Source organism: Callorhinchus milii, unplaced genomic scaffold (genome assembly GCF_018977255.1).
Source record: "Callorhinchus milii isolate IMCB2004 unplaced genomic scaffold, IMCB_Cmil_1.0 Scaffold14, whole genome shotgun sequence".
Lineage (NCBI taxonomy): Eukaryota > Metazoa > Chordata > Chondrichthyes > Chimaeriformes > Callorhinchidae > Callorhinchus > Callorhinchus milii.
Window position 1 is genome coordinate 5929551 of NW_024704755.1, and position 138044 is coordinate 6067594.

At 40.8% G+C, this 138044-nt stretch overlaps 6 protein-coding genes and 1 long non-coding RNA gene across 7 annotated transcripts; 4 read left to right on the plus strand and 3 right to left on the minus strand.

Annotated features, from left to right (window-relative positions):
* Positions 1-579: 579 nt before the first annotated feature.
* LOC103176159 (Fanconi anemia group A protein-like) lies at positions 580-12251 on the minus strand. The gene is made up of 21 exons (XM_007889566.2): positions 12162-12251; positions 11610-11680; positions 11334-11433; positions 10768-10967; positions 10235-10331; positions 9897-10067; positions 9425-9498; positions 8483-8611; positions 8137-8227; positions 7522-7691; positions 7012-7117; positions 6233-6292; positions 5714-5818; positions 5302-5414; positions 4596-4737; positions 4050-4112; positions 3554-3659; positions 2948-3023; positions 2224-2386; positions 1784-1876; positions 580-1251 (listed from the first exon to the last, which is right to left on the minus strand). The coding sequence occupies exons 1-21, from the start codon at positions 12249-12251 to the stop codon at positions 1144-1146; spliced, it is 2328 nt and encodes a 775-aa protein (XP_007887757.1). The 3' UTR covers positions 580-1143.
* Positions 12252-12721: 470 nt separating this feature from the next.
* On the minus strand, positions 12722-19921 carry LOC103176160 (Fanconi anemia group A protein-like). Its single transcript, XM_007889567.2, has 13 exons — positions 19857-19921; positions 19597-19709; positions 18923-18999; positions 18057-18198; positions 17733-17866; positions 16354-16464; positions 15943-16038; positions 15279-15338; positions 14605-14693; positions 14156-14216; positions 14003-14052; positions 13147-13223; positions 12722-12954 (listed from the first exon to the last, which is right to left on the minus strand). Exons 1-13 carry the CDS (start codon positions 19919-19921, stop codon positions 12842-12844), a joined length of 1188 nt encoding a protein of 395 aa, XP_007887758.2. The 3' UTR covers positions 12722-12841.
* Positions 19922-25729: 5808 nt separating this feature from the next.
* LOC103176014 lies at positions 25730-28409 on the minus strand. Its single transcript, XR_006085470.1, has 3 exons — positions 28363-28409; positions 27254-27389; positions 25730-25840 (listed from the first exon to the last, which is right to left on the minus strand). It is a non-coding gene; the product is annotated as an uncharacterized LOC103176014 (long non-coding RNA).
* Positions 28410-38791: 10382 nt separating this feature from the next.
* spire2 (spire-type actin nucleation factor 2) lies at positions 38792-75607 on the plus strand. The gene is made up of 15 exons (XM_007889348.2): positions 38792-39110; positions 45440-45483; positions 52369-52722; positions 60185-60268; positions 60597-60761; positions 62776-62862; positions 65471-65597; positions 66292-66467; positions 67831-68047; positions 69355-69494; positions 70369-70506; positions 70757-70824; positions 71498-71525; positions 72066-72181; positions 72773-75607. The coding sequence occupies exons 2-15, from the start codon at positions 45448-45450 to the stop codon at positions 72984-72986; spliced, it is 1950 nt and encodes a 649-aa protein (XP_007887539.1). The 5' UTR covers positions 38792-39110; positions 45440-45447; the 3' UTR covers positions 72987-75607.
* Positions 75608-79066: 3459 nt separating this feature from the next.
* Positions 79067-95895, plus strand: tcf25 (transcription factor 25 (basic helix-loop-helix)). Its single transcript, XM_042340333.1, has 18 exons — positions 79067-79296; positions 80864-81055; positions 81420-81491; positions 82280-82398; positions 82791-82856; positions 83504-83586; positions 83824-83954; positions 85245-85344; positions 86097-86190; positions 86608-86700; positions 87584-87689; positions 88721-88880; positions 89136-89223; positions 89529-89687; positions 89793-89883; positions 90266-90345; positions 92388-92460; positions 94146-95895. Exons 1-18 carry the CDS (start codon positions 79150-79152, stop codon positions 94308-94310), a joined length of 2019 nt encoding a protein of 672 aa, XP_042196267.1. The 5' UTR covers positions 79067-79149; the 3' UTR covers positions 94311-95895.
* A 2368-nt stretch (positions 95896-98263) lies between these two features.
* map1lc3b (microtubule-associated protein 1 light chain 3 beta) lies at positions 98264-108658 on the plus strand. The gene is made up of 4 exons (XM_007889349.2): positions 98264-98485; positions 103182-103237; positions 104873-104979; positions 106103-108658. The coding sequence occupies exons 1-4, from the start codon at positions 98446-98448 to the stop codon at positions 106275-106277; spliced, it is 378 nt and encodes a 125-aa protein (XP_007887540.1). The 5' UTR covers positions 98264-98445; the 3' UTR covers positions 106278-108658.
* Positions 108659-113314: 4656 nt separating this feature from the next.
* On the plus strand, positions 113315-115532 carry LOC103176163 (thyrotropin-releasing hormone receptor-like). The gene is made up of 2 exons (XM_007889569.2): positions 113315-114127; positions 115110-115532. Exons 1-2 carry the CDS (start codon positions 113315-113317, stop codon positions 115530-115532), a joined length of 1236 nt encoding a protein of 411 aa, XP_007887760.1.
* The last annotated feature ends 22512 nt before the right edge of the window (positions 115533-138044 follow it).

Genomic DNA, 138044 nt, shown 5'->3' on the forward strand with positions numbered 1-138044 from the left:
TACACAGATCTTTCAAGGGCTGTTCCAGTCAATTTTGAAGTTCCGGTTGGTTTATTTGATGACTTGACTATCTGGATACATGTAATCAGAAGTCATACAGTACAATTTTGTTCATATTTGTACTCAGCATCTGGTACAATCATGTTTTGCATCCTGACTAGACACACTAAAACTTGTTTTTAATGACAGTCAAGTCCACCTATGAATTTCTCAACTAATAACTAAAGGTCAAAATTCAACTTTAGGTTGGTTTGTTTTGAACATACGTCGATAGCGCAAGATCCAAACAATCAAAATAATAGTAAGGATGACATGAAACCGTACCTTTTACTGACAAACTCCAATAAATCCATTCATAGTTTTTCATTTGATTAAAATTGATTATATTGTTCCTTGTTGCATGAAGTTTCTTAAAATGTTATGCGTTACTGCAGTTTTAACATCTATCTACACAAGGAACTGAACCAAACAACATTTTTTGATTAATATCAGAGCCAGTTTAGAGTATCCTATAGTCATCCCCTCTACCTCAATTTCACTTCCAGTGAAAACTAGGTTGTGGTCATGAAAATACTTTACTGGATATATTTTTTTTAAACTCACTTAATGACAGTTCTGCAGAATGTGCACCACAACTTTTACTATTGGTACCTTGTCCTTCAAGTCCAAGTTATTCAGCAGACTGTGGTCATTGAAGTTGGTTGTAGCTTTAAGTTTTGTAGGGATAAGATGGCTGGTTTTGAAACACTGCGTATTGGCAAAGCAGTTAAGCACCTTTAATTGAATTATGTGTTGATGCTGAAATCAATCTTGTTGCACGCTAAGTATTTTGAACTGCAAATTTATGGCACTTTTCAAAATGAGATCACTATTTTAATAAAGTTCCTTTAAGAAAATGCTGCAGTGCTTGCTTGTGTGCTTAGTTAAAGTGAGGGACAAAAGTTCCTGGGCTGGATTCCTTTTGTCATTAAAAAGATATGTTTTGAGAGCGCCTCGCGAGTGTGTAAGAACCTGAGGTACTGGATTTTAATATGTTAGTGTTACAGCAAGTGATACAGGCGGCACTATCCAGGTTCTACCAACACCAAAAATAGTTCCAAAAAAAATTCATAATCTGTTAAACTTGACCCAATTCTATTTTTTTTATAGCAAATCAGGCTCCGAGTACTGTTCATCACTTTTGCCGACCTGCAGATTGTGGTCAAGTTTGGCTTTCACCTCCGGGTCAATGTCCTTACAAACTTCCTGTAGCTAAAGACACAATTATACAAAATTTTTAATATGTAGATGGTACAAAATGCTAGATATTTTCCCTTATATTCAACAAATACTATAACATAAACACATAAAAATATGCCATCTATTATCAAAAAGAGACAATACTCCACCACAAATATTTCTCGCTCTTCAAAATGGAATTGTGGAATCTTTGGCATACAGACCAGAAACTATTTAATGCATTAAACAATAAACTATTTAATGGATTACAGGCTCAAGTCCAAGTGTGGGGCACAGACCCATACACTGATTCCAGAGGCAAGAATATTACACTCTTAGCCAAACACCCAGATTACATTACTTCACTATGTTGTTAATGCCAGATTGATTAAATTAGATGTCTCTGGCTCTCTCTATAAAAAGTGTTGAAGATTAAACAAATTGTTTCATCATTATATGGAGACTTAATACTGGATTTCTATTGTATGATTTAGATGTCTATTTCAATAGCCATTTATCTTATTTTTCCTCTCTTCACCCCCCACCCCCATAAAATAATGCTTACTTGTTTGCGTTCTGAGTTTGTCTGTCTAGGACAGCATGGAATTGTACGAAGGAGGAAGTGTCGTCCGTGAGTTATTAATCCCAGAAGGTCAGGCTGAGAAAAGAGAAGTAAAATGGATTGCGACTCTTGTTCTCTTCAGGACAAGTAGACATTTTAAAGCTTGAACACTGCCGTACGCAATTGGCTGCTGCGTTTCTCCCACAAATTATAGTCGATTCGCTTTACAGTACATTCCATGAAGTGTTTTGAGACGTCTTGAAGATGTGATAAGGCACTATATCAAATGCGAGGATTATTATTGTGGGCACAGAATATAGAATGAAATGTTGTATAAGCTGGAAGCAAATACTATGCACGCAAGGTAAATGTGGTCAGCTGGTCAGAAGGAGAGGATTGTCTCTGTTATCAGTGGCCTGAAGCTGTGCAGTAAGTACATTTACCTGCTCAGGGGTTTGTACTGCACAGTAATCAAAGGCTGGGACGACACCTTCTCCATCAAGATAGAGCTGGCCCATTGCTGCGTACATCGTGACAGCGATCAACAGGAACCCTGGGCGCTTGATAACCGAGGAAAGCAACGTGGAGCCCAGATCAAGAACCAACCTGTTGTGGAAATAATGGACAGTTATGAAACTTTTTTGGGGAAAAAAAAGGACTCTAAATATGGTATACAGAAAACAACAACTTGCACTTATATAGCGCCCTCCACACAGGCTAGCATCTCAGGGCAATTACAGTCATTTTTAATGTGTGAAATAGGAACACTCAGTCTGTACACAAGATGGCCTTACAGTTACAGGAGCCTGATCACCCCTTTCTTTGAGTAAATCAGAATCTTTTCTTGAGGGATCAATAATGGGCATCAATGTTTCATTTCAATAGTTAAGTCTTAGATCAGACTTTTAAGCACTTAGCAATCCATCCAGTGCTCCAAATCTACAGGGGTTTCAGAGTAAAAATTCACTTTGGTAAACTTTAATATCATCTGTGAAGTGATTGCACTTAAATCAGGCTGCTTGGAGCTGCAGAACTTGTAATTCACTTAAGAATCTGTGGTTCTGTGTGTGTGTGTGTGTGTGTGTATATATAACACAAGCTAAGTCAGTCCACCAGGAATTGAAAGCAATTTACGGAAGAAAGTCAGAATAGGTTTCAAAGTTATACCTGTAGAATGCAAGCGGAAGTAATCGAATCTGCACGTCCGAGATCATGCTGTGTAGGATCTGATGAGGCCCACAATCTGTCAGAGGAAAAGATCCCGTGAGAAACGTCACTCAAGTCATCTCGTGGGATATTGTTCATTACAACTTTTTGTCACGACTCGGTGCCTCTGGCTCCCCCCAGTCACCGGGATGAAACAGAAAAGTAAAATTATTATTGATCAAGTTTCAAGGTTCCAATACAATCTACTTGTTACCATCTGAAAAGCAATTCCATCACTGCACGTAATGTGTTTCGGCAGGTCTCCCTCACACTGCTAGTTCGGATTCTGTGAATACAAGATGTGACTGACGCAAGGTACTAAGGATTTTAAGGGAAACTGCATTAAACGTTCTCTCTTCATCTAATCAATTGGCAGAACAAGTTCAAAGGGCAGACTGGCCTCTTGTTCCTAATATTTAAAAAAATCCATAACTCTTCTTCTGCTTCATTACAGGGGTAAGCTCTCTGGGATGAGTGAAAGGCGCTATATAAATATAAGTTGTTGTTGAATGTGTGATGACAGGAGCAGGAGAAATTTACAGGTAAATAAGGAATAGAATGACCTACCTTTGTCTGTCACCAGGAATACATGAAGCCAGGGTTTGTCCTGCTCCTCTAAGGCTCTCACCACATCAGCACACGTTTTTACTGCAACAGTTAAATCTAAGGATTCCTTTTAAAACAAGAAACGTTATCAGATGCTTAAACGAATAGTTTCAAAGCAAATTACAGACCAGCCATCTCAAGGGGTTTCTGTTTCTTATTGATTTATATTCATAAGCAAAAAGCACACAATGAAGAAACGGACTCCAATATGCAGTCCATATCCCTGTTTATACAGTATTACAAAACCAGAAACAGACCCATTAACGCAACACCAGTTTATCACGCACACGACTGGGAGTAAATTGTAATCAAGATCGCTGACAGCAGTCTGGAATAAAATAATGAATACAAGTTGGTCAGATATGCCTTCGCTTTGAGTTCCTCCCGCACTGTAACCCCCTGAAACCTAACCGAGTGGCCAGACAGATTTTTCTGGTATGCAATGCAATGTGTTTACCTTTGGCAGCAGGGTGGATGAGATGAGATCCATCAGACTGAGAAACAACACGGAAACCTGGAGCTGAAATAAAAAGGATCCAACTGTACAGGTAAGAGAGTACCTGGTTTTAGTGCTTCTATCCCGGGTTACAAACTGCATTTTGTAGTGTTGCACCTTTCTCAGAATCCAGTACAGCGACTCATTTACTCTAACACCACAAGCAATATTAAGACTTAAGTAAAAAATGTCATTTTAAAATGAACATTTAAAAATTAGAAAACACCGGTTTTCTTTCTAACATACAGAGTGTTAAAGGTTAATATTTCTTGGCTTGCAAAGGGCTGACAGATCTTGGATGTCATTAAAGAAATGTATCACATAAATAATAATAATAATAATCCTTACATTTTGTATAGCACCTTTCACATTGGGAGAACATTTCAAATACTTTAAGGTGGACTGACTGTGTGTCGTGGGTGACAATTTGCGCACAGTATTGTCCTTCAGAGAGCCGTGAAGTGAAGGATCAAAGGAAGAAAGTATTTGTTCTGATGTTTGGTTTACCTGTTCGTTTTCTGCACATATCTTTCTCATCACAGTCTCGAGGCCCCAGAGTCTATTCTCCCTTCGGAATGTGAAATATAAAAAGGCACCCAGTATCCAGGGAGCATCAGATGGGGGATCGTCAACTGTACCTGAGAGTAATCTGCAAGATTTAAAACCAAATCATCACATGAATCTCGTATCAATGTGCTGTAATTCAACCTGCAACTGCAGCTTGTACATCCAGACTCACTGAGGTGACTTCTCTAAACGGCTGTTATTGTGAAGCAGTTTTTTTTTTAATTCCTAAGTTATTAAAATCGCTACACACACTGATACAGCACAAAAACAGGCCACTTGGCCCAACTAGTCCCTGTTAATGTTTGTACTCCTCACAAGCCCCCACCCCTCCTGTTCCCCTCACCCATACCTCTCTTTTCCTTTCTCCCTTAGTTATGCTTATTTTTTTCTTCATCCACAGCTTCAGGCAGTAAATTTCACATACTCATCACCTTCTGCGTGAAGAAGTTCCTCCTGAACGGTCCTATTAGATCAACTACTTGCGAGCTACCTTATGCAGTTTTTAAAGCCCTCTAGTATTTGGACACACCAACAAGTGGAAACAGTCCATCAACATCCATTCAAATACACGGAAATGTATCCGCTAAAATATGTCTGAGTCAGAGGCTCCCGTATATCAGTATATCAGGTCTTTCTTGCCTCTCACCTGTTGGCCCAGCAATGATCCTCTGCCAACCTCTGCAGTTCTCTGGGAAGTGAAGCCTCACTGAACCTCTTCCACTGTGTAACGAGGACCGGCTCTAGTCTTGGCCACCACCACTTCAAGATACAAGAGACTGGCATCAGCAGCGTTAACAGTAAGGCTAGACTAAGCAGTTTTATCTTCCAAGCAAGGGAGGTGACCAAAGTCGCAGTCCAAGGGGTAGGTCTTAAGGTGGGATTTAAAGGTAGATACGAGCTACAAGCTTCAAAAGGAAGAAAAGATTGATCTCAGGGGGCGGGTGAAGGAGGTGGTGAACATCTATTTACTGTTGGACACCATCATGAATCAGTGACGCCGCTGAGAACTGTGGGGTGGTGGATAGTGGTAATATTACTACGTGTAGAGCTGTGCTTACCGCTGCAGACAACAGGAGCAGGGGGCAGCGTGCTCTGCACTCATTCAGGAAAGCAGCAAGGACATGATCTGCTTCTTCACAGTCAGCACAAGCACTAAGCAAACCCTGAAACAGAGAGAACCTCCTGCATGTTAATTCCATTGTAATCCACACTGATGTTACTTTAAGAGTGCAAACTTGCCATCATTTCCCTCCTGGTTCCATTTCAAGCTGTGTTATGTGTAGGTATACTGTACACGATATATTATAAAATATTTAAATGCAATAAACAACTGCTTCAGGGATACTTGTTTTGGAGATACAGCTGACATTTCACCCTACAAAGCCAAGTCTCTGTAAAATCTAACCTGCAAGTGTGCGAGGGTTATTATTGATTATTGTTTTTAAACAAATTTTAATTACAAGAGCAGTAGTTCTAGCAAAGCACTCTTTCCCACTTCTCCATCTGCCTTCAGGTTTATTGATTACAGATTTCCGCATAGGGCTAAGACATCAATGATCAGAACTGGACTTTCTTACTCTGAAGAAGTGTGCGGTACTGTCATAAAGGATCACACCGTCTTTACAGTAGCCATTCCTCTGCAAACAAATGAAACAAAGTGTTAAAAATTAACATCCTTCAACGATTACAAAGTGTTCACGAAAACCACATTCACTGCCGCCAAGTTATGGGATCTGAAAAAAAACTCAGCGGGGCAGCAATAATTAGGTTCACCAACTTTGAAACAGGTTTATATGAATACAACAACAACAAGATTATATTTGTTTAGTGCCTTTCACGTCGGGAGGATGTCCCAAGGCACTACCCAAGAATAGCATTGAGTGCTGAGAACGAAATAGCTCTGGGGCTTTTATTGAAATCAGAAAGCAAGTGAGTCTTTCTTTCAATATCTGCAAGAATCTTTAATATCACTAAAGACAGCATCACTGTCATCTGCCTGAACGGGATTACAGCACAGAACAGTTTAACATGGCACTTGGGGCTCACAAAATCCCTGCGCATGTATGTCAGCAGCAATTTGATGAGCAGGAAATTGGCCATTTTTGTTTTTAGTGTGCGGAAAGCCAGACACACGGCCTCAAGAAACTTGTGATCTAAGCAGTTTTGTGATCATAAGGAACGTGCTCTAATGGGGATCTACTGTATTCTTTGTAACATTTTCATCGATTGTCACCAGCTGTGACTTGGTAGTTCAGTAGGCGTTTTATTCTCTCAGGTCAAAGTCTGTGTGTATTAATAGTACAAGTTTCTAACACGATTGATTAGACTTCAGTGTGATTCCCATCAGCAGACTTACCAGCTCTTTATTTGTGAAGTGAAAGAACTCCTCACATTCCACAGTGACCGTCAGTCTCTCCTCCCGAGTCCGAAACAGCGCACTGGGAGGAAGTGCTACGAGAATCCTGATTTCAAATTCACAGAGAAAACAAAAAAATCAGGACAAAAACATAGACAACGTGGAAAGGGGCGAGAGAGTAAAGAGCAACACAGGGACTATACTACTTTATAATTGTAAATTAGCAGCAAGCAACACGCAGTCAATAGATAATGTGGGTGGCATAAGTCATGTCATGGTGGGTTCAGATAAAGCTGCAGGATTGCATATAAATATAGTGCACCAGGCGTGCAATCAGCAAATCTTCAGATTGATTTATCCCAGAAAATATTATTCAGATTTTTATGGTACATTATTGGTGCGATAACAAAATACGCTTTGTCCGTACAGTATAAATGCTGTGCGGTGATTTTGTCTATCTCCCAAGAACGCTGGGATTGTAGAATGTATGTGCTTTCTTTCCACTCTCACCTTACGAATATCTGTAATTCCAGCTCGTGTTCTAACTGCTTTCTCAACTCCGTGTTCCCCAGACTCGCTGCTCGCTCCCCAAAAATATCCAGCAGAAAGTGGCCGCTCTCCCGCCTGGCACTTTTATTCACTTTCCTCGCTCGAACTTGCTCCAGCTCAAACACCATCTCCTGTAACCAGGCACAAACTAACATAAAGCAGAGATAGATCGATCCTAACATTTAGGTGAACTAAATATTAAACTATAGATGGACTGAAAGGGTCTAGGTGCGGGCAGACAAACGTACGTTCAAGCCGTTTGACTGATGTGGCCTCACATCGATGAGCTGCAATGGAAATATAATGCTGCAGAAATGTAAAGTTCACATGTGAAGTCAATATTGTGTCAGACATTTTGTGACAAAGTAATGCAATACATAAGCACTAGGCTGTAGATACAATCAGCAGTATTTATTGAGTCCTTCATGCAAAGCTTTGATTAACACGAATTAGGCTAACATTCACCTAGAAAACACGGTCACTACACTTTACAGTAAATCCTGTGAAGCGCTTTGCTCCGTTCACCTGATGGAAAAGACGATGAATCTAAGGCAAGGATTATTATTTATTATTCACCTGTAGGCGGCAAAGAATGTCCACATAGCATGAAGTCCGGAGTGAGGCAGGGCGTGAGCGATCGGACTGGTGACAGCATTGCAGCTTAACTCTACAGGTGGACAAATTTAAATCAGCAAAACACAATATATCCTATTTCCAAGCCACCACAAAAATAAACATAACCACATTGGACGGGGTTTAGGTCGGGTGATGTACGAGCTAAAGTGAACTACAGCTCTGCTATCTTTATCCTGAATCAGCGTGTCCCTGACAGTTTAAATGGGGAGGGGACAGAGGAAAAGGGGCCTGGCAGTATCTGCCTATATTGTGATGTGATTATTTTAGCAGGTTCTCAGACGTTTACCTTTTACTGAAATCCATTAAGGTATTGATGATGGTCCTACACATTGTCTCCAAATCCCCACCACATCCTCCTGCTGAACATGGAGACGGGAGGTAATGTTGGTAACAGACCCAGTGTTGATAGTCTTGTCTGTAATTGAAGGAAAGCACAATAAATCATTTGTAAACTAGAATGAATCCCATTGTAACGTGTGGCTGGTACCAACACATGGAATACCAGAATGCCAAGGGACATCCAGGGTCAACTTTCCATTGCAATATAAATAAATAACAATACTTGCATTTAATACATCTTGTAAAACCATCAAAACATCTTAAAAGCGCTGCACAGGATCTTTACTGTGAAGTGTAGTCACTGAGTACTCTGCAGGTAAACACTGTTGGAAATATCCCGGAGGTGAAGTGTCCATTTTAGCAAGTAATAATTCACCCCAAACAATTACCAAATAAAGTGAGTGAACACTTATCAAAGGCTTTATTGTAGTGAAGGCTGGAGGCTAAAAGCCCACATGAAATGGGGAGCAGGACTTCAGAAGAGTGAATATTTGGGGGGTTAATGAAAAGAGTTCCAGGAACATAATTTATCTGTTGTTTTTACTACATGTTTGATAATGTTTTACCCACATGATTATTACAGATGGTTCGGAGCATGGAATTCACAGGACATTAGATATCAGAATTCAAGATTAGCTTAGCAAAGAATGCAAAAAAGTGATGATAAAAAGGACTAGGCTCCTGGGGAAGGTGCGGTTTACGAATCGGCAGAATTCAAAAAGTGGATTAGTGTAAAGGTAATTATAAATCACACCAAATTATCACACCATGTAATTATCCTGTTCTTGTCGACAGTGTTAAACCTAGGCTGAAATCCAGTACAGGACATACTGGGGGGGGAAAAAAAGCACATAGCGGAATTTACATTAGAGCCAGCTCAGATATTTACCTGTCTATGTCAGACAGTACATCCTCATGTGGTTGCATATCCAACTCAGCCATCAACCAATCACGGAACGTTAACTAGAAATGGAGAGGTGATAAGTGACTCCTTGAGCGGGCAGCTTTTGAGATGAATGATGAGTGTGGAATACAATGTACACATACGAACATGTTGCCAGGGCACTCAAGTGTAATAAGACCATTCAATTCAAGAACAATTACAAATCCATAGCATTGCCAACCTCAGATTGCAACACAGCTTTATAGCGGCGAACTGCCCGGTAACATTTGCAGTTAGTTGTCTTCCTCAAGGTGTCACTGTGCAGAATAAGTACAGAAACTGCTGCATAAAACAACTGCAACCACTAGCAGCACTGTACATCATCAGGTTAAAACATCACAACCTGATTTCAACACAGAGGGGTAGACTAAAGCTATGTTAAAATTAATCAACTTGAAAGCTCAACATGTTAAATTACCTGAAAGTCCTTCACTCTTGTTAGCTCCTTGAATTGACTGTGTTTAAACGCTGAAAGGGCAGCGGAAGTCCAATTTAAATCAGGAGAAGTCAGGTTAGGCCACATAGATTCCGTCACTTCTCCCTGTTCTGCTCGAGACGCCGGAATTAGTCGCGGAAGCACATACAGAAACTGCAAGAGAACAGTAAACAACTCGCTGGTCAGTAGGACCAAAAATACTCTGTACAGAATAAGACTTTTAATAATATCAGAAACGAGCAGAAATGTTCCACAGGTCTGGCCCATCAAATCCTTCCTTTCCCTGGATAGGATTAATTACACTTTGCCAAACTCTTTACCTTTTGAACAAACCCAGAAGGAACAGCCTGCTTCACAATGTCAACAGTAGATGGTGACGAGAGGCAGAGTCCGTAAGCAACAGCTGCTGTACAAAACCTGCCAGAGAAAGGAGTTTCATCATAAGGTGGGGTTTGAAACTAGAACTATAAAATCTGCTGTGTGAGTTACATCTTAACTCAGGTCACTAAACAGCAGTTAGTAGTTCCAATAGTTGCTGTGCAGAAAAACAAACTTTTGGGAAGGAAAATTGTGGGAAAGGCTCACAAGATTAGTTTGAAGCTGGGTTTTACAGCATCTATTTCATTATAACAGGAATGAGAGGATCTGTCTTTTTTTTAAATATAACATTTGATACATACTGATTTTTTGTGCCTAGTCTTTTCAAGGCAAACATGTCTGTGCACCACTTCGCCCACAAAACACAGTCGATCCACTTTACAATATATTCTGTGATGTACTTTGATATGTTTCAAAGATGTGATAAGGTGCTATATCAATCTTCTTATTATTAAAAAATTGTTCAGGCCATTACCTCATACAGAATGTCAAAGATTGTCCAGTTGTGCAGCTGAGAAACTGGGTCAGGTGTTTGCTGAAGAAAACCCCCGCTTTGACACCTGATTTTTCTTCCTGGTCCATCGAATCCACCAGTGGCAGGAAGCTTTGCGAGATGTGCACGTGGACTGCGAAAGCAGCCAGTCCCAATATGTGGCTGTCACTTAGAGAAGGACCCTATTAAAAAAGTACAAACAATACCTTTAACTGTATATGGATCATCTATGGTCCGTGTGGATGATTAGGGTTCTGGTGTCAGTAAATGGACACTTGTTTGTGGGCAGTAACACAAATGCTGCTGAATATCTATTCTCGTCTTGTTTTGCCCACAAAATACACAGTCAATTCACTTTACAGAGACGTCTCGACGATGTGATAAGGCGCTATATCAAATGCAAGGATTTTTATTATCTGTCCTATGAACAGTAACACCTGCTGACAGTACGATCCAGTTCATGTGACTTGCTGAGCATCTCACTGACACCGTGTGGCTGTCTACTTGCACACAGCTCAGACACGGTAAGTGACGTGCTAGTCTCTCACCTGGTGGCTGATCAGGTGCAGGACTCGGGTAAGAACTGCGCGTAGAACTCTCCTGTGGCCGCACAGCGTTCTCACAAACAGAGATGCCCATTCTCCCTGCCTGCAAACAGAGCCCGCCAGAGAGGATCAGAAACTCCGCAAAGGTAAACCGATCGACATAATAAATAATAGTTCTTAGAAAGTACACACTCGTTCAACCAGAGGAATACAGCCACACGAGAGGTGTTACTCTTTATGTCCTTATTACCATTCAACTACTAGAGGAGGCCTACCTACCTGTGCGGCGGGTTGAAGTGCGATGCTGTAAGAAGCGTTTGACAAAAGCTCTTCAGGAGGAGATCCCTGACCTGTGGGAATAGAGGAGGTGAGATACAGAGGATGACTCATCTACCCTCTTTATACTAAGCTTTCCTGGTTTCTGTTAAATAAAGGCGTCAGTTCTAATAACTGGGAGAACTGTTAAAGAAGGGTCCTTGTCCTCACACGTTCAGTACATCAAAAATAGTTAGTTTTATAATCTTACTATTACAGTGATCAACCCCAGAGGTGAACATGATCCTGGAGCAGGTTTTTGGGGAAATCCAAATGGTGTATAAGAACGCAACCCATCCTCACTTGTCACAAGTGCACAGATGTTATTTCGCTTGAAATGCCGCACTTATAACAGCGCGTGCCTACACACAGTGGGTTTCGGTTCGAAACAAAACCTGTACATTCAATCAAATGCAGCACCAAATGCACACACGCAGCAGGCACGAGCTTTGACTGCAAAAGCAAGTTAGACAACTGCATTAACCTAACATTTGCTCCGCGCTCGGGGACACCCACCGCGAACTCCAGAGGCTCCGCGTTTGTTGCTGCAGCATTTAGTCGGAGAGGTTGATCTGCTCCAGCGCACTCATCGCCGTCCTCTATCATTGCTCCCAGTTGTGCAGAGATTACAGCAATCTGAGCAGGAACAGCTGGAAAAACAAATCACCCCCGTGTCTCGCCAGAGACAACGTTAATGCGCTGAGCACGCCTTGCAATCAAACTGACCCATAATCTAGATTGATATCTCTCTCTCTCAAGCTGCCACGCTATGATCATTGTTGACCTACAATAAGCAATGCAGCTCTGATTCGGCTTCGTACAAAACATTTGTTTTATAAAACGCAAAGTTCAAAAATAAGATTTTTTGAAAGTGAAAGAGAGTAGAGGTTTACCAGGAACTTAGGAATCATAGAATCCTACAGCACAGAAGGAGGCCATTCAGCCCATCGCGCCTGTCCTGGCTCTTTGAAAGAACTATCCAGCTCGTCCCACTCTCCCCACACCCCCCCTCCCCACCCCTCTTTCCCCACAGCTTCGCAATTTTTTTCTTTTCAAGTAAATATCCAATTCCCCATTTGAAAGTTATTTATTGAATCTGCTTCCACCCGCCTTTCAGGTGGTTAATTCTTGTCGATTAGAAGCGTGTGCTCTCTCAGGCTAGCCACAAGCAGTGCCTCTCTGTCAGGACAACAGCACTACCTACCATCATTGCCTGGATTCATAACCAGGTTCCTGAGCTCTTCCAGAGCAGTATTCAACACTTCAATTGGCTCCTTCGGGACCTCCATCTCCTCAGTTACAGAAACTCCTGCCATTTACAGAGCAAAACAACACATCAACTTCTCGGTTTTAAAATATAATAAAAACAAAAACTTTGCATTTGATATAGCGCCTAATCACGTCTTCGAGACGTCTCATAAGTAAATGAAAGACAAAAAAAAAATTGTTTTAGTGTAAATAAAGAAAACACAATGGAAGGACAAAGGGTTTTATTTCTGACCTTCAAGCCACTGCTGTTTCTCCTCTTCACATGCATGAATGTAGCTGGTGTACATGTTAGCTGGGATCTTATCTGCTCTGCAAAAAATATATCCCTGGACTATCAGACTCATCTTAAACTCGCAGGATGAATACAAAAACCAAGCAGAATTGCCACTAAGAAGCACATTTCATGTTAAACAAGGAGACAATAACTTTGTAGTTCATCAATCCTTTCAGTAACTGATCTAACACGTCTGTAACATCTACAACGAAACTGTAGTACAATTTCACGAGAGGCTGAATTATCATGTCCTTAAGTCCCATCTTAAAACACTTTTTCATCAAATAATCTCTACAGGGATCTCGAGCGGATTGTTATTGATTGACCCAGGAGAAGACAGAATGGATGGCTGGCTGCAGTCACCTGCTTCCAAGAACCTTACTGATACTCCTGAAAGTCAAATCAATCTAGACCAGCATGTTCAATACAACTTCCAAGACCTCCAGCCCCAGCCCTCCCAGGGATCTGTAAATCTGCCTCTGAGATTGCATCCCTTTGGCACCTGAATCCCTTACGACATAGATTAGATAAATGTAAATTCCTTCAGTTCCATCAACAATAAACTTCAACCGAAACCCAAGCCTCGCATCCCCAACGTTTACTTCGCCCACCTTCATCCATCCAAATGGAGACGGTATTTTGTGCTAAAATTTGGGCACATTTTTGTTCTGTGGGATGATTGAAACCACACACAACTATTCCCATCCAAATCCCTTACAATAGGCGACAGAACAGAAGGTTCAGATTCGCTATGTTTCCCCCATCCCCTGCTTTTCAACATCATAATTTCTGACTCTTCAATGTGGTCACTTACTTTTTCAGAGACTCTATGAAACCCATGCGCAAATCTGGTAATTGAGGCAACTGTAAATTAGAATACACAATCAGTCATAACAGATTAACATCGGACTGAAGGATAACTTTGATATTGCTCAAGTGCAAATAAGACAATAGAAAAGGTACAAACCACACGTGGGGTAAGCAGAGCAGGTAGAAATCGGGACATGTAATATGGTCTTCGGAAAATACTGAAAGGGTGGTGGGGGTTGGGAGAGAAAGGTTAAAATTTGTTTTCATTGCAAATTGGAACATTACATTTGTCTACTGCAAAATTCTCGTTTACTCATTCAACAATCTACTGAACAAAGACAGATTTAAAATACCAATGTTTTAAGGAATAACCTGAAATATGTTCGTTGTGCAGCAGGGAACTGGGAAACTTTCAAACTAAGATTTACCTAACTCAGTACAATTTGAAGTCAAGCTTATCCCCATTTTTAAATCAAATCACGTACATTCTGATGGGTTTCTTTATAAGCGTCAACATTTCAGCAGTAAATCATAAATCGGTAAAAAAAACAAGCATCAAACTATCAACATTGCTTAAAAAACCCCAGAGGAACATGCAGTAAGTACCTGGCCTCCATTATGCCGGCTGGGATCTTTCTACTGTTTTCAAACAGAACCAGAGCTTTCTCAACATCCCGCAGAGCTTGGAACTGCGGCTATGAATAAAGATTTAAATTCATCAGTTTGTTCCCCCAACAACAATAACAGCTTACATTTATATAGTGCCCTTCATGTGGGGTAGCACCTTTGTCGCATTTCAACTACACAAATATCATCTCGGAATGATTCATATCTACTTAGCAAGAAATCCATTCCTTCCTGTGAGTATTCTAGAAGGATGAGCGAGATCAAATGGGCCGAAGGGCTTTCATCCAAACCAATCTTGTGACCTTGTGAATAATTTCACTGTCGGGTGTGTTGAGTTCACTACACAGCAATGACAAGTGAGAAGCTACACTGAATAATTAGGAATCAGTCTTTAAAAAACACCAGCCTTCCACAGACGTTAAAGGGTTGGATATGAGTTCTGCAACAGGCAATTTTCAGGAAATAATTTAATCATGGATTTAGCCACCGAGAAACCTGCAGAAATATGCAGGATGTCAAACACGGCAGAGACACAAGTTAGATGTAAGTTCTGGTAAATGTCGGTTCCTCTCCTGTGTATGTGGGATATTTTTCTGGGTATATTTCAGATTTAAACTGCCAATCCTCACCTGGTGACCAATTTCTGTACTAACCTCAGGTGGTCCTTGAGCAGCTGAGGGATCTTCGTACAGACCCATCTCCTCCACTGACTCCTAAAGCCAAAAAAGTGAGGATCTCAGATACAACACAGCCACAAGCAAAGCATCTGGGGAATGGATATTTTACTCTCAAGGTGACATTAATGCCAACCGTAAACAGGGAGGCAGTTTCCTGTTAATTTCTGCGCCCTAATAAAATGTGTTTTTACTAACCATATGGCTATTTAGCAATACTGTATTTTCATCAGACACTTTAAATATCTTAATTATGTGTGTGCCTCCCTTCCCCCACCCCTTTTAAAAACAAAATTGAGGCATTTTGCATTATATCCATAAATAACAGGGGATTTTATCACTTTTCAGAGTGTATATTGGGTCAACATTTACAGAAAAGTACTTAATGAATGCTACTATGATTTTCTTTCTTAAAATGTGTCATAAGACAAAATTTCCGTACAAATGCCAAACACAAACTGCATCTGCCGGCCGATTTGAAAACAAGCCAAGTTTGCGCTGTGCGTTTGCTGAGATGATGGACGGTTCACAGAGGCTGGGGAATATATTCAACAGCAATTTACACGTGCATAGCATCTTTCATGTCGGTAGGACGTCTCAAAGCACTGGCTTCACACAGCTGACTGGCAGCGTTCCCACTGACCTGAAGATCTAAAAGTCGCGTTTTCGCCAGAGAGATGTATTCCATCAGCAGCAATCGGTATTTTGGCCCCACATATGGTGGATACAACATGTGAATCTGGACACGAGAGAGAGAGAACGAGAGAGAGAAGGAGAGCTCACACATAGTCCTTCGACCACAAGAGAGTGCTATTGCAAAGAGGAAACGTTTCCGTGGTTTCACACAACCCAAAAAATGTCATTGCTTTTCTAGCTGTTTTTACAGCAAAGAAAATTAGAAGGATTGCAAAACATATGCCACATTAAATGTAATGATGGGGGTCTCTAACCCACAGGGGCGTGAGCTACCGACTGAGCTCCACTGACACACTGCGGTGGCAACCCACTGAAGTGACCCCAGGCACCTGCCAATCATGGACAGTAATCATCCTACCTTTAGGTACGGTGCCGGTTCAAAGGGGACCAGGTCTGTCAGGAACTTCAACAGGAAAACTAGAGCTTTCTTGCTGCCGCCGTGATAACTGCTCGGAGACCCGAAGGAAATCTAAAGAGGGGGAAAAGATTAAAGATTTTTGGCGGGGGGTGGGGGTTTAGCCGGGTGTCTGGCACGCTTAGAATCCCATCAAACTTGCTTAGGACTATCCAAATCCAAAAAGTCTTTAGTTTACAGGAAGGATAAGAGAACAGGAATAAATTTAGGAATTGGGTTTTTGTTTCTAGATCTTCAATAGGCAGGTGCTTTATTATTTTTGATTCCTAGTTTTTTTTTCTCTCTCTCATCTCGTGCAGATGCTGGTGAACATCTGCCTGGTCAGTGACCTAACCTTAAATGCCAGCCACGTGAGGACAGGCTGCTGCGGGGAATTCAAACGAGCGATGCTCCTCTTAGGTTAGAGTTAAGTCACAGATCACTGCTCTGTACCAGGCTGTGCTGCTTCTTTACTTGGGAGCGATCAAGGTTGACACTGGGTGGCTCAGAAGTTCCGGGGTGCAGCTTCGAGTCCCTCTCACCCGGATTTCAGCTCATAGAATGAATCTCCAGTGTCTAAAATCCAGCCAAATAATCCCTGCTTCATTGTGAAGTGGGTTAAATTGCTGCCCGAAATAAATGCGTAGCTCTCTTTCTAACAAGCACTCGGGCTGCAGATTTCACAATCAGACACAGCAGAGAGCGAGAGAGAGGATTAAAAGCAGAGGTGTTCTCACGAGCAGCATTTAGTGCTCCCTGGCTGCTACACACAGAATTTGGCAAAAAGGACCATTTTAATTCAGTGAAAGTCAGTGCAAACACAGGTCCCCAAGCCTGGTCCAGCACAATAATGTCCTACTTTCTGTAAGCTTTACCTGCGGCTATTTACCTCCCTCAGCAATTAACTCACAGGCAAAGTTGTGCAACACAAATTGTACCCAGTGTATTGAAAGACCTGCTTGCATCATTCTTTTCTTCCTGTAGATTTATCAGCTTGCTCACTGAATAACACTGTACTACATCACACAATAAGGCAGCCTGTCGGCCTGAGTTTTCCACTGCCCTTCATCTTATAGCTGCTCGAACGATCCTGCCAGAGCATCTCCCTAAGGCTAAAATCAATTCTTAGCAGCTTTTCACCACTTACAAGCCGGGCTGAATCACATCACATTGTAAAGCTTTAGTCCCTCGAGGTGTGCAGGGAAACTGGCAAGGCAGACACAGTCGAATATTAAGTTTGCCATCATCCGCAAATCTGGATACTGATTTTCATCTAAAAGTTCCATTCTTTCATACTTAGTACAGTCAGGAGCGATACTTATTGCCCGATAGAGTGAGCTTACCTTGAACCATTCAGAGTAAGATATAAACACAGCCGGTCCCTCCAGTGATGCCTGGCGAGCCAGCAGGAAGGCAGTGATAATACTCTCCAACTCATAGCTCTCAAAGGCATTTATCAGCAACTTCGCCAACAGTCCTGCAAAGACACAACAAGCCACCTGCCATGGGTCAAAATGGATACAGTTGAGTGCTTGGACACAGCCACCCATTAAACAGATGGTTCAAATTGTTGAAGTCGTGCAATGCTGTACTCGTTCGCTCTTGCACAGAGCGAAAGTGTCCTGGTGAAGGCCGCTAGGTAAATGCAAGATGTTGTTGTTTCATACCTTTCAGATGCTGTTGGGTGTCTGGCTGACAGACCAACAGTGTAGAAACACAGGACAGCACGTTCTGCCAGTTAACCTCGTGGGTCTCCAAAACTTGTCGCAAGTGAGCAGTCAGCTCCTCTGGGCCGAACAGTACAAACAGCTGCACAGAGAGAGAAAAGAGGCACAAACGATTAAAAGGCAACAGCACACGAACAAACACAATAAAAGTTTAAGAAAATAATCCAAAGGCCACCAAAGTGTTCCCTCCGCTGCCGGGCGTGTTAGGTTACAGTAATGCGCTTTGGAGGAAAACAAATAGAGACAGCTCCAGAGATCTTAGACATAGGATAATTGAAATTGTGAAATGCAGCGGAACAATGAAACTTGCTGGTGGCTGAAGCTCTGCCAAGTTTCAAAGCACTGGACGTTGAGAAGCGCTCAACGAATTGCTGCCGTGCGCAATTGGCTGCCGCGTTTCGCCCACAAAATATACGGTCAATTCACTTTCAAGTATATTCTGTGAAGAGCTTCGAGACGTCTCGAAGACGTGATAAGGCGCTGTATCAAATGCAAGGATTATTATTATAATAATGTTACTTCCTGTGAGCTACTCATGCGCAGGAAGTGCCGCTGATGTCACTTCCATTTCAAAGTGATGTCAGCGATGATCCTGAAGTCAACCATTTCTTTGTGCTTTGCTGTAACTGAGATGTTGGACCCAGACCACCACATTATAATGGAGGTGTTCTTTATTTGAAAGACACCATATTTTGAGCAAATCTATTAACGAAGCAGTAATAAGCACTGACATCCTGTGCTCCACCCTCAAACCTCAGGGCTGCACTGATATGATGCAGCGCTTCATTGAATTAATGACCCATTACCTTTCTGTATAGAGTTGTCAGATGAGGCCACGTCTTGGCAAAGCACCAGTCTCTCTGCATGCGAATGGCATCTGATGCTATAAAAAAAAACAGATTTTTTTCCCCACCGGTGGTTCAGTAACATTTCGTCCATTTAAAGCAAATGTTCAAAGCACAAGAAGTGCTAGAACTAAATCTGTAATCACTGCTCAAAGACCACTGCTAGATAATGGCTAATGCTGTATAAATCTACTCCACAGATAACAAATGGGAAGTACCATCCCAGACAGTGCTATGAGCCACAGATTTGAGATTCTACTGCCCGAGTTATTTATACATTCTAATTTAAGAAGGAGCCAGAATGGCAGTCTGGTCCCTGTACCAATGAGCTCCTGACCCAGACTTGGGAGGGAGGAAACCTGCCTGGGGTTTCTTTGCCTTCTCAGTCAAGCAAAGAACAGCATCACTTTCAACCGTAGAGAGGGGTCTACTTGCAGAAGCTGCGTAGCAGAGCAGGGGGAGTTAATCAAAAGAAACACGGGAGAGTGGGGGTGGGGGGACGGGGAATCTGCTTTGGCTAGAATGTAAGAGCCCAGTTTGAACTGCAGCATTTCCCCACAATATGAATTGCTTAGTCCAAGTCTGTTTCATGCAACTACATGCAGGAATTGAATTGTTTGGGATCATGTTTGTACCTTCAAGCACAGGATTGTAGGTAAGAGCTTGCGTCAGAGTGTGACAGAAGAACTGTTTCAGTCTCTCCAGAGAAACGGTACCGTGGTATAGCCCCGTGTCAAACACACCCAGCCTGCAACAAGGAACCAGGGACATTTCAAAGGTAAATTCTAATCATTAACTTTTACGTTAAGAATTTGTGAAAAAATATAAACATATTTTTCATTTCATATGTTGATGCTTTCTGCTTCAACCACAGAACAGCTGAAAAGGTACGTACCAGAAATGAGTTGCTTTCTGATGAGAAGAGTCATCTTTTCTCTGCTGACACACATCATTCAACATCCCTGGTACAGAGAAAGGACATTTCAGCAGCAAATCTTTCCAAACATGCAATGCACCGACACAAAACCAGCGACCAGACACGTACAATACGCAAAGCCAGGGAAGTGAGATCTCAGGGGAATGTTGAAAATATAGAAAACAATAAATACTTCATAATAAAAGAAATATAAGATTATTTTACTTCTATTTTCTCTCCATGTATATAAGGCAAGACATTCCTCTCGCCTTTAAAGATGGCGAATTCAACAACTTATACTGAACATAAGCTTCTACAGTAAACAGCAGAGTAAGATACTGAGTGTGGTACTTACATGAGAGCATTCTGTCCAGAATAGTAAAACACACCTAGCAGTAAGGAAAACAGTGAGATATCAGTAAAGTGGCATTATTCTGATATTACAAATAAATTTCAAGAGTACTTGAAATTAATTTGAGGTTAGGTTTGAGATGCAAGCATTAAGAACATCCCCAGCAAAATGACAAGGAGAAGAAACTAAACTTTAAAGCATTGTCATCTAAATAATAGCTACACAAATGCTTTGGCCAAGTGGAGCCTTTCTTTCTTTGAATCGACTTACAGAATCTATAGTCGGGCTCCCCTTTTGTTTTCTGAGCATGTCAGAGAAACCTCAACACTGTAATTACATCATTCCTTTCTTTAGTTCAGAGACAATGGCTTGTGGAATGTTTTAGAGCAGTAACAACACATTTGTGCAACCTCTTGAATCAGTGAAACTTATGGGCTTTAGCGTTCCGAGACACTAACCTGCCTGAAGGGCACTATATAACAATACAAAATTACATTTGTATAGAGCCTTTCATTATATAAATGCAACTTGTTATATCTTACGCACTTATCTAGAAGGTCATGTGTGACACAGCGTTGAACATATGCTATTATTTAGATGACAATGCTTTAAAGTTTAGTTTCTTTTCAGGGCTTTCCCAATGGGGTTTTAGCCTTAGTATCACTCGTCATCATGTGTTTGCCTGCAGTGTCACCCCACGCTGTGGTTTCGTGTAGCTGGCACTTCCTGACCTGTGGAAACTGAGGACTCTTAGACTCTGCAAAGCTCGATTCCTGAAATCCATTCCTCACCAACACCGTCACAATGTCTGAAAGGAAATAACATTACCCAAAGAATTAAAAACAGACACGCAGTGAAACTCCTTCACTTGACGAGGAAGTTACTGTCAAAAGACACTCAGTAGAGATCAGTAATCTGATTATCTGAGGAAAGTCTGATGTTAATCAACACTTGGACTGAACCTCAGATCTTCCAGGGGGGAATTGGAATGTTATTGGAATATTATATACTCACGGCCACAGGGTCACTTGCCTGTGTTGTAGTTATTTCTTAAGCGTTTCACAAAAAATAACCGTTTGTTATGATGGATACTATGATGCTACAACTATAGTTATTTTCATACAGGTAAAAAAATTATAGGTAGTGTTTTTTAATCCAGTGGAAAAAAGTGAATAAGGTATTCATATCATATCAACTTTCTGCAGTCAAAGCAGCCAATGTTTAACTGCATCAACAAACGGCACATGGCCTTGAACAGGGAGTCACCACTTTGACAGTTTTGGGTCCACATAACAGCAGAGCAAGGACATGAATCTTTAGAGCAAATGGCAGCTTCCCAAATCTGCAATCCTGAAATCTTAAAGTGTTCAAAGGTGTTTCTATAGGTCCTGTAGTTCAGTGGTTAAAGCACTCGCCTCGCAAGCGAGAGACCTTGGTTGGATTCCCGGCAGGGTGAAACCTTGGGCAAGTTTCCTTACTCCACACGCCTGATAATAATCCCTCAAGACAAAAAACAATAATAAAATCAGTCATTTCAATCCACGACTGTTTTGTGGGACACTGCTGTGTGCAATTGGCTGCCGGGTTTCACCCACAAATATACAGTCAATTCACATTACAGCATATTCTGTGAAGCGCTTTGAGACGTCTCAAAGACATGAAAAGCGCTATATCAAATGTAAGGATTATTATTATTTTATGATTATTATTATAGGTTAGCTCACAGCAGATGTCTAGCTGGCATCAGGCCATAGGAGTTAGTGCTTCTGGGAAGATGCCACACAACGTTAAGACTCCTGACTGGGCAGAACGGATATAAGTTTCAGCAGGAGATAGCAAGCAGGGCGAGACACAATCAAGTAATCAGGCAAATGACTGAAATGTCTTCCCACTGTACCAAGCTGACTCGGCTTTGTTTATATACATACACAAGTGAATTTTGTGCCTGTAGCAAAAAAAACCCTGGATTTTCCTTGCAAAATAGGGTTGTTCCCCACTGCGTTACAACATTATTGAGTGGCTTTTCCCCAGTCCCTACCTGACAGTATCTGCCTCTGGATATTACTGTTCTGTTGTTGATCTTCAGTCCCAAGACAAAGGTCACAGAGATCTTTGAAAAGCCAGTGTACCACAGCGGCAGCATCAGGGTTACTGTTCACAGAATAGAAAGTCAGCTCTTGCCTCCAGTCAGCTCAGCAGCATTGCTTTTCAACATCAGATATTGATCTTAAAACCTCTCCTAATTATTTAAGTGTACATTCCTCTCTATAATTTCTTTTATTATTGTAACACTACACGATGCCCTGCTAGTTTCCACAATCTCTACACGCAGGTTAGGTTCGATAGTGTATTATTTTTGTAAAAATGTCTTACTTGGCGACGGTCTGTAAGGTTGGGGGTGAGGGGGAGTGGGGGGAAAGAGGGCAAAGGGAATAAAAAACAATCAGCAGAGGGAGGGTGGGGTGAGGTAAGGATCGAAACCGAGCTGAAGCTGGTTTATAACGAAGAGAGGAAAGGCCTAGGTGGAAGAGGATGAATAATGAGACAATAAGGCAAAGCAAACTGGTGCCAAAAAACATAGCGGAATCTCTTGTTTATGCCCACAAGCAAGCAGTGTATCAATGTTGCATTAGTACCTGGCTATTCATTCACCCGGTTTCCCAGGCCTGTTGTATCATTGATTTTCCTTTTACCTCTATAATTACTCTATATTCCCATATATCAGCTCACATTTCTCTTTGTACAGAATCGACCTCAAGACGCCCTGCATTTCCTGGATTATGACAATCTGAGCTGCACAACACTATCGCCCAACAGTAACAGCAGCTTTCAGTAAGGACATTAGCTGTGTCTCCAGCTGAAATACCTCTGTACCAGCTCTTCAAGGCTCACAATGTTTTCCTTCTGCAAACGCCAGACTATCTCCAGTATTGGTTGTTCCTACACAGAAGAAATAAAGATCAGAGGCTTTCTGTCAGCAACGGAGAAGCTGTCATATCAGTCAAGAACTCTCTTCTTGCTAATTTTTGCACAGCACAAAGCAACTACCTATCATCATCACTCCTTTCAGCCAACCGTACGAAGCTCTTCCACCCTTAGCTGATCACATTATACAACCCAGAGCTATGAACATCAGAATGTATCAGGAACATGATTTACATTCAAAATAAGCAAAGATAGATATAGAGCTTTGTTGATTCTTCTGAATGATGCGCGTAAAAAGAAAATACATTTCTGAAATGAGCATCACCCTAAATAAACAAGACTTTTATCATCTGGAAAACTTTTGAGAATTCTGCAAACCACTTGCTAAGGGCTGGTGGTGTTGGGGGGGGGGGGGGGGGGGAGAGTAAGGTGTTAAATGCATTATTGACTGATGGAATTATGTACGTTATAGAATTCCAGATAGGGGAACCAACAGACTTATCCTTCATATACGCCCATTGAACCCCAATAATGCTAAACCCCATTCTCACCTTCGCTTTACAAATCTCTTGACTGAACTGTAGTCGGCTGAACATATTGGAGGATTGCAGGTCTTGCATGGTCTGAAGTAAACAGGTGAACTTACTCTGGAACAACATGAATGTGGTCAGTGCTCCAAACAAACATAGAAAAGAAGCACTTCCCATTTTATTACGTTACATCTGCTGCATAATATCCATCTGATTTCTTCTTTATTATGATGGGTGATGACCATAGTTTCCTAGATCACTCAGCAAAGTACTTTAACTAATATTGTAAGACAGTGGCAATATCAGAGGTACAGCGCCAGTTGTGTTAATTTAAAGTAAAATGTTTTTCAGGTCTTGGCCTGGCTCAGTTGATAGCTTGGAGTCAAAAGGATGTGGGCTTAAGAACCTCGTGAGTACCTAGAGTTTACAGCACCTTGGGACTTCCTTCTGACGTGAAAGGCATTATACAAATGTAATTTGTTGTTGTTGACACATCAATACTGGAGACAGCTGTACTGCCGAAAATGCTGTCCTTCAGATGAGACGTTAAACTGAGATCCTGTCTGTCTATTCAAGCGGGCATTAAAGGCACTGTTCAAAAAGAGAAGAAAGTTTCTCCCAGTGTCTTGACCAACATTTACCATACAAATTTGGTCATTCACTTAATGGCTATTTATGGATATGGGCTGTCACGTTTACCTAAAAAATACACAGTTGTTACACTTTATTGTACAGAATAAATTCTGTAAGTGCTTTGAGATGTTTTTACCACCGACATGATAAGACGTTAATGATTATTGTTATTATTTTTCCAGCTCTGGTGTAACAACTATTTACATATTCAACACATCAAAAAGAGACTTACTCTTTGAGCAGAGCTCAACATGACAGTACGTCTCGACACGACTGAAAGGATTTGATGGATTTTCTCTGCAGATGCTCTTGCAGACAGAAGCCCCACAGGCAGGTCCATCTGCAATGCCTGTTCTTGCAGAACTGACGCTGGAAAAGATACATGAAATTGGACAAAAGCACAAAAGGTTTACATTAGCTCCTAAACATACCAGCTTAAACCACAAGGATATGATACAGACACAGCCTCCTGGTTTTACTGCCACTGAGATGAAACAGTGGAAGAGCAGACAAAATATCAAGCAGACGAACAATGTGATTAGATGTATAAGGTGACATCTGGAAGAAAACAGTTTGACTATATTATTTCCTACCCTGTTTTTAAAGCTCTCCATGGTACTGATAGATGTCAGATATAGTGAGAGAAAGCGAGAGCAAGTGAGAGAGAGAGAAAGCGGGAGAGTGCATTGGGTAATGACCTGATTCTTGGATTTAGTTGCTCTGTAATTAACTGCTTGAGGTATGCGAAAACAGGCTAAAATAATGGGAAACATCAAGACTTCATTCGGGGACCTTTCTGGATCACACCCACAAACCTGCAGATGCAGAGCATGGGAATTGTGCACCAAAGAACGTGAATAAGTACAGCTACTGAGGAATGTTGACTATGGCGTCTTGTAAACTGAAAACCATTGGCTGTGCAGTACAGAATGTATAATACAATCACCTATCAAAGAATCTCCAGCAGCAGCTTTTGTCTCTTGATCGTCACAGCTAACAGTACAGGAACTGGACGAATGTCTACTTACTGACCCATTAACCTGTTCAGGAAATAATACATTTTTAGTTATAAATAAATGCTTGCCAAACTGTCCGCTCCCTCCGTCTCAAGACTGGGCTTCGGTCACCCTCCTAGCCCCATCCACCCTGCCCTCCACCCCTCCTGATCCCAACCCCCAGCTCGGGTGCAAATCCTTGACTGTCCAGCGCCTTGGGACGTTGTTGCGACGTGAGAGGCTCTGTACAAAGATAAGTTGTTGTTGTAACAGAAACGCCACCTATACTCTCTTTGCGACTTACCCTGTTAGTGTCTGCATGACTTCTTATACATTTTTTAGCTTTAGTCTTGGGTAATATTTGCAAAGGGCAAATCTACATACATAAAGGGCAACAATGCTTAATTATCCCCTTTACCTCCAGGAGCAGGTCACCGAGATTCTGATGACGACTCATGAACCGAATGACTGCATCCTTCAGTCCATGTGCAGGAAGAGGCCTCTGTCTTTGCCTGTGAGTTCTTGGCCCTGGAGATATTGAAGGTACTATAAACACCAACGAATTACATAATTTACCGAAATGACATTAAATTACTGAAGATACACTGAAAATATTGAAATTGTACTAGTTATAACCAGACACCATAGTATGTTGTAAAACAAAATCCTTGCAATTTGATATGGCATTTTATCAAGTCATCGAGATGTCAACAAGAACACAGGGAAAAAATCTCAAATGGTGCTGTGGAATATTCAACATCCACCTGAAAAGGCAGACAAGGCCTCACTTTAAACGTCTTATCCGAAGGACGGCACCTCTGACAGTACAGTACTCCCTCAGCACCACAATGCTGAGTGCCGATCTAGACCTAGTAAGCTCAGAGTCCTGACATGGGGCTTGAATTCATAACCTTCTGACTAAGAGGGTAGATGTTACCAATTGAGCCAAAGCTGACACCTTTTCCTTCATTCAGCATTGATCCCACATTTATAGCCCATTTTAGAATTCATCACCATCTAACTGTATCAACTCAATTCCAGTAATTCATCAGATTGGCAGTTTCTGGAAAGGTCAAATAACAACATTGTCAATATCAGGAGAGCACAGATAAAGGAGAAAAGTCTCTTCTCTGTTTTGATCACGGGCAAAAATAATTTTCTGTTGGCTAAGATCTTGATTGCATTGCATTTAAATTTAGATCATTTTAAATGATATGACCACTGGAGAGCATTGAGTCATAATTAGTCTTCGTGACAAAATTATATCAAAGCTGCCATTATAAATATATACGGTAGTTTTATTTAAAATGTACAAAACAATAGTTTGGGGGAAGACATTCCTGTTGTACAAGCTCATTGTGATCAATGCGGCACCTCTGCAGCAAATTTTCAGAGCAGGCAGTTTGCGGCCAAAATATTCCCTAATAAAATTACACTGACCCCATTTAAACATAATTCAGGCCTAACTGTTATGGAGCCCTTGGCCAAACTACTAAAGCACAGATGTTCAATTACTCCTTACAGGATTCAAATAAACCATACTAATTGCATCATTCTTTATTATAAATTGTGCTTAAAGATACCAGATGTATAATGGAATATGCCAAAGAGCTGTGCAATAACAAAGTATCAACAACCTCATCAGCAGTTGTATGGCTTCATAGATAATACAACTGATTCATAAAGCTACATGCTTGATGGCATCCGTTATGCCAAAAAGACACAACTTTTAAGAAAACTGTTCAGCAAATCCCTTTATTGCTTGTTTATTGAATGCTAAATTCAAATCACTGAAGAATATGAATTCATCCCTTTGTAACAAAAGTGGTGCACCCTGCCTCAAACAACACAGACTTGCCAGACTTGCTGAAATTGCCCTATTAATTTTGCCCCAAACATGAAAATTATGTGCCACACCAGTTGAAAGTTCACTTGACTCACCTAACAACTGTGAGAGTGTTTTTCTCTGAGGTGCATCAGCAGAACAAGACTGATATGAAGCAAGGTTGGAGACATCACTTGACATTGTGGCTTTCAAAACAATACTCTCCTGTCACTAGCCGTGTCTTATTGGGTCCTGCACACACACAATCGAAAAAACATTTAAAAGTAGCATCTGTCAAACCAACAACCGACTTAAAATGTGCACGTATTCTTAATAATAATCCTTGCATTTGATATAGCGCTTTTCACGTCGGGAGGACGTCCCAAAGCGCTTCACAGAACACACTGTAAAGTGAATTGACTGTATATTTGTGGGCGAACGCGGCAGCCAATTGCGCACAGCAATGTCCCACAAACAGTCGTAGATTGAAAATGACCAATTTATTATTGTTTTTGGTTTTGGAGGGATTATTATTAGGCTCTGTGTGGAGTAAGGAAACTTGCCCGAGGTTTCGGCCTCTGCCTGGAATTGAACTCAGGTCTCTCGCTTGCAAAGCGAGTGCTCTAACCACTGAGCTACAGGACTCCACGTGTGCTTCTGATCTGGTGTAACCGAGTTAATTATCAGCTCACGACTATAACTGATCCTATCTTTGATTCTGTCTTATAGTTCTATCTATACTGATCACGTCTCCCTCCCTCCCACTCTCTCTCTCCCTCCCTCTCTCTCTCTCTCTCTCTAGCTCGGCTGGTGCGGAGACACTTTCTGCCTCCGCTCTAACATTAAACATAGTGGATCTCTCCCTCTGTGGATGACTTGATCTCTCTTACAATCTGCGACTGTTTGTGGGACATTGCTGTGCGCAATTGGCTGCCGCGTTCGCCCACAAATATACAGTCAATTCACTTTACAGTGTGTCCTGTGAAGCGCTTTGGGACGTCCTCCCGACGTAAAAAGCGCTATATCAAATGCAAGGATTATTATTATTATTTATTACATCGTTCTATCTCCTGGGCACTGGGCACTGCTCTCTCTCTCCCTCTTTCTCTCTCCCTCTCTCTCTCTCCCTCCTTCCCTCTCTCTCTCTCTCTCTCCCTCCCTCTCTCTCTCTCCTTCTCCTCCAGTAAAAGTCAGCACAGTTGGTCTCTCTGACTGCAGTGCTCACCGCCGCAGCTCTCATGTCACTGTCTCTCCCGGTGAGTGTCTGGTCTCGGATTGACTTCCGCGTTGATCCCGCGCTGCGCTGCCATTGGTCGAGTGAAATGTATCCCTTTCTGCTGCGAGCCAATCAAACGGCGCCTCTCCCCCCCCATTCACACCGACTCCAGTCACTCACATCACTGTTGTGAATGAGAGGGCAATTCTTTTCCTTTTCTCACCTCTGTTTTGCTCAGGTTTTCATTTAAAAAAAATCAGGCATTTCCAACCCCCACTCCCCCCCCCTCCACCCCCCTCCACCCCCACTCCCCCCCCACTCCCACCCCCCTCCACCCCCACTCCCCCCCCTCCACCCCCACTCCCACCCCCCCACCCCCACTCCCCCCCCCCTCCACCCCCCTCCACCCCCACTCCCACCCCCACTCCCCCCCTCCTCCACCCCCACTCCCACCCACTCCCACCCCCACTCCCACCCCCCTCCACCCCCACTCCCCCCCCTCCACCCCCACTCCCACCCCCCCACCCCCACTCCCCCCCCTCCTCCCCCCCCTCAACCCCCACTCCCCCCCCTCCACCCCCACTCCCACCCCCCTCTACCCCCACTCCCCCCCCCTCCACCCCCACTCCCCATTAGTTTAATGCGCAGAAAGCACAGAGTAAGTCATTTCAGGGTCAGTTTCATTCACTGTCCTCAAGAGTTCAGGTGTGACTTGACATGTCTGTCTGGTCATTGTGGGGAGATGGAGGGAGGAACAGAACAGGGTTTGGTCTTGGCCGCATTCTGTCCAGCCAGAGGTGACTATCCTGATGCAGTCCTGGTGAATTAGGTGCAATGAAAAACTCAGGGTATGAATGTTAATCGCCATTTTTCTTCAATATCAATTATGCCCAGGAATTGAACCCTTTGGGTTTGGCAAACCAAACTTGTCCTGTTGCTTTTAAGTAGTGTAGACTGAGCCATTCCTAACTTTGATAGTTGCCCTCTAAATACGCTTGTTCTCACTTCTTTGCATTGCAAGACTTGTCCAACTTGAGGTTTTATCAGTAAAATTGTTGTGGTCCTATTATTCCTAGGATTCAAATGAAGCACGGCAATAATATCTAATTATTTACACAAGGACAGCTTTTTTAAAAAAAACGAAGTTTTGCTGTACATTAAACCCACCCCAAAAAACAGAAAATCTACAGTTCAGTTGTCTTGTTTAAATTTTAATAATTTAGTTTTGCATGATAATTGACTGAAAGATTTGGATGTTGATGGCTTGATTGAGGACACACATGGGTGTTGTTGTCCATTCACTTCATGGCTGTTGTTTGGGACATTGCTGTGCACAAATTGGCTCCTGCGTTCGTCTACAAATATACAATCACTACACTTTACAGAAACCTCTCCAAGTTGTTTTGTCACGATAAGGCACTATATCAAACACAAGTATTATAATTTTATAATTATTATTAAAAGTAAGATGGAGAGAGCTTTTGTACACCACCAGTGTCCCTCACAGGAATGACTACAGAAAAAAATCAGAATTAAACTCTCCCATGTGAAAACTGTGACTGCCAAACCAAGATGAGATCCATGTCTTTGTGCTCACAGAATAAATATCACTGCCCTTGAGCAGATAATATTCATGCAGAGCAGTGTCTGTCTCTTTCTACACCATTAAAAGTTGAGGTGGCTCTCCTGTGGAGAGGGGAAGATGGCTTACTTATGGTGATAGCTTCTAACTGGCCAAGTTGTTAACTGGGCTGGGTACCTTCATGGATGAGCTGCTAATAGTTATGATTCTGGTGCAGAAACTCCATCAACGGTTTCCGATAAGTGGACAACAAGTCAGTTGAATGTTTTAATTTAGCATTCGTAGACAAAAAAAAACTACTTTTGAAAATAAAAGGTCCAGCGAGGGCAGACTCCTGAGATGTGTATAGTGTGCAACAAAACATTCATTTCCACTGCTGCATAAGCTGTTTCCCCAGCATCGCACTTCAAACGTTTGTGGGAGGGTGTGATTCATACACTGGGAAAGAGATAATGGCTTAAATCAGCTCTGTGCCTCACTGCTCAATGTCAAAAAAATTTAAATTATTGCGGTATGAAGAACTGCAAGTTACATCTTTTTGTGTGAAGTATTTTTCGGCTGGAAATATCACGTATTGCTGCTTTGGTAAAACTTGTCTATATATCAGCATTCCGTTTTTCTGACTGAAGTACAAAGCGGTTTGGATTCTGAACACCCCTCTGATTTATTGTGGCTTTGAATGGGATGAGGTAATATGTGTGTGGCTTTGTTAAAATTGCTTTGAAATTTCCAGTTATTTATAGCAGAATTAAAATATCCTGTTAGCTGGTAAATAAACAGTGAGAGTGTTTCCCAGATTGAAACCACGATTTCTCCCCAAATCAAACAACTTAAACAGGATAAGATGGATTTCTCTCTCTCTGCCCCCCCACCCACCCAAACACCCACCCACCCACTCCCCCCACACACACTAACAATGCAGCTTCAGACTCCTGCAACAACTACACACTTACTTCCTTTTACTGTACCCATTAAACCTTGCAGTTTCCAAAATGTGTGCATTACTCGTGGTTTTTCCACGCCTCAGAATACTAATTGCAAAGTTTCACAGGCTGAAATCTAAGACAGAAACAATTTAAAATAATTTCCTGAATTTCAACACAGGGGATTACAATTTCAAAGTGGTGCCCCCATGATGCAACTTGGAAACCCTGCATTCTGTCGTTGAATGTCTGAAAAATTAATGTAGTAGTTATTTAAAAAATTCCTTGCTCTCCGTTTAGAGTTTATTTAGAATTCGAAAATTGCATCGTTCAAAGTTTCTCTCCTGAATAAAATTAATAAATACTCAGTAGAAAACACTCCCATTTAATATTCAGAGTTACTGAATTGTTACTGGAAACATCGGGCAGTATCAGCGGTTTAGGAAGCAACTGATGGAGCTTTGCCAAGTCTCTGCCTGTCACTTGAAATGTGCCATCACTGGAGCATTGCCACATCTGGTCCTGCCTCAGCTCAGCGATGTTGGCCCTTGACCAGCGATGTTGGTCCTTAGAAATTGATAACTGATAATGTAAATAAACTTGAAACATTTGACAGCTGACAGCATAACGTTTGTGTTTTTTTTTAAAAACATTGCATATGATGGTTTTCGGGTAGGGGGTCACCGGTGGAGGTAAGAATATTTTATCCAGTGTGAACATTCTCAGATCAGCTATAACAACAACAACAAAAATTACATTTGTGTAGCACCTTTCATGTCGGGAGGACAACCCAAGGCGCTGGACAGTCAGAGATTTGGACCCGAGCTGGGGGTTGGGATCAGGAGGGGTAGTTAATAACCTGGGTAGATGGAGGGGAGATGTTCTACCCCCAAAAAGCCTTCACCATCTGACCTGTACCTCTAACTGAACAAGCATGATTTGTTTTATGTCCTACATTAGCCATCTTTGTTGCCTCAGAGTGAAATCGATGAACTATGATCGTGCTGTTAGCAACTGGATTGCAACCTTCGTGACCTGAACCAGAGCTAGAATTCTGTCAGAAAGGGATGACTTTTTTGTCCCATCGACATGAACTGGGTACGAATGCACGTCTTGCAAATGAAAAGGTCAACGTGCACTCACTGCATTATCCAGCCCTCATTCTATCTATGTTTTTTACGATATTGTTTTCTTCGTTTGCTGAGTGTGCCCTTGCCATCTGCGCAGAAAGGGAGGAAGCAACCGGCTTTTGGCAGGTGTTTTGCAATAATTGGAGGGAATGAATCCTCAGGATGACTCAGCAGGCTTATCTGTATTGATAGCGTCAGTGACTGCACCCAGTAGTATTCCTTTAAGAGGAGGTTATAAGAATGATCTGTTTGGTTTAAAATGACAGTCAATACGTACAAAAATAGAAATAGGTCAGTTGTCAGCATTTTGGAAGATCCTGAATCAATCTCATCTCTGCATTTAGCAAAGGTTGCTGACTCCACGAAAGTGAACTCGCTGCTTCAGCTTTTAATGATAAAAAAATCATAATTTGCTATTTTTGTAAAATCGGAATTTTCTGAATTTAAAACGTTTTGTGTCTTGATCGATTTCTCAAGATTTGCTGTGCCCTGAAAGGTCGCTGGATAAAGGTGCAGCATTAAACCACAACACACTAAGCCATACTGACCAGACAAGGACAGGCTCAAATTCTTTATTCCAAGTCACCCCTTCTTCCGAACGGAGAATTATTGAAGAACACAACGCGAGTGAACCAATAGTACAACGTTTGGGACCCAAACAACTACAGGCGGTTAAAGCAAACACTTGGCATCACCTTTACTAGACAAGATCACAAGGGGGATTTAGAATAACAACAACAACTTGGATTTATAGAGCGCCCTCCACGCCGGACGGCGTCTTAGAGCGCGGAATAATAATAATAATAATCCTTGCATTTGCTAACATGTCGTTGAGACGTCTCAAAGTGCTTCACAGAATATACTGAAAGTGAATTGATTATATATTTTGTGGGCGAAAAAGCAAGAAGGTCCTTTGGCCAGTTTGATGTCATGCTTCCAGAACACCCAGCCTATAGTCTTAAACGTTGGACCTTCATTAATGTTTCATGTTCGGCTTGAGTTATTTACGGTAGTCCCAAATGACAAACCGTTGAAGAGTTTTAAGACTGCTATAGGCTAGTGTTGTTTCTATGTGTGGGCTAAGGGGAACAGGAATTGTTGACTCTCCCTTGGTTACAAGAGGATTTCATAACGAGAGGCAAAAAGGATTAAGTGGAATAAAAACTGAATTGAATTAATATAGTTGGGGAAAAATAACAGGAAGTGCAATTGAATATTGCTGTGGAATTTTTGAGGATATTATGGTATGTAGGTGAACAGCAAATACCTGCCATTCAATATGGGTGTGTAATTGCAGAGGTGTGTATAATTACATACACCAGAAATATTTACAAATCCTGCAGTCAGCTGTGACAACCCTCCCCTCTGGGCTGCTACATTTTTCCACCAGTCACCTTTGAAATTATTTCAAAAATGATGTGATTGTTTTTCTCTTTCCTATCTAAATTTCTTTTATGATAATTAATATCGGGACTGTACAGAAAATAATTTTTTGCTGTAATTGCACTACTTCACCGAGCAGACGAGACGACAACAATGACAACAAAATTTATAGAGCGCCTTTCACCTTGGGAGGAGGTCCCAAAGTGCTGAACAGACAGGTGTCAGGGCCTGAGCATGGGGGAGGGTGGTGTAGGGGTGAGGTAAGGCAGAGAGGTGGGAGGGCGACCAAAGGCATGGTCGAAAAGAAGGGTCTTGAGACCGGCTTTGAAGGAAGCAAGGGAGGAAGCGAGGCGAAGGGACCGTGGGATGGCGTTCCAGAGTGTGGGGGCAGAGAGGCTGAAAGTCCGGCCACCGATGGTAGGGCGGGTCGGGCAGGAGACATGGAGCACCCATGAGCCCGCTAAACGGAGGGAGCGGGCAGGTTGATAGGGAGTCAGCAGGTCAGAGAGGTTGGAGGGGACAAGACCATGGATGGCCTTGAAAGTGAGGACAAGGATCTTGAACTCGATCCTCTGGGGGATGGGGAGCCAGTGGAGTCGGGCGAGGGTGATGGGGTCGTGGAGCCTGGTGACAAAGAGATAGGAAGTCTCTCCCACTGAGAACAAAGAGCTAATCATTTTTCTTTCCTGGTAACTGTGTTGGAGTGTGTGAGAATTTTCTTTTCTCTGAGCAAAACAGATTTTGAATGCACAGTTTGACTTCCAACCTCACTATTTCAATTTTCAGTGCCAATTGCCAGTTGAGCCAAGTTTGTTTTGTTATGTTTTTTCCTTTCATCCAAAAGCCTTACTCAGGTTCCGTCTGGTAGATTTAAATTGAGAAGGAATAATGAAATGCAAGGATTACCATTATTATTATTATTATTATTATTATCATTATTATGATCCTATAATAACCCTTACATTTGGTATAGCACCTTTCACTTCAAGAGGACATCCCAAAGTGCTTCACACTATATACTGTAAATAATAATTATCCTTGCGTTTGATATCGCACCTATTACATCTTCAAGACGCCTCAAAGCGCTTCACAGAATATACTGTAAAGTGAATTGACTATATATTTTGGCGAAAAGTGAGGTGGCTGTTTTTTTTGTGGGTGAAAGCGAAAGCCAATTTGCACACAGCAATTTCCCGTAAACAGCCAAGAAGTGAATGGCCAATTTTATTTGGGGAATCAGAATAAAGTATCGAGAAGGACAAGAGAATAGTGGTAGGTCATGCACTAATTATTTAGACTTTCTTTCAAATGATGCTCATGTTTAAATAACAAATATGTTTATTTATTATTTCTCTCCATAATATACTCTAGTAACTCTTAAAACAAAACAATGCTCTCGTTGTGAGAAGCTTTAGCATTTGCAGGAAGATTGTTTCACAAAGAGGATTCCTCTGTGGCCAGATGTTGTTTTTGTATCTTGTTTGGTTGTTCTTGTCATTGGGAAATGGTCATTTTGGTAACTCCAAATAGCACCGTTTTTATTATTCCTCTGGTTTGATGATTGATGACGAATAATAACAAAACTGTAAATGCTCAAAACACTGAAGCAATGTTATAATGTAGAATACTATTTTGTGTGTTTCGCCCACAAAATACATAATCAATCCATATATAACATGCACAATTATACAGCAAATCAGATGGACAAAACTCCCCTTTAATAAACAGGGCGCTGCTAAACCCGCGTGGATTTGATTGCAGATTTATCTGTCTTCTCGGTAGCTAGCTAGCTTGTTTACTTTCCAAAATAACAATGCATTTTTTGTTGGTCACCAGCTCAGAGAGCCAACCCATTGGTCTTGCTCTCTGTTGTTTTTGTTCGTTTCTCATCTGCATCCTTTATTGTTGAAGTGGAGCCGTGCAGCGAAACCTTGGCCAGTATTGGCACTGCAGACCGGCTTACAGTACTGCATTCTCCGAGTTTGCATATTTCGATCGGTGAATAACAACCTTGTGGAATTGATTCTATCTGGTTTGAAAATTGGAATTTGGACATTGACACAGCACAAGTAACGTAGAGGCAATAAATGGGTAATGAACACTGAATTAAATAGAAAAGGGCTTAAAGTAAGATTAAAAACAGCTGAGTGCCACAACTTCTGTCTCCTCCCCACTTCCAGACTAGAAATGGAAGATATAGCTCTGTTCATGAAAAGCCCCTCTTCGGGTCCTCTGTTGCTCTTGTATAATGTATGCAGCAATAATGGAGATACAGATTGGATGCTGGAGGTAAAACACAGTGTATCACAAAGCGAAGTAAATTCCAATCACTGAGCTACAAACCAAACCACAAATCTCTCATTGAGATTAGAGGTCACAGTCTTGGCTGAGACTGCAGTGCAGTCATGGGGGAGTGGCACATTGTCAGAGGATGAGACCGTAAATAGTTATTCCAGTTCAGGTGGATATTAAAGAAGGGTGTTTCTTGCAGTGTCCTGGCCATAACCCTTCAAGTTATCTGGTTATTCAACTCGTGACCTTGGTGGGGAGAATAAATGACTGCTGCACCTGACAACAAAAACAACCTCTACAGTTGGCAGCAATTGCTTTGCTTTGACTTGAAAAGATACCCGTGTATAAATATGTCTTTCTTTCTTCATTACCACACAGAAGTTGAATAATTGTAGCCGACAGACATATGTGGAACTCCCGGTCTCATCTGGATTCTCTTAAGCAAGAAGATGGGTTTCTGCATGTGTCAGACACTCAGCCGACCAAAAAGATGCATATGGTGCCATATTTGGACGTTTCGCCCACAAAATATACAGTCAATTCACTTTAGAGTAAATTCTGTGAAGTGCTTTGAGACGTCTCGAAGATGTGATAAGGCACTATATCAAATGCAAGGATTATCATATGCAGTATACGTGTTAGATTTAAGCTATGCACAGCCTGACAGAAATTTGACATTGCAAGATCAATCCGTGTATTACATTTGCAGTAAAAAATGCAGAATGAGTCATTTATTGGTATGTAAATTTGAATTATGCAAAACCTCTTTTTAACATAAGAGCACAGCAGAACTGAACATAGCAGGTGAGAAACGTCCAAGGAAATGAGGTGTTTGTTTTCTTGTTGCTTCTAATGTTGTCTCCTTGTACTGCATCCGATAGGAAGCCATGGTGAGGAATGGAAACCAAGACAAACAGACCAGTCCTGCGCAAATATCTTTAATAATGAATGTAAACGCTGCAGCAAGAGAGAAGCACATCTCATTTCAGCAAGTCTTAACCGAAGACACCGCCCCCCCCACCCCCACCCAGCACCCCCCAACACCCCCCACACCACCACCCAAACACTTACTTGGTTGTTTTAAGCAAATTATAAAAGATCAGGAAAGCTCGTCAACATCACTTTTACCAATGCCTTCATGTTGCCGATGTGGTAAGGTGCGCTATATCGAATGCCAGGATTATTATTTATCACTAATCCAGCCCAGCAATGACAATTATTGAAAGGACAGAGCCTGTCTGTGAACGAAGGAGAGGAAAAGACTGGGGGAGGGGGTGTTAGGCAGCCAGTTGAAAGGGGTGGGTGGGTGGGGGGGGGATATACTGTGTTGAATATACAGTCTCGAAGACTTGATAAGGTGCAATATCAAATGCAAGGATTATTATTATTATTATTATTATTATAGTCTCGAAGACTTGATAAGGTGCAACATCAAATGCAAGGATTATTATTATTATTATTATTATTATTATTATTATTATAGTTTCGAAGACTTGATAAGGTGCAATATCAAACGCAAGGATTATTATTATTATTATTATTATTATTATTATAGTCTCGAAGACTTGATAAGGTGCAATATCAAACGCAAGGATTATTATTACTTTCTCCCATCTCCAGACACTGCAGTTAGTCTGATGTGAGCCACCAGCCCCTGATTTGTGTTATCCTCCTGCCTTCTTTTCCCCACTTCCTCCCCATCCCTCTGTGCTGTGTGTGAGTATGTGTGTGCTGGTTGGTGTGTAATTGAGTGTATTTGAGTGTGTGTGTGTGTGTGTGTGTAAGTGGTGTTTGTTTATTGAGTGGGTTTGGCGTCGTGTGGTGTGTGTGTGTTCAGTGACTGCGCATTGTGTGTGTGTTCAGTGACTGCGTATTTTATGTGTGTATTCAGTGACTGTGTGTGTGTTCAGTGAGTGTGCAGTGTGAGTGTGTGCAGTGAGTGTGTGTGCAGTGAGTGTGTGTGTGTGTGCAGTGTGTGTGCAGTGTGAGTGTGTGTGCAGTGAGTGTGTGTGTGCAGTGTGAGTGTGTGTGCAGTGAGTGTGTGAGTGCAGTGTGAGTGTGTGTGCAGTGAGTGTGTGAGTGTGAGTGCAGTGTGAGTGTGTGTGCAGTGTGAGTGTGTGTGAGTGCAGTGTGTGTGTGTGAGTGCAGTGTGAGTGTGTGTGCAGTGAGTGTGTGAGTGTGAGTGCAGTGTGAGTGTGTGCAGTGAGTGTGTGTGAGTGTGAGTGCAGTGTGAGTGTGTGAGTGCAGTGTGTGTGAGTGTGAGTGCAGTGTGTGTGTGTGAGTGCAGTGTGAGTGTGTGTGCAGTGAGTGTGTGTGAGTGTGTGAGTGCAGTGTGAGTGTGTGAGTGAGTGTGTGTGAGTGTGAGTGCAGTGTGAGTGTGTGTGCAGTGTGAGTGTGTGCAGTGAGTGTGTGTGAGTGTGTGTTGGAGGCTGGTGCTGAACAGCCCAATCACAAGGTACCGACTGATCCACAGCGGAACCCGGGAGGAGAGAGGGAGTGTGACAGCGAGAGAGGAGAGAGGGAGTGTGACAGCGAGAGAGGAGAGAGGGAGTGTGACAGAGAGAGAGGAGAGAGGGAGTGTGACAGAGAGAGAGGAGAGAGGGAGTGTGACAGAGAGAGAGGAGAGAGGAGTGAGAGAGGGAGTGTGACAGAGAGAGAGAGAGGAGAGAGGGAGTGTGACAGCGAGAGAGAGGAGAGAGGAGTGAGAGGAGAGAGAGAGGGAGTGTGACAGAGAGAGAGAGGAGTGAGAGGAGTGAGAGGAGAGAGAGAGGGAGTGTGACAGAGAGAGGAGTGAGAGAGGAGAGAGGAGTGGGAGTGTGACAGCGAGAGAGGGAGTGAGTGAGTGAGAGAGGGAGTGTGACAGCGATAGAGAGGAGTGAGAGAGGAGAGAGGAGAGGAGTGAGAGTGGGAGTGTGACAGAGAGGGAGAGAGTGAGTGAGTGAGTGAGTGAGAGAGAGAGCGCTATGTCGGGAGGGGCTGACACCGGGAGGCGGTGGTTGCGGTGGAGGCGATGAGAGAGTCCGACAGCGGCGGCGGCGACGGGAGGAGGAGGAGGAGGAGGAGACATGTCGGGGTCGGGCAGTGATGGAGAGCGGCTCGGGGTTGGGGTCGGGGTTGGGGTCGGGGTCGGGGTCGGGGTCGGGAGAGAAGCCCCGGAGCCGCAGTCCCTGTCGTTGGCCGTCGTGCTCCGAGCGTACGAGCAGCCGATCAACGAGGAACAGGCCTGGGCCGTCTGCTACCAGTGCTGCCGCTCCCTGCGGGGCCGCGGGGCCGGGGAGCGGGGCCCGGGGGCCCCCGTGAAGGAGCCCGGAGCCATCCGCCTGCACCGGGACGGCAGCGTGTCCGTGTGCGGGTCCGCGTGCGGGTCCGGGTCCCGGTGCGTGTGCGGGGAGGACAGCCACAGAGAGCCGCTGCCACTGCCACTGCCACTGCCAGAGGAGCTCACAGGTGGGGAGAGGGGGGGGGGGGGGGGGGGGGGGCTGCAGGGCGCTAATGTGCATGTGTGTGAGTGTGTGTGTGAGTGTGTGCAGTGTGTGAGTGTGTGTGCAGTGTGTGAGTGTGTGCAGTGTGTGTGTGTGCAGAGTGTGTGTGCAGTGTGTGAGTGTGTGTGCAGTGTGTGAGTGTGTGTGCAGTGTGTGTGTGTGTGTGCAGAGTGTGTGTGCAGTGTGTGAGTGTGTGCAATGTGTGTGTGCAGTGTGAGTGTGTGTGCAGTGTGTGTGTGCAGGGAGTGCAGTGTGTGTGCAGTGTGTGTGTGTGCAGGGCGTGAGTGTGTGTGTGCAGTGTGTGTGCAGTGTGTGAGTGTGTGTGTGTGCAGTGTGTGTGTGTGCAGTGCGTGAGTGTGTGTGTGTGCAATGTGTGAGTGTGTGTGCAGTGAGTGTGTGCAGTGTGTGAGTGTGTGTGTGCAGAGTGTGTGTGAGTGCAGTGTGTGTGTGCAGTGCGTGAGTGTGTGTGTGCAGAGTGTGAGTGTGTGTGCAGTGTGTGAGTGTGTGTGTGAGTGTGTGTGCAGTGTGTGTGTGTGTGTGCAGTGTGTGAGTGTGTGTGTGCAGTGTGTGAGTGTGTGTGCAGTGTGTGAGTGTGTGTGCAGTGTGTGCGTGAGTGTGTGTTGGAGGCTGGTGTTGACCCCCTCCTCTGGGGCTACAGCGCAGCCCCCCTCACCCCCCCCCCCCCACTGTGCGTGCGGTCAGTTTTTGGGGACCGTGACATTTCCCCCACCTGCCGCCCCGCCGGCCCGCGCCAGGCTCTCTTTACGGTCAGTTCGTCCGCATTTCCCGCCGAGGCTCTTTGAGACATCTCGACGCAAAGGCGGGACAGTAAGGCGCTGTGTCAAATGCAAGGATTGTTGTTGTTGTTGTTGTTGTTGTTGCTGCTGCTGCTGCTGCGGTGGTGGTGGTGGTGGTGGTGGTTGTTGTTGTCGCTGCAAGGTGCTGGCAAAGCCTCAGAAACTAAACCGCTGATCCCACCCGAGGATCCCTTCAGTACCGACTGTCACATCAGCAGCAGCTATGTGTATGTGTATATATACACATATATATATGTAAATATATATATATAAATATAGGTTGGGCTCCAACCGACCTGCAGCAGCAGTGAGCAAAAACACAGCTCTTTCCCTTCCCCTATTTACACCTGACATACTATGGGTTGAGAACGCATCATTGCCTGTGTGTGTGTATGTGTGTGTGTGTGTATGTATATATATATGTCAATTGCTAACCCTCTGTGATCACCTTGTCTGGTGTAAGCGCGAGAAACTGCTTCCAGGACCCCACTGTAGATTTATGTCTATTAAATATTAAGTTTTCCCCCTTTTGCAAATAATGGCCATTTCAATACAGGCAGAGATTTGTGCTGTAAATAGTGTGATGCGGAACGGATTTTGGGGTTCAGGTTATTACTGAAGCTTATTTATTTATTATCTTTAAGTTTCCCGGGCCAGAGGATTAAATGAGAAATGTCTTTTTCAAAGATGTGATATTTGCGGACGAAAGAAGCAGGAATCCAGGACACAAACACTGGGCATCAGTTTTTTTTAAAAAAACATCAGCTCTCAGTCACATCCTGGATACAGTTTTCAATCCTCTGGCAGAACACAGTGATTGGCAATGCTTCTTCCACTTATTCCAAAGTTACCATTTCCGCGTAGAGATCAGAGTAATTCTTGTTGCATATTGAAAGGGAACACAAAGCAATATTAATTCACCAACAATTTGCATTTACATAGCACCTTTCAACGGGGGAGGATGTCATTCTCATACCTCCTTTACACTGCTGTCTGGAAGCCCGAGCTGGGGGGGGGGTGGGTGGGGAGGTGGCCCAAGGCAGGTTTTGAAAGCGCGGAGGAGAGGGGTAGAATCCAGGCTGCACTGAAGGCTCACACACACACATGTTGGGGTGGATCGGGTGAGACTCCTGCATGTTAACTGAAACCCTTTTATAGATTATTCCGTTTATTTCCTCTTCACCTATTTGCATCAGTTGATATCACACGTTTGGGGTTTTGCAACCTGCGAATGCAAAATCATGCTATTACAGTGACTGGTTAAGTGAGCGGCTTATCCTGTGTATTGTAACTGGGATCTTCGGGTAGTTGAGGAAGGAAGCATTTGATGCCTAACTTTATTAAATATTTCCAGCTATAATTAATAAGATGCCTCATAACATAAGGATTCTTGCCAAATGTAGCCTTATATTGCCACTGTGCTTGTTTGCACGTAGACACACCTACACAGAGCTAGCCTCAATTAGTATTTATTCAATAGGTGGATGTAGGCAATGGAACATTTTTTCAGTCTTTACCATAACCCGTTTATTATTTTGACCAGCTGGTTTTCAAAAGATTAATATTGACAATAGCTAGTGTGAGTCATTGCTGCATTGATATTTATTTGTTCTCCGTTCTCTTCCTCCATGTGTTGTGATATCTTCCTGAGTAATTTCAAACACTGTTATCACACACTTACTTTCTTCCCTTTCCACCTCATTCCCTTAAACCACTCCTTTCCCATCCTATTCCCGCACGGCGGTTCTAATGAATGGGCTACAACTTTGATCCAAAGTACAAATGCTATACGTTTCACTATGAGCAATGAAGTTAGTATAGTATACAACTCAAGTCATTTGCTTGGCAGTTCCTCCCTCCCCAAACTTTGTTGGTTTTACTGCATCGTCACACCGCTAACCTGTTCCTTTGATCAGCCTTCCCTGTTTCAAGGCTGTACCATCACCACTCCTAACCATTGACGTACTCGAATGATGTGAATTATTTAATTATTGCCTTTGCTCAATTCCTTTCCCAAACATGGCATCTCAGAGCAAGATTCACACTAACACTTCCCCACACAGCAGATCACCAGTCACCTCCACATGCCTGAAGAGACAAAGAGAACTGGGAGGAAAATCAAACCATGACTTTTTTTAAAAAAAAGTTTATTATCATAAAGAGGTGAATCTGCTGCATTCAGATGTTTTACAACGGTGACCCCACTGCATGGGGTAAGCCACTGGTTCCATTCAGAACTTGCCAACTAATTTAAGATTCGATTTTGTCCGCGTTGTGACACAGAGGCAATATTGATGTGTTTCACCACACGATGGAGTTGAGTATTGTTCAGGAGCAAGCAAGTCTTGGGAACGTCATCCTGCGGGAATGTTTTAAGATGTGGCCAGGCAGATTGCTTACAATGCAGAGAGTGTCTCACTGTTAGTAATGTTTCTTGAAATAAAATACAAGTACAATAATTACAAAGTAACTGTTCCCTCAAGGCGTATAAATGGGAGACGTCAAGGAATTGCGTCGCAGTTTTATTCCATGAATGAGTAAGTCTTGGGAACTGAAGAGGGACAAAACCTGGCTTTTCGGTCACTGTACATCTGTTCAGGAGGTAGATTACTATAGATACATTGATTACAGCTTTATGCTATTGTTATACAGCACTGATCAGACAGAAAGTTCACTCTCTACCAGCTTTTCAAGTTTAATCATAAGGTATCAGTAACCAAGTTCACTGCAGCTGCTGTTTTGTGTTTCACTTAAGTCTCGCCTCTGTACTAAATTACAGAAGTTAGAATATACCAGTTTACCATGAAGTAGAGCATCAAACAAAGCGAGATTGTGTGCAGCTCAGTATGTCTGATTGAAATGGGTTTTGCGCACATGGTTTATTAAACAGGTTGCATTTATTTGCCAAACGTTGTGTCAGCATGTGGATTTGTAGGAATTGACTTTTGAGATTCTTTGATTAATAGAGTGGAGTTTCTAGCAGATTTGGGGGATATGCTGCTATAACCAGAAGATTGTAATATATTTCTACCACACTGGGGTTTGCATAGGACTAAATTGGGATCAACTAAAGCAATGCATTTGTGGCCCATATTTTTATAATTGGGTCACAATATTTGGGGACAATATTTATCTCCAGTGTAAATAAAGTTAGTGAACTGCATGATCTGTGGAAGTGATAACATCTTGTTAAATAGTGATCATAAGATACAAAGTATAGTCTCTTCCTTTTTCTATTTGTTTTTAACTAACGTTATGATAATAATAATAATAATAATAATAATGTTTGCATTTGGTATAGTGCTTTTCAGGTCAGGAGGCTGTCTCAAAGTGTGATGATGGTTTATTTTGTAGGCAAACGTGGCAGCCAATTTGCACACGGCAATGGTCCCCAAGGAGGCATGACGTGAATAACTAATTTTATCGGGGGTGGGGATTGTTGGCCACGACACCGAGAGATGAAGTGAAAAGATTTTAAAAAGTACTGCCTTTGTCCTCAGACGAACAGCAACGACCCTGGCATCAAATGCTTAGCCACATTCATGAGTTAGGCAAGCTGTTCAAATCCGAATGATGCTTGCTGAACATATTTCAGGAAGTGCAGTTATCAGGAGAGTGTTGTTTTTGCATAAAGTGTTCTGGTAATTCCTGTCCCCAGTAAACACAAAGTTGCTGTTCAGAATAAAGTAATGTTTCTCACACGACACAGTTGCGTCTCGACTGCAGTAATCTTGTGAATCACAGTGTTTGAAGTGCTTCACAACAGTTGGACCAAAAGTCGGAGTTGTTGTACAGAACTGAAATCAAGTTTTCTGCTCTTTCTACATGGCAACGGTCACTTAATTTAGCAATTTCTATATATAGGTAAGCACTTCAGGTGCTAACTTCATCTACCAGTTGCGAAGGTTAGCTTTACTTATAGTCTATCTAGAAAAGAGAAACAGCTTGTGCGCAATAATGAGGCTTGTATAAGCCCTCCCTCTGACCTGGTAGTACTCATTAATATCAAAATATAACAAGGTTTGCACTAAAACAAATTATGTAAACGGAATACACAGCAAGAAAAATGCAACACTTAATTTATTCCACTTGTGAGGGAGATTTTAATGACAGTCAAGCAAGATTATAAATTCCTCCCTTCTGGAGTAAAATGCTTCTCCTCTGTTTGTGAATACATTAAGATCAGTATTTTGTGTCCCCTATTAGGGCAAATTCATTTACATCTCAATAGTGTTGATGAGATGTCCTTGTCGGAATTACCGCACTAGGTCTAATTAATGTGTGTGTGTGTGTGTCTGATCTAAGTAATGCAATAGGAAACCAGTAGCTACGGATTTCATTTCAGCAAAACCCGTTCTCCTATAATATAATATTGCTGCATATTCCACTGGAAGCAACAGACAGAATTGTGTTGCTATAGAATAGTCTTTCCTATTGTGAAAGAAGACTGCAGTGTGGTGAATGAGATATTAATGTATTGTACACAAGTCATTGACTGTTTCATAGCATTGTCTTTGTCAACTCAACGAGCCAGGAAAATCTCAATTTCCCTTTGACAAAATTGGTTGCACTGTCAAGCCATCACTGCACAATTGTTAAGACAGTGGCTCGAACCTTGCATGTGGCTGACTGAGGTCGATAACATGTTCAGATGACTCATTTTCACTGTTGGCAGAGTTGTTGCAGGAGATAAATTTGTGGATAAGTCTGGGTAAAGTGACCATACCCTCAACCAGTGTTATTCAGGTAAAGGGGTGGGGAAAAGAAGAAGAGAAACTCTTATATGAACTCTTATATTTATAAAGCTACATGTTGTTTTTTAAGTTTGTATTTCTCTAGTCGACTGAAGCGATAGCAGGTGGACTGGCCTAGGCAAGAATTGGTGAGCGCTGGGTTCCTGAACAGGGTACAATTTAAACTCCTGTATTCCTTTCTCTGGAGTGAGACCAGTTTATTTCCATTTGAAGTATCTGAGATTGTTCACTTACTTCTGTTTGTACAGTTTTGTTCATGTTCCACACAGCCTTTTTTTTTGAAAATGTAAAGTCGACCTTGTACTTTATATTATACACACATATATATATATATAATGTATATATATTTTGTATCCATCTCGCCTCCTCTTTATCAGTCTTCAAGTCTTGCCTCAAAACTTACCCCTTTGATCTTGCCTACAGTCACCTCCTTTTTCCCTTCCCCCTCTCCCTTTTCCCCTCTCCCGCCAGCAGTGTTTGCCTCGCCATTCAGACGTTATCCATTGCAAAGGGCACTATATAAATGCAAGTTGTAGTTTGGCTTATAATATAAAAGCTGTCTTATTTTGGCTTTTTATTGTGAATTGTTCTGGGGTAAGAACTTTTCCTCAGACGCTCCTGTTTGAAATGGAGAATTACTTTAGCCAAAAATTGATCGGAAAATGTCATCCTGGTATTGTGCTGGTGATAGTCGCTCATTAACCATTGCTGGTGTCGGTAACCTATTTATTGTTGCCTTTCAGACTCCAAGATGAAATTTTCCCGCCCACTGTGCACGGAAGGTCAGGTACGTGTATCCTTCATGTTGTATTTTATTATAAATTTCATCCAGTCAAAACTCAGGCAATCTATAACACATCCTTTGCTCACTTGATGGAAATATTCAGTTCGAAGAATCTAGTTGAATGGGATAGATTGTAAAGAAGACTGCAGTATATTAGTCCGTGGAGTCCTGTAGCTCAGTGGTTAGAGCACTCGCTTTGCAAGCGAGAGACCTGAGTTCAATTCCAGGCAGAGGGCGAAACCTTGGGCAAGTTTCCTTACTCCACACAGAGCCTAATAATAATCCCTCCAAAACCAAAAACAATAATAAATTGGTCATTTTCAATCCACGACTGTTTGTGGGACATTGCTGTGCGCAATTGGCTGCCGCGTTCGCCCACAAATATACAGTCAATTCACTTTACAGTATATTCTGTGAAGCGCTTTGGGACGTCCTCCCGACGTGAAAAGCGCTATATCAAATGCAAGGATTATTATTATTATTATTATTATTAGCTGCTGCAGGACTAATGAGCATTGTAAAACCTTTCAAACCTTCTGTGATCAAGAATATTTCTCCAGTGACAGTGGTTAAATAAGACACTAGGACTGTAAGGGATTGTAAAGTATCATCTATTTTAAACCCATGTGCTTGGCTGCTTTGCTGATACAAAAGGTATCCTTATTAATGTTTAAATTCTTATTTTTGCTGAGGATTTTGTTATGCAACTGTTTAAGTATTCCTAGTAATGGCAGCTTTTGGGTGTACATCTGGTTTGAAAGAATTCCAGGCAGAGATGAAATGTGACAGTGCTGAAACACTCAGTCTGAACATGTAGTCTCCCAGCAGTCAGAGACTGACAGGATCTCAGTAAATTTCAGTGTCTGGGACCTGTGCCAGGATTTAAAAGAAAAAATGACAAGAGCATGAAGAAGTTAGCTGGCCAAATACCGTTACTAGACTGTTGGTTCAGTTTTATTTTGCTTCCATTTGTTGTGGTTACTAGGAAGCCTTTATTACAGCAGCAACAACAAAAAAATACATTTGTATAACATCTTTCATGTCAGGAGGATGTCCCAAGGCACCTTTGTTCACGCTGTTGTAGATGCTGAAAGCTCACCTGAGTTAATTATAGTGCTCTTCATTCACTGCAATAACATATGGACACAGCATTTACTCCATTCCTCAGTCAATTTATGGGATCAATAAATCTTGCTTTAGTCCATTTTGGGGGACTTTTGCAACAATACTGTATGCAACAAGCAACTTGATTTGACAACTCTTCCTGTTGTCAGGAATGTAAATTGAAGGGTGTTGCCGATTGGGTTGAATAAAGGTGACGCTGATTAGAAAGGGCAGGTACCACCAACAATTTATTGCGATGAGAGTGTTTTGTTTTGTACTGTGTTGTTGGTGATCTGACCTCAAGTGCACTTTGGTTGTGGATGTATCCGTCACATGTAGCAGACGTGGCACTTCAAAGCTCTCGGCCTTCTGGTATTCTCTAGGAAGATTAACTGTGTTGATTAGGTAAGGTAATCAGTGGTGCCAGGAGTGCACTCATCGTGTCATCACAATCCAAGACCCAAATCAATTTGTGTCAAAAGGACTGTTGCCATTTTAAACCATTCGAACTAACAAATGCCCTGAATCATCCTTCCTGGTCACTTGTTTCAGCTATTGATTATCCTCTGCATTCCAGGCAGGGCGAAACCTTGGGCAAGTTTCCTTACTCCACACGCCTAATAATAATCCCTCCAAAACCAAAAACAATAATAAATTGGTCATTTTCAATCCACGACTGTTTGTGGGACATTCCTGGTCATTCATTTAAGCTTGGATTACGTCCTCCCGACGTGAAAAGCGCTATCTGCATAACTGAAAGAAACATCTTTTTTAAAAAAGGCTGGATTAATTGTGAATTATGCCTAGGATGGTTTCGAAATCAAAACTAGTTTAGTGTATTTTTTAAAAAAACCTTTAGTACTAAAGAACTAACGTAATAAATCTCAAGGAGACATAAAAAAGCAGGGTGATTAAGCGACGTTGAACAGGAAACTGAGCCACTTTTGAGTTTATTGTTACCTTTTAATCATGAGCAGATCACCTTTGTGAAATGTATTCTGGGTCACCATGAAAGGATAATCTGGTCAGTAATCACTGGTATGTGTGCAAATGAGAATTTATGCCAGCAAAGCAATATCAGTGATCGTTTATCAGTGATTTATTTCTTTATCGCAACTAGGCTCTGCATTTCTTAAACAACAATTGAGAAAAATGCTGCAACCTTTAGTCTTCAGCACATCGGTCAGATTGCTCCTGTTGCTTGCCTTTCATCTGCATAATTTATATCTTGGGCTTGCTCAGACAGAATTTGAAAACTGCGTGTTCGGGAGCAAAGTACCGGAACAAAGTAATAACTACACAAGCATCTTCTGTGCATTTTCCTTTGTTTCAATGCCAACTGCATTCTTGTGAAGTACAATTGGTCTTTGAGTCTTGTATTCCTGACCAAAAGAATTTAGAATTGCGTGTAATTATATTTTACTTGTACTTTTGTGTCAAACAATTACTCTTTCCAAGACGCTACCCCACGTGAAGGGTGCTATATAAATGCAAGTTGTTGTTGTTTGGAAAGCCTAAGTTCCTCCACACTTGAATACTGCTCCCAGTGCGTGAGCCTCGTTTAAAAGATGTAAACATTGCTCTCATTTTTAGTTTTAAATATGTAAGCTATGACTTCTAGAGCTCGAAAAAATAGATCTTTGAGGGTAAAGATGCATAAGATAATTAATGGGATAGAGAAAGTAAACCCAGAACAATTCTTTCAAAGATACCAAGGCAGTAGGACGAGAGGGCACAAGTGCAGGGATACGAAGGAGAATTTCAGGACCTACACCAGGAAGTATTCATTGGCACAGAGGGTAATCAACAGCCAGAATAGATTATCAGGAGGAGGAGATTGAAGCTAGGACTCTAGAATCAGTTAAGCAACTGATTAGGAAAGATGTTAGTTACACTATGGAAGGATGAGAGTTTTTACAGTAAAGGGTTGGATTTTCTTCATCTGGATCACTCTTGTGATCACTTGCAATTCATCAGAAATTGGGATGCAGGAGACGATCATTTAACCCATTGAACCCCTCTCCAACACAGACCATTCCATGGTCTCAGTATGAAAAATCGTATGGGCAAAGCATGCTTTTGTCAGGTGTTTTATAATCCAGTGTGACCTCCTGTTTCCATACCAATCACCATAATGTTGACATGTTCTCATTAGGGTTCAAAGGAAGCGCTCAACTGGCTTCAAGGTTTTTTTAAAAAAATTGTGAGAACAAGTTCCTGAAACTTTAATGAAAATGTCAAACATGATGGATCCAACCCCTCACTGGAGCTCAGGTGTCAGTCCAAGGGAGTCAGAGATCCGAGTTGCCATTGGTCTTCCTGTAAAACCGTTCTTTCTTAATGTTTTGGAACGATCAATGGAAGTAGTCTGGCTTGTAAGAGCCGTTTAATTTTAAAACCATCTCAATGTGCAGCAGGATCCAGATTCAAATAATAAGCTTTGAGTATTGAAATGTTGAAATGATTCGTAAGAATTTTTAATCAGTTGGGGACGTAGGGGAAGAGATTTCTTTAACAGCTTAAAATCTTTGTGTGTGTGTGTGTTGGCTCGTTGTTATGGTGGAGACTGCTAGCTGTAAGCCAGTTACCAGCTCTTTCCCCTTGCCTACCCTCCCCAACACATATATTTTCCACTTCACTCGATGATCTGTGGTGCTTTCCGAAGGCTTTGGGCTTTCCGTGTGCGGTGAGGTAATGTTGTGACTACCTCCTGAATGCCCAGCCAGGAACATGTAGTTACCCAAATAAATACAAACCTTGAATGGAGCAGAACACTGCAATGAGCCATTCATTGTTTATGTCAAGAAATCCCTGCTCCAGCTTAATGTTTATCCAAATGTAACCTGTATTAGTAAACTAGAGAATCCTTATACATCTGGAATCAAACAATAGTGTCCTTTGATCGCAGAACTGCAGAATGATTTTAAAAAATTCTGTTTGAGTATGGAAAAGTTAAAATGATTTGTAAGAATTTTAAATCAGCTGGGGATGTAGGGATAGAATTTTTTTTAACAGTTTCAAATCGTTGTGTGGGGTGTGGGTGGATGTGTGTGAGTGTGAATCAGGAGAGAAGCTCCTGGCTTTGTGCAGCTGAGTAATTTTTTTTATCTACATAAAACAAGCCTGCCTCATATTTAGGTCATTCTTTTTTATTCTCTCCCCTGCTGGATTCTCAAACCGCCCTGAATTAGTTTTGTTTGGTGTAAGTGATATCTGGAGAATTCTTAATACCTTATCTCTAGCAGAAAATGAGAGTTCAATCAGTGCACAATTTGATGGCGTTTTGCCAGTAATTAAATAGACCCCGATGTTTTGGCTGGGTTCTTGATATCTGGCAGTATCTGAATCAGCCTGATTGATACCTCCTAACACAGCAAAACAACCTATTCCCCCCACCCCTCACCTAAACATTTAAAAAAAATATTGTACAAAGATTTTGGATTTGTAGATCTTTGGGGAGAAGTGAGCCTTTAATTGATATGCATTTCCATTTTTAAACGATCATTTCAATAATTTTGTTAAATGGAGAAGAAGTTCAGTAGAGAGCAGAGGAGGTTTAGTTGTCTCTGGTGTGGAGGGGGTGCAGCACACTGATGGAACAGAGTCAAAGTGCTATTGATGAATAGAAACCATCTCAGATATCAGTGCATCAGCTCTTCTGGTGAATGTTCCCTTCAGTAAATGGAGATGAACCCATCCCCCTCTATCCAGCTCACACTAATGATGTCTTTGTGTAAAGAGGTCTAATGGTTTGGAGAGTTGAATCCACTGCAGAGGTAATAAAACCTAGAGTCGGTTATCCTGTTACAGCAAAGCTAACCATATTCTTTTAACAGCCTGCACACAGACAGAACAGTGTACCAGTATTAAAGTGGCTAAATACCACAGTGTTCGCAAGCGACTTTGAAATCTGGTTTTGTTTTCAGAGTTGGAAATGTGGGGGAAAAGAAGTTAGATTTTACAGAGGGTTCATTTTTTTAAAAAAAAGGTGAAGTAGATCATTTTAGGTTAGAAACTAAATTTAGCTGCAAATTGAAGTTGAAACCTTCTTTATTACAGCAGCTTGTAGTAGTCTGTTTCATGAGGAGCAACACAAAGCAGCGATCAGTGGATATTAATATTACAGTGGTGCTGGGGTCAGGGTATTTGTAAGTCACAATAGTTAGTGTGTGGGGCAATGGGGGAGGGGGATTCGAGAAGAAGCACCGCAAATCGGCTCGTGTTCCCCAGTGAATAGGATCATTCCTGTAACTGTATCGTCTAGCTTCTAAAGGCGCCGAAAAACCTACCTCTTCAACCGTGTCTGTGGTCACCTCCCCCACTCCATCTCCCAGCCCATCAGACTCCCGAGATGTTGCTCTGTATGAAGAGCTCGGTGGAAATGCATGTTGTGGAAACGCATGGGGGATGGGGAGAATCAATAAATCAAGAGAGGCCTCCATCGTGTCAAGCATTTGAATTTGTCAGCATTTTATGGATTATGAAAACCATTAAAATACGAACACCCGATGAAACCAAATATTCTGTTTATTTATAGCCATTTCCTGCTTGGTCCCATTGAAAGTTGGTAGCCTGTTCCCAGCTGAGCACTTCATTAATTGAATTCAATTAATGATCAAGATTGAAGGTGTAAAGTAGGTTAGAGACAGTAAGCCATTACCTCTATGTCTGACTCAGGTCCATGTTGAAGTAATGATGTGAGTATTTCAAAGAGACCTCATCAGTAATTTGCACATATTTAATAATGAAACGGTTATATTGATCTGTGACATGCTTGGAGTGAGATTTGTTGTGCTCAGTTTATAGGGCTCTCATTCAGAAGGGAACAACAGCCTGTTATATTATGCGGGTCTTTAAACCTTTTGCATTCCCGTAAAAGGTTTACGTGTGCAGGTTAGATTCTGGCTGCTGTACTGTTTAAAGTTAACATGACCTGAAAACAACATCCTCCATAAATAAAGATGATATTAAGACTTAAACAAGCCAATTGTATCCTGTTCTGATGTTCTTTTGGTTCAGTTCCACCGGTGTGTCTTTTTTAATTAACTTATATCATGCCATTATTTTATTTAATGAAGTAAGCACATCTTAGTTGAGACAACCTGGCAATCTTGGAACACCCACACTCTCAATCTGTGTAGAGTCAAGGAAAATATGTTAATCTGTATGTAGGGCCTTTCTGCACACTGTTGTGTACGGCTACTGAGCCTTAGCAACACTGCAACCGCCTCATTATTTTGTGCTGACGCTGCTCTGAATGTGGACAGCCACTGTACACAGCCTTCTTTCAGACTGGTCCTATATTTCACATTGTGCTTAGATAGGAGCAACATAAACTATTGTTAATTAGTAGTCTGTCCCAGCTGAATCCAGCATATAATGCCTGTGCACAATTGCGTTTCGCCCACAAAATACGCAGTCAATTCCACTTTACAATGTATTCTGTGAAGCACTTTAAGATGTCTCGATGACGTGATAAGGCGCTATATCAAATGCAAAGATTATTATTATCATTATTACTGGTGTAAATCCCTCCCCGTGTGTGAGCAAGATTCTTTCTGTAACTTTATGTAAAAACCTGATTCAGTCTTTGCGTATCAAGCGAGAGGACAGTTGGGTGTGTATTTTAGTCAATCAAACCAATTATGGTGGGGGCGGGGAGGTGGTCGAGACACTCAGGAATAAGCCAATTTATTGATTGTTTTGTGATTTTTCTTTTTGAAATAAAAATGGGAACTTTGTATTGATTTCACTAATACTGTGGGTGTTTTCCATCTCTTCTAGATGGTGCAGTCTCTGGGATTCGCTATCTACCGGGCACTGGATTGGGGTCTGGAGGAGAATGAGGAGAGAGAACTGAGTCGGCAGTTGGAGCAGCTTATCGATCAGATGGCAAACTGTGACTCGGAAGGCAGCAATGGGACATCTGATGAGGGCTACAGTGGGCAGGAGGAGGAGGAGGAGAGCGATAATGCACCACGCTCAGTGAGGACTTTTGAACAAGTAATGCGAGCGTGTGCTGCACATTTAGTGGACCCTAATGAGGCCAATGCACATTATCAAGCAGTCTGCCGGGCACTGTTTGTGGAAACGTTAGAGCTGAAGACATTCCTGGTGAAAATTAAAGATGCTAAAGAGGTAAGATGAAACTTTGCATCAGGGAAGGAGAGAAGTGATCATTTTAGAAGTTGGTTTAGAACCGTACTGGTTTAGGAAACATTGCACTGTTCAAACCACATTCCAACACTAAAGCCAGGAGAATTGAAATGAGATGGTCGTTCTTCCCTTGAGTGTTGTGAACTAAGAAAGTCAGCCCTTTGATGGTGTGTTCCCAGTGTTCTTTCACAAGTACAGTGGACCTGTGATTCACAGACTCTGCAGCAGTGGTTTTGTGAAAGTTTCTGCTCGTGGTTTGGAATACATCATAGTTGTTTGTGTTCTGTGATTAGGTTTTAAACTCTTTGCAGAATGCATTTCATGATGAAGACGTTGGTAATTTTGTTGTTGTTGTTGTTGTTTACTGGCATCAACGGATGAGGTGATTGTAACAACGACGACACTTCTGTGTAGGATTACGCGTGGTGACTGGGCACCGGGGAGGGCTGCCAGGAACAGAATTCTTTCCTTGTAAATTACTTGCTTCCTAATATCTCCCACTATTTCGTAAGTGTGTACGCACTATCCCGCAGAGCCTTGCTGATGGGAAATACTGTACATATTTGATTTAAGATCACAAAAAATTCCACGCAAGTGATAAAATCAGTAACAAGTGATTTGCGGAAAATTTGGGATCCACTCTAGCCTGGAGACCCATGGCCTGGTAAAGACAGTAACATGGGCCGTACTCTTTACAATGTACTGTGGATGAGGTCCCACATTATGGTGGGGTTTTACAGCGCTTGGAATCCAGACCGATGAAGATTCCGTCATCTTTTCACAGTAAGTTACGTCACAAACACAAGCTGTCCACAGGCAAATGAAGAATCCGCTAGATTTCCTCCTGAATATATTTGGTGAAGGAATACATTTCCTGCGTGTAGATCGTATGCCTTTCACGTAAGATAAGATCTGGAGGGTCTTTACAGAAACAACAGTTGCTTTAGTTTGAAATTATTTGTCGGGAGGATGTCTCAAATCGCTTCACGGAATTGGCTGCAAAGCGTCTGTCGGCGAAGACATAATCAAAGGTAAACTTTGATGTGTTGATACAAATTGGTTTGGAATCTGATCTCATTGCAAGTCATGCAGAACAAACAGAGGTGATTGTTTTGACAGCTCTCGACTAAGTATTTAAGTCTAGATTTAAAAATAATCAGGATTGGCGGAGGAGAACAGAATATTAGAACTATGAGGCACATTGCCGAGGAATAGGGGGATCTGATTCTGGCCTCAGCCACATGTGCGTTCCTTGAACTAAAGTATATGTCCCGGAAGAGGGAATGGCACAGCCACTCATTATGGGTTCGGTCGATCAATAGTGGAGCATGACTAAAGTCTCAAAACAAATGGTACAAGAACGTTTATATGCTGATGACTCATAGCTCACTGTGAAGAGGACCTTCAGCTGATGATGGGATGCTGTTACAGAGCTATAGTGTCTGTCTGTAGCCTGTTTTCTCTAATCTTACTCGTACACATAGCTAGTCCACCCTTTCTCCCTTTTCTCTCCCAAGTACTTGGAATCCACACCCTGCCAGCTCGGTTGGAATGAGGAAATCTGCATTGTCTGTGTGTGAGATGTCTGTGTCTGTTTTGCCATTTCTTAATGTGTAGCTGTTTAGCCTCTACCCACTGCATTACAGGGTGTTCCGTCAGCTACAGCCTTGATCTCTTGAGTGATGTCTGCTTGAGCACACAATTGCATCAAGTTGGAAGTGTTTAAGGGAGTGAACGTGCCTGATGTGTTTCTCAGCACTTAACTGAAAATGTCAAATATTGTTGGAGTAAAAGAATTGGGACTGTGCAGATCATTTGAACAGATAATCACCACGCCTCATATTTGCTATTCAAGAATTTGTGTACACTTAGCCAGAAATGAAAATGCCATATGATGCCCTAATGCCTAAAAAATCCCTCCTGAAATACAAAATACAGTATCGATCAAAGGAGAAACTAAACAAATCAAACCAGAATATCTGGATTGCACTTCCAAAAGGAGTAGCTGCCCTATATAAATGCCACAGCAAGTGTTTGTGAGAAGATTTATCAGGATGATGAAACTATGGCCCATTTCTCCAGGTTTAACTATAGTCGTAATTACAGTGAACAGATTCAGGCATGACGTTTAATGCTGTTGTTCTCCAGTAGCACACAGAGTGACTAACCTAATCACGAGTAATTAAACATAAACGTAAGCTCATTGCTTTCGTTGTTGACCAACTCAATGTTCAAAAATTAAATCCATCCAATTTGAATCTTTTCGACTTAGCACGAGCGAAAAGATGTATTTTTTTGCGAAGGGGGCCAGGGGAGATGGTTTCATTGAGTCAGTTTGGCAATAGATGCTGCTGTACACTGTATTTGAGGTAGGACCAATTTTGGTTAAGTCCCATTTTCAGCACACTGCAGAGCCTGTCACTGTCTTCTCAGGGGATCTCACTGCTTCTTTCCAAATATAGATTGTGTTTTTGATGTTGGATACAGTCATGGGCCGCCCAAGTACAGAAAGCGAATCAATAACAGAACAGCATAAACCAAAATGCATAAGGTTTTCACAACTCATTAGTGCTGCCAGCACACTCCTACCTTAAATAACGCTACAGCTACTATTCAACTGGTGTTATTAATTACCTCCCACCGTTCAACAACAACAAGAAATTACATTTGTATAGTCTCTTTCGTGTCGGGAGGACATCCCAAGGCGCTGAAACCTTTTCCTGCTCTGTTTGTGACATCTTCTCCCCCGCCCCCACCTCCCCCTTCCCTGTCCCAAAGTGCATAACAGAATATATTATAAAGTGGAGATGCTGTGTATTTTGTGGGCGAAACATGGTCTATTGTTGTGGTAGAAGTGTTGTGGTAACACAATGGATCCATCCTGTACAGACAGCCTGCAGTGAGGATGTGATGCTGTCTGAACTATTTGAGGCAAGGCAGGATACAGTAAAGAACAGAATGTGACATTGCGTTGCTCCTAATCAAAACTAAAGAATTGCCTCTCTTTTCTCCCATTGCCCATTGTAAGAGCAGCATTAATGTTGACAAAGATCTTCTCACTGTTTCACTATGAGAAGCCACTGGAATGATTTGTACTATACTGTACTCCCAGGCCCACTATAAATTGGTGGAGATTCACTGAATAAATGTGCTTTCAGGGTGAACGCAAACAGACTGTGATTTCACTTTCCAAGAAACTGGAAGTGGTCAAGGATCCGGTGCTTAGGAGTTCCACTCGCTTTCTTTAAATATTGTTTGGTTAGTAAGTGTAGGGTAACTTATTGCAGGGCTCTTCTGGGGATTGTCAGTGTAACTAAAAGCAAACAGAATGTTGTTTTCGCATGGCTCCTTAGTTTTATTGCTATTTGAACCTGCGGAGGATATAAGACTTTGACTCTACATCTGCAGTGTTAGTTGCACAAGGTTTAGTCAGTGAAATCTTTAAGTGTTTGCGCAAGTAATACGTTTTGAAGAATATTGTATTACAAATTTCTAGTTCTGTATTGATTGGTTGATTGATTGATTGATTGATTGAGATCTATGCAATGTCCCACTCTGTTCTTTACTATATCCTGCCTTGCTGTTTGTTCGGGGTGTTGGACCCTTTAAAGAGACCACTGTCAGAATCCCACCTCAGATGATCAAGCCAAAGAAGAGCTCAAATAACCAAGGAAATGGTTGTTTTGTCTGCCACTTACTGCTAAATTTTTAATTTGTTTTTATATAAGTCAGGATAAGGAAAACTCTCATTTTTTTGCTGCCTGAATTGATCAGGTGTTTTGGCGAGACCTTACCCTTTACTTGGCTCTTTTTTTTGAAAGGTTCTAAAGAGGAGCAAGGAAAAAAAGTGTAAAAAAAACATTTTTGAAAAGCAAAACTGCACGTGGATGTTGGCAAACGTGCGGTCTTTCTGTTTTTGTCATTTTTACACTTTTCTTTCTCTCTGCTCCCGTTTAGACCCACAGCGAGAGAAGCCAAGTATTGAGTGTGTCCCACACTCGGACTCCTCCTTCTAGCTGTCTCTGACTCAACTGTTGGGCTGCAGTTTCGTAGCGACGAAGGTGAGAGGCTAGGAGAGGAGGAGAGAGATTAGATTCTATTCTGTTCGTTACTTCTAGTTTTGCAAATTTGAGACCTGCCCGTCAGATTCTTCCTTGGTGCCCATAGGCCATTTTGCTATGATACTGCAACAAACCCCCACCAGCCTCATAGAATCAGAAAAATTTACAGCGCAGAAGGAAGCCATTCGGCCCATCGAGACTGCAACTGCATCAGTTCTCAGAGCCTATGTGAGAAAGAGAGAGCAAGAGAGAGAGTCTTGCTTTATTCAGGATTTTCTTCTTTGTATCTTGACTTGTGGACGTACATAAGCTTGTGTCACATGGCCTCAACCAAAACATTGAGAGCCTAAGAATGGCTAGATCAAAAAAGACCAAGGCCTATCCAGTTCGTCTTTTACCATCCTGGCAGTCGCTACCTCATGTCATGTCCTAAACTACATAAGAACATGATGTGAACTATATTGAAATCTACAGCTTTGGCCATTGTGCTGAATGTTTGCCTGCGGAAGATTGTGTGTGCACAGTTCGTAGCCGGAGGAGCCCAGGTTGTTTGGCTGTCCAAGACATTTTGTAGATTTAGTTGACGGTGAAACATGGAAGCATTTAATTACAATGGTCAGGACAGCTGAGTCTGGATGTTACCGAGGAACGTGGAAGATCATTCCAAATAATCTTACTGACAATTATGGAAGTTGTAATGCCAACTGATCCAAAGAGAGTTTTGTGGGTGATTTTGTTCTGTGCTTCCAAAACAATCAAATCCATCTCCTGAATCACTGGCATCATGAGCACAGCTTTTCAAGAGAGCTTGTGTCCAGATGGAGAGTGGTTTTAAGGAAAAGTTTCAGAGTAAGAACGTATGACAGCGCAGATAGCAGCTGAGGCCGAATGAAGAAATATCGTTGTTTCAGCCCCGGCTTTGGAAATCCATGAATTAACAGCCCAGAAGAGGAGGCAAGCAGTAAAGGGGCAAATTTGTTTTTGTTTTTAAAAATTGTGTTCCAACTCATGTCCCTGGATACAGCCGGCACGGGATTGGAGAAAAGATCTTTAGTGCAGTGTTTTTGTTTTTGTCCATAAGATTTCTTGGTAAAATTCTCCATTCAGGCACTTAGCAGCACAAGTTACTGACATTTTTCCAAACATTTGCTAACTTGTATTACAGTATTTTCCCTCTGGCCACACCAAGCCTTGACTAACAGAACCAGATCAAAAAATACCAAAGTGTAATGTTTACTGGATGGTGATTCTGTGGATTGCAGTGCAATGTGTTTTATTCCTCTATAATATAAAGGTTACAGTGCAGGTAATATAATGTACACCTGGATTTAAGTGTCGTGGTTAGGAACAATAGATTGCTTATCAATAAACCTAGTGATAGGATAATTGCCCTCAGTAAACAACAGCTTGGATCATTTGCACATTGAGTTTCCAGCTCTTCCCACAATATAAACAGAGGAAAGCAGATGAATAATAGCAAGGAATATTTCATAGGCTGTGATCTTGTCATATCTGACCTGGAGTGCTGGATGTTTTACAGTACTGAAAACTCAAAATAAGGAAGTGTTCTATTGGCTAATGCTACCTCTTATGTCTGAGCACATAAATGTAAACCTCAAAAGGTGACCTGTGGCGGGATTTAATTTGGGAAGTAAGAGAACAAAGCAGAAAAATTGATGAACAGGAGGAGCCCATTTCTTTATAAAAGATTTTGATTTCCCTCTTTCTCCATGCTTTTACCTCCCAGAGTAAATAAATCAAGTGCAGACTCAATAGGATTTTACAGTAAAGTGTAGTGAGTGTATTCTGTAGAAGAACATTTGTAAGGCTCCAAGCTGAATGTTGCAGGGACATTTAAATCACTTGTAACTTGAACCTGCTGGTGGGAACTGCAGGCATTAAACCAGCAATTGGAATATCTTCACCCATTGTTACTGTACTGAATAACATTATTGAGGAAGGTACACCATGTTAACTTGGGGTCCTGCCAATGTCATTCCTGCTGGCCAGGAATTATCCACCTTGTTCTATGAGAGATCAACCTCTTGATTTCAAGAGCTACATTCTGTATGTTTTGGCAGCAGCTGTTGGAATATTATAATACACATCCATCTCAGATCAGATCATGTTAGTTAATGGCATTAGTATTAGTAGCATTTTTATTAATGTCTCATTTTGTTTCCCTCCTTCAGTATTTGGTGCAGTAATCCAATGGAGTCCTTAAAATAACTCATTTTTTTCTTCTCTTTGTCCAAGACGCTATCCTACCAGCTTATCACTACATTGGAGCATGTACAATCCTTAGATATTGTACCTTTCTTGCCATTAAGTACAAAGTTTGATTAAAACTGTAAAGAGGCTTTTTTTATTTATGAATTAATATTAATTCTGTGTGAAATCCCAAGAATTGTTTTGATTTATTCATGATATACTCCAAATCCACTCCAAATGTCCTGCAGTGATTTGTTCCAAATCACATCAGTATAATAAGAACCTGAAGCCCTTAAAGCTTGATTGTTATCAAGCTAAAATTCTTATCAGCATCTTTTAATAAAATGATAATCAAATCTGGATTATAAATTAGACAATTTAAAATCTATTCCCCTGGTAGGTAGAGCAAATTATATGGGAGTCTTCCAGCTTTTATTTGGAATGAGTTCATGAAGTTAAATTCGTGTTTTTCAATTAGCTCCTCCACTCTAGTAAATCAGTCAGGTGTCAGAATTCAGAAATAATGCAAAAGTTCAACATTGGCTAACTGTCTGCACTAAAAATAAAAGCTGGGTTTGTTACAAAGGAGATTGATATCACTCGAGTTGAAGTTGGGGCCTAGATCTGGGAGTAGAGGGAAATTGTTGCTGTTGGGAATCCACAATCTGAGATGTTTTGAAATCCGCCAGTTTTTTNAATATAATAATAATAATAATCCTTGCATTTGGTATAGCGCTTTTCACATCGGGAGGACGTCCCAAAGCGCTTCACAGAACACACTGTAAAATGAATTGACTGTATATTTGTGGGCGAACGCGGCAGCCAATTGCGCACAGCAATGTCCCACAAACAGTCGTAGATTGAAAATGACCAATTTTTATTATAGTTTTGGTTTTTGGAGGGATTATTATTAGGCGTGTGGAGTAAGGAAACTTGCCCAAGGTTTCGCCCTGCCTGGAATTGAGCTCAGGTCTCTCGCTTGCAAAGTGAGTGCTCTAACCACTGAGCTACAGGACTCCACCTGATTTATAATTTATTAGCGATTTATTAGCGATTTCTGCATGTACTTTTTTTTTCAACGCTAGTTTGTTGTGTCTACTAACAGTATAGAAGCTGTGATGATGGTCACTCTGATATTCATATACTTTGTGTTCATATACTTTGTGTTCCAGATGCTGAAGAAGATGCAGGCTGGAGAGCCCCAGTCAGAACACACAGCAACGGTGGAGCTCAATAACCTGAACCATACTGATTGGGTGGGTGAAGCTCTTCAAAAGGTTGTTTGAGAGCTGTTTCCTCTGCACTTCCCTTATCCTTGCCCATTGTCGGTCGGGCATTCAGCAACTCTGCCCCGACACGCTGGAACTCTATCCCGCAATCCCTCCGCCTCACCCCCTCTCTTGCCTCCTTCAAGTCCCGTCTAAAGACCTTCCCCTTCGCCCCTGCCTTCGGCCACCCCCACCTGCCCTCCATCCCTCCTGACCCCAACTCTCAGCTTGGGTCCAAAAATCCCTGATTGCCCTGGGAGGTCTTTCCGACATGAAGGGTTCTGTACAAGTGTAATTTGTTGTTGTTGCCCTGCAGGCCCGGCTCTGGGTGCAGTTGATGAGGGAACTGCGTTACGGTGTCAAACTAAAAAACGTTCAGGAAAAACAATACAACCCTCTGCCAACCGAATTCCAACTGACGCCGTTTGAGATGCTGATGCAGGACATTCGAACTCGCAAATATAAACTCCGCAAGGTGATGGTAAGAGCAACCAGTCCATCTTTGTTTCTTTTGTTTTAAACCTTTTCCAGCAGAAAGTTGACGCACTCGCTTATAAAATATAGTCACAACACTTTACTGCAACTATTTTACCCACACACAGTCAATCCATTTTACAGTATATCCTATGAAGCGCCTTGAGATGTCTTGAGGTGATAACGTGCTATATCATACATAAGGATTATTATTATTATTGTAAATCTTGTGGAGTGCTTTGTGACGACCTCCCAACAAAATGCTGACTTGTGGGGCATCAGGTCACCCGTCAACATCACTTCCCTCCCCTCAGTCATGTTGCTGTATACGAGCCTCGCTGCAGTGGCTGTTCTTTATGTATGAGCCAAGATAATGAATACATGTCAGTGGTCTAGTCAAGCATTGCAGCCACCCTGATTCTTACAATTTCAAACCAAGGTAACTGGGTAGTGAACAAGAACAGGAACCCTGATGGATTTTGATTTCCCCTCTAACTACGGACACAAGAATGCCTCTGAGTCACCCTCACAAAATTTATCTAACTCCGCACAGATCATATTGAAACCGATCTTTACGGCTCAGTTTTATACTTTATGGCTTTACCAACTGTGTCATTCATTGATGAAGCTTTTATTTATAGTTTTGATATTCCATGTATGTTTCAAATTTTACTAATAATCTGCTTGCAGAAGTCCTACTAAATGTAATATGTGTTGGATATTTTTGTGAGGTTCCTTAATCTGTCCTTTGATTTTTGTCACATGACAATGCTATTTTACATTTAATAATAATAATCCTTGCATTTAATATAGCTCCTTATCCTGTCATTGAGACATTTCAAAGCTCTTCACGGGATAAACTGTAAAGTGGAGTGACTGTATTTCTTCTGGGTGAAATTGTAGAGAGCCTTTCACATCGAGAGGATGTCTCAAAGTGTTTCTCACAGTTGACTGTGAAAGGAGCTGAATAGTGTTTTGCCTCCGTTTCCTGAGCAAGTGACCCAGGATAATCCAAGTTGTCTTTCAAGCAGTCAGCGTCTATACCTGCGGGGGTTTAAGAACAATTGAACATTGAAGATCAGCTAATTTGGGTTGGCATTATTTGTTGAGGCCCGTGTACTCTCTGCAATGGCATCGTGGAGAGGGTACAGATTCTGACAGCTACTAATCCGCTTTTATCAATATTTTATTTGGGGAAGATTATTCTGATTCTGTACTCAGTGGTGAAGTGCAGCTCAATGGGATCAGCTCCTGACTTGTCATTCTACTCTGGTCATGGAATATAAATATAGAATGTTTCACTCAGCCCTGGATTGATTTCTTCTTTTCTGCTGAGTATAATAATAATAATAATCCTTGCATTTGATATAGTGCTTTTCACGTCTTCTAGACGTCTCAAAGCGCTTCACAGAATAGACTGTAAAGTGAATTGACCGTATATTTGTGGACGAAACGCGGCAGCCAATTGCTCGCAGCAGCGTCCCACAAACAGTCGTGGATTGAAAATGACCAATTTATTATTGTTTTGGAGGGATTATTATTAGGCGTGTGGAGGAAGGAAACTTGCTTATTACATAGACATTATTACATAGACAAGTAAACGTTTTCACAATACCAGGTCTTGTGCATTTAATGTGTTCTTGGACAGTGTTTATATTCAGTTCCCAAATCAATTTTGCTTTTTAAAAAAATAGTTAATAAGCAAAACCTGGTTATTTTCTTTTTATTTGATGTGAACCCAGAAAGGACTTTTTTTTAATGATTGATGGTGAAAAAAAAATACTTTCTCTTCTCTACCTTCTGCTTCTGAAGGTCATGACTGACGATAAGGTATGGTTTTTATTGTCAGTATGGTTCTGAACAGAATGAATACTTTTTATTAAGCTAAGTGGAGACACTGTGGGATTGCTGAAAAGCAGCCAATGTTATTGACTTGGTTCGCTTCAGTAGTTTTATTTGTGCCTCATTGCTAACTCTCTTGCTCTGATGACACAAGCTGAAATTGTATTTCTATTTTGCAGGTAAATGGGGACCTCCCACCTCGCGTCAAGAAAGATGCTCATGAACTCATTCTTGATTTTATAAGATCACGGCCTCCTTTAAAACCGGTAAACGTTAACCTGATACAAACTTTTCTACTTCAAACAGATGTTTTAACTTAATTCTCTCTCTCTCTCTCTTCCTCCCTTCCTCCCACACATTGTTCTTTTCCTAGTTCCCTTTCTGTTCTTATTCTCCCTGTTGTTCTTTTGGAAAGGGCTCGTGTCTCCCCTAAATTTCTTTCAGTTTTCCACCTGCTCTCCACCTCTGTTTTTCTCTGCTTCCTGTGTTATTACCAGCTACTTGGCTAGGATTTCTAATGACAACATGGGTTTGGTAAGAGCTACTTTTTAATGATTGGGTAATTCATCCCAGGCTGAACCTTAACTAAATATTAGCCTTATTCTTTCCAGAATCTAATCTGAACTAATGCAATAACTTCCATGTACTTTCCCTGTTTGCTGCGTTGCTGTGTTTGTAAAAATTACGCCTACAATATCTGACCTACATGGAGGAAATGTATCGGATTATTAGACTGCACCCTTATCAAGCATGTACTTAGAATTTGATTCTCTGTGTCTGGATATCTGGAAACCAATGTAAAGGATTGAGAAGCATTAGATTATGTTTTTTAGAAAGAACATCACCAGATGCACACACAGAATACACGCGCATGTAAATAAATTGACAACACTCTCAGCGGAGGGTCGCATTAAGCGTTGGCACGGACTATGGACTAACATGCCAAGAAAGGAAAATGTTTACAGTAGTTAAACCCACTTCCCCCCACCTCCCACCCCAAAATGTGCTGACTGTTAACAATTAAATCCTGGTCTGTAATTCAGTAATTTGACAAGAGAGCCAATCTGAATGTGTAACCACTTGAATTAATTATTTGTTTGAAGAAACTATGTGTATTTGACACTTAGGTTTGGGGTGTTAACAGTCAGGTTCATTGAGGATCCTTCGATCTAGCTATTGGACAGCGAAAACTCATCAGCTATTTATTTGACAATAATGTATTCACGCACACGCACTATATGGAGGCACCTCCTCACTTTGTCCAACATTCAGTGACCCTGCTCACCATGCATGTGATGCCACTTATTTTTCAGACTTGTTTTAAAGACAATTACTTTGCAGAAGCTTTTTGTAAGATTGTTTTTGTGTTTCTCAATTGCCCTCATCTCTCCTCTGGCCTTTGTTGGGTCTTAACAGGTTCGAATTTCCATTGGATGATTGATGTCCATGGAAATCAGAGATGTCCAGTTAGACAGCTGGACACTTATAGTCATATAAATATTTTGCAGATCAATCCGTATCAATTATCAATAACATAAATAAAAATAGTTTGGTGCAATATTGATCTTTAACTGGCAAGTACTGTACAATATTTAAATAAGACATGCTAAAGATAATTGGGGGCAAAATATAGTGCTTCATCACCCTTTTCTATCACACTTTATTCAATTTGTTATTAGGTTCATCAGCATTTAAAGAATTAAATCCTAGGCCTGCAATGTGATGTGTGGCTGGTTTTCTGAAGATATACTTTATGTTGTTGACGTATTCTTAGTCCAGTTTGAAAGGAACCTCTGGAGTGGGATATTGCTTGCAATTATCAGTTCAAATAGTGTGGGCATCTTGTCAGAAGTGTCTTCTGTTGTCAAGTGCAGTTGGCCACTGAATTTAATCCTATTACCTCAGCAGAAAGATTCCCTTCCAAGCAGCCTTTAATAATGGAAAAGCATGCTCTGTGTGTGCGTTTGTGTGTGTATTGGGGGTGGTGAAGAGAGAGAGAGAGAATATTATTTATTCAACCATACTGAAGTTGATTGACCACAGAGTAGCAATGATAGTTGTAATGTGTATATTATAATAATATAGTGCTAAATTTACATTTCTTTCAAGCATGTTTGGCAAAGGAATTATAAAATAGAGCAACTGAAAGATTCAGTGCTGAAGGCATACTGTACTCTCTTTACTACACTGTAATGGCTAGAGCCATTCACAGCATTCTCATTCAGCCAATAGCTAGTCATGCGTGTGCATCCTACACCTTGTGCTAGTACAGGAACTACTTGCTCCAGAAATCAGAGTACCACTGTATACGTGCAGGAAAGTGCCACAACACCCCTTGACATATCCACGTGACATTGTAATGTGTGCCTGGAGCACCACTGCATGGGAGTGCAGCACATGTCAATTAATGTAATGCAAAACACCAACCAGGAAAGTTGAGCAGGGATGGCAAAGAAATTTAATGACATTAATTAAGGAATTACTCGCTCTTGGATGGCTTCTTGACTGGATTCTCCACATGCAAGCAAACCAATGATTATTTTAATCCACTGTGTGGGAAAAGTAGTTGTAAATTTGAAAACTAATTGCACTTAATCAAAGGACGGTTTTGATAATATAAATATAAGATTTCAAGAGAGATGTTTTAGGAAAATTCCTAGAAAGGAAAGGCAATTTGGGTTATTGGATGAGGGGATGGAAGGAATCATTTGGAATTTTGGGTGGGGAGGCTGAATGGACCAGTAGGCAACTCCTGGTTGAAACTGTTAACCTGTTACTGTTTGATATTATAGCACTATCATTAGAAGTATTATAAATTCCTTTTAATCAGTGCTCCCCACAGGCTAAATAAAGGGTTTGATTCATTCCTCTCAGGTCTCGGAAAGAAATCTACGCCCCAAACCTCAGAAACCTCCCTGTTTGCATGAGAGGATTCTGGAAGAGATCAAATCTGAGAGAAAACTTCGGCCAGTGGCGAAATTGGGCAGAAACAAGTTGCAAGGTGAGGTGCCCTGTGTGAGCCCAGAGCACAACCCAACACAGCCCCCGCAGAACAGAGGAGGGAGGTTAATCAGTAAACTGTCCAATAATGTATAATGGAAACACGACAAAAGCTAAGAACAACACTAGGAAAGTGTATACTTAGATCGTGAATCACAAAATACTCCACGTACAGCCCCTTCAAGAAAAATATTACACTGTATTTACAAGTTTCTGATGTAACTGTAATTCTCACACTCTGAGGTTCTTTTCAATATGCAGATTTGAAATTATTTTATCCTAAACATAAGCAACTTTTATCAAACATTGGGCTTTATACAGTAGAGCCCTGTCACCAGCCAGTAGTTGGGGGTCTGTAAAATTCCAACCTTACCCTGCCACAGAGCGTGGCCCAGAGTGGCTGCTGGTCACCGCACTGTCAGCACACAGAAAGCTGTCCAGCTTCTGGGTCATTGGGTCACCACTGACGTTGACGTCAACCAGGGTTTAGGGTGGAAAGCCGACTGGATATGTGCACCTGCCTTATAAGCGAACCAGCTTTATATGAGACCTCTTATAGTGGGACTCCACTGTGTGTGACTTCTCTAATATTCACTCCTCCAGAGTGCACAGAGTCAGTGTACTTTGCCTCTTCTGCTAACTTGATCTGGCTAACCTTTGATTACCTTCATGTTACCAATTCATTGTCTTTTCAGAGGTAACATTTGGATCATTGCCATGCCTTGTGCATGCCTGCACTGATCAACTAAAGTCCACTTCGTGCATAGACCTCTCAACTCCTGAGCCCACGGGAAGCTCACTGCGTCCTCGACCCAGAGTATTACTGAAAGCTCCAACCCTGGCTGAGATGGAAGAAATGAGCATTTCTGAGGTAGGAGTCAAACCAACTTTCTCTGTGTGTGCTTCAGGACTGTTTAAAATGAATATGAAGAGTGATGGACTCTTGGAGCAAGCTGAAGTCTATAATTTACTTATAAGACTGCAGGATATGTTGCAGGAAAGCGAAGGTATTGACAAACGTACTTTGCTAAAAATGTGCGGACACTGCTACGATGTAATGACTGTTTCCACCTGCATTTGCAGAAATACACACTCGCAGACTGCAATCTTAATAAGAGTCAGGTTAACGTTGAGATCTGTGGAGTATAGTTCTACTGGCATCCGGATTTCCTTTATTAATTAGTGTGTGGAGTTTGATAAATGGTTGAATTTAGTATTAGCTTTGAAGCCCACTTTCTGTGGTTCTTAAAAGAAAACCGACTTCAAAATGAAATACTGATCAGATGGCATGATGGGGTTGCGTGTCTATTGAAGGTAGGGATGTAAGGCTTATAATAGCCTATGGCATATTGTAATAATAATAATAATCCTTGCATTTGATATAGCGCTTTTCACGTCAGAAGGACGTCCCAAAGCGCTTCACAGAATATACTGTAAAGTGAATTGACTGTATTTGTGGGCGAACGCGGCAGCCAATTGCGCACCGCAATGTCCCACAAACAGTCGTAGATTGAAAATGACTAATTTATTATTGTTTTGGTTTTGGAGGGATTATTATTAGGCTCTGTGTGGAGTAAGGAAACTTGCCCAAGGTTTCGCCCTCTGCCTGGAATTGAACTCAGGTCTCTCACTTGCAAAGCGAGTGCTCTAACCACTGAGCTACAGGACTCCACTCCTTATTAATATAGTAATAATTGGTATGTTTGCTTTCTTCTTTGTCCAGAGATTAAGATTATGATTGTTTTTTTCTTAAAGGGATTAAGATTATTAAGATGTGGAGCTTTCATTAGAATGAAAGAAATCATTTAATGATTCCTCAGAATCATTATTATTTCTTTAACCAGTCAAGTTTGGCCTGACACAGTTAAGTTGCACAAAACTAGTCAATTAACCTAGAATCAAAGAGATGCCTTATCAGTAAATAATATTTCAATGGCAATTTCACCCTAACTCTTAAGTAAATTTAAAGAGTCACATGAGGTACAATTTTGATGCATTAATGTGAAGAGAAGAATTGATCATGATCCTTGAATGACGATGTTTACCTGCTTCCAGGAGCTCAGTTGAGGAAATTCTACTGTAATCTACAAGGCCAGAAAGTGTACATGTTGCTTTTTTTGTCAGAAGGAAGGTAACGTGAATGGGTTTTAATGCACTACTCCACTCCTGCACGGACTGGAGGAGGGGCTAGAAATTCAACAGGTTTAGTACTGTGGACTTGTTTCTTTAAATAGGAGGAAGAGTCACCCAATGGCGAGATCAGAAGGGTAACAAGCTCTCCGATACCACTCAAGCGCGATCGTTCCTTCTCAGAACATGATCTGACCCAGTTACAGAGCGAGTTAGCCCTATCGCAGTCGGAATCCGCTTATCTATCAACAAAGGGCTCTGACTTGAGACTCTGTTCAGGAAGTACAGTCACTCTCGCTGAAGCTGCCTCTTCAAACAAAGGTGAGTGTTCTCTCCTTTTCCCCCTTCTCATCTCAAAAGATGCTTCTCAATAATCTCTCAAATGCCATCAGAACAGATGTAATAACATCCAGGGTGCACAGCAACAAATTACATTTGCATAGCGTCTTTCATGGCGGAAGGACATCTCAAGGCGCTAGACAGTCAAGGATTTGCACCCGATAACACTCCTAGAATATGATAACATTATATTATTATATAATATGGTAACACTCCTATGAATGCTGCTTTATGGCTGGCTTGCTCCACTGGGGTTCTTCCCCCTCCTTCATATACTTTTCAGTTTATAAATGAAGATATTAAACCAAGGCAGATGGCACTTTGGATCTCAAATTCATGACTTTTCTGGTTGATTGCTAAACGTTCAAATGGATGAGCTACTGGACATTTGGTGGAATAATTTTTAACATCTTGTGAATTATTTCCAAAAGAAAAGCACTGGGGTCTCACTGGGATGTCTAAAAAAAAACGAAAATTGGACACTAACTGGGTGGAAGTTGAATATTGTTAAAGCTTTTATATTTCTGTATTTTCTATGTGTAATGGTGATTATTCAAGGCCCAGGTCACTAACTCAAGTGCTGCTGCTAATGATGATGATAAAATAACAATAATATAATAATAAGCCTTGTATTTGGTATTATTAAGTGATGGAAACACTGGGCTTCTGATTAAAGGTCCCAAAAGTATGGAACATCTCTTCAATTTTAACATTCCAGTAATTAATTAAGAAATCCTACTGAGTGTGTTGGAAATAAACCTCTTTGTGAGATAGTATTACATGTAGAAGGTTATTTGGGTGATCCTTTCTGAATAGGGTCATTCTCTTCAAACGTGCCTTTAATTGGTTAGTTTATGGTCAGAGTTCAGATTGCTGAATCGTAACATTAATCTGGTTTAAAACAATGATTCTGAGAAATTATTGGGCTTCCCACCCTATCCCTGTTTGCCTACAAATACATAGTCACTACACTTGGCATATATCACGTGAAGCGCTTTGAGACGTCCTCCTGACATGAAAGGCACTATATGAAATGCAAGAATTATTACTATTATTATTATTAATTTCCTCATCTGAGTATTCACTACTGGGTCCTGCTGCCACACTTACCTGCTCCAAGGAATGATGTGAGTTAATCCAAGTTCACAAAAGTAATCCCATGGCTTTTGTTTGGGTTGTAAATATCTTCACGCAGCAATACATGACGAGCTCCCAGCTGTAATGTTTTGGAAAACTTCTCTCATCTCCTACACAAAGTTGTACACACAGTAACTAATGGTTAATTTCAGTAGGACCGAGTAAGGAGGCAGTACCAGCTGGCTCTCGTGCATGGAGAAGCACTCACTTGACTTCTTTACAAAGAGACCAACGTCATTCTACCCAGGATGTTCCAGGCAACGAGTCCACCTGTTCCAGGCGCCAGTGGATGGTGAGTAACCTCTTCTACTTCTGGCCAAGCATCGTGTGGACTAGATTTTGACTTTCCAATGGTAGAACACACTGCTCTCCCCTCCCGTGGACCTCTGTGGTACCTTCACCGATGCTGCTCCTGTTAGAACAGCTCGTGAGGGTAAGGTGGCAGGACCTGACACAGTATTTGTACTGCTTGGTTGTTTGGTTAGTTAGTTAGGTAATTAATGGTGGTTAATGGTTTGACTGAACATGACACCCAGATGGTGCCTGCACTGTTTTAAAATGCCCCATGACGCTGATGGCATTGATTAGCTGTAGTTATGTGCTGAACAACAGTGATTCCTTTACATTCAATTATTTCTGAAGCTTGATACTTCGTGCAACTCCCAGAATAATGTAACCATCTGTAATAAACAATGGCAGCCTCTTACAATGTCAACTCTCACTCCACCATTTTCTGCCGGTTACTAATGGCTCCGAGACGCTACCCCACCTGAAGAAAACCCTAATTGTTGTTCATATCCACTTGCTTGTGAGCGTCTCAGAAACCAGCAATGGCAATAGCGGGCTGTGCCTGCATTGAATTCCACACCTAAGACATGTCTAGTAATGGAAACCTATTGGAGATAGAACGGCAGTCTCCTGGGCTGGGAAATTCCACTCGGAATAAAGACATCATTTTTTTTTAAAAAGCGTAATGTAAATAAAGTTTTTAATGAATGGTTTTAAGGAATATAAATTGGACACACGGGATTGAATGATTCACGGTAACATGAGCATTGAGTCACTCTAGTACAATTATCGTCACTCATCTTCTGTTCATAATGCTTAAACGCGATAACTTGCCCCGGGGAGTGGAGACTTGAGCGTGGGTTAATCTTTCTTCCCAGGATGAATTCAGTCACCCGGTGGAGAGTCTTACATTGACTGTGGAGGAAGTCAGCAATGTTCGAAAAGTCTTAGTGAAAGCAGAAATGGAGAAGTTTGCACAAAACAAAGATCTCCACAACAACCTGAAAAAGGGAAAGGTAATTTATCCATAAAACCATAGAAATTTACAGCACAGAATCTGTTTCCTCTTTCAAGCTCTTAATTGCACATGTCCTCCAATAGCCAGGAGGAGGTCATTTTGGCCCTTTGTGTTTGCCATTGCTGCTTGTTTTTCTAAGTCACCTTTTTATAGATCCCTCTTTCCAGATCTTTTAGTATTTCCTTATTTTAAAAACACAATTGTTGGTATTGTTTTAAGGCTATTGACTTTTGATCTTTGCCCCACAGGTTTGCTGCTGCTGTAAAGTGAAGTTCCCTTTGATTTCATGGCCTTCATCCTGTCTATTCTGTAAAAGGTGACTTGACAAATATAATACTCTCACTACAAGTGTGGCATCTTGCAAGTATCCCTATAGATGCACTGATGGTGTCTAATGATCCACTGCTTAATTCAAGACAATATCGATGGTGTGGAGAGTTGATGTGTAGATATTTGCAAAGAATAAGCAATACTCTGATAATGCATGGACAAATCCAAATTGCATTCTCTCTCAATCTGAAAACCTGTTGAGTGTTTCCATTTATGAATTAACCAAAACAAAGAGCAAGATGTCACTTCAGAAAGAGCTTATGGCAAACGATGGAAGAGCTGTGAGAAACAGCCCAAAATAATGTCGGGAATCTATACCTTATTTTACAATTGATCGAAGATGTACAAAATGCTGGAATAGACTTGATTGTAAGGTTCATTAATTGTTTTAAAGAGAGACAAAACAAGCATTTCTCAAATAGATTTCAGTTTAAACTGCTGTTTTTTACCTAGAATGAGCAGATCAGGTTGAGATTCATTGTGACATCTTTTGACAGGGTTTTAAAAATTACTTAAATTAGAGGAAATGCAGAAAACAAAATCCAAGGCACCCCATCAAGCAAACATTTTGCAACAGTCAAGCTAGTTTAGGTGACTGATTTTCCAATGCTGTAAGAATTCCACCACTAAATGGATGTGTGTTTTCTTTCTCTTTCTAGAGCGGTCTGTGGCTCTTGTAGCTTAAAGGTGAGGACTGTGTTTTGACTGTTTTGGAAAATGTTCCCCATTAACACTATGCTAGAGAAGCCTGACCCCATAAATCAACATTTTGATTGATGCCTGTATCGTGATGTGTTCGTGGTTCGGGCCTGTAACCTGGAAAAGGGAGACCCCAACACAAGCAAGGCTAGCAAACCTGCACCTTCAGTATAGTAGTAATGTATCTCCTGAATTAAGTAATACAGAATGAGGATTAGCAGTGAACTAACTGATCCTCAGTTGCTGGGTAGGGCAGAAAGTAAAGCAAGTGGCATACACTATTACAAATATACAGGAATATTATTTCGGAAAATGTTGCATTAAACATTCACAAATTTGAAACTACAAAGAAAGTTCCATAAATCAGGCTTCGGTTACACATTCAGTTTTTCAAATAAAAGAAATGTGAAGAAATTCATTATAAACTGAACTGAACCCCTACCCCTTTCCTTCACTAATTTTGGTATACGGAAACCGTCATTAAAACCTATTAAGAGAGGCTGATTTCCGGGTCTGTTTTCTATTCAGATGAAGATTCCATCCAAGAAGTTGGCCCACATTCCGATCTACACAGTGGGTTTCAAAAATATCCCGGGAGCCAGTAATTCAAAAGCCTCTCAGAATAAAGGAACCTTTCCATCTCAGTAAGTCTGGGCCTGATCAACTGTTACAAAAATGTGCCGAAGCTTTGCTTGGGTCAGTTAGCATCAGCTAATACTGCTTTAAAGGGGCCAAAATGATGTTCCATCAATATTTTCAGTGAGCATTGGATTAGATGTTAAACCGAGGTCCTGTCTTCCTGTTCGGGAGGTCGTTTAAGATGCCGTGGCGCTACTCAAAAAGAGGAGAGTGTTTCTCCCGGCTTACAGTTGGTCATTCACTTTAGCGCTGTTTGTGAGATGATGTGGAGCGTAAATTGCTGCCACATTTGCCTATAAAAAACGCACAATCATTATACTTTTCAGTATATCCTATGAAGCACTTTGAGACGTCCTCCTGACGAGCTAGGTGCTATAACGAAAGCAAGGATGGTTAATTATGGTCAAACCCGTCTTCAGCAACCACTCAGGGCACTGAACCAAAGTGGCCTTTGTATAAGAGTGGCCACTGAGCAAGGCTTTGTTGGTGTGCGAACTGGGTGGTTGTCAACCGGGGGTGGTTGTTGAATGGAGGTGGTTTCTTGAACAGGTTTGACTGTTTAAATTAGTTGTTGACATCCTCATTTGGTATTGTAGGTCTCTGAAGAGCCTGAGTCACCGGTCAGTAGAAGAGGAATTTCCGCACCTCTACACGCACGGCTGCAGCATGAAAGACGTCTGTACCGAATGTGCAAAATTTGTTGCTGATGTCATTAACTCCAGCAGAAAAAGCTTGGACCTTCTGAATAGCACCCCATCGAGGAAAGTACAGTCCATGTACACCCGCTCAACACGATCCTCAAAACTTTAAGAGCAAAAGCAAAATCTTGACTGAATTTAAAATCACCGTGTGATAGCCAGCCAGAGCTTTTAAACAGCCACACACACTGCACGTGCTGACATTAATTCCTAAAAGATCAATGTGTAGTGCTTCAACGATACACCAGTGTCCGTCTGTCCGTCCTTCTGATCTCTTGGAGCTGTGACAGGTGTGGTGAGGATTGTGGAAATGAGCGAGACAGGTGGAATTCAAGTGACAAGGTTTTGTACGTTCTTGGTAAAAACACTTTTCACCAAGACGTAATTCTTGATTACAGTAAGAATAGAAATATTGTTGGGTTTTTTTNAGTTGGGGAGCAAAACCAGGCCTCTTTGTAATGAATTTTAGGGGTTAACACCTCATTGAGAGGAGAAGGGACAAGTAAAAATGTTTTCACCTTTTGCTGGCAAATAGTGGCTCTGTAGAAGCAATAGCGTTGATCGGGGAGACAAGAGTAGCATAGGATTCAAGGGTCTGAGACACAACTGTTTCAGGGGAGTGAGTGCAAAGAATTGGATATTTATTTTTTCAATCCATTTTTTAAAAATTCTTAACTTCGTTGGCTTTTGTTTGCTTATTCGCAATCCCCTGTAGGTCAGCTCCCTGGCTGCTGAGCCATTTACTAACGGTAGTTGACCTCCAAGATGGACTGGACTGGTATAGATATGTTCAGATCCCTGAGCTAACTAATTTAACTTTAACGTTAATTAGTTTAACTTCAGAATCCTTTCAGCTTAACTCACAACTAAACATCTTGGCGTCAGTCATTATTTCCTTTCAACAATGGCATTGGAGAGGCATGGATTTCCACCAGCAGCCTGAATTGGGCAGGAGAAATTTGTTAAAGTTTTTTTTTATTTTCTCTGCTGCTCAGCGGTGTCTCCAACTGACCAATCTGGAGGTGGGGTTTCAGGTTGAGGCATCTGAAATAGTGCTGATATAATGCGATATGCATGGCAATGTGATTAGTTTTTAAAAGGAGCGCTCAAGTGATTTACACTGGAGGCTATGAACATTTTCTCAGCACTGTGCTGGATCATTTGTGATACTGGGACCTGTTAACTGCTTGACATCAATCTGAAATGGGCTAATAACGTTTATAGGAGGCACATTGCTGCAAAGTTGTAAACCATATGAGGAGTTTAGTTGATGTCTTAAACACTTGAGAGCAAAAGCTTGGATGTTTCTATGAATTTGGCCAAAGTAGAAAGACTGTTACAAACTCGTCACACTGCACAAGATGCTGTTGCTTTGCTCTGTATCTGCTTCATGTTTTCCACATTTGCCAGTCTTTACCATTCGGGTTGTGCTCATTGCAGTGAGACAAATGAGATGGCAGATGAGGAAGCCAGTGTTTTTTTTTAACAGTGTACTCCCAGGGTATTCACATATTTTAAGTAAGTGACTAACCGATAAACAATGAAGCGACCACTTGGGGAAAACTGTGTACTGAAAACTGGCCATTAAAATCGCTTGTGCTGTTCGTTGTCTTCATTATTTTAAACCTCTTCCTTGCGGCTTGACCTTTTGTAGGGACGGCTAAGGGAACAAGTAGAGACATTTTAGAAGTCTCCGGAATAGGAACCCACAGAAAAGGTGGGGACAAAGCACAGTGGCTACACAGTGGTGTAATAAATGTGGAGTCGGTTGCATGTTTTACACGCAAATAAATCTTGACAGTAAAGTTGCATGATGCACTAACGGGTACCTGGTTATCTCCCCCTACAAGGCTAGGTAATCATACAGAGCTTCTCCATGTGCCTTTTAATTGTGACTGAATCTAATCGGACACAGATTAGCACAGCTCCAATATGTACTGTATAAAACTAGAAATATTTAGCACTGGACAATATTGATGCATCTATGGCAAAATGATTCTGATAAGTATCTGTGCATGTAGAAAGGGTTTCTCGGCTGAGCACATTGGCAAGGTCACTGGGTCACTTTTTGCTTCACGGCCTGTTAGAAAGGCATTGGGAAGTCCACCGGAACTTCAGGTCTAACATCTCCTCTGAAGGATGCACCTCCACTGTACAGGAGCCAGAGTCCCTCACTTTGATGTCGGAATGAGGAATGAGATTCTTAGGCAGGGCTTGAAGATCCCATATATCCAGAGATCGGACTATTCTAAACTAAGTCGACTAACATTCTCGTTTGTGCAGTATCTGTATGTCTGTGCATAACAAAGGAATCATATGGGTGAGACCGATGCATGCTGCTAAGGACAAATGTGTTAGCTTCTCGTTAAGCCATTGAAATTAATGTTTTTTTGAAATTTGAATTCCAATAAATCTCGCCAGTGGAACTTTTGCTGAAAGAAACCTTTATTCCTGTACTAAATGTTAACAGTATGATAAGCAATGAATAAGAGTCAATGCATCTTCCCTGGGCTGTTGGGGATATGTGTTGTGTGAACACTGACTGGATTTCAGTCAAACATGCTAAAAGCTAAAATTTAATTAATATATGAAATACATTAATTAAACGTTTTATATATAATATATATATATATGCCTGCTGTTCAATACTGAATGTAAAAAATTGTTTGGTATGTATGTATTTTCTTGTAAATACAAGTTCTCCAGGAGGAAATAAAACTGTACAAACTCTAATTACAAGTGTACAAACTCTTAATTACAGTAGAAGAGGAATCTGTTGTCAATAGGTTTCACGCAAAAATTAAGAGATATAATCTGGCAAATTACAATATTCAAGGATTTTTAGTAGCAGAGATACTGTTACACAATGGCCATTGTTTGCGGATAATGGATGCACATTTTAATATTTTTTTACAAATTGAAGCATTTGGATAAGCAGATGATCTGTTGCAATGTGAACCAGTAATCAATGACCACTCATATACTGTGCCACACAATAGTAGGACACCTCCTATTACTCGTTTATTGGTTATTAACATATTTTGGAGAGAGGGATTCAAGTTGCATATGGAAAGTGGTATCTGATATTTTCTGTTGTATTTTCTCTTCAATTCATAAAACAACCCTTTTTAAAAAAAAAATTGCAATCTATATCATCAGAAAATAATCTGCCTTTTTAAGAAACATTTCTAAAATGCTTCAGTGGTTGTGAGCTCCCTCTGCTGATTGAACCAAGGATAGGCACTGACTTGTAAAGTGTTGTACTATTTTAATGATTATAAGAGGGTTTTGGCCAGGACCCATGGACTCACAACGTTCTGACTTAGAGACGAGAGTGCTACCACTGCGCCTGGCTGATTTGTGATTGGCAACCTCAGCAAGCAGGATCTTCCTCCGCTTGCCTCTCTCCCAAATCCTCTTAAATTATTAAAAAATAAATTGATAGATCAGAAGTAGATACACTATTGACAAAGCTAGTTAACATATTAAGTAATTAGGTTACTTACAGTATATGTAATGTAAAATAATTCATTCCACAACGTGCAAATGAAATACCTGGTGACAATTATGTTATGAGGGTAAGCATTAAACCCATGATAAAATGGACCATTAAAATGACAGTGTTTTACATTTTATATATAAATACAAATGATATAACTAAAGTGTAATTTAGAGGTATGTTAAAATAGAACAAGCTATAAAATTGCTCCTATTATGCACAACTCATAAGATGGCAGCTTTCAGTCTTGCATAAATGTATTAACAGCTAATATGAAAGCTCTTGGATTAAAGAATGAAGTAAATCAGATAATAACTTGGCTAAATATTAGAAATGAAGACATTGATAATGGAAGAAGTTCTAACTAGACTACTATTGCAAACTGAATACAATAGGGATTTAGTGCCAGAGGCTTCCTATTTGCACCATAATCCCTCCAAAACAAAAACAATAATAAATTGTTCATTTTCAATCTACGACTGTTTGTGGGACATTGCTGTGCGCAATTGGCTGCCGCGTTCGCCCACAAATATACAGTCAATTCACTTTACAGTGTGTTCTGTGAAGCGCTTTGGGACGTCCTCCTGACGTGAAAAGCGCTATATCAAATGCAAGGATTATTATTATTATTATTACTATTTATTTTGCTGAGACGATTGCCTATGACTGCAAAACGAGATAAATTACAAATAAAAAGCAGCAAGAGTACTGGCACGCAAGAGATATAAATCAAAGAGATCTATCTGCAGTTATTTAGCAGTTAGACAGAAGACTGCAAACACTAATTCAGCTGCACTCATTCTGGATTCAGCAAAAAGTGGAGGAATATGAGATGAATGGTTAGCTGGGGCCCAAAATGATGGGAGTGAGTCTTTATTGCTGCATTCTTATGTTCTAAACAACAGCTCTGATTACAGGATTGATTATTTATTCAGTGCTGCCTATATTTGTTTAAGACAAAGTTTAGCTAGAATTATTACTGCTGGAAATAATTTCTTAAGTATAGTCTATTTCTTAAACAAGAAAGTAGAAATGTAAAGTAATATTCAGTTACTATAAAATATACGGGGATCATGGCACGTACGAATGTAGCAACAAATAAGAATAATCCTTGCTGATAATAATCCTTGCCAATAATCCGATAATAATCCTTGCGTTTGATATAATAATAATAATCCTTGCATTTGATATAGCGCTTTTCACATCGGGAGGACGTCCCAAAGCGCTTCACAGAACACACTGTAAAGTGAATTGACTGTATATTTGTGGGCGAACGCGGCAGCCAATTGCGCACAGCGATGTCCCACAAACAGTCGTAGATTGAAAATGACCAATTTATTATTGTTTTTGGTTTTGGAGGGATTATTAGGCTCTGTGTGGAGTAAGGAAACTTGCCCAAGGTTTCGCCCTCTGCCTGGAATTGAACTCAGGTCTCTCACTTGCAAAGCGAGTGCTCTAACCACTGAGCTACAGGACTCCACAAATCCCACGGATATAGTCCTTATCACATCTTCGAGACGAATATATTGTAAAGTGAATTGACTGTATATCTCGTGGGCGAAATGTCCGGGTAAACCCAAATATTAGCTATTCCCGTTTTATTGTATTAAAATGTCACCAGCATATATTCTAAACGCACAAACAGCAACGACTGTGCTATTAGGACGTACGATTAAGTTCAGGTAACGGATGGGGAAGATCCTACGATCGATCCCATACTTCAAGATGTATTCACGCTCAGCAGGAACCCAGGTGGTTCAGTCGAGTTGGCGGATCGTTTTCCCGGGGGATAATAATCCCTTCAAAAACAAAGAGAATAAATTGGCCGCCTCAAACCGCGGCTGTTTGTGGGGTCACTGCTGCCGCCGCCGCCGCCGCGGGCAACGGGCTGCCGGGTTTCACCCCCAAAAGACACAGTCACTACACTTCACAGTGCGTTCCGTCAGGCGCTTTGAGACATCGCGGAGACGCGATGAGGCGCTGTATTCAAAGGCGGGATTGTTGTTGTTGTGGTGTTGTTGTTGTTGTGTTGTGGTGGTGGTGTTGTTGTTATGTTGTGGTGTTGTTGTTGTTGTGGTGTTGTTATTGTTGTGTTGGTGTTGTTGTTGTGGTGTTGTTGTGGTGGTGTTGTGTTGTTGTTGTGGTGTTGTTGTTGTGGTGGTGTTGTGGTTGTGGTGTTGTTGTTCTTGTGGTGTTGTTGTGGTGGTGTTGTTGTTGTTGCTGTGGTGTTGTGGTGTTGTTGTTGTTGTTGCTGTGGTGTTGTTGTTGTGGTGTTGTGTTGTGCTGTTGTTGCGGTGTTGTTGTTGCGGTGTTGTTGCTGTGGTGTTGTTGTTGTGGTGTTGTTGCGGTGTTGTTGTTGTTGTGGTGTTGTTGTTGTGGTGGTGTTGGTGTTGTGGTGTTGTTGTTGTGGTGTCGTTGTTGTGCTGTTGTTGTTGTGGTGTTGTTGTGCTGTTGTTGTTGCGGTGTTGTTGCTGTGGTGTTGTTGTTGTTGTGGTGTTGTGCTGTTGTTGTGGTGGTGTTGTTGTGGTGTCGTTGTTGTTGTTGTGGTGTTGTTGCTGCGGTGGTGTTGTTGTTGTGGTGTTGTTGTGGTATCGTTGTTGTTGTTGCGGTGTTGTTGTTGTCGGTGTTCCAGCGGCAGCCGCTCCCCGAGCAAAGTCCGGGTCACGTGCTCCCCGCGGGCGGCTGGAGCCGCGGGACACGCACTTCCGGCGGAAGTCGGGGGTGGGTTTGTTTGCCGTCGGCCGGAAGCGGCTCCCGGCTCCTGTCTCGGGCCGTAATGTCGTCGCGAAGCCTGAGGAAGCTCCGGGGGGAGAAGGTGCAGGAGCCGCCGCCCGAGGACGGGGAGCAGCCGCTGGAACCGGCGCTGCCCCGGAAACAGAAGGGGAGAAAGAAACAGCAGATCGTCAGCAACTTGTACGAGCTGGTGAGTGTGAGAGAGACCCGGGGAGAGAGAGAGAGAGAGAGAGAGACCCGGGGAGAGAGAGAGAGAGAGACCCGGGGAGAGAGAGAGAGACCCGGGGAGAGAGAGAGAGAGACCCGGGGGAGAGAGAGAGACCCGGGGAGAGAGAGAGAGAGAGAGACCCGGGGAGAGAGAGAGAGATACCCGGAGAGAGAGAGAGAGAGAGACCCGGGGAGAGAGAGAGAGAGAGACCCGGGGAGAGAGAGAGAGAGAGACCCGGGGAGAGAGAGAGAAACCCGGGGAGAGAGAGAGAGAGAGACCCGGGGGGAGAGAGAGACCCTGGGAGAGAGAGAGAGAGACCCAGGGGGAGAGAGAGAGACCCGGGGGGAGAGAGAGAGACCCGGGGGGAGAGAGAGAGACCCGGGGAGAGAGAGAGAGAGAGACCCGGGGGGAGAGAGAGAGACCCGGGGGGAGAGAGAGAGAGAGAGACCTGGGGGGGGAGAGAGAGAGACCCGGGGAGAGAGAGAGAGAGAGAGAGAGAGACCCGGGGGGGGAGAGAGAGACCCGGGGAGAGAGAGAGAGAGACCCGGGGGAGAGAGAGAGACCCGGGGAGAGAGAGAGAGAGAGAGAGACCCGGGGAGAGAGAGAGAGATACCCGGAGAGAGAGAGAGAGAGAGACCCGGGGAGAGAGAGAGAGAGACCCGGGGAGAGAGAGGGAGACCCGGGGAGAGAGAGAGAGACCCGGGGAGAGAGAGAGAGAGACCCGGGGAGAGAGAGAGAGAGACCCGGGGAGAGAGAGAGAGACCCGGGGAGAGAGAGAGAGCGACCCGGGGAGAGAGAGAGAGAGCGACCCGGGGGGTGAGAGAGAGCGACCCGGGGGGTGAGAGAGAGCGACCCGGGGGGTGAGAGAGAGCGACCCGGGGGGTGAGAGAGAGACCCGGGGGGTGAGAGAGAGACCCGGGGGGGTGAGAGAGAGACCCGGGTGGGGGGGGGGAGAGAGAGAGACCCGGGGTGAGAGAGAGAGAGACCCGGGGGGAGAGAGAGAGAGAGACCCGGGGAGAGAGAGAGAGAGAGACTTGGGGGAGACTTGGGAGAGGGGGAGACTTGGGGGAGGGGGGAAGACAGGGGAGAGAGGGAGACTTTAGGTAGAGAGACTTGGGGAGAGAGGGAGATTTGGGGGGAGACTTGGGGGCGAGAGGGAGACTTGGGGGAGAGACAGAGATGGGTATATACAGAGTGAGATGGGGAAGGAGAGAGAGACTTGGGGAGAAGGAGTGAGTGATATTGAGTGGGGTGGGGGGAGAAGAAGAAGAAGAAGAGAGGGACTGCGGTAAAGAAGGGAGAGATGGGGAGACGGGCGGGAGTGGAAGCAGGGCAGAGAGCGACGGGGAGAGAGATTTAGAGACAGGTACGGGGAAAGAGAAAGACGGGGCGGGGAGCGAGAGGGAAATTAATCCTGAATCTGATAATGTATGGTGTCTGTACAGCCTTAAGAAACATGCAGCAGATTTTTAAAAAAGTAAGGCCCTGTTGTGTGGCACTCTCTCTCGCCGTCACTTCATTTCCAAGTCTTTATTTTCTATTTGTGTAGATACATGAAGCAGATGCTGAGAACAACCTCGCCAACAAATTGCACGATACCGAAGATGAGAATGATGTTAAATTAAGGCTGAAAGACTCCGAGACAGGAGAGAAGGAGGAGAAAGATGATCAGACGGAATCTGCAGAGAAGTTTGAAAATGAAGAAAATGAAGAGTTGGAAAAAGAGCCTGATGTCCTTCAGGTAAATTATTTAACATTTGCCTTGTGCTCCTGGCCATACAAAATGCACCATCGACACTTTACAAGGATCACAAGGATGATCCCAGAACTGAGAGATTATCCCTATCAGTAAAGGCTGAACATACTTGGACTCTTTTCTCTTGAAAAGAGGACGGTAAGGGGTGATTTAAAATTTTAGGTCGTTAAAATGATGAAAGGTTTCGATAGGGTAGACAAAGGGAAAATGCAAGACCAGAGCAGTAATTCCTCCATTGCATTTGACTGATAATTGACGCTGAACAAACTGTAACCTATATTCATATGGAAGGAAGGCACAGATTCGGTATGATTGAGCACCTTTCAAGAGATTCTCCTTTGCTTCCTAGACTGGTTCAACTAAGAAATGCAAACGAAAAAAGAAGAAGAAAAACAAGAAGACTGTGGCTGCTGATGCTCAGGTAATGCTGTGAATACTCATCACCCACTACAGGATTCTTCTGTAATTAAACCTGATTCTCCCGTTTATTGGCAATGGAACATAAGAATTTGCTAGGCAAAAGAAGACCAAGGTCCATCTAGTTCACCTTCCACCATCCAAGCAGTCGCTTGACATGTCGTGTCCCAAACTATACACTGTATCCTGAGTGTGCAATCAATGGAAATGCATAGAAATGTGTAAAGGTAACTTGGAAGAATGCTGCTTTTTGTGTGTGATAATATACTTGAATAGCTTAAAAAATGTGTATTTCAGTGGTGAGAAAAAACATAGTCTGCCAAACTCTACACTCGATTGCTGAGATACATGATAACTTTGTTTGATTTTTCACGGCAACCATTGTTCACGTGTTCTTGCTGTCTTTCACCCTTTTCTAAACGTTGCAAGTCAAAAAACCCTGACGATCCAGCACCCTGGGACGTCTTTCCAATGTGAAGGGCACTATGCAGGTCTAATTTATTGTTGTTTTGCTCAGCAGTATGTGGTGCTGTCATTCTATTATAAAATTAATCTACAATGTTTCTATGAAATAGTTATTGCATTTACTAAGATAGGAAGCAAGAGCTTTCATCAGTGGGGTTACTAATACATATTAGGGAGGAAATTAGAAAAACTTCCAGCCTATACATTCAAAAATCATATTGCCTTTAAAATACACATTAAACTGCCTGCAGTCATCCATTAAACAGTATTAACATGTGAAGTCTGCAGTTTCCTGTAAAGTAATGAAAAGGGTTATCCTTTGTGCAGGAGGGTTCTGCTGATGACATTGACAGCATATTGCAAGAGATTGATGAGACCAATGGTTACTGTTACCAAACAGAAATGGTCACCTACGAAACAAAACCGCTGCTGTATGTTGAACACAGGTAAGAAATGAACTCAAGGTTTGTTTGCACGTATCACACCTGAGTGGTAATCAGGGCCAGTAGAAAATTGTGGAAATATTTGCCAAAAATTGCAGGGAAATTTGACACATTTTGTGTGAAATTGTTGTTTTTGCGGATTTCGTGAAAAAACTGTGGGGCCAATTTTAAATTGGCTCAGGTCATAACCTCACTTCATCAATCTAAACTATAATCGTTATAATGTTCTTGAAAGAATAAACCTAGTCATGGCACTCTTGGGATTCCTTATATATTAGTGTCACCGAGCTTTCAGTGTTTTGGGAGTGTCATTTGAAATTTCAACTATTGTACTGGCAGAAAATGCCAGTGTGTTGTTTAAAACTTATCAATTCTGCAAAAATTTTTTCCTACAGGAATCTGAATCCAGAGAATGAACTAAAGAGATATTTTGGCGCCAGAGCAGTTCTTGGCGATCAAAGGTCAGATAATGTGATCTAGAGATGTTTATCAGCCTGTTTACAACGTGGTATTTCGTGGGATGATTAGGCTTTCATCTTGCTTTTTTTTCCTGTTCATTGAGATAGATAGATTTCTTATTGCAAAAGGGATTAAGGGATATGGGGATAAGGCAGGGTTAGGTTATTAGCTGGAGTTAGATTAGAAGATCAGCCGTGATTGAATGGCGGGGCAGACTCGAAGGGCTGAATGGCCTACTCCCTCTCCTACAAAAAAAATTGGTTCCGTATGTTTTTTTTGCTAAACATTTGAGCTTTGAGTTATGCTTATATTGTCCAGTGTTTAATCATGCGTCCCTTGTGCTAAGTTAGCTGATCTCAGATAGACTTGCAGTGGAACTCTTCAATTAGCTTGGGTTCTGTTTGTTTGTTTATCAAGTGACTCCTGTGATGTGCACCTCTGGAGGCCAGATGTGTGGTAGCATTCCCTTTCAGAGTCTCATAGTGTGTCAAGTGCCTACTTTGGCGATGCACCGATTTAGTACCACTGGTATGAGTCAGTTGAGGTTTCAGGAGAGGGAGAAATCTTTCTTTAATGAAAATGCTTGCTGTTCAATATCAGGCTGTAAATAGTGTACTTCTTAATTTTCCATTTGAAATCTTTGAACCAGGTCAAAGCAGCGACATCGCCCATTACACCGGAGTATGTGGCTGACAGCAGCAAAAGATACATGGCCACGATATGCAAAAATAGGTAAATATAGCTGAACCAAAGAAAAGATTTCTAAAAATAAATCCTTACATTTGGTGTAGTACCAATTTGGGAGGATGTCCCAAATCGTTCCAAGGATAATATACTGTAAAGTTCAGTAACGGTTTGTGTGGAATTTTTTTTCTCTCTCTGTAGTACATGGTCCTCAGAATTACCCGTGTGTTGTTGGTGTTAAGTTCTAGAGTGATTTACCAATTCAATTTTCTTTGCCAATGGTAGGAATTTCTATGCAGCTGCTTGAGACAAAGGGAGGGATCCAATACTTCACTTTTGAACACAACCGAGATTATCAACAAGCTCAATTCAAGTTCCTGGATGCAGTGGATTCAATGGACCCGAACAACATTTTGGTATGTCATTAATGGATTGTGCCAGATGTCAATCAAATTGCTTGGTATTTGTAAGGGTGAAAAACTGTTGTAGCCATCATCTAAACTTACTTTTAAAAGACACAATTGTCATCTATCAAATATTTTATTCGTCACCAATACAAATTGAAGAATTCTTCACAAGGACTTAGTACCACATTTAAAAAAGATCTTTGTGCTTTGTTGTTTCACAAAGGTTTTAGGTGACAATAAAAATACAATCTTATATATATAATTATATTATATATGGCTGTACTCTTAAACTAAGACAGAACTGATTATATAGGATTCGAATAAGTCTTGTTGAAATGTTATTAATGTAGAATTATTGCAGTGAAACTGTTTTCTGGAATAAAGTTTAGAAAAATTAAAGCAGCTCTAAAAATTGTATTTCCTGACAGAAGAACAATTTCCTTCTATTGAAATCAGGAAACAGATGCCTAATTAACCTAAATAAATTAACCTGATGTTAATTTATTTAGTTTAATTGTGGAGTCCTGTAGCTCAGTGGTTAGAGCACTCGCTTTGCAAGTGAGAGACCTGAGTACAGTTCCAGGCAGGTCAGGGCGAAACCTTGGGCACATTTCCTTACTCCACACGCCTAATAATAATCCTTCCAAAACCAAAAACAATAATAAATTGGTCATTTTCAATCTACGACTGTTTGTGGGACATTGCTGTGCGCAATTGGCTGCCGCGTTCGCCCACAAATATACAGTCAATTCACTTTACAATGTGTTCTGTGAAGCGCTTTGGGACGACCTCCCGACGTGAAAAGCGCTATATCAAATGCAAGGATTATTATTATTATTATTATTAATTGGGCATCTGTTTCCTGATTTCATCGAAATGATAAATCCAGGTCTTGTAGATATCTGAGGCCTGTCTAACCCTCATGGTATATACTTGAGCACAGCTCGTTTATAAAAGATAAGGACAGAGCTAATCATCAGTGAAGCTATCTATCAGTACCAGCTCTTACTCCACTGCCCACACAAGCTAAGTTACCCATTGAATTACATGAGAAAGAGCTATTTCAGTGATAGTAGCACATGATGAAGTCCTGGAAGTTCACAACAGAACATAAGGGAAATGATTGGTGGCAGTTGGTTCCAGATTGAATCGTTACTTTTCGCACTGAAATTGGTTAGTGGGTGAATGATGTTGCCGTGTAAATCATCCACCAGCAATAATTAGTTGAGCATGGTGACATATGCTGACGTGTTAGTTGTTTCAGCAGAGTCTGATCAAGCTTTCTTTCTTGGCTCCCAGGCTTTGCTGCGCGTGAACCCGTACCACATTGACTCACTTTTACAGATCAGTGATGTCTGTCGGATGCAGGAGGATCAGGAAGTGGCACGTGACCTAATTGGTAAGAAGTAGATTTTTACATAAGATTTAAAAAATCCTGGCCTTTAGATCAACTGTAGAGAATCCCAGTTTCTTGACCATTCTGTCAGGAAGTGTAGGACATCCTCACCTATTTATTTTCCCTCTTGCCCCAAAGTTGATCTGGTTGAATTTCTCGCATGTAATTAAACTGCGATTTGACCAGGACTGCTTGTTTGAAGTCCCAATCTGTACACCAGCCTTTTATCTACGTGAAGTCACATGGTGTGCTGAAACTGTTTAAATAACCTTGTACTCCTGTTTTAGCATGACTGGAGTGTGTAAGAATTTGGCATCAGTCATTTGTACTTTGTGTTCCTATGGTTTGACCTCACTACAAATGTACATTAACCTTTAATACTTGGCTTCTCTAGTTTCTGAGCCCTGCAAAGTGCAAGTGTTAATATCAAAGCTATTGACCATCCTTGTTCTATTAATATTAACTTGCCAAGTTGCTGTAGATCAATAAACTTGTGCATTTGTACATTGTGTGGGATGATTGATAATTGGTTTCAATATGGTTGCTAAATGACACGGATTTGTATCTGTTTCTGACTGGTACTAACCAAACCAGCTCAGAATACGGAACATATTCAGTGGTAGTGATAAAGGTAAATTATGGTATTATTTGATGAATAATCCTAATGTGCAGCTCCAGACTCGGTGTTGAGTATTGCCTAGACCCTTCCTGTATTTCTATCAGTATTTTATTCTCTCTCACTTTCCTCCATATAGAAAAGGCATTATACTGCTTTGAATCTTCATTTCACCCAGTATTTAGCCTGACCAGTGGACAGAGCCGTCTGGATTATCGCAGAGCTGAAAACCGGTTTGTACTTGTGCTTCACTTGTTCTCTGTTAGATTTGACCTTTATGTAGAAAGTACCCTGAATTTTCGAAGTTATTTCTTTGAGCTCGTTTGTGGTGGCAGCAGAGAAATCTTAACTTTTAGAATGCAAAAATAACTTCATCTGTTAATCCATCTTTAATCCCATTCCTGTTTGATTACTAATGCGATTCGATGTACTGCTTAACATACATTTTTTGAAGAGAAATCGCTGACGTGTATAAAAGTATCAACTCAGCACTGCCACTGGCAGCGACAGGAGAGATTTCCAATTACAAAATTCTCCTGACACTGCCACTGTTAGGGCTACCAGTACAGTCCAATTAAACAGGGATGTTGGTGTTCGGTTCACTTCAACTTCCTTCATCTGATATAATTGCTTTTGCTATTTTTATATAGATCATTCTTTCTTGCACTATACAAGCACATGACGTTTCTAGAGAGAAGAGGTTGTCCACGCACCGCATTGGAATTTTGTAAACTTATTCGCTGGTAAGAACTAAGTATAATACTTACTGTCTTATTATTGGTAACACAATAAACTTGTTTTGGTTAAATGAACATTGAAAAATAGTCCCAAAACATGTATAGCAGGTGTCAGCCTGGTTCAGTAGTACTTTCACCTCTGAATCAGAAGGTTGTGGATTTAGCACTCCAATGCATCGTTGGGGGTGGGGGGGGCATTGCATTGTTGGAGAAGCTGTCTTTTCGATGAGTCGCTAACGTAAGGCCCTGTCTGCCTCTTCAGATGGTCATTAAAGATCCCCTGGCACTGTTTGAAGAGAGAAGGGAGTTTTTCTCTCCCGGTGTTCTGGCTAACAATCCGCCAAATAAAGTTGGTTACTCAATTGATGGCTGTTTGTGGGACATTATTGGGCGTCGTTTTTTGTTTATCCGTAAAAATGACAGTGAAGTCCCATGAAGCACTTTGAGATGGCTTGCCAATGTAAGGAGCCACAATGTCGAATGCAAGGATTATTATTAATATTATTATGATAACCATATGCTGGTGGGAGAAAAATGTCTTTAAAATCTCATGACCATGTTTAATAACGTAAAGGGAGCTTAGTACTCAAATGGTTAAAACACCTGTTTTCAATTTAGATTAGATCTTAAATGTTTGTATTTCAAATCTGACAAGATGGTACTTTCTCCCTTTGATGTACTTTAGTGTATTACAGTTGGTCTAATATTGCGAAGCAGTGTAATTGACTGTGGTCTCATTGTTACACTTTCTAAAGGAAAGGTGATTTCAAAATCAGTTGCTGTTTAACAGGAAATGTATTAAATGTAGATTTGTACAGATTGGGAATGTGCAGTGTAACATAGTTTAAAAGGGGCTCAATCTAACTTCGCTTTCTGTCCATCTCCATAGCCTGGATCCTGAAAGAGATCCACTGTGTGCTCTGTTGATGATTGACTTCCTGTCATTGCGAGCACGAGAATATGCTTTCTTGATACGACTGTATGAGGAATGGGAGGTGAGAACATTTTAACGAGTGCAGGCTGCCCAGTGTGATGTATACTTGCAAATTACCATAATAACCTATAGATTAAACCTCTGCCTCCTGTGTCAGTTAGCTCTGAACATGCTGCTTCTTATAATGTACTTTCTGTGTAGCTTTCCAATTAATAAGCCTCTACACTGATAAATGGGAGCATGTTTTGTGACATTTGATACTTTTCTGCAATCGCTTGAAACTTAGTGCGCAACTTATGAGAAGAGAGTCGAGTTCTTTGTGAGCCTTGTGAGTGTTGGCAAATTATTGTATCATGGTGGAATATACCCTGATCATGTCCTCACCTGACAGCAAGAATAACTTTCTTGTCTGATAGGGAAGAAGCTTCAGAAACCCTTAACAGGTTCTATTTTCTAGGTCAGTGGCCCTGCGGCCTTTACTGCTGCACTGGCTAACATAAACTAGTAGAAACATAGGAACAGGAGTAGGCCATTCAACCTTTCAAGCCTGTTCCGCCATTCAATTAGATCATGGCTGATCTGTAACTCAACTAATCCTGTCAATTATAATTCCCTGCTTTTTCCCTATATCCCTTGATACCCTGACCTACCAAAAATCTATCAACCTCACTCTTGAAGGTGTGGATGGATTTCATAAGGTAAAGGGAGCTTAGTATCTAAAAGCTAGTGACTAACATTTATTTCTCTCAACATGTACATGTTAATATTTATTTTTGCTGGATAGATTCTGTAAGCATTTGGTATGGGAGAAATTTCACCTGGTCTAGAATTTGGCCACTTGTTGAATTCAGTCTTAACTTTGAAGTTTACGGTTTTCTGTACTTAACCTTCTGGAAAACCAGCTTATAGATTAAGGCTGTGTTTAAGAAATTGCCAAATTTTAGATGCTCTGAATGCTGCACAGAGTAAATCTATACCCGGGTGGTATTCCTTCCCAAAGGCTACTATTAGCAAAAAAAATCAAACGTTAAGTTCTTGTTTGCAGAGGGATGTTTCAAGTTCATGTCTTAAGTTCCTTTCTGTTGTCTCTAGTTTCATTTGAATCTCTCTCAACTCCCAAACTTTGCGTTCTCTGTTCCGTTGGCTTGTTACCACCTGAGCCAACAAGAAGATTTGCCAGACTCTGAACGCGCTCGAATGGAAGAACAAGGAAAACGTCTGATACAGACCGCCTTTATAATGTTTCCCAGTGGTAAGTCATTATTGACTTCAGCTTAGAATTTCAGTAACTGAATATCGAACAATTACCATTCTGACCTCTTCGAAGTACGTTCATTGGCAGTTTGGGGTTTCTGTAATCACTTGAATCTAAATTGTCCTATTCATAAGATAAGAGCTAAGTAACTGTTGTATGAATAACTGATTAAAATTGTTTTATTTTAGAACATAATGTCTTCTCAAAATACCTTATATATTAAAGATTCTCCTCGTTTGTGTTCATTTCCAGTGCTGATGCCATTACTGGATCAGTGTGGTGTGCAACCAGACCAAGCTGTATCATCTCACAGATACTTTGGACTTGAAGTCCAGATAAGGTTGGTGTCAGGATCAAACTGTGATTGTGTCAACACAATTTTGGCTGCTATCAATTAGTTAAAGATTATCATCACTTACTGGCCAATTACACCACGTGAGCAAATAGTTCGCATTGGTGGACTATGGAATTTATTCGACACACGTGAAACAGTCTGACAGAAATAACTTTCAGACAGCAATTGGTAAAGGAATGTTGGGTATGTGCTTGCTGTCAGCACAAGCTATCTGGTACCAGAAGCAAAGTGAAAACCTGCTTTTCTGCTTCATTTCCAGTAATCTTCATTTCCTACAATTTTTCTCACAGGCAACCAGGTGCACTGAGGCAGTTAGTCGCACTGTTTCTTGGAAGAAACTGGCCACTCTGGAAAGACCCAGGAGTCATGGCTTGGCTCGAGGACAATGTGAAAGAGGTCTTAAGACGAGTAGATGCGAATGACCCACTTGTCGAGGAATCTGAGAATAAGTAAGTGTTTAAAGAAATTTTAAGTTATTCTCATTTTATAACAAGGTGATTATAACTGATTGAATGCTAAATGTACTTTTGTTTCTTATGTATTTTTCATTGCAGGCGAAAAATTAGATACCAGAATGTCCCCAGGAACATCCATCGCCACATTATTCTTTCTGAGATAAAAGAAGCTATTGCAGCCTTGCCACCGGTGAGCTATAGTAGACATATTCTGTACAGCCTCTGAAATGTAGCTTTGGGTTATCTATTCAGTCCATTTATAGGAGGGTCTGTTTCCCCCTCTTCCTTCGTCCACCTTTGTGCTGTTTGATTTCTGCTCAATTGAGTAAAGTAATTACAATTCAGACGTAGATTTTTTTNAAAGTAATTGTCATAATTGTTCCTGGGTAGGCCTGGAAGCAGCAAAGACAGTTTAAGTCCCTTTGCTTGAAAACTATTCCTTGGTATATGTTTCTGGATATCAAAACTATACCAATGGTGTGTTGAAGGGTACCTTTGTTCTATGAATGAGCATGATTATACCTTTCAGAACTGTATTTATCTAAGCTGGTGTTTCCCATTCTTTTTTTCAGGAGGTGACAACCCAGCCAGTGATGGGTTATGATCCACTTCCTCCACTGGATGGCATTATCACATACACTAGACCTGAAAGGTATTCATTTTCAAGAAAGGAATTTTAATTGTTTGGACTAAACCAAATTTTTAAAAATGTTGTGGTACAATTAACTTAAGTATGAGTAGAAATTGTTTCAATAGTTTACCTTCTTAATGGATTTTTTTGTGTGAACGTTTGGTTCTCTTTACATTTATTAACATAACATGTAGGAGCAGGAGTAGGCCATTCGGCCCTTCGAGCCTGCCCCGCCATTCAATCATGGCTGATCTTCTAATCTAACTCCAGCTAATACCATAACCCTGCCTTATCCCCATATCCCTTAATCCCTTTTGCAATAAGAAATCTATCTATCTCAGTCTTGAATATGTTCAAGGACTGAGCGTCAACAGCCCTTTGGGGTAGCGAGTTCCTTTGAGTGAAGAAGTTCTTCCTCAACTCAGTGCAAAAGGACTGACCTCTGATTTTAAGGTTGTGGTCCCTGGTTTTAGTTTCTCCAACCAGGGAAACAATCTCCCACTATCTACTCTATCATGCCCTTTGATGATCTTATAGGTTTCTATAAGATCCCCTCTAATTCTTCTAGATTCTAGAGAATATAGGCCCAAATTGGTCAGCCTATCCTCGTAACTCATCCCCTTCATCGCTGGTACTAGCCTCCAAGGCAAGTACATCCTTCCTTAAATAAGGTGACCAAAACTGCACACAGTATTCCAGGTGTGGTCTCACCAGGGCCCTATATAGTTGCAGCAAGACTTCCCTACTCTTATACTCTAATCCTTTTATAATGAATGCTAACATACTGTTCTCTTTCCTAATTGCTTGTTGCACCTGCAGACCAACTTTCTGTGATTGGTGTACAAGGACACCCAAGTCCCTCTCTTCCCTTCTAAAAAATAACTCGCTCTACTGTTTTTGCTACCTAGGTGGATGACTTTGCACTTCCCTACATTATATTTCATCTGCCACCTACTGCCCAATCACCTAACCTATCTATGTCACGCTGCATTTTTTTAATGTCATTCTTTGTGTTGACACTTCCTCCTAGTTTTGTGTCATGCGTGAATTTAGATATATTAACCTTGATGTGCTCATCTAGATTGTTGATGTAGATGGTAAATAGCTGAGGCCCAAGGACTGATCCTTGTGGCACTCCCCTAGTCACATCCCGCCAATCTGAAAAGGATCCGTTTATCCCTACTCTTTGTTTCCTACCCGTTAACCATTCCCCAATCCACGTTAATATGCTTCCCCCAATTCCATGGGCCCTTATCTTTTGGACTAACCTTTTATGCGGCACTTTATCGAATGCCTTCTGGAAGTCCAAATTGACCACATCCACTGATTCACCCTTATCTAGTTTACTTGAAATATCCTCAAAAACTTCTATGTGTTTTGTCAAACATGACTTCCCTTTTGTAAAGCCATGTTGACTTGGCCTAATTATATTGTACTCCTCTAAATACCGCACTACCACATCCTTAATCAATGATTGTGAAATTTTTTCTATCACTGATGTTAGACTAACTGGCCTATAGTTCCCCATCTTTTCCTTTCCACCTTTTTTAAATAGTGGTGTGACATTTGCGATCTTCCAATCCATGGGGACTGTTCCAGAATCCAAGGAATTTTGGAAGATCAAACACAAGTCCTCCACTATCTCATAAGTTACCTCTTTTAAAACCCTGGGATACAAGCCATCCGGGCCAGGGGATTTGTCACTTTTTAGTGCTAACAGTTTCCCTAGCACCAATTCACTCCTAATGAAAATTTCCTTAAGTTGCTCCCTGTTCTTATCCCTTTAGTGCATCTCTATTGTTGGCAGACTTGGTGTGTCTTCTAGGGTGAAGACAGATGCAAAGTACCCAGTTAGAGACTCTGCCATGCCCTTATCCCCCATTACAACTTCTCCCGTCTCTTACTGAAGTGGACCTATATTTACCCTCACTAGCCTATTCCTTTGAATGTATTTGTAAAAACTTTACAAATTAAAAAAGAATCTTGCTTTTATTTACTTTATTTATGTACATTATTTTACTCATTTTCATCTATGATCCAAATGCTTGTGGTTTTCTTTTCAGGACAAATCAAGCGCCTGACGGGAGCACTTTATCACTGTTCTTTCGATCTTTGCTGCCCAATTTTAATCTCCAGGTATGTGATAATGAGAAGGGAAGAGTTTTTTAAAACCTTTGAATGGTAATTTTTATTTTTGCCCAGAAATTCTCATGATTAAACAGATAAACATAACAGTCATTTTGTACAGCTTTAATGTATTTTGTTAGAGCAGAATTTAAACTCTCTGTTAATCTACTAATCGAGTTTGAGATCATTGATGTTGACATACAACACAAAGAGGCCAAGTGTTCTGTTCTCCAGCACACTCAACAACAAAATTACATTTATAGAGCTCCCTTCACATCGGAAGGATGTTACAAAGCACTCATTTCTCTTAACCGTCAGTGAGTTTTTGTATACAGATACTGAACCAATGAGAGTTCTGTTTTTAGTCATTTTCAGTGTCTTTTGTTGCAACTGGATGTGCGGTGCAAAAGCTTTTGTAAGCTATTTGGGAAAGTGAATGTTTTACTAGACTACCAACTAGCATTCTTGGATTGTATTGGATGATGTATTTGCAACCAAGATTCCATTTATTGAGCGCCTTTCACGTCGGGAGGACGTCCCAAGGCGCTGTACAGTTGGGTCGGGACCCGAGCATTGGGGGGAAATGGTCAGGGTGAGGGGAGGGAAGGGAGGGAGCGAGGAGGGGGTAGAGAGTCGAGAGGGGAGCTGAAGGCACGGTCAAAGAGAAAGGTCTTGAGACCGGCCTTGAAGGAGGAAAGGGAGGAAGCGGCGAAGGCACTGGGGGATAGAGTTCCAGAGCCTCGGGGCTGAGAGGCTGAAGGCCCGGCCACCGATAGTAGGGCAGTTGGGGCGGGGGATGTGGAGCAGACCGGAGCCAGAGGAACGGAGGGTACGGGCAGGTAGGTAGGGGGATAGTAGGTTGGAGAGGTAGGAGGGAGCGAGGCCGTGAATGGCCTTGTAGGTGAGGGTGAGGATCTTGAATTCGATCCTCTGGGGGATGGGGAGCCAGTGGAGGCGAGCGAGGGTGGGAGTGATGTGGTCGCGGTGTCTGGTGCGGGACAGTACACGAGCTGCAGAGTTCTGAATGACCTGCAGTGTGGAGGGAGGTGCCGGGAAAGCCGGCGAGGAGGGAGTTCCCATAGTCCAGCCTTGAGGTGATAAAGGCGTGGACCAGAGTTTCAGTAGCGTGAGGAGTGAGGTAGTGCCGTAGTCTGGCGATATTCCGGAGGTGATGGAAGGCGGTGCCAGTTGTGGCGCGGATATGGGGGAGAAAGGACAGCTCAGGGTCGAACAGAACCCCGAGGTTCCTGACCGGCTTTGAGAGGTGGAGAATGCAGCCTTGGATTTGCAGCAAGCAAATAGAAACTGGAACTTTAAAATGTTGACTCTTTTATTGCTTTGAAACAAAACCTTCCAAACCAGCATTGAAATTGAGTTTCTCAATGCCAGAAATTATTATAAATATAACTAGCATATACACCCACAAAAATACAGTCACACCACTTTACAGTAAATCATGTGAAGCACTTTGAAACATCTCAATAACATGATAAGGCACTACATAAAATGCAAGATTATTATTGTTAACAACTTTCTAGTTTTTTTTAAAAAAAGGTCACTCATTTTGGGCTTTGAAACTCCACAAAGTACCATTTAAGGTCCCGGTGAGGTAACTTTGTTCTTGATTACTTGCTTTTTCTTCCCATGTCTCAGGAAAAATCAAACATTTCTAATGGAGTTGATTCATTTTGCAGGAGGACAGGAGACAGCAAATGGAAGGTGAGGGTGCAGAGGTCCAACATGAGTTGAACCAGGGAGTAAATAGGCTCATGGCTGCTATGAGAGATATGTTAGCAAACATTCGCTTCCAGGAGCCACCGCAAGAGGAATACCAAGAGGGTGATGGAGAATGGGATTGATTACTTACCACCGCAACATTTCTGTGACCTTCAATTTATAACTGGTGCATTCTATCACTGTGTTTAAAGCAAACTGCATCACAGTGATATAAACCCACTTATTAAACCTGTGTCACTATATTGCATTTAGTTCCATGATTATTAATGAGTGTTTCAGTGCTTTAGACACACTTGAGCTCCGACGGTGAAATGAAGAAAGAAGCACTTTGTATGTAGGTTTCTAATCTTTAAATTGCTCATGTTTTTAAAGAGACGCTCAACACATAGAAAAACAATGGATCACCCCAAAGACTAAATGGCAAGAGAAGCTACTGTCTTGTATTTATTGCGGTTTTAATTTAAACTCATAAAATAACATGGATTAGAATATAATACATGCAAGAAAGCGCTCATTACTGTAAACAAGCAGCTCAGTAGTGTGGTAGTCATGTGCTTGTCTTAAGCCAATATGTCTGATTCTCCCTCACAGTTGATAACAACAGCTTGGAAAAGGAATTGACTGCAGTGTAACCTGCTTGTATTTTCAATTTAGATATGCGCTTGTTTCTGATGACATCTAGAGTAATATAGGCACTATTGCTATAGAGGAGTGCAGAGCTGCTGATCGGCTGTTGTAAGTTTCAAGACAGTATATGACAAAGTCTAGGAATGAGAGTGAAAAACTAGTGATAAACACTACACAAAAATTAAATCCATTGGTACAAGGTTGGTGGAAAAAAGAGGAAATCTGATAACCAGGTTCTAGGCCCTTCTGGCCACCAATAGATACAGAACAGTAATTAAAACCTACACTGTTCATAATGTTACCCTTTACGATCAAGATTTTATCTTCATATCTTGTTTCTCGTATCTAGTCTTCCTGCAGCTACTATACAAAGTTGCATTATAATAATCCTGCTTCCCCCATCCACTCCTCCATTCTTCTCTCCTTATCTCACTCTTGAAGTGCTGTTTATTGGGGTGCAGTTCCAAGCATGGCAACTGGCCTCCAGCACAGGCCAATGGCCATTTCTTTGTGTGTTCAGGCAGTGACTTCTTATTTGACGGGAAGCAGCCAAACCAAATCATCGCTTCACTCTCTTATCTTATATTTTACAGGTACATTTCAGGGTAGGTTAGGTGCCAGACAACACAGTGGTCTTGAGCCTTTTCACCCCTTTTCCCCAGGTGACCCACGCTATGTTCCAGCGTAGAATTGACCAGTAATTCAACCTTGGATGTGTCTCAGCCCACACCACGCAGAACATTTAATTATTGCTTCTTTCTGTGATCTTAGTGTGAACAAGAGATTAGGGAAAACACATATTTGGATTTGCTCACTTGTGTTTCTTGTATTGCTTTGATATGTTATCCTCCAAAGTAGGTAATTTTAATAAATTCTCAGATTCATTTTTATTTGAATTGATGATAAGCTAACCAAGGCATGGGCGCACACAATTTGGATTTGTCATTATTGAATTTCAAGACTGAGCAACTTAAATTGTATTGGGATTGTACATACAGTATTTTCTGTGTCATTGTCCTTGTTTTCTTTGGCCCTTATATTGCCTGCTGGTAAATTAAATGTGTAAATCGTGTGAATGTATTTTCAGTGCAGCCTGTGTTCCTGGAATCTTTTCAATTTGTCACAACGCCTATTTTCTTTTTTTTAAACAGGGGTGTAATTGGAAAGTTAACATTTTAAACAGAATGGCTTTAAGAATCCACATGTTAGCTTTCCTATGTGTTGTTGAAATATTCTCATTACTATTTTTTTGGATAGCCACTGACCTTAAATAAGACAGCCATTCTCAGGAAAAGAATTTGCAAGACAGTAGTTAGCAACATTTTTCCAAACTTTGTCTTCCGGTATGTTATAAATTTTAACATTCACGTAGATCACATGCACATTACTGTCCCATCTTTACTGAATTTCCAGAAGATCCGTTTAATATCAAAGCAAGTAATTAATTGGCTTGCTAATATGCTTTCGGCTAACTGAAGTGACATATATAAATAGAGCATATTGCTTGTCTTGCAGTATTACCTGCAGATGGGTTCCCATAGTTTGGATAGGTTCTCTGCATATTCAGAATATATTCTGGGAAATTAGAAGTAAATAGAGATTACAGTCAAATTCTATCAAGGCTATTGCAAAAACAAACTTCCAAGATTTCGAAATAGTAAAAAAAATTGTTTGAAATGTTCTTTTGAAATGAGCCTGATTCAAAGACTCCACTGTAGTCTTACGCATCAACTCTGATTATTCCTACTCTGGCTAATACCCGATCGAGGTATAACAAAAGGAATATAACCTTATTTATTTGCTAATTGTTTTATCGATTTGTGCTACTTGCCGATTTTCAAAAAAAAAAACATTTTCCTTTTTGTGTGGCAAACTGGTTAAGCTTATAGGCTGCAATCCCAAAGTGTGTAATTCAGTTTGATGGATTAGGATTCTCTTCCCTCAGTCGGGCATTGTAGATGGGCACACATTTAATATAGCATTTGCAAACGTAGGAGGAATGTTACAAGGACTGAGTTTAGAATATGATATAACCTTCCAAATATGCTGCTGTAGTGAAATTGAACGTTGCACACAATTTGTAGAGGCTTCCTTCCCAGAGAAATGTGTGCATGACTGATCGCAGCAGCACTCGGTACTGCAGAGTTGTGGACTTTCATTTTAATGAATGTCAAAAGACACCTTAACTGTAATCTTGATTTACAATTTTGCACGTGTGGATGATTCCATGATTCACGATGCAATAAAAGTGAGAAAGGAAATCCTGTTGCATAGGTATACGATATAGAAATTAGCATTTGAATTGACAGTCTGGGAGGGGGGTGGGGGGTCACGACAACAACAACAACAACAACAAGATTCCATTTATAAAGCGCCTTTCACGTCAGGAGGACGTCCCAAGGCGCTGTACAGTTGGGTCATGAGTGAGCAGATGGAGAGGTGCAATGTGCAGATGGAGAAGCAATTCCAGTTTGCTCTGAGGCTGTGACCCAGAATTGGACACCGGATTTATGGGGTGAACCGACTTGTCTTGGCTTTCGGGTAACATTCTTTGGAAGATTAAAAAAAAAGGAGTGTTGAAATGACCTCATTCCGAATCGTACTCTGTGTGTATATATATATTCATAAAAGTGAGTGGATATAATGGTGACGTGTTACTGAATCTATCGGGGAGGGGGGAGAGGGGGGGGTCCTGCAGCTGAATGACTCAGTATCTGCAGTGGTGTCTGGACTGTGATGCGGGTCCCCGACTGCTTGACCTGAAGAGTCACATCTGAAATGTGAATCATGGTTTTTCTCCCTCAGACACTGTCTGACTCTCTGACTGACTGTCTGTCTGACTGACTGACTGACCCACCGCCGCTGTCCAGTGCAGTTTCCGTTTGCATCCGTCACCGATTCCTGGCGCAACCGCCTCCCCCCCTCGCGACGACCTCGTCGGACGATGACTGTGAGCTGTACCCAAACACACGGGTGAAGTCACCACAATGTGAACGCCCTCTCTCCTCGGTCGACCGTGGGGGGAGGGGGTGGTGGGGGGAGGGGGACAAAAAAAAAAGGAAAAGGCCCGGAAACCCCACTGTGGACCCGGTGCGTGTTATCTGTGAAGCGATTTGAGACGGGTTCGGGCTGCGTCGGCCTCCGGCCATCGACTGCAGGACCTCCCCCTCCCCCCCACCCCAGGCCCTTCCTGGCGCTTCACTGCTGCAGTTCGTCCCGAGCTCCGCCTTTCTTGCGCCATCCACTTGTTTACTTCACTGCCCCGGAGCAGCCGCTCTACCTCGCTGGCCACCTTAGGCGTGATTGACAGCCCCGGGCAGCCAATGAGCGGCCGGCAACCGTCACGCTCGCGGCCAATTGGGAGAGGAGCTTCGCGGGGGCATTGTTCCGTGGGACCGTGGGAATCCCCGGCGGCCAATGAGCGGCGGGATCGGGGGGGGGAGGTGGGCGGGGTTAGCGCGGTGTTAAGTTTGGTTGCGCGGAAACCAGCTGACAGTCAGTCAGTCACGTCAGTCAGTGCGGAGGGCAGCGGGTGCGCGAGAGCCGGGGCTCCGCTGACAGTTTGTTTTTAAACGGGAGTCGCGAGACGCCGCTTCCCCCTCCGGTAGCGGCAGCAGCTCAAGCCCCAAGATGCCGTCAGAGAAATCCTTCAAACAGAGGAGGACCTTCGGTAGGTTCGGGACCGCTTGTGTTAGTTTCCACCCTTCCCCCCACCCCCCCCCCCCCCCACCCCATCACCACACGCACCTCGGCGGCCTCACCTCACCTAACCCGGTGGTGGGGGAGTGACAGTCACCTGCTTAGGGCAAACCTGGAGGAGGGTGTCTCCCCTCCTGAGGGCCCGAGGGGCTCGGAGTCGACCGCGTTGTCCCCGCGCGCTTCGGGGGGGGTCGACGAGTGCCGAGCTCGGCGCGTCTCTCTGAAGGTCGAGGGCCTGCGTGGCCTCGGGCTGGTTCTCGTCGGTTAATCCGTCGCCTTAAGGCCTTGGGTTTACCCCCAGTGGCTGGGGGATGGGAGGCGGGCGGGGGATGGGAGGCGGGCGGGGTGGGAGGCGGGTGGGTGGGGGTGAGGAGATCAAGGAGGGGGAGCGAACGAATCGCCTTCAAAAACGGTTGCAAAGCGGAGCGGCGGTTGGTGCGGGTCGGGCGGGTGACTTCATTGTTGCTGAGGGGGGCGTTGGTGAGGGCTGTGCTGACGGGGGGGGGGAGGGCTGCGGTGTCCAAATTTTCCCCTTTAAATATATTTTTCTCTGACTCTTATCCCCTCCCCCACCACACACACACACACACACAGACACTCCCCTCCTCTCTCTCTCTCTCTCTCTCTCGCCTTTTTCCATGAGGCCTTCCTGAGTGGTGGTGGTCTTTTTTTTTTGGTGGGTGGGGGGGTTTGGGGGTGTTTCCGATTCACTCCTCCCAATGTTTTTTTTTTACGAGATACCTTGGCAAATTCTACAAATAAAAGCGATGACCTTATGTGTCTTACTAATTTAATTTAACGCCTCCCCTTTCCCCCATAGCAATTCTTAACGGCGTATGTGTAGTTATTAAACCGGGCACGAATGTGATTTAACTGACCCTCTCATCGATTCCTGGATATCCGAGTGAAGAAACGTCTTTAAGAGTCGGACCATTTGTGTTGTCAAAAAGGCCTGAAGATGAAATGGAAGTCATTTAGGGGGAAAAAGATCAGCAAATGGTCAAAAAGGGCAGGTGGAGTGGAGTCCTACGTAGCTCAGTGGTGCGAGCGCTCGCCTCGCAAGCGAGAGACCTGGGTTCGATCCCCGGGCAGGGCGAAACCTTGGGCAAGTTTCCTTACTTCACACGCCTAATCATCCTCAAGAAAAAGAGCACCATCATACATTGGTCACTTCAATACGTGACTGTTTGTGGGGCACTGCTGTGCGCAATTAGCTGCCATGTTTCGCCCACAAATATACAGTTAATTCACTTTACAGTTTATTTTGTGAAGCGCTTTGTGACGTCTGGGAGACGTGAAAAGCACTATGTCAGATGTAAGAATTATTTGTATTATTGTGAGGTGGGACAGTAAAGCAAGGCATCAGAATTGAAGAGGTAAAAGCAATGACATTAAAGTGCTGTAAGATGGCACTTAGCTTTTGAATTGATATTTATTACATATCCCTGGGCAATCAATTTCCTCACCGTGGAGTAAATGGGACTTTTATCGATAGATTTTTTACATGCTATTTTTATTAGTAGGTTATTTCAGTGTTATTGTTTCCCGATATATGTTGATGTGCAACAAATGTAGTGAATCGTTATCGACCATTTCCCTACTTTTGACCATTACGAGGTGCACAAACAATTGCATTGGCTTATCCAAAATAGTGTTTTTTTTCAATGACACCCTTGAAGAAAATCCTTGCTTTATTTACCACTTCTCCAGATTGCGGGAACCCAGTTTTATACCACTTGAAAAACACATTAATAAATTGGTCACTTCAATCCACTGGCCTACTGTCATTTTTGTTTATTCTCCCCTGTTCATAGTGGTTTTAAATGCACGCAATTTTAGTGTGTGTTTTGCAGTTGTCAAAGGTCTGAAGCATGGTAATTTGCTAATTGAAGTACTTTTATAATTCCCAGTAAAAGTTGGATGGTGTATTCATTGTCATTTATAATTTTGTGCATATTAAGAGCTTCATTAAAATAATAATCTTTGTAGGAGTCTAAGAAGAGTAAATTAGCCTGTAATTCAGGTAAGAAGAAATGTTTTAGCAGCTTTTTCAATAGATTAGTGATCTAAATGTTATAGAAAATTGATGCACTTTGGGTATCTGACAGTCAGTGAGTTAAAGGTGTTTTTTTTAAATTGGAAGGTAAAGTGCTGGAATAATCATAGCATATTTGGGGAAACTCCTTGCTTTATCACTTCTCCGTATTGCAGGAATCCAGTTTTATACCACTTGGGCAGAGATTACATGTAGAAGTTCTTTCCTATAGAGAGGAAAACTCAACGGGTGAGTCTATCTGGCTCTCTGCCATTCACAAGAATGTCCCTGGTCAAAACACAGCTTTGGCAGATCACCAGGAGCAGGTCACAGAGCCCTAAGTGATGTAGATGGCTGATATCCTTAGACAACAACATCAACAACTTGCATTTATATAGACAGGGGTAAATTAGAGTAGCTAAAAATACAAAATGTTGGACCCAAACTACTTAACATCCCACAAGGGGCTTCACTTTAGTAGAAATTGGGCAATAAAATTTCATTGAAAACCTAATGCAGTTTGGATTTATGTTATTGGGAGCCCTTGCATTTGTTCTAACTTTGGAACACACTTGTTAGATATTGAAATGGCAATCAGACAAGATTGTAAGGATGATTTTTTGGTCTTGCAAGAAAAGGTTGGAGAGGAAGTGGGATATGTAAATAAGTGCCCATCAAGTCAACAATATTTGATAAGTCACACAGGAATGAAAGGCTGATAATGGGCTCTGGTCTGCTTGGAGTGTGTTTAAGCATGTCTTTCTGAGGTTGAATATCACAAATATTTTAGAGCAGTTGCCATGGTAGGCAAGATCCTGGATTCCAGTTTTGATTTCAAACACTTGCAAAGAAAGAAAAATAACTACAAGATTCTACAGGAGGAGTTTGTGTTCTTCACAGCTGAGAAAGCAGTCTTCAACCTGACTGTAAGACAGTGTTAGCTATGGAAAGGCTATAGCTACATGTTACCCAAGGGAGCACTTAATGGTCCCAGCCAAGAAAGAGAACAAGCTACAGCAGCCCCTAATGCCATGTGTGCACAAATTGGCGACCACTCCAGACTTGATTTCTTCCACTCCCATTTTTAATGGACTATAGGGATTCATAAAGGGAAAATGTGGGAGGGGAAGGGGATTGGAAACAAAAGATAAGCTAATATTGTGTATGCTAGTCAGAGGAGAAAGTACTATGCATGGAGGGAGAACAGAAAAACCTTTTCTTAATTTAAAATTATCAGCATGCATTAACCATTACCATCTTCTGGAATGATTGAAAGAAAAATAGTTGAGGTTAGATTTCCAGAAAGAAATATATTCAAAGTAAAAATGCATCTATTGAAAATGTAAATGTAAAATCAGCTTAATTGGAGGGGCAGTCTACAATTCATAAATTTGGCATTACAGTCTGCTAATTTCCAGTTTCAACATGGGTCAGCATCTTTACATAAGATCTGCAGACACTGGAGGAGGACCAGATTTTCAATTGAAATGTCTCCTGAAAGACACCGTTTCTATATTAACTTCATTATTATTAACTATATTATTTCAATTAACTAATCTACTTCTGGATTTTTTTAAATGTAATTGAGTTCTGTGTACAGAACTCTCACTCTTTCTACTCCATGCTTATTTGGATTCCAAATCCTGCTTAGAACTGTTTTAATGCTATGAATATTTTTGGTCAATACTTGGTTCTAACTAGCAGTCAAGAACTGTGCATGGTGTTAAGAACTTGTGTGCACACAAATAGGATTAGCAAAAATTACTGTTGCAAGTAGGTCTAATATGGGATTTGGTGCATTGAGATCTAATGTGGAGGCAATGAAAAAAATGCGGTTCTAATTAAATTGCCTTTATAGGTAGCTTTCTCATCTAGAGTTTAACAAATGAATCTTGATTTATCCCTGAGTGCTAAGTAGGTCATGATTATGCTACCTTCTGCATTTCCTGTTGTTCATGATTAAAGTTAGTAAATTAAAGGTTATGGGTTTTGAGAAAAATACTAGTGCTGTTTTTGTTCATCATTTTTAGATCTTTCAATTTGCCCAAAAGGCATTGGTCCTCAACATATGGAAATTGGAACAGCTGCTTATATTATCAATGAAAATCTAGATTTAATATTACAGCTAAGGATAGGATTTATTTACATTTGGTAATAGAAAGTATAGGTGATCAAAAGTATAATTCTGCTTTAATAGATTGCAAAAGCAATTTCTGATGATAGCATTCATATTAATGTCTGTATGAGCTCTTCCTATTCAGTGAGAGATGTAGGATTGATAGCAGATTATCACACTTTCCTTGACTAGAGAAAGTATTTGCAGTCACAAGAATAGTTCAGTTGAAGCGACTTTAATCTCAACCTGTCAGCATACTTAACCCTACGGTAACATTCCTAACATTTGGAACTGTAAATGAGTTCAGTGACCTGGATGTGGAAGGGGAAATGGAGGACGCAATACTGTTGCTCTAGTAGAGGTAGCCTTGGTCAGGCGAGAGCTAAACTTCAAATTGACAAATAAAATCCATTGGTCTGAAACACAGTTGATTATCAGTACATTTGCAATTCAAAAAGTACTCTGTAGTTTTTATTCCCCCATACCCCAAATAAATGCTGTGCTTCTATTTTGCAGAACAGAGAGTGGAAGATGTCCAAGTTATTCGTGAACAGCATCCCAACAAAATACCTGTAGGTATCCTGTGGCAATGACTTGTAAATATTGATAACATTTAGCATTTGAAATATGCAGGAATGCTGCTGTGATCTGATCTATATTGGGAGGTGCAGAATCTTTGGGTTATTGTCAGATTGTCTTTGGGTTATGCAAACGCCCTGCTCGTCGACCTTCCCAACTCCTCCCTTCACAACCTGCAGATAATCCAGAACTCTGCAGCCCATGTCCTTTCCGGCACCAAATTTCGTGACCCCCATTCTCGCCCGACTCCATTGGCTCCCTATCCTTCAGAGGATCCAGTTCAAGATCCTGGTCCTCACCTACAAAGCCCTCAATGGCCTCGCCCCACCCTACCTCTGCGACTTCCTAACCCCCTACCAACCCACCCGCTTCCTCCACTCAACCGGCTCCGGCCTGCTCCACGTCCCCCGACCCACCCGCCCCACCATTGGCAGGAGAGCCTTCAGCCACTCTGCCAACCTCTGGAATTCCATCCCCAATCACTCCACCTCGCCCTTTCCTTAGCCTCCTTCAAGTCCCGCCTCAAGACCTTCCTCTTCGGCCATGCCATTGGTCACCCCCCTTCCCCTCCCTTCCCTTCTCCCTCCCTGCTCCCAGCTCGGGTCTGAAATGCTGTACACTGTCCAGCGCCTTGGGACCTCCTCCCGACATGAAAGGCGCTATACAAATGTTGTCCAATAATATTATCTTTACTCCAGTTGTGCCACTGGGTCATTCTGTCCTTGAGTATGTACCCAGGGTTTTTTATAGATAAGCTTTCATAATAACTTTGTTTATACAGTGAAGTGAATTTTGCAGAACATTGTTTTAACCAAGTTAGTGATTTTTTTGTTGAACTATAAGGGTGGATCTGGTGAAAGGTGAACTTAATTCCACTGCATTTTAGTGTCACAATGACATTGTTTAAATGGCAGTTACTTTAATAATGCAGAGTAATGATTTTGAGCATGAGCATTAAGGAGGGAGGTGTGTAGTGGTGTCCCTCAGGGGTCGGTATTGGGACCAGTGCTCTATATTAATGATCTGGACCAGGATTTAGGGAGCACAATTTCCAAATTTGATAGGTTGAACCAGGAAAAACTGGCATGTGGGTCAGTAACCCGAGGACACCGATTTAAGTTAGTTGTTAAAAGAAACAGAGGGAGGTTAGGAAAACTGTTTTCACCGTGAGTTGTTTGGATCTGGAATACATTACCTGCAAGGTTAGTGGACCCCGATTCAATAACAACTTTTAAGAGAGAAGTAGATGGGTATTTGGGGAGGACAAGATTGCAGGGCTATGGAGAGAAAGCGGGCCGGTGGGGTTGAGTTGGATTGCTCTTTTTGGAGCCGGCGCAGACATGATGGGCCAAATGGACTCTTTCTGTGCTACGTGATTTTATGATTCTATGATTAAAGCTTTATAAATATCAAAAAAATCTTAAATTCTTATTTACACTATTTCATCTTTAAAAGGTTTTCTTTTCATTTCTGCAGGCATTTGCCCTTTAGTAATATGACAAATGACGACATTTTACATCAGGCAGAAGGCTGTTAATAGCCTGTTAAAATTACAGACATATGTAAAGTTTTACAAACATGGTAGGACCTTTGCCAGAAAATGTCATGTACTTGTACATATTTTTCAGGTTATAATTGAAAGGTACAAGGGAGAAAAGCAGCTGCCTGTGTTGGATAAGACCAAATTTCTTGTCCCTGACCACGTGAACATGAGTGAGCTGATCAAAATCATAAGGTAAGATCTTTTATGAACAGAGGAGTGACCCTGGGACACTCTGTTCCATGCTCTTACCATGCTAGAGATTCTTGTATTGTTTTCTTTATCCAATAACTTTTTGGAATTGTTGAGAACTGTACTAATCATACCATGGAACAGGAGTTCACCTCCATGCTTTTCAGGCCACTAGTGTACACTTCCTTGCTAGTTATATGGTAGGATGTCAGTGTCTGTCAGCCTCATGTTGCAGATGGACATAATTACATAGGAATTGAAAATAGAATTTAATGTCCACGATTTACTCTGGAAAGTCCTTTCTATTAACATTTCTTTAGCGTCCACATATAATAATAATCCTTGCATGTGATAAAGCGCTTTTCACGTCTTTTCAATGTCTCATAGCGCTTCACAGAATAGACTGTAAAGCGAATTGACCGTATATTTGTGGGCAAAACGCGGCAGCCAATTGCAAACAGTCGTGGATTGAAAATATCTGTTTATCACTTGAGTATGACGAGTGATGCTACTAAGTAATGTAATATAATTTTTCTCAATACATTTTAGTGCTCATCAAAGTGATGATTCTGGAGAATGAAACATTTCTCTGCTTCAGGCATTCAGTGTGTGCAGTGCTGTGGTCCATTGATCACTAGGAACTAAATAAAGACTGGCCTACTTGGTTTCATTTTACTGGAAAATAGAATTTGTATTTGTTTTCCATGCTTTATACGGGCTTGTAACCCCAATAATTTGGTATCAATCTTAAATTTAAAAATTGTTTAAGATTATATTTGATTTACAATAAAAGATGAACACAGTGGTTCAAATGAACACATCTGTGAATAACAATCTTAATTTCTAGCATGCAGTTTTAAATTGTATCATCTCATACTACAATTACAAAGCTATTTACCTCAGTGTGTGTTTATCATGAATTGTCACTGGTGTTGTACTGCTCAACTGTTGGGAGTCTGGATTCTGGAATATTCAGCAAAGTTAGAGAACAAATTTGCTCCTCAGCTGCTTGAAGTTTAGAAAATTGAAGCTGTTAGCAAGTGTGGATGTTGTTGATTAAATAGAGGAAAATTATCAATCAATTAAGATTATTGCTTCTAACATACATTATGCTTTCTGTTTGTAGGAGGCGCCTGCAGCTAAATTCTAATCAGGCCTTCTTTCTGTTGGTGAATGGACACAGCATGGTTAGTGTTTCTACACCCATATCTGAGGTTTATGAGCGTGAGAAGGATGAGGATGGCTTCCTCTACATGGTCTATGCATCACAGGAGACTTTTGGAATGGACTCTGTACTGTAACCCTAATCTGATTTGGAATACCTCCCTTCAATGTCCCTGTAGTACCCTGTTATAATGCATTGCAAAACAAAAGGCAGTTTACACAACTCAGCTGGGAATGAGGAGTGGTGATGCATAGAATTATTTCAATATAAAAGTTAATAAAGCATAATTACAGTCCTTTGCTTGTTAGGTTCTCAGAAAATTATGAGTACTGTATTATTGTAGATGCTGTCTGCAGCAATTTTAAGCCAAATCCTAATCGTGTCCAGAAGATCATCAGGTATCTTATTTTGGCCTCAAAGTGAAATTTAAGTAACTTAAAAAAGGTAACGTTCACTGACAAAACAATTCTGCTTTAAGATTGAAGTTATCAAGAATTGTATTTAAAGATAGTACTTTTTTAAGCTCAACTTGATTCACATTTGAAGAATGCCAGTAAATGGCTGCTGCTTAATAAAATGGCTGTATTTTTAATTCATCTATCTCTCTTCTGCACATGTTCACCTGAATTCAATAATCACTCTTCGGCATAAATATGGCTTTTGGGCTTAAACAACTACAGGGTGAGGTGTATAGGGCGAGATGAGCCATTGCCTTTGTGGATGAGCTGCTGGCAGGACAGATAAGAATATTGGCAAGCAGGTTGGAGCAATAGGTCAATTGCACAAATCCTGACCTTCACTTTTTGTTGATAAGCATTCTCTGATATGTAACTTGTACTTTAATATACCTTTCCACTAATCCAAGCAACCTGACAATTCTAAAAATATGCAGATTCACTTGTGAACAACCATTTGCAAATTAATTCCCAATCAACTGTTGAGTCCCATGCACCCAATCTTCAAGCATCTCCGCACTGGATAGGATTTAGTAACTACTGAGAAATTAGAACTGATTATTTGTAAATAAGCCCCTGCGTTCTAACCATTACTACTTCTAGAACACGTGTTGTGAAGTTGTTAGCAAGCATCAGAATAAAGAAAATGTTTTAAAGTAACTGTTTTAAAAAGTTGTTCATATAACCAAAGCCCTGAACTCTATAGACATATCCATTACAAATCCTAAACCCCCATGTACCTTTTGTGTAGGAGGTCCATATTTTCTGGAACCCTCTGCTTACTTTAGTGAAATTAGAAAGTGAAATTAATTATCCACACATTTTAATGTAGATTGTTGTAATTGTTCAGTTATTCTCAAACCACTGCATATTCCAACTGGGGAAATAATTCACTGCTGCGTATGGATATTTATATTTGACGATATATCTGTAAAGTCAGTATATTAGAGGGGGCTTCATGGCTTAAATAATTAACTGAACATGAAAGTAAGAACCAATTAATCTTTCTGTTCTTCACCTTGCATCTGCATCTAAAGATTTTCTTAGATTTATGGAGGTTAAGTACACTTTTAAACCAACTTTATACTTTAAAAAGTTAAAGAACATGTGTTGTGTGGTTTCCTGGAAGACCAGCAGGACAGGAGCTTTAAGGATTAAAAAGCTGAATAGTTAAACTGACTTGTTAGGCAAACTTCAATTTGTTATTGTGTTAATAGTGGATCCAGTCTTTTCCCGATTTGCTACTCTTGCTGGAAGTGTCTATACCAGAAGGGGTAATAAGACAGATATAGCTACCTTAAGGTACTGCATTGTAAGAGGTACAGGCACTAAGGTGGTAAAAGGGTGAACAACATTACAGGTCACCCCTAATGTTGTTGATAAACTGTTGTACTTTTTTTAAGTTCTTGTAAAGTTGCTGGTACTGTCAGCATTTAGTGGGATATCAGCTGCATTCTGCCATTCTTGATATAATGCTGCAAGTGATTATTCAAACAGAAGCTTGTGCAGTACTACATATCAGAAATATCTACTGTTACTAGTGTACATTCCAAAATCATCAGAAACGGAGCCAGTTTCATATCTAAACAAATCCGTGGCAAGTAAAGCAATGTAGTAATAGATTTGCAGTTTTAAGATACTGATGCCGGATTTTTTTCATATTTCCTCATTGACGGTCACTTGTGCTTTTTGCTCTGTTTGCTTACAGTATTAAGTCACTAGAACAGAATGCAACTAAAAGTCCACATATGTTCAGCAGTGCCTTTGAATTACTTGGTCATTTTAATGTTTGCCATTTACATAAATCCTGGAAATATTTTAATGTAATTTGAGATCTTACTTTACTACTTTTATGTATATTTTCAAGAGTACATAAAACAGATTTATGTATTTTGTAAATGAGTACTGCATTTTTTAAATTGTATTACTTTCAATTTGTTGTCAACAAAACCTGAACTGACTAATTGTAAATATACTGTATATGATGCTATGATAGCGTTTTGAGTTGTGCCTGTATGGAAAAGATGCACTTGTCCTTTTCAAATTAAATGATATAAAGGTGTGGGATCTTGAAAGCTTCTGTCCTATTTATACACAAAACACAAATGGCTTAAACTTGGTAATCATCTGGAATTTATTATTCGCTTGGCTAATTGGAGAGATTTACATATAGCTATTATGTCAGGGTCTCAGAGCTCTTCATAGTAATTGTCATTTGTTGTGAAAAATAACTGGAATACCATTTTTATCCCTCGAAGGGAAAAGTTACACTGAATTCCAATTGGTCCCTAGGATGCAAGAATAGTGAATAATCCTTTAGACACCAAGGCCTCGGGTTCTCTCCTAAAATATTCCTACCCTTCTCACTCAGGCAGGGTTAGCAGCAGATATTCCCAGATGTGTAAATCAAGGCAAAGGGCTGTCGGTCCTTGCAGTTTCAGGTCCAATTCACACACCTTTTAATGTCTAATGCCAGGACTTACAGTGAGTCTGTACTCTCCATAGTCACAGCCTTTGGTATTGTCAAACTGTGGCCTCAGCTCTGGTTCAAATGTTGACCAAGGTTCTCAGACACTGAGAAGGAGCCCAGGGCAGCTAATGTCAATTGTTGCAGACACTGGCTGAGATCAGTTAACACAGCCTGGTAATTACAGTTGCCCTTTTCTCATCCGCATGGCTTAATATACCACAAAGTAATTCGAGGAAGCTTTTATACAATACAAATTTACACTTATATAGCGCCTCTCACATAGGGAGGACGTTCTAAGCAAATGGGGTTACATTGCAAATGTGTTGCTGAATGGTATGTGATAGCACTTCAGTAAAGTCAGAATGTCGTTTTAAGTTGAATTTTAAAAATGAACAGAATGACCCGTCCACAGGTGCCATAGGGGAAGTCAATAATAATAATCCTTACATTTCATATGGCACCTTATCATGTCGTTGAGACACTTCACCGAATAAAATGCCTATTTGGAATCTGCAAAGGACACTTGGGTATTCAGAGCTTGAAAACAGTAGTATTTTCAGGATGTTCTAATATATTTTGCATAATATCTTCCTGATCATGTCATTAACTTCAGATACTCCGATGACTCAAATCCCACTTAGACTGGAGCATTTTTATTCACCAAAAGCATATCTTGATATTTTTATGTACTGGGCAGCTTTACATCGTCATATTCACAATACCTGACAGAAGATGGCACTATTGAAGTACAGTACAATTTCTTAGGACATTAAGAGATTTTCTGTTTGCATATGTATATAGATTGTAACGATTTGAAAGGTTTGGGAAGAAGCTTGTCAGGGGTGAGAAATGGGATACATGTGACATTTGAGCCCAAGTATTTATGTTAAAATGGTATTTCCGCTTCGCAGTACCACATCACGTTTGCAATGGCCATTTAAACATGCAAATCACGTGCTGATAAAGCTTCCCCAGGAGCCACTTAATCAAAGTGTTCCAGAAAAACCTGAGGAAATAGCAGCACCTTCATGCACATCAGAAAATCAAGGGGGTGGAACCTGATCTTGTGATCGTTTTAAGTATTGCATAAAATTATACCTTTTAAACTTCCATCCAATAGTAAGAAATGGGAACTGGGAAGAGAGTTTCTATTAAAGTATATGTATAACCACCGCCGCAGGGACTGAGAGGGATATAGGATGATCATCAGTTTAGGTTCTATGAGATGAATGGCTTCCTGTGCTTTAATTCCTGTGATTGAGGAACACTGCAAATAGTGATCAGTAACTGCAGTCTTCTTTAGCAAAAAATGCTGCTTTGATAACAACACATCGAAAAAGATAATATTGTAACATAGTGACATGGCCATTTACATTATGCGAACTGTGAAATTGTACTCAGTTTAAGCCAAAATGCCACCTTTCCGCCTGCAACTATGGTCCCAGGCAGCACATCTATTTTTTCATATATTAACAGGATACTAATTATCCATTCAAATGAAGGTCAACATTGTGACATCCAGAAGACTAAATTTATTTAAGATCCTTATCTTCACCAACAATCCCTTCACTGCCTCGCAGCTCCCTAACTCCGTGCTCTTCTCCAGCCTCCCGTTTCTGCCTGCTCCCCTTTGGTCGGCAATTCAGGCCAGCTGTACGTCCCCCAGCTTCTCTTTACCTCCATCGGTGGGAGAGCTTCTGCCATTTTGCCCCATTTTCTGGAACGCCATCTCAAGAGTTTCTCCGACTTACTCCTTCCTCTAAACTTTCAAAGCCCACCTCAAGACTAACCTCTTTGACCTGGTCATCTTTGTGGCTATTTTGTAACCCCTCCCACCCACACCCTCTTCAGCTCCCAACCCTCCTGCCCTCAACTCAGGGGGCTCAGCCAACTGTGACCAGCACTCTAGCATAGCCTTCCATGGTGAAATGCGCTGTATAAATGTAAATTGTGTTGTGTAAGAAAACACAGGAATTCCTTATTTAGCTACACATGACATCAGCCACTTGAGAAACTTTTCAGAGCTTTCATTGGTTGCTTGAACTCTCAGAAATAAACCATATTACCAGCTCTACATTTTCTGTTATTCAAGAAAATAAGTAGCTCATTTGTGCCAGAGGAGCTATTATCTTTAACTCTTCTGACTGCATCAAATGCTGCATAAATCACAAATATTACCATCTCAGAGACAGAATGTATTAATTTTGAAAGCTGCAAATTGCAATCAAAATCCTGAAAGGGTTAAATGAATTGCAAAAGGAAGTAATTGGGATAGCTTAATTAATTGATTTCAAACAGCACACAGTTGCATTATACAATTCACTATAAGCCTCTAAAAAGTTTGATCTTTATCATTGCTTTCATTCCAGTTAATAGGTATCTTGCAAATTAATGAATTAATTATTCATTAAATCCTATCTGACGGGAAAAAGTAGAAGATAATGAGCGTCTATGTGTGTTTGCGTGGGCAAATAGCTTCTAGGATGTGAGTAAAAGGATGAAGAAACAGCTCACCAAATTTAAGACCTGCAATGTCAAGCTGTGCATTTAACACGTAATGAAAAACATGCATCTTTTCAATAACATTACTGAAAGTAAGGGCATATTGTATATATATTTATATGTAATCGAACATATGTTTAAAAGCTCACCCATGGAACAAGATCCAAAGATCTATATAATAAATATGCTATCCTAACGCTAGTCTAGTTCATGGAACTGATGGACATTGGATGACTACATTGTTGAATTTCACGGACGAGTGTAAGCAGCGTAGCCATGGTTACAAACATAAATTCAGATCAAAGCATGTGACTGGTTGCTGATTGAAGGGGACTATATCAGAGCTGGGTGCTTGGGTCTGTCAGACACACTCGGAAGCGAATTGTTCAAAGGTCTTTTGCAGGGGGGCTCGGAATTTCTCCTTCACAGAAATCTGCCCAAACAGATGCCGAAACCAATCATAGCAATCAAGGTTTTGCAGACAATCAAGTGTACAGCTGGACTTTATTTTAAGGTATGTTACTTCTAAAAATATCGTTTGAAAGTATGTTATCCACTTAAAAANTATGCAGGGACTGGAACAATAAAAACAAGTTAGAATTAGTATATGCAGCACACAACAAAAACAAATCTTGTATTCCTGCAGCCTCCCCACTATACTAAAAAGCTAATAAAGTTTTTAGAATATAGGAGGTAAATAGTTTGATTTTTTAATTTCTTATGACTTCCAGAGCGCATCATTGAATTTGACTTTGCTTCAAATCTTTGAGTTCTTTTAATTCAAATCCTCCACACGTAAAGAATGTAAAAAAAGGAAGATGATTGGCAATAGGTGGGGCAAAAGTCTTTTTAAATTTATAATTTGGAAGTTTAGAATCTGAAACGTCATTTATTCAGATTTAATCTGGTGAATTTACTTTTGTTATAAATCTGACCAATGATACCTGATCTGCTTATGAGTTGATATGTTGAGACTTATTTTGAAACAATAAATTGGTACTAAACCTAATGTTTATTTTTGCAATTTTACTACACATCTGGTGTGGTAGTTACCTGAATTATCCTCGCATTTGATATTGTGTCTTGTCAGGTCGGATGGACATTTCAAAGCACTTCATAGGATTTACTGTAAATCGCAGTGATTGATTTTGCAGGCAGACTTTAACATTCCAATGACATGGTGACCCTTGGATGTAAAGAATTAACTGGACTAAATTCTGCTGTACATTTGAAAATGTGTTCACAAAAAGCAAAATAGTTCAGTGGAGAGATATTTTTGTTGGTTTTAATTCAGGTTTTTTTTTACAGTGAGAATATTGATGATGACAAGTATATTTGCTGCAATAAAACAAAAATAGATCAAGAATACTGTCTTAATTTATTACTAATAGAGAATAATTTCAAACTAAGCAATGCTCTAATTCTATTTTATACATTTGTGGGACTCATCTGTAAATTGTTAGAAAATCAATGTTGTAGATTTCAAGAAAATAGGAAAAGAATACATACGTTAAAAAGCAAATAACATACTAACCACTGAACAAACAGGTTAACAATTTCAGCATGATATATGTATGTTAAGAGCGGAGTCAGATATGAATTAAATAGTTTCGTAATCCAAGACACCTACCTTTCACACTGTTATTACTTTGATTAATTACAGCGGATTAGGAGCACCCTCATCGGAGTTAAATCCATTATATATTTAAACCTGTAAAGGAAGTCTAAAGATTTGTTATTTGCACGATGGAGAACGTGAGTAGGTTTCTAACCCCCATTAACAGTTCCCTGGCAAACCCAATTTCTGCCGGCACTGGTTCAATCTACAAGTCCATAGAGTACAAAAGTGTTTCAGTGCTGCTTGTGTTGACCATCTGTGGAATCGGTATTATCGGGAATATGATGGTGGTGCTGGTGGTTCTGACCACCAGACACATGAGAACCCCGACTAATTGCTATCTCGTCAGTCTCGCCGTGGCTGATCTGATGGTCCTAGTGGCCGCAGGGCTTCCCAACGTCTCTGACAGTCTGACCGAGGCATGGATCTATGGGCATGCGGGCTGCCTGGCCATCACTTACCTCCAGTACTTGGGCATCAATGTGTCATCCTGCTCCATCACAGCATTCACCGTGGAAAGATACATCGCCATCTGCCACCCGATGAAAGCCCATTCCATATGCACCATATCCAGAGCCAAAAAAATCCTAGCCTTCCTCTGGACCATCACCTCCTTCTATTGCATGCTCTGGTTCTTTCTGGTGGACATCAACATCAACAGCAGGCAGCATGCCGAGTGTGGTTACAAGGTCTCTAGGAACCTGTACTTGCCCATCTATTTCATTGATTTCACCATCTTCTACGTCATTCCTCTGGTAGTGGCCACAGTGCTATATGGACTGATTGGCCGGGTGCTCTTCCTCAGTCCAATTCCTACCAGGATGGAGATGGGAGTCAAGAGTTGGAAGGAGCGTACTGAGGCAGAACGCAAGAGCTCGGAGTCTCCTGGTGGTACTGTCTCATGCCGGATAAGCAAAGGGGCCATCTCGTCCAGAAAACAGGTAATGTGGTGATCTGTCTGGGGGGAGCTGACAGGATAAGGTTTGTGATTTGTCTCCAAGATATTTGGAGTTATTATAGAGAAAATAAATAGGTTGAAAACAAGATGAAGAAAATAACCAGACTTATTAAAATATGAAACAGAATAAAAAAAGAAGCATTTATTTTGGTCAGTCGGATATCTGACACACATGGAAACCCATCACCATGCTTAGGAACAGACAAGAGTGAGAGTCCCATAATGAATGTCAGCTACACATTGGAAAATGCCCTTATCTGGAAAGGTGTGTTCACTCTCCCCAGAGGGACACACGATTATTGTACTGTACATTACAGAACATACTTTACAAATAAACTTATGTACATTTTTTCGAAGTATTAAGATAATGGATTCGAATCACCCAGCAGCACGTATTACAGAATTAAACTGTTAATATGCTATCAGACACATGGTTTCCATTTGATTTGATTTCTCTAATGCAGCCTTGTTCTGAGCAGAAATAAAATTCACTTTCTTCAACGTTTAATGGTCCAAAATTCAAAGGATAGACAACAGAACATTTTATTTTTGTTTGTTTAGGGAATATTATAAATTGTACACCGTCTCCTGGTTCTCAGCGATTAGGTGCTTTTGAGACCCAACTTGGAGCCCAGTGAGAAAACAGCACAAACAACAGGGTGAAGCCTTGATGTTTCATGTTATGAATTACTGATCAAACCCATCATTGATCGAAGATATATATTTAGCAATGTTGTACAAATAGGAAGCGGTCGTGTTGCAAACTTTAAAACCTCAAAATAGTAAGTGCATATTTCCAAAGCCTGGAACGGTATCCCAATTATTGTTCTGCACAAATTTGCCTTAAAGGAAATATATGTCGTCAAACCTGCAGGATAATATATTTCAGGAGGAAGCTGAATTTGATTTAGGGCAACTTTTTAAATAAAAAGGTTGAACACAATGTGTGTATTTTCTCTCCACAGGTTACTAAGATGCTGGCTGTGGTGGTCATTCTCTTTGCTTTGCTCTGGATGCCATACAGGACAATTGTTGTGGTCAATTCCTTCATAGAGAAACAATACGACAATGCTTGGTTCCTTTTATTTTGCAGACTTTGTGTGTACGCCAACAGTGCTATCAATCCGGTCATTTATAACCTAATGTCTCAGAAATTCAGATCCGCTTTCAAAAAACTGTGCCACTGCAGCCACGACGATTCCCAGCGCCATCCCTTGTACAGAAACCCAGTGAATTACAGTGTGGTGCGGGAGACAATCAACCGAAGCCCTGAAGTCAATGGCCAGAAGCAAGGCAAGGCACAGGCTCAAGAGAGCAAAGGCATCGGCACCAACAAGGAAGATCCTAAACTTACCACAGAAGAGGAGATGTACTTCAGTGTTGTTTGACACAAGTTTTATTTTTAAATACAATTGGAGGTTTATCATTTTGGTTGCTCTCCTCTGCATCTTCTCGATTTCTCCAATATCCATTTCGTACTGTGGCGACCAGAACGGTACACAGTACTCTTATAGTCTCACCAATGATTTATGCAGTGGCAGGATTACCTATTTCAGCTTGCTATTGATCTTTTGATACATCCCAAAATCTGGTTTGCTTTACTCACTGCCACAGAGCACTGTTGGGAGAGCTTCAATTTATTGTCAATCAGGACCCCCAGGTCCTTTTCATTTTCCGTACACATTATTTTCCTTCTGTTCAAATAATTGTCCTTCCAAGATTTTTTGTCCTCATGTGAAGTACTTTACATTTCTCAACATTGAATTTCATCTGCCACCAATCTGTCCAATTCCCAATTATGTTCAAATCCTCCTGTAACCTATCTTTCTCAGCTTCGCAATCTACCACCTTTATTAGCTTGGTGTCATCTGCAAACTTACCCCCTGTACTTGCAACTCCTAATTCCAGATTATTTATAAAAATATTAAATAAAAGAGGCACCAAAACAGACCCTTATAAAACTCCACTGGTATCATTTTTCCAGTCTGGTGATATTCCCTGTACCACCTCCCTCTGGGTTCTTCCAGTCATCCAATTGCATATCCATTGTAATATAACTCCACTGATTCCCACTTTCTTTACTTGCAGTACAAGCCTTTCAAGGGGAACTGTATCAAAAGCCTTACTGAAATCCAGATATACAACATCAACAGCCTTACCCTTATCAAACTCCCTTATCACACCGTCAAAGTGAATCAGTAAATTAGATTGGCAAGACCTTCCCTTCATGAATCGATATTGGCTATCGTTGGCTACCAAGATGGAGCCCTATCAGAAAATATTTCAGTGAACAGTTTGGTCCTTACATTAAACTTGGTTAATTTCCTGTAGTTACATTTGTGTTGTCTGCTGTAGGTTTGAGCAAGCTGCACTTTTAATGTTTGTTTTAATGTAGTGTGTTGAATGGTAGAGATATTAATCTTTGGGTAACATTGAAATAGACTCACTAGCTGAGAATCTTTTAAGTTTATGTAAGTGCATCTCGTAAACCTATCCTGTATATCATTGTGCTTGGTGATCAAGTCCTTGAATGTTCATAGCAAGATGTTCTAAATTTTGTGGAAAAGGTAAGCTGAACAAATGAACTAGCCAAAGGGTAAAAATGTTTTACCTGATGTGAAAGGCACTATACGAATGTAATTTTGTATGTTCAGATAGACACAATTAGTTTAAATCTGACTTTTTGGGGTAAGAATATAATACACCATCTTGTATTGATTTGTAAATATGCAAAAATAAACTTTAGCGGTTTCAATCACAGTTACAGATATACATTGATTCTGACAAAGAGAAAACACTTGTTGAGCATTGTAACAGTGAACTAGTTTGTTTTAAAGCTGCTTGTTTTAAATCATTACATTTTGTTTGTCATAATGGCGTTTAAATTAAATTATGGCAATTGGTAACAGGAATTTACAAATCAGTGTCTCTGATTTGTAAACAGCACCTCCTTCTGGAAGTATTTCACATTTCCCCACAGAAACTCTAATCCAGACCAATGAGTGGAATCTCCAAGGGTCAGTGTTGTGCATTTCCAATAAATGGAAATCCACTGTGACTCAGAGTGATTAGAAATGGCCTCACATAAGACTCAATGTTCACTGCTACTGTGATGGAAAGTGCAGAGAATTTGCTGAGATGCTGCAAGCGGCGACAGCACTTGACTTCACACTGCTATGATTGCTCTGACGCAAAGTGCTGATTTATTGTTAAGAGGCTAAATGTTAATTCAGACAACCCTGCATGATAAATTCACTCAGTTCTTACTGTCTTGTTGGGTGAAAGTGACTCATGGAACAATCTTTCCTTGAGTGAAAAGCTATAATTTTGCCTTTCCTTCCAGTAAATACATAATAATAATCCTCACATTGTAATGCATCTATTGCTATTGCATCTATTTTCAGCGTGGAGCAGGTTTTCAAGCAGATGTTGTGAAGGGATTTATACTATGCTGACTTGGTCTCCAAGATACCAGTTGAAGTAGATGTACAAAGGGTAAATGTCTGTGGGCGGACAGAGGAAGTAAGATATATAGAATCAAGTAATGTAGAAAAGCAGCAAAACATTCACCTTTTGTACATTTCCATCTAGCATTAAAGACATTAAACCACAGTTTGTTTAGCAAGTAAATGTTCTTAATAATTGGATTCATATACAGCTGATTCCTTACCTAAATTGTCCTGCTTTGATGTGTTTGTGGTTTAACAGTAAGATTCTCAGCACAACTATCAACTTATACACTCATCTCTAAATCATCTTCACTGCACCACCTCCAGTGCCATTCTTTGATTGGATCGATGCCCATCTCAGTTTGATCTCCCTGAAGATCCAAAGATGTCAGTTCAGCTGCTGAACTACTCCGAACTGACAAAAGATGCAAATATATTTTAGCATTAATCAGGTTGAGGGTTTAAGTGCAGAAAAAAATCGTTGCGTAAAACCATTGCCCAAAAAATTGAAATATCACAATTGCTCCGCATAGGGAATTGCTGTCAAGTGTAGTGACAAAGTGTTTGTAGACGAATAAAAAACGTAATGTTATTAAATTGCTCCATTTTCAGCCTGGAAATCCGACTACTGGGGCAATGGTGACCAAATGATTTAACTCTGTGATGCAACTGTCATTCACTCCACTTTTTCTGGGTTAAGTCAATGTAGTGATATTTGTTTATTTATCTTCTGGTATAAGTCATGAATTTGTTTTTTTTTAGTTGGATATATTGCTTGATATGAAATGTGTCATGGATTTGTAAAATATCTATTGTCGGACTTCAATATTGTGCAGCCTGGTGTTTGATACTGTGTCACTTGAATTGTAGTGCATTGTGACGTTTGTGTTTTAATATGAAGAGAAACACATTTATGCTAGCTTGTCTTGTTAAAATTAAAAAAAAATTCCATATGAATTTTGTGGCTTATGCGAAGTTTCTAATTTAGTTTTGTCCCACTCTTTGTTCACTAAAAAATATAAAAAACGTGTTTAGAGTTGTTATACACAGTGGTACTAATCTTAATGCACATGACACCAAATGTATCTCAGAAGGTGGGCTGAGTGAATTATAACTAGAAAAGGACTAACGTCCTGTACTCAAAGTCAAACCTTTTTGACTCTAGACGTGGTCATGGTACTGTCCGCTGTATCAATTCTTAGCGCAGCCACCTGGAGAAAAACATTTTCTTTCACTCTGGGCTGATTTGAAACCAGACAGACCTCTAAGCTCTATTCAATGGTAATGATAGCCATTTAAGTGATTTCTTGGCTAATCCTCGTCTTACGTTTAAACAACAATTGAATCGAAAGCAAAGAGAAAACATCACTGCTGAAAATCTGTTGTGAGGCAATAAATTAATTCTCTGGCAGCTGGAACATTGGGATCTTTTTAAAGATCTTTTGTAATGTGATAAACAGGGGAAAAGATCCTATGGTATGTTGTGCACAGTGAACATCAGCAAATAGGCAGGCATATTCTTATGTGTAAAGGGATACTTCCAACATGACAAGCCCCTGACAATGCTTTTGTTGTTTGCGGAGGGAAAGAATGAGGAGAAAGGGTGACATCATTTATCAAGATGAATTCTCAGAAGTAACCTGGTGATGGAATGATCTGATTTATATTGTTACAGCAAAAAAAATAAACATTGCATTATAAAGATTTGAAAATCAAGATGATTTTTACTGTTCCCATTTTAATATTTTATTTCTAAAAATATCCCCATGTATTAGAAGTCCGAAACTTGAAGTGATGACATTGTTTGAAAAACATTTGTTCTCTCCAGTCCCGACCTATCACCTCTGCGCTGCCTACAACAAAAACAACTTGCATTTATAAAACGCCCTTCACAGAGCGTTTTGCAGCCCTTCACAAGACATGGTCAAGCAAGTAGATTTTAGAGACTGAGAGAGGGTTGGAAGGTGGTGAGAGGAAGGCATAGGGAATTACAAAGCTTACACTGTGGTAGTTGAAAGACAGATAACTGAAAACTGGGTTGCTTTGCCCTTTTGTAGGCAGCCAAGCATCATAGTCAGGCAAATGGATGTTACTGATTGCTAGTGTATTACTGGGCTCCTGCGTTCAACATTGTCATGTAACAATAAATACTCTGGTAAAAGGCAGGTGCCATTATGCATTATGCCAGATGGTGTCTGAATGCTGCTCCTTCTCAGTTTGCTGTGAACATCCGTAACTCTGAATTGAATAAAATCAAGCGCCCAGCTGTAAAATCCTTGTTTTTTATGTTAGAATTAGCAACCACCATCTACATAGAAATTAGTCCCTCAATAGGCACCCAAGATAGCCTCCACCTACATTTATCGCTTCACCAAGGTCCCTGCATCGTCTTTTTTAGGTAGCAAATGAAGACATAACATCACTGGTCCTCTAATTGTCTCCTGTTATTACTTCTGGACTCAGCACATAGCTGAGTATCTGTGCCATTTGACAATATCCTCACTGGCAAAAGACAAAAATCATTAAACCACGAAAAGGGCAAGAACTCATTGTATTTCTATGTATTAAGCAGAGTGCCAATAACACATCTCACACATTATGACAATAAACTAATTGCATTCTGCTTACTGTTTCATAACCCAAAACAGACTATGTGGTGCTCAATATATACTTAATTATATGGAAAGTTTTTGTTGAGAGGTTGAGTGATTTAATTCACAATCCAATTGCTTTTTCACCTTTGACATCTTGAATTTAGCTAAAGCTGATGGAATGAAAGCTGTTTTTTTCTTATATAAGTGGAACAAGACTGTATTGGTGTGAGAAAAAGAAATGCAGGTGTTTCTCAGATTGGGATTAAGCCACATACAGTATTTGGGGCTGAGATAAAGGAGCTACCACTAATCTTCATTTTACCTGGCAAATACTTGATGGTGTCACTGGGTTTAAACAGCAGGAACAAGAACCATTCACACTCCCATCTCTCACTGTGAAGAACCAATCTGTCAGGCGTATCAACTCTTCATTGCTCATAGACCTTGGGAGTATCTGTGGAGTCCTGTAGCTCAGTGGTTAGAGCACTCGCTTTGCAAGCGAGAGACCTGAGTTCAATTCCAGGCAGGTCAGGGCGAAACCTTGGGCAAGTTTCCTTACTCCACACAGAGCCTAATAATCCCTCCAAAACCAAAAACAATAATAAATTGGTCATTTTCAATCCACCGACTGTTTGCGGGACATTGCTGTGCGCAATTGGCTGCCGCGTTCGCCCACAAATAAACAGTCAATTCACTTTACAGTGTGTTCTGTGAAGCGCTTTGGGACGTCCTCCCGACGTGAAAAGCGCTATATCAAATGCAAGGATTATTATTATTATCTTGGATTCTCGTACCTTCTGTTGTGTCATCAATAAACAAGTTTGCCTACAAAATACAGGCACTGCACGTTACAATAAATCCAGTGAACGCTTTGAGAAATCCTCCCAATATGAAAGGTACTGTCACTCACTGTATATGAATAATTCTATTTCCTATTAGCCTGTGATAGAGATAATACAATACGTGACACACAGCCCATTGCAGATACTAATTACAATGAAAGGGAAACACAGTGACTTTTCATCCTCAGGCTTTTACCCAAATAGCACTGACTCAGGCAAGGTATCGGGAAAGACTCAATGGGATATTTATGATTGCAACATTGATGGATTTGACTCACTGAGTCACAGCAAAATGCTTTCAATAAAAAAGAATTCTGAAATAACAGTCACTTGTTTTCATTAAAGACAATTTTTAAAAAATAAACGGCCGCTTGAGTTAGGTGCTGGAATAAACTGTAGCCTTGCAGGTATTCATTTCTTTAGGAAAGTGAGGCAGAAAATTGAGGGGGAAGAAAGTTTGGAAAAGATATCTGTAAAAGCAGTGGGAATGAGTGTAGGAGACAGTAAATTCAGTTTGACCAAGCACATCTGTTGAGCCTTGGATAAGCCACAAGACTCAATACGTGGTGATTAGGAGAACGAGCCCTTATGACACATAATGCAAACAATGCTATTCTAAATGATTCAACTACAATGAAATGGTAAGGTCTCATTTACATCAGGTCTCCAGCTGTTACCATAAAATATTGCTGCAAAAACAAAGGTATAAAAGAAAAATGCTTATTGAAGCACAGCTTTCTCGATATAAAGCTTTCTTTATACTCCCATCATTTATTTTTGAGTCTTGGAATATGTAATTTCATTGTACTGCTTCCCTCATCACATCCCTATTGTCTTGCTACAATTGACAAGGTCCCGGACTAATTTCAATAACAAATGGAAGTGTATCTAAAATTATTCCGTTTTCAGGGCTGAGTTTAGTAGCACGGACTTGCAACAGCCTACATAGGAAAACCCTGTGTGAAATTATGATTTGTAAAGGCTTTCAGGAACTTAATTTAATGCGTGCCTAGAATTCACATAAGCAGACCACGTACCCTATCATAAAAATAATAAGTACCATTTGATTTAGCGCTGTATCACGTCATCAAAAACCTCTCACAGTTCTTCACAGACTTTACTGTAAAGTGAAGTAGCTTTGCATCTGTTGGTGAATGAGGCAGCCATTTGACCATAACAATATCCCAGAAACAGCCATGAAGTGAATCATCCACTTGTCTGGAGGATTGTTGGCTAGGACACCAGCAAAAACCTTTCTTATCGAACAGTGCCATGGGATCTTTAACATCCACCTGAAGAAGCAGATAGCTAAGGACATTGGTTCAATGCCTCATCTGAAGGCAAAACTTTCCAAGCACTGCAGTAACAACAGTGATATGGTAACTGTGAAGAAACTTTGATCTTAATGATAATTTAAAGAATGTAAAAATAGCTCCATTTAGCACTTGATATTCTAATAACCATCGTAACTGCTTGCTCCCCGGGAGAAGCTTACCAAATTATTAATAATTTCTCCCACTCTAAAAATTCTCTATATAAATTGATGACAAATAGATCTCCATGAAAGGAAGCTGGCAGTGAAAGGTCAGTCAGAATGATTAATAGGCTTTCTTTAGGCTTACTTAAAATATGTTCGTATAGGTTTGTCTCATGTGCGCTGCAAACTGGTAAATAATGAAATCACAAGAAAAGCATTATAAGATTAAGAGGAAATTTTATGAGAATTGAAAATTGCTTCTTTTCTATTAACCTGTATCACCTGCACATTAACTCTTTGAAGACTGAGTTAGATAACCCCTTTGTTTCATTTGAATGACAAGTTTCAGTTTATTTTAAAAAAATGTAATGACATTTTTGTCTTGAAAATAGCCTCCTTTTTTAACAATAAAATCCTTCCTTTGACAAATCTATCTCCAAGATCAATATATTCATGATCTATTTAAGAGGGTTTCATGTCAAGTCAGTGCCATAGGGACTGATTGATGATTTGCTATTTTCAGAGTGGAGTAATATTCTTGCTTTGGACTGAGGTACAGAATGAGCAGCCTTGAGCAGTCTGTAATTACACCCTCTCACACACTTGCAGCCTGACCCTATTCTGAAGCAGTGCCTGTTACAGTGACAGATATGATAACCCATCTTGACTGTCACTCCAGAGGTTCAAGTCATGGGACGAAGGCAGAGATGGTTTAGGGGGTTAATTTTCTGATTGCTCAAATGGAGAGCGTAGCAATGGTAAAAAAAAACCTGTTAAAAACCTGCGCATGTACTTCGACCCTTTTCTGCTGTTAATGTGAAAGCGCACGGTGAATGGAAAAAATGCATATATATTATATAGATACTATATATTATATATATTATATAAAGCACCGAACATCAAAGTAGCTCAGTGTGTAAAATACTCAGATGTTTCAACAGTGTTTCAATAATATAGTGATAAAGAAGATATATCTTTGTATATCAAATGGAAACATTGTTTTATTATTAAATAAATACAATAGAATATGTGAATAGCCATTTACTTGTCTTCTTTGCAACAAATATTCAATATATACAGTGAATACATAAAACAACATTGCATTTTATTTTTAAAGTGAATTATGTATTCCAGAGATTATTTCTGGCTGTTAATTATCCTCTAGTTAAAGAAATACTTACTGGTGTCTGTCCTAAAATTGTTCTTTTCTGCCCTAAGCTTGTGTCGCTGCACTTAATGGAAAAAGAATATATTATCCCACAAGCTCAATCTTTTACTGTGACGTATGACTATACACCCGGCAGCAGATCTAATATAGATGACTCTACACAAAAAAAAATAAGAATGTGTGGTACAAGTGTTTTCTATTACTAATCTAGTCGATATGTGGCGTCGATTTCAGACAGCGACATTCAGAATTTCCCCCTTTCCTTTCCTGGTCTTCTCTAACTTACTTTGTGCTTCTGAGAACTGGAATGGCAAATAAAATGGCTGAAGCTAGCAATTGGTGGTGTAATCTCTGCTTTATGAAAGGACTTTATGAGTTGTGTTTTGCACTCCACCTGCTTTCTTTGCCCAAACACTTCGCTGAAACCGCTGCCTGTCAACCATTCCCTGTATAACATTTCCATTAAAAAACCAATCATGTGTTTTATTGGCAGCTGCTACCCTCGAGTCCTCATTTCCTGCAACTATCTGGGAATAACCATTTTCCAGCTTCTGTGCAAATATGTGACATCAATCCTGAAATCAATGTGTGGGTTTATGAAACTTTTTAATGCCCTTCTCTGTGCTGCACTTTTTTTTTACTCTAATTCCGTTATAATAATATCAGAACTGAATCGATTCTATTTGTCATATGCATGAGTTGGCAGTGTCATCATAGCTGCAATATACTTTCATCACTGGAAATAGTAACACCTCATTCTGGCAATTCTGGTCGATCACAAGTCCTGAAGCAAAGAGCAAAGGAGGCAGAGGGATTGTGCCTTCCATTGAAATTCCACCATTGTCCGAACATTTACAATAATCCTTGCATTTGATCCTTGCATTTGAGGCGTGTTTGGGGTTAAGCACATTCTTTTTTTGTCATGTTTATCAATTGTGGCCTTGGGTCATGTATTTTACTGGAATTCACAGAATCATAGAAATCACAGGACAGTAAGTGCTCGCTCATCTCCAGGAGATAACTGTTCCAATTCCATTTCCCACTTTCCCCTTACAATTTATCAATCTGTTGTTGATTCACCTGTTTAATTGTTCAGACAGCTACTTTTATTAACCCTCTCTTTGCCTGGCAGAATAAATTCCTTGGAAACCCAATAGGTGACCTATTAGTGAGAGAGAAATTACCGCGTTGTATTATTTAGAGGTACTGTGTGGGATGTTCCTGAGAAGGGCGAAATGACTGGACTTTTCATTAATCATGCAGACTGCAACATGAGTTAAAAAAAAACCCTGGAAGTTTTAGCTACATGGTTTGAATATGGAGATATCTGGTCAATTTAATTAATATTTAATTGACATTATAATTCAATGTGTTTTCAAGCCAGACAAGTTGGCTCTGCATTAGAATAGTCCATGCTAGATGGGAATTGTAGGACACACAGCTGTCCAAACAGTTTAATCTTGTTCTGTCTATTAAGGAAGATTGATTTTGGATCTCTCCCAGTTACCTTGAAACCGTTTTTGCATTAACAAGAGATTACAATCATATATCCTTCTTATCCTTCTGACAAAAGTTTTTCAAATTGCAATTTGGAATATACATACTTCGCAATTGAAAAAAACTATACTTTAGCCTTTTTTTGTGCAGAGATCCTTTTATAATGCACTGTTCAGTTCAACAACTACTCCCTATATCATTCACTGCTCAATCCACAGAGATCCCTCCTATTATGCAATACTCACTCACTCACTCACTACTGGTCTTAACTGGGATATGGATAGTATTAAGGAATTATAGTTTAGTCCGTGGTTAATACTGAACCCTGATTAACTTTAACTATCATTTGTTCTCACCCCCAATGGGGGGGAAATAAAATGGCTTGTTACCTTACAATCAGGACTTGGTCTGAATAGCCTGAATCTATAATATCCTAATGAAGGGTAACAATGGGGAAACATTGAAAAGCAATGATGAAGTGAGAGGAGAAACATATGTACAAAAGGGTAATTGTAGGAGGAAATGGAGTGAGATTAGGAAAGTGCCACAAACATTAACCTGAAATTATTTGTATAGAAATTCACATGATTTAATTCCCACCAAATGACTCCTAGAATTGTCAATTGTGGAGGCTATTAATAAATATTTGTTGGGTTCTAAAAATATCATCATATTTTAAGGTATCGCCCACAAAATATACATTTAGCTCACAAAATATACAGTTCAATATACTCTACACTATATTCTGTGAAGCCCTTTAAGACGTTTCAATGACGTGATAAGGCACTATATGAAATCCAAGGATTATTATTATTATCAGTGAGAAGTGAGAGTCAGGTGGCAGGAAAGTGTTTTACGAAGCTTGGTGCTTCACTGTTCAAACATAATAATAATAATAATAAAAATGCTCAGATGTAGAAGATGAAAATATAGTTATAATAACAGAGGCTGTTTTGAACTGCAAGCTGAATGGCACTAAAATAGCTTCTGTCCTTTCGGCTTTCCAAAATGTTTAACGGCCGACCTGTCATTTCACATTACAATCACTTTCAGGATTATCCGTCAAAAAGAACACCCATGAGGAGTTCAATTTTACAGTCATTTATAAACAGAAATATCAAAATGGACATTACTGCCATAAACACTGCAGGGAATGCAGTCCAAAGTAAGCAAAGATTAAAGCCACTGAAAAACAAAACGTGTATAAAATGTTATTCATATGCAAAGCAGATAAATGCAAAATGTACGTACAACAGCAGCAATTTACATTTATATAGTGTTTTTTCTTGTCAGGAGCAGTTTATTTTATTTTAAAGTGTATACTTTTCTCTGCTAACTCCTGTGCTGATTCGCTGCATTTATGTGCAAATCGAAAGGTTAAGCTAACTGCTAATCCCTGTTTGAAGTCTGCCTCTGGGAGGATTTTTTTTCTTAATAATAGAAAATCTCCGAGTCCTCAGAGAGTCCCAACTGCAATTTTCCCTCAGACAAACACTGGGGTGGCCGAGGGGAACCAAGAGCAATATTCAAATATATCTGGGTGTGAACAATGCCAATGCCAAACCTTTCTCTTAAAGGTTTGCTAGCTATCATTCAAAACAACATCAGGAAGGAATCACACCTTTTGTTGCATCACAAAATTTGGGATCGTTGGAAATGAATCATTGTTAATGGGCTGGCAACAAGATTGGACCTTGTTACATCTAAATCTTTACATGAAGATATGCAAAGCTTACTGTAAGGTTCTGTTTCTTTATAACTCTTCAATTTGATGACAGTTGCAACGCACCGTCTATTTATGCAGGTCAGATAATAAGCAGACTACGTGGAAATACATGAATGCACCATAGACTCAGACACGTTAACCTGACACTATGCAATCTTGTCAGAGCTTGGAAGCTCGATCAATAGTAATATGGTAGAAACCTTGGGAACGTTCAACTACTGCAATCAATAAACACACAAAAGGATGAAGGTCTAAGTATGGAGTGAAATAATCAAATACTATATAAAAGTTCCTACTCTCCTGGAGCTGGGAGCTGGTTAGGATGGAATGGTGGGACAAGGCTGGTGGCTGAAAGTTTGCTTGATTACTTTTGTGGACAAGGAAGCATAAACTCTTCAGAAAAGAGATAGCTGGTGCCTTCATGCAAAGTCTGCTGTTGGAAATAGTGGCGCAATAAAAGTGAATCTCTCTCTCTCTGCCTTGGGAAGAAAGCCTTTAGGGGGTGAACTGAATGAACAAGTGAGCAGTAAGATTTTCCCTCTTATCCTGAGATGGAATACTTTCTATCGCATAAAGCTCCATCTCGCTGCTTGACTGAGAACCAATTAAACTCACCCAGCTGAGCCAAGTAAGTTAGGTGACAGACACTCCTAGATGTGTACCAACTTGTCACAGTATGTGGTGGAGCAGTCGTGTCGAGAGATTTTATCTGTAAGTCAAACTTTCCTCATTGTGCTCGCAGAGCTTCAATTTGACTGAAAGCTTTACAGATAAATTAAGTTATTGTCACCCTTCTCGAGAAATGAAAAACAGTGATGGCTTTATTTAGGCATTGGGACAGTTATTGAAAGGCTGTCACATAGGAAGAAAGGGATATATTGTCAATCAGGTTAAAAAAAAAACAGATCATTGTGCTGCCATACAGAGTTTGACAACTTCCTCACTTCAGAGAAGTGGAGACGCAATGAATCACAGTACAAAATGTGATCTCTGCAGTAAGAACAAACTGCTGTTATGTGCAAGAGAGAAAGCTAATTGGGTGTCACTGAAAGGTGAATCCTTAGGAAAGTATATGATTAATGACTCTCAGAAAATAAAAATATCCAGTTCCACTTTCTTGTTTCGCCTGCAAAAATACACAGTTGGCAAAAATAGTTTATTTTGTGGGAGAAACGCGGCAGCCAATTGCACACAGCAGTGTCCCACAAAAAGTCAAGGATTGAGCTACCAATTATTTTTTGGAGGAGTCCATTATTATTCTTGTTAAAGACCAGTTTATGCATCTATGAAACTGTAACAAATATGTTTGTAATAGCCTTACATTATTAATATCCTGAATTCAATTTGCAAAGACGGCAAATATATCATCACTATGGAAACTATCGTTATTCATAAATCCACCATGCAGTGAGAACAATTTGTCTTTCTGTGAATAGCATGAATGTATCAATGTCAGTGTGGTCTAATATGCAGTGATTTCTAACAGGATTCCTTAATAAGGAGATCAGAAGTACATCTCACCTCCTCTGGGTAACTCCTCTCCAATGTGATCAATTTCAGAGCAGAATCCAGCTGGTCAATGTGACATGTGTTATGTACTTCCAATTCCCCAGAAGAGTCTTTATTTGATTTCCTTTGTAAACAATCTTAATAATAATAATCCTTGAATTTGATATAGTGCTTTTCATGTCTTCCAAACGTCTCAAAGCGCTTCACAGAATATACTGTAAAGTGAATTGACCTCATTTTTGTGGGCAAAACGTGGCAGCCAATTGCACACAGCAGTTTCTAACAAACAATCATGGATTGAAGTGATCAAATTATTATTGTTTTTTTTTCTTGATGGATTATTATCAGGCGTGTGGAGTAAGGAAACTTGCCCAAAGTTTAGCCCTGCCGGGAATCAAACCCAGGTCTCTCACTTGTGTTGTGGGAATTTGTCACAAAATTCCATTAACCTATTGACTTTCTACCCTTTCCTCATGGCAGGTCAGTCTACTTCACCTGTGGGATATAGAATTTCTATGATTATTATAGTATGATATTTCAGAGCATTTTTTTCTTCCCTAAATACAGAATTTCAGTCACTTCAATCTGAGTGTTTTTCTTTGACAATTTGGATAATGAAGTTTGATCATGATGAGATGCTCTATGCCAATAGATCAGTCCTTGTTTCTCTGACCCAGAAACACATATCAATAGCTTGCTTATACAGTAGAAGATTCACTGCAAAATACAGTAGTGAATTACTCAAAACTGTAATTCCTGGCTTTTGATGATTGTCGATAAGTAAGTGTAAAATAATAATAGTTTTTTTGTGATCTCTCTAAACTTTTTTACAGAATTCTAATACAGAAAGTTAGATTATAAGTTATTTATGAGGTGTGTATTTGCAGTGAAAATGTGCCAAAGGCTGGCAATAGATATTAGATACTAGAAATATAAAATATGTCCTTTTATAAACAAGACAGCGATACTTTTGTATTCAATAGGATCCCCCACCAGTGTTACTCATTTGGATTTTAACAAAAGTGAAATCAAATTATCAATAGTTGAGCTCCAATTAATATCAAAATAATATTCATTAAAAAAAATATATTTATGAACTATTTTATGATCCTGTTCCTGGGATCAATCCTAAACATAAGGAACATAGCAACAGATCTGTGTTTCAAAGAATGATTCATCATTGTTACTAAGACAATCCTGTAAATCGTTACACATTTTTCATTGCACGATTATAATTTACGATGATAATATTGTGACATTGAGAACAATTATCATAAATTCTTGCAAGGAGTTCTTATTCTCCAATACAAATGACAAAATCTGAGAAGACTTGATGGTTTAAAAGATATTACAACTAATGACTGCTTTAAAAGCAGCATGAACTTCTTTCCCCAGGCTAAAGGAGTCAGAGATAGATTTCAAGAATCAAGAGTAGAAATCAATGCAAATTAATATTTCATAGCGTGACATAAGTGAGATTTGAAGTTCCAGCTCTGGCAATGGTGTGGCCTTCAAATTTCAGGCTGCTGTGAAAACAAAATTTTAAACAATTTAAACGGAGGAAGGAAAAATATAAGCCGAGACATTTCACCCATAACTGGCACAGGGTTGTCACCAAAATGTGCACAAGACTCCTATCTTTGCCTCCAAACCCCTTGATTTGAAAGATTTATGAGAGGAATTAGACACATTGCGGTGGGGAGAGAAATTGAATACAAATGTCAATTTCAAAATATTCTTAATATTATTCAGCTCTTCACCTTAGACGAAGGGCATTAGAATTTTTGGACAATCAATTACATTAAGTGTAATTGTAAGAAGCTCTTGTGTTTTTGAAATAGGGCTGTGTTCTGTTCCAATTATTAAGAATAAAGAAAGTGAAAAAACTGAATTCACTACAAGGCAAAAGGTAACAGCTCTATTCTCCACATTCACTCTTAAAACCTCAAATCTGAGCTGCTCAAATACTTGCAGATTTGTGCTGTGGCTCCTGGTTTGTGGCTGAGATTTTTGCATTGAGTTTCATTATCTAACAGGCACCATGACAAGCAACCCTTTATGGCCTAAAGCTGAGCATTGTCAGTCAACTTGTGCCTCAGAATATCCTGATTATCAGATGGGAAGATGGCGGTGCTGTGCTGGGAGATGCGGTGGCAAGCAACTTGCAACATGAGAAAAATAGTAATCAGTAAAGGTGAAAATGTCATTCTCATCTCTCGTCCACAATCCCCAAAATCTCAATAACACTGATATCGGGCTAACACCATTCAATTTCAAAAGTAATAGATCCTTCTGCAGTGAAAAGGTTAAATCGGTTTGAAACCTTACGAAGTCAAGGAATTTTCTGAGGAAAATATTGGGCAAAGATATGTTTACGCCATCAAAGTGGTAGTGGCTAATTATTCCATTTAATTGCATGTTCAGGACTTACCTAATGAGGCTTTCATCTGATGAATCCTGGAACAGCTTTAATTGTTTATGACAACGTTTCTTTCATCCACTGCCAATTTATTTCATTTAACGTGGTCGGTCAGGCCTGGCACTGACCTGTAGATACCCAACTGTAACTGCTAACAAAGCTTCATGGTCTAATTAACAGTACGGGATCACTATTATCACAACTCTGAAGCTGACCCTACATCTCTTATGACTTATTATACAGTGTGAATGCAATGTTAAATGATCCATTATAATGCAACAAGAGATAAAATTAATGGGTGACCAGTTAATTAGCTCTCTGTGCCGTGCATGTCATAAAATGTTTATTACATTGAAGACCATTCTGGCCAGATTAAAGGAGCATTTTTTCCCCCTGAATATTTATTACTGCTTGCATGCATTTAAGATGCTGATTTTCAGTACATTTGCAAAATGTGCTTGTGTTTGCATTTAGATTGAATATTTAGTTCTCAATATTCACTATTTCCAGGTTACGCAATGAAAAAAATCGGTCAATAGTTTTGTTTACATCAGCTGCATTTCTCTGAAAATCCTTGCCATCTCTTTCAGCGTTATTTTCAAACCCAAAATTGTTTGTGGAAATTGTGGGACAAGAAGAGGAGCTACACTAGGTTTCGGGTGTTCTATGTTTTTTGGAAGAATAAATGAAGAATATACCTTACAACAACAACAACAAAATGACATGTATATTGTGTCTTTCGTGTCGGGAGGCCGTCCCAACCCACTGGACAATCAGTGTTTCGGACCCGAACTGGGGGTTGGGATTGGGGAGGGTGGGAGGCAGGGGGGGAAGGAGAGTGACCGAGAGTGTTCAATTCTGTTAGTTAAGCAGCACTAGTATTATTTAAGAAGCACTGTGTTATTTAAGCAACATTGTATTATTATTTAAGAATTACTGCGTTACTTAAAGAAACAGTGCAAATTCTACCCCAGTGTTTATCAGAATGTCTTTTGGTGTAACTGATCGGTTTCATCATCTTTTTTGGTTTGATTATTACCTGGCCAGTTACATAGCTTCTCTATCTCTATTATTTGCTAACAGTTTCCTGTGCTCTAGTCGTTTTGACAGGAATTCTTACTTACCTCTTACTCTCAAATATTTTGGGAACAGAATTCCATGACTTTTAAAGATGCCAGGGAAAATTGCCATGGTGCAAACACAAAATATACAGTCAATTCACTTTACAATATATTCTGTGAAGTGCTTTGAGACGTCTCAACAATGTAATAAGGCACTTTTACAAAATGCAAAAATGCAAAGATTATCCCTTACCTACATTTAGTACTTGTTCAGATTGATTTCCTCATTGATTGTTTTGTGTTTTTATTCCTCAATTCAATATTTTTCCAAAACATCCTTAAAGTCATAGAAGCTCACAATAGTCAAGTTAGGTTTGCATGTTGCATCTCTAAGTATTAAGAGTTTGCAATGAGCTAATAGAATCAGATGTTCAGATTAAAATGATTATGTACCCTTTGTAATATATAACAGACTTCTAGTAAGAATATGTCAAAATCATTGGAACTGGTCCAAGATTGTTCAAAGTGTGCGAAATAATGCTTCAACTGTTTTAATACATGCTTCCTTATTTAAGCAAATTTATAATCAAATCAACATTGATCTGGCAATACTAACTTTCAAAATACAATAGAAACTATAATAGTTTGATGCTTGGAACAGCGTCCAGCTATTTTGGCAGCACAGAGTCAGTTAAATGTGGTTAAAATTTCACAGTTGTGAGTAATATTCCTTTCTTGCATTTAAAATGCATGCAAGAGACCTGGGTTCGATTCCCAGCAGGGCAAAATGTTGGGCAAGTTTCCTTACTCCACACGCCTCTGTTTACCTAGTAGTAAGTAGGAATCCGGTTGTTAGTTGTTTGGTGGATCATTTTTCTGGGGGTAATAATTCCTCAAAAAAAATTGGTCACTTCAATCCATGACTGTTTGTCGGACCTACTGTTCGCAATTGGCTGCCGTGTTTCGCCCACAAAATATTCAATTCACTTTACAATGTATTCGCGAAGACGTGTTAAATGCAAGGAGTATTATTATTATCATTAAAATATAGCATCTTATCACATCATCAATACATGTCAAAGCATTCACAGGATATACTGTGTGTATTTTTTTTGTGTGGAGGTGGGGGCAATGCAGTATCTTGGGAACCTTCAGTCTAACAAACTCTTGGTATCCTGCCCAACAATCACCCAGATAAAATTGTTTATTCCCTTCCTGGCTATTTGTGGGGCATTGCTGTGCACAGATTGCCTGCTACGTTTGCCTACAAATACGCAGTCAACATATCTTACAATTTATCCTGCAATACATTTTGTGATGTCCTCCTGAAGTGAAAGGTGATAATCCACTGCAAGGATTATGATAGTATATATTATATTTATTATTCAGTCTTTGACTATGCCATATAGCATTCAATAGTGATGAGGATCAGGGACATTTCCTGAGCACCCAGAGATCTGTGTTACCTCTACAGCTCCAGGATGTCATTTTGAATGGGTTTGTTCAAATGAAACCCACAGGCCATTTCTCACACCATCACAGACATGAATGAGCAGCAGCTTCATGTTTACCAAGAAGCAAGTCGAGTTCCGGGGACTTTTAACACTGAACCAGTGTCACCAGAAACGTTCTGACAGTCATTCTGCATAATCCTACAATTATAGAAAGCGACAACCCTAATTAGGGTGAAAATGCTAATCAGATCGGACCACATTGCTCAAATACTCCAGTCAGCACAGAGTACACCGTCGGCACAACTACATCTCTATAATAAACTGAAACAGATCAGGACTTTAAATAATACAAAAGCCAACCCATTGCCAGTGGCTCAGCCATCATGTCTGAATGGAACAAATCAGGCTGGAGCTCACTCTGATCTTCATTTTCAGGAACAGCTCTGTCTCTCTCACTGCCCCAAGGAGCTTCATGAATCACTGGACACCATCACTAATAACTTTTATGCTCGGTTTTTCTATTCCACCCCCCCCCCCCCCCCCGTCCCCACACCTCCTCTCCCCCCAACCAAACCACTGTCTGGCCGATATCTGAAAATTAAAAGATTTTTTTTTCGGGAATTTTTGTTTTAGTTTTGAAATGATAGCTATGTTAAGTTGCCCTTCGAGTGTTATTCACAAGAGAAAAATTGGAAGGATTTGTGGTTTGCTCCAACCCTAAGTTTACACAAGGTCACTCCAAGCCCCTGTAGGCCAAGAAAGAACTGAGAGTTATTATTCCCTTATAAAGAGTTTCATTTTGATCGGGCCAATTGACTTTTTCCCATTAGTTGCCAAAATCAGTCACTAGTTTCATTGTGGGAAGAAAACCAACAGCAAATCTCAGGCAAATGGACCTTCTAGGTCATTGCTGTGGGGAAAATCCATTTCATTCATTGCAAAGTGACCAAAAAAATGCCTAGTAATCTAGTAAAAACAGCTTCACAGCACTTACACTGAGTGTTCATATACGCTCAGTCGAGGGGATCAACCTGATGCGAAATGGAACAGTAGCAGTTAAATGCTGAAGGGCATCTTCAAAGTCATTCTTCTTTTGGAAACAAAGGCATCTCTACTAGTGAATTTAGAATCTCAAACCCGAGCAATACAAGAAACTACGGGGGAAATGAAGAAATCTGTTGAATGACTTTGAAGACCATGAAAATCTCCTTGGCACATCAATGAAGCACTAATTTTTGTCAGGAAATAATTGTTGTTGCTTCAAGTGCCATGTCATTGGATCCAGGTCAGAAAGAAAGAACTGATTCCCAAAGCTTTGTTGGGAGGTGAATAAACCTATTTTCTAATGTCACAAAAAGCAAAATCCAGATAGTCGAAAAGTCAAAGCAAAGGGCAAATGTTACAGTAATAGGGACAAAGCTGACCATGAAAAGGAAATATCTTTGAAGAAAGTGGAATAAAAAACAGCATTCAAATTGTGTCAAAGTGTAACAGATACTGGTGTTTATTTATTGATCCACAACAGTGGCTCCTTTCCTCAAATTGCAATATCTCTTTTCATTGTACAAACACCCATTCATTTCCTTCCGAGAGCTGCCATAAATAAGAATAATAATCCTTGCATTTGATATAGGGCCTTATCACGTTGTTGAGATGTCTCAAATCGCTTTATAGAATATATTGTAAAGTGGATTGACTATATTTTGTGGGCGAAAAGCAGCAGCCAATTGCAAAATAAGAGAGGGAGATTTGGTGACCGGGTGCGATGGAGAGTAGCAATCTGCTCTGTGTGTATAGGGCTTGAATACACCTCACAACAACCCACACAACCTATTCATTGGAATGCATCAATATTTGACCGCTGAAAGCAAACCTAGGGCAGCTGTGCACACATCACCAACTTTTCCTAGGAACTCCTCCAGGAATCACAACTAAAAATGATTTAGTTTTGTGCTGTCTGTTCCCTTTTGTTTTATAATGACAAGCTTTACGCCTAAACCTGTGAGTTCATCTCCATGCCTGAACCATCACATTGCATTTTCTGAAGATTAAAACAGTCATGTGTCTTGCTAACTACTGCACTGACGTCATCCGTGCGGTTTCCAATTGAAGCTGGGAAAGGTTACATTTTCATATTGTTTGTCCTGCTGAATTTTAATCCATTGTCTGTCTAAAATCTACACATTTACTGCACAAAGCAGCTCTCTCCGGAGATGTTTTACATTGCATTTAGATGTTATGTTCCGGCCGTCTACCAAAAAGAATTTTTGTTTTCTGTTTTTCAGCACAAAACGTTTATAAAAAATATTTTGACAATGGACGTTTACACAGGTTAAGTGGCATAGTTAGTGTATGTTGGCAATGTTACTTCACAGCAGCGTGAGGGATATCTCATCGGCACAGGCTGCGTTCCTTGAGAAGTAAAATATGCACAAAGCACATTCTCGCCCACAAGTCCCTTTGTACTCTCAGCTATGCTGCTGTGGTAGGTGTTGGCTTGAGATGCTCCTTGCTGGGATGAGAGAAAGATGTCACTGTGCTGATAGCTACACATCGTTGTTTTCCGAGCACATCAGGAAAAGGCCACATATGAGGAAAGTTTAACCTGCAAAAAAAAAAAAAAAATCAATCGCTTGCCCCCACCAGAAACTGAAAACAGGATTCTGGTAAATCTTGCTTCAAGCGACTGTACTGTTTATACTTTCCTTCCTATTTCAATATTTTTCACTTAGCTGAATTAATGATGGCAGGTGTTCAAAATATTGCCTTAATGGCTCCATTTCTCTTCAGATAAGCACCAGCATTCAATAAGCACTCTTTAGAAATGGAATCATTTATCATAATTTGAATTCAGTGGACCTTGCAACTGAAATAGTTCACCATTTATTTGATATTAAACAGGCAGAATAGATATGTGTTTCAACCACGTGGTCTGTCCAGATTCCACATAGTGTATATTGGAAGGGGGGGGGGGGGGCGGGGGGAGTTCGATGTGATGATTTCTAAGAAAGTCACTGCGATCAGTGGAAATTAATTTCTGAGCGGCATTCCCACGGGTAACAAGTTACGTGGGATTTACTGGTTGCACAGAGCAATCCCGCCTTGGAGACCCTCTTATTCCTGAAGTTGACAATTGCTGCGATGATTGTGGTGGGAAAGAACAATTTTAAGCAAAGCAATTCTCATCTCAGGGTTTGGTAGAGCTCGGAGGAGGTGGGGCATTGTACAGGTCAACACAACAACAACAACTAATAACAAGAATTGCAAATTCTTTTTCTATTATTTTCCAACACGTATAAATCGTTGAAATCAGACATTGATATCTAATAATTTCATGCCTGCTTGACTTTAAAGATGCACAAATCCGTAGCATTAAGTTTGATCTGAAACAGAGCTGCAAATAGATCAGTGTTAATGTATTCCTAATGAACAGATGGGTTTTAAGTGAGCTCGCGACTTGGCCTCTCCCAGAGTCTCACAGTGCTTGACTGGGTCCTGAATATCAGGGCTCAGCTAACTGTGAAAACCGAATAACGTGATCAGAATTGGAAATTGTTATAAACGAGGAGATTATGTTTCTGCATCAATACATCTTAATCCAGGAGGTCATGCATGGAGGACCAACAATTACAGAACTAATACATCTTCAGGTTGTTTGCTAGTCCGGGTAATAATGAGTGAAGCGAAAGTGTTTTTCTTCAACATCTTTGCTAAGGCTGTAACCTGAAACCTCTGCCTCCAGTTTGTCAGAATTTAGAGTATGTGTTCAGGTACAGTTTCTCTTCATTATGGATTCATTATTACAGTTATTGCACAGGGATTTTTTTTTGCTTGAGATACTGCCTCTGTAGTAAATCAAGACACTACCCTTACCTAAACCCGCTGCAGGCTGTCCTACTGAAAATCTTTCTAAGAATCCTGACTAGATGTGGCTGGATTTGGGGAGATATTGAAGTACTCCTACAAGACGTATTAGGTTTCGAACTAATCCCACAGGACAATTTCAACCTTTTATCCTGGGATTTGTCGGAAAGAACGATCAGAAATAGCCAGCAGATACAGATGTAGGCAGCAAGTAAAGGAAGATGGAGTTTCCTCCTAGCAGTGACTGGTTGACACAAGCTGAATATTATCTACATCGGCTGACAGAATTGGTGCAGGAGAATGCACCTCAGCGGGCAGACATGCTGTACGGTTTAGGAACATAGGAAAACAGGAATAGGAGAAACTCATTCAGCCCATCAAACTTGTTCCACTAGTTAATTAGATCTCATCAGATCTTTTAATCCCAATGCCCCACCCTTTAGTCATACCCAGTATAACTCTACTGCCCAAGTATCCGTCTATCTCCGCTGGCTCAGTGTCGTGCTACTGTCAAGTGCTCTGGGATGCTGCCCTCTTTACGCCTCTCATCCCAATGATTCATCCTAAGGGATATCCCATTTGTGTTAAAAAAACACAATTTTTCCTCGTAAACTCATGTTCAAAGACCAGAAATGCTGAAAACAAAGGGTGTTTGAAGAGCAACTCAATTAAATGTGGCAGAGGCAGAGTGTGCTCTCTGACTAGAGATCTACCAAGGTTTCCTGTGCCCTGCCCCTCCATTACAAGTAAAACTAACTAATGAACTGAACTAACTAAATTCAGCAGAGTGTTGCTGCTCAATTACTGATAGACCCACCACTGGCAAAGGAAGACAATTCT

Excerpts from the sequence above, each read along its gene's own strand:
- LOC103176159 (XM_007889566.2), bottom strand. The coding sequence starts at position 12,251 with ATGATAGAGGACGGCGATGAGTGCGCTGGAGCAGATCAACCTCTCCGA. Across the intron at positions 6,293-7,011 it reads ACTTCACAAATAAAGAGCTG|AGGAATGGCTACTGTAAAGA; the intron begins GTAAGTCTGCTG and ends ATTTGTTTGCAG. Across the intron at positions 1,877-2,223 it reads CAGTACAAACCCCTGAGCAG|CCTGACCTTCTGGGATTAAT; the intron begins GTAAATGTACTT and ends CTCTTTTCTCAG.
- LOC103176160 (XM_007889567.2), bottom strand. The coding sequence starts at position 19,921 with ATGTTGAATGATGTGTGTCAGCAGAGAAAAGATGACTCTTCTCATCAG. Across the intron at positions 16,465-17,732 it reads CTTACTCTGAATGGTTCAAG|ATTTCCTTCGGGTCTCCGAG; the intron begins GTAAGCTCACTC and ends CCCCCTCTTTAG. Across the intron at positions 13,224-14,002 it reads TTCATAGAGTCTCTGAAAAA|AGCAGATAAGATCCCAGCTA; the intron begins GTAAGTGACCAC and ends TATTTTTTGCAG.
- spire2 (XM_007889348.2), top strand. The coding sequence starts at position 45,448 with ATGAAATTTTCCCGCCCACTGTGCACGGAAGGTCAG. Across the intron at positions 65,598-66,291 it reads GGGCAGAAACAAGTTGCAAG|AGGTAACATTTGGATCATTG; the intron begins GTGAGGTGCCCT and ends TTGTCTTTTCAG. Across the intron at positions 70,825-71,497 it reads TCCTGTCTATTCTGTAAAAG|AGCGGTCTGTGGCTCTTGTA; the intron begins GTGACTTGACAA and ends TTCTCTTTCTAG.
- tcf25 (XM_042340333.1), top strand. The coding sequence starts at position 79,150 with ATGTCGTCGCGAAGCCTGAGGAAGCTCCGGGGGGAGAAGGTGCAGGAG. Across the intron at positions 82,399-82,790 it reads CTGCTGTATGTTGAACACAG|GAATCTGAATCCAGAGAATG; the intron begins GTAAGAAATGAA and ends TTTTTCCTACAG. Across the intron at positions 85,345-86,096 it reads AGTGGCACGTGACCTAATTG|AAAAGGCATTATACTGCTTT; the intron begins GTAAGAAGTAGA and ends TCCTCCATATAG.
- map1lc3b (XM_007889349.2), top strand. The coding sequence starts at position 98,446 with ATGCCGTCAGAGAAATCCTTCAAACAGAGGAGGACCTTCG. Across the intron at positions 98,486-103,181 it reads CAAACAGAGGAGGACCTTCG|AACAGAGAGTGGAAGATGTC; the intron begins GTAGGTTCGGGA and ends TCTATTTTGCAG. Across the intron at positions 104,980-106,102 it reads GAGCTGATCAAAATCATAAG|GAGGCGCCTGCAGCTAAATT; the intron begins GTAAGATCTTTT and ends TTCTGTTTGTAG.
- LOC103176163 (XM_007889569.2), top strand. The coding sequence starts at position 113,315 with ATGGAGAACGTGAGTAGGTTTCTAACCCCCATTAACAGTTCCCTGGCA. Across the intron at positions 114,128-115,109 it reads CCATCTCGTCCAGAAAACAG|GTTACTAAGATGCTGGCTGT; the intron begins GTAATGTGGTGA and ends TTCTCTCCACAG.